Source organism: Artemia franciscana, chromosome 17 (genome assembly GCF_032884065.1).
Source record: "Artemia franciscana chromosome 17, ASM3288406v1, whole genome shotgun sequence".
NCBI lineage: Eukaryota > Metazoa > Arthropoda > Branchiopoda > Anostraca > Artemiidae > Artemia > Artemia franciscana.
The window spans coordinates 39,361,468-39,476,997 of record NC_088879.1 but is presented as its reverse complement, the minus strand read 5'-3'; the positions used below and the strand labels follow the sequence as shown (position 1 = coordinate 39,476,997).

The window sequence follows — 115,530 nt, the reverse complement described above, 5'->3', positions numbered from 1 at the left end:
AATAAAACCAGGACTGATAAATACATTGAGATGGCACGAGGCAATTCATTGAAATAAGAAAGAATGATTACAAACACGTTTTAGTGCTAATCTTGCTTTGTTGGCTGCTGATCTCATAGGTCTATTTATGACAGGTTCTGTGTTAATATCTATTGGTTTATATAATATTTCTTAAGATCGTTTTTAAGTAAATTTATTTGTAGAACTTTTAGTGAATATTCTCCCAAGTCCCTATATGAGTAAATATTATTGTTAATCTTAAGTTTGATTTCAATTGCTTCTTGAACTACTTGCTTTGTGCATAGGTCATTCCTATTAAGGGCGGATTCTTCAAAAAGTACTTTATGGCTAGGATTTTCAAATACATGGCTTTTAAATCAGAATCAAAAGAAACAGAAGCAATATTAGAATATAGAGCTTTGGTGATATCATCTTTATGCTGTTGTAGGCGTTTCTCTAAATTCTGGTGAGTTCTACGTACATAAAATTTGCCACAATCGCATGGTATTTGATAGACTCCTCTTTGGCGAGTAGCCGGAGTTCTATCTTTACCAGAATTTAGGAGATTTATTATTTTCAAATTATTGGTAAAAACAAGATACAGATTATTTTGTGTGCAGACTGTTTTAAGATTCATAGTGGTTTTTGGGATACATCGTAATGGAATACATGGGAGGTATTTGTGTTTAAGGGCTTAGTGGGATTCTCACATGGTAAACTACCATTGATTTTATGGGAGTGTCTTTTCAGTTTACGGTTAATTGTGTTATTAATAAATAAAAGAGGATGCCCATTTCCAAAAGGTATGTCCCTGATAAAGTCTAGTTCTGCTGTGATATAGGAATCAAAACAAATGTTTAGGACACGATCAACGAGAAAGACTACGACAGCTCTCCTAACTTGTGGGGGGTGGTTTGTCTTAAAATGTAAATATCTTTTGTTTTGTGTTGGTTTCTGTAAATAGTAAAATTGTGTTTATATAACCTATGAATATTTAGTACATCTAGAAATGAGATTTTATTTGTAATTTCAATTTTTAAGGTAATCTAAGAAACCCCTAAGTTCATTTTCCCCGTAATCCCAAAGTGAAATTATATCATCCATGCATCTTCCCCAAAAGATATGTTTCAAGAAATACGATTTTAACGCCCAATTTTTAATATACTCTACATAAATATTAGCCAGTAACCCGGAGAGAGGCGAGCCCATGGGTAATCCATTGATTTACTGATAAAAGAGTTACGGAATTACAACAGCTCTTTAACTTGTTGATTTTATTCATTTATTATTAGGATGCATCTCAGAGCTATAATATTTCTCACAATAATCCATCTATTGAATTTTTAAGCTAAGCTTTTCGCTACATGTGTTTTAACCGATGAGTTGAAATATTTTAAATCATGCGTCAACCCATCAAAAAGCAGGAACAGACGCCAGGTGACGGATAAGTATTTGCAGATGACGCCCTTTTTCAGTGAAAGCCACAGACAACACTTATATTATATCAATGTACATTTTATCTAGGGTGAAAACGCAGCAGTATAACCAAGGGTAATAAATTGGAAGCAACCGGTGAATACTTGCATGACATTTATAGATGGTAGACGAACGCAGTGTTGCCAGATGTAGCATAATCATACGGAACGTAGTATAATTAGGAACCAAAAGCATCCAAGCATAATCCTCCTTAAGATAGCATAATTGTAGCATAATATAAGACGATGTTGAACAACTCATAACGTCACATTAATAAAACGAACACCAAAGATGGTTTATCGAATTTTTCAACCAAACTCAAGTAAAATTTTCGGCATATCGACAGACTATGAACCATCTGGTATTTCTTGTTCTGATCCTGTGGTCTACGGTCTATGGCAAAGAAAATCGCACGCAAGATATTTCAATTTAAAGACATGTGGTGATTGGTTGGATTGGATTGGTGAAGATGATTGTTTGAGGAAATTTTGAGATTTAGGGGAGTTTCATGTTGTTGGTGGTGGTGAATAGTGAGGGAATTTTGCTCTGCAATGATGCAAGACACTGAAAGTAATAACAAAAGATTCGAAAGTATTCCAAGACATGGAGCTTCGTAGAACGAAAGTGACGTCTATCACAAAGAAAATTCTACACATGGATCAAAACTCTCAGATAGTTGCAGAGCTCAAAGACTCGTTCTTTAGTTTACTACTAGACGAATTTACCGACAATACACTGGATAAATACTTGTGTGTTCTAGTAAAATACGCCAGGAAGAGTGATGGGAAGATCTGCACTGATTTGTTCGGGATGATCAGACTTGAATCTACCAATCTTTCTGCAGATGGTATTTTTTCGCAGTTGAGAGAGTTTTTCGTTAGCAAAAATCTATCTTTGAACCATATTGATGGTCTGGCCTGTGACAGCGTGTCTTTGATGGTTGGGGCCAACAATTCCGTTTATCAAAAGCTCAATGACTCAAAGGACTCTAAGAACTTGGTGCTTTTGAAATGTATTTGCCATTCAGCCCATCTATGTGCTGTTGCCGCTACAGTCGAGATACCAAAGAATGTGTATGACTTTGAGAGGATGGTTGTTAATTACGTTTCTTCAAGTTCAAAAAGAACTGTGATTTTTATAGAGTTTAAGAAGTACTATGAAACAACCTTGAACAGGCTGCTCAAACTTGCAGACACGAGATGGCTTGCTGCTCACCAGTATATTGCGAGACTTCTCAATCTGTGGAGTGCTCTTGAACAGTTTTTCATGCTAGCTTCAGCAGAAGACCGCCAAGTTGCTGCAGACAAAATCTTGTTAGGAATGAAAAACCCGTTCTCGAAAGCGTATTTGCTTTTTCTTAAGTATGCTCTCAACGATTTCAACTCCTTCAACGCCTTGTTCCAATCGACAAAGATTCTAATCAGAGATTTGCAGTCTGAGTGTGAAACTTTCATCAAGGCTCTATGTAGTAACTTCATCCAAGAAAGGTTTCTAAGAGATTCTACAGAGATCAATCCGTCAAACCCGAGTCATTTCCGATTATTAGAAGACGTCTTTTTAGGAGATGAGTGTGCCCAATATCTTTTGACATCAGTGCAGAGTGGTAAAATAACCCTCGAGGACGTGAGCACTTTCCGAAAAAGGTGTTTAGGTTTCTACATTACCGCAGCGACACAATCGCTCAAGCGATTCCCACACGGTGATCCTTTCTTGAAGTCCCTTCAGTTTGTAAATCCCCAGATGGCCCTGGGAACTGAAAGAACCAGTATTCCGTCACTAGGTGTCGTAGTGAAACAATTTCCCAGTCTCATGCCAGAACTCACAAATATTGAATCCCGGTGGCGCGACCTGCCATATGCTTTTAGTGACTCCGAAAAGATAGATATGAGCAAAATTACTACAGATTTGATGTGGAGAAAAATAGACGAAATGAGAAACTTTACCGACGAAAGAGTTTTTCCAGATCTGGCGGAACTCACCGAGAAAGTGCTCTCCCTACCGCATTGCAACGCAGACTCAGAAATAATTTTTTCTTGGATCAGTGATGTCAAGACAAAAAAGTGAAATAGGTTGAAGAAAGAAAGTACTGAAGCCGTGCTGGTCACAAAATCGCGACTAAGAATAAAAGATACAGTTTGCTACAAATATGTCCCTACAGACAATCATATCAAGCTTCACAATTCCGAGAACCTCTACGTAGCCATCCCACCCCCTGGTCAAAAAGTTAGATCCAAAAGCGACGATGACGAAAATCATTGAATATGAACCGCATTTTTTCCTTTTTTTTTAATGTGTCTGAAGTAAAACTTTGATGATGATGTAAGACACTATGTTTTTTAAATGCCGCCAACCGCTTGGAGAAGAAAGACGACTTGCGAAAAAAGACGAAAAACGTGAACCAAATTGTGAACCAAGGTCTTTCCCCTGGATATAAAAAAGCCTTTTTACTTATTTTCTATGCTACTTTACCTTTTTCTTTGCCTTTGTTTATACCCCGCTTTTGTTCCCTTAGCGGGCTGGAGATAAATTATTAGGCTATTATTATCAGATTATATTCTATTCAGAGTCTTTATTAAGATAAGACAGAATTCCACTTGTCTTAACTGATCAAATTTTTCGTGATCAATTTCTATATTTCGGGAAAATATAGAAACGTAGCAAAAATATGTCCAAAAAGCATAATTTTAGGCTCAAGGAAGCATAATCCTCTTTGTATGATATTGTAACACAGCACGAAAGGCATGATATTTAAATTTTCGTTTCGAGACTGATAATTATGTCTAATCCTAGAGAACTACTTCTAAATCTAGCCAATGGTATGTCTGTAAAACTACAGAATTTAACTGTAGAGTAAATGAATCTATTAAATGGCTTTTAACAATATATATTTATCGCCCCTTAAAGGAAAGTAATTAGGCTATAATAAACAATAAGAACAATAAACCAATCATCTAATTTATTACTGTTTTGAAACATTTCAAATAATTTTTGTTGCTATGATGATTTTTACTTTAATCCCCATAATTGGGCCAGATTTACTCCTAGGCCAAAGATTAATTGAGTTGGCTAAAGGTCTAGATGAAGGGTTACTGAGAAGGAAACATGTTAAGAAAACAATTTTACTTCATAGTATGCAGAAACATAGGCTAACTAAAGAACAATGAGACTATCATCTAATTTAGCCTAGCCTACTAGCCTACTGTTCTCAAATATTTCAAATAATTTTTGCTGCTATGATGATTTTTACCCCAATCCATGTAAACAGACCAGATATACCTCTAGGCAAAAGATCAGTTGAGTAGGCTAAAGTTCTGGATGAAGGGTTATTGAGAAGGAAACATGTTAAGAAAACAATTCTTACTCCATAATATGCAGAATAATATAAGCTACTGTAATATATTTTGAATAGAGCTTTACTAGGCTATGCTTTACCCCAACTGCCCCCCTAATAATCAAATATATGGCTCAAATTATATGCAGATGTTTCTTACCTTGTGTAGGTTGATGACTTGCTTCTGATTAGAAAATGAAAAAAGACACACAAAACATACAGACTAGAAAATACATAACTAGAAAACTATGAGAAATTAACAAAAAAAAAGAACAAACATAATCATAAAAAGAGGAAGAAATACAAGCAGTTCAACACACTATAAAATATAGATATTAGAAGAAGGTGACAAATAATAGACTAGCTAATTAACAATAGCATTGGAAGGTTAAAAATTTTACTATTCATATAAAGGTATTTTTGTAAAAATACTAAATACTAATGACATTTGGCTGTTCCTATACCAGAGAGGTAATCATAAAAAAAAACTTTGCAAATTGAAAATATAATGAATTTATGGTTTTTTTCTTGACTAGAGAAAAAAGAATACACAGAGTCCAAAAAGGAAATATTTGGTCAAAGAGTGCATTATAAAGGTGGCCTAGTGTACATAGGTCAAACTGACCTCTGACTCATGCAAGTGCTCCATATGTCTTTTTAATTTTTTCTTTGAGACTATGAATTATGAGGTGTTTTGTATCAAGAAGAGTTTTGCCATAAGGAAAGCCAAGATATACCAGAGACTTTTCTTCTAGAACTACTGTCCCATCTATATTAGTAGAGAGAGGACCTCTAATCTGTTGGTTGATACCAAAAATTAAAAACTTAGTTTTGGACAGTGTAATGGTTAACCTTGTGAATTTAATCTCCTAGAAATTAGGTCATAGCATCCTGCAACCCAGATAGATTTTCACCTAACAAAAGAAGGTCATCAACATATGAAATATGACTGATATCAAGGCCATCTAGAGTGACCAAAGGATGTAAAATCATTATAGCTAAATAAAGACTTACATTGGAAATTATAGGATTAGTCACTGACCACTATTTAAACCTTCTTGTAATGGGTATCTTGCTTGAAATTAAATGACCAACTCTGATTTGAGTTGTAGAATTGTACTCATAATGACAAAGAATTGAAAAAAATGTTCTGTGAGCAATCTCCCATGGTTCCCACAATAAAATTCCCATGGGATTTAAATAATGAAAATGCATTAATAGTTTTAATTTAAAGATGATGTTTTGAGGAGGATGGTCAGTTGTAAAAATGTTTAATCAATTGTCCATCAGAGTAACTTCTGGGGATGAGGTTGGAAAGGATGCCAATTTATACACATGAGGTCATTTACAGAAGGGTATTTACAGACTTTAGATGATAGCTCAGTGATTTGATGCTTTTTCTGAGAATAGACAAGGTTATGGGATTTATTCTTTGTATACTTTGTAAGATAAAAAAGAACAAGAGAAAGAAGAAAAAAAAGAAGCATGGAAATGCTTTTTCCATGAATGGACAAGCTTATGGAATATATTCTTTGTATACTTTGATTAAAAGCTTAGTTTTGGACAGTGTTATGAAATTAAACCCCCCTAGAAATTAGGCCACAGCTTCCTGCAACTCAGATAGATTCTCACCTAAGCCTATCATAAACCTGAACAAAAGTGATTTACGCTAAAGCTTCCCAAGGATCAAACAAACTGTAATAGGCCTGTAAAAAGAGTAAACAGAAGTGTCTTTACCACATTTTGACAAAAAGTTAGGCTATCAAAAAATGATTTCAGTACATAACTCTGAGAGCTTGAAATAATAAGGGAAGATGAAAGAAAAGCTTGGGAGAGCTATGCTTCAAATGTTCAGACATAATAATCCCATCAAGATCTGCAGACTTGTCTGATTTCAGAAGTTGTACCTAGTTTTCAATATCAGAAGGTGAAACAGTAATGAACTTCTCATTGGGATTTAAATCATAAAATGTGTTAATAGTTTTAATTTAAAGATGATGTCTTGAGAAGGAGGTTCAGTTGCAAAAACATTTGATCCAGTTGTCCATTGAAATAACATCTGGGGAACTGGTTAGAAAGGATGTCAGTTTAGACACATATTGCCATAAATGGGAAAGGATAATACAGAGATTAGATGATAGCTCAGTGATTTGATGCTTTTTCCATGAATGGACAAGTTTATGGAATATATTGTTTGTATACTTTGTAAGATAAAAAAGAACCCCAGACCATGGCTTATCAGCCTCAATCCACAAATTACACCAAAAATAGTGATGTTCTTTTGCCTCTTTAAGGCCTGGATCTGTAGACCAGCCTATTTTCCTGGTACCTCTCCTTAGTCTTTCAAGAGTAATGGAAGTAGTAGCTGCGATTTTTAGAGCATGAATTATCTGTGCCAGATATAGCTCTAGGAAATCAGGTGAAGGAGAACTAGCTAGAAGGTGGAAAGAACTTTAATTTTGTCTAGTAGAGAATCTGGAATAAGCTGATAATAATTTAGAATTATATAATTCCAATACATTTTTGTGAACAATTTGGGAACACAGTTGGTAGGGACTAGTAGCTCTAGATGAGAGTTGTCACAAAACAGGTTTATTGGAGACAACTACCAATTGAGACCATAATTCAGATATGTTGGTCTATGCAAAACCTATATTAGAAAGGCTTTGAGGAAATTGTTTTTAAGTGAATGAATGTGTTTTGCCCATAATAAATAAGTCACTGGGCAAAGAAAATACTAAAATTTGTGAATGGGGTTTGTCAAGTTAGTTTTAAAATCACCCAAAGCTAAAATCAATTTATTACTGGCCCATATTTTTACTAATGACTTAGAAAATGAAACACATGCTACCACAAATCTCAGATACAAGCAAATAATGCAGTAATTTGCTAGTAAATAAACACAAATAATAAAAATTCCCAAATCAACAGCCAGAAAAAAATCCCGAAAGCTCAAGTAAAGTACTCCAAAGCCAATTCCTAACAGCAATCAAGGGACCCCCAGATTGGTGACCCCTAATGTTCTTTACAGGCTGTATGTAATAACTAAAATCATTAATAAATTTTAAGGCCTGGCAATTGGCTGGTAGTAATAAATGTTCAGAAATGAAAACAATATCGATTTTACTGAATGTTACACCTATTAGGTCCCACTTTTCTGTAGCACCATACACATTTTGGAAAAAAGTATGACTAGTTAGAGTCATAGAGAGAAAAGAGAAAAAATAACAAAAAAAAACTATGTGCTTTTGCCTGCTGCTTTCTTAAGTACAGCACAACAAAAATCGAAACTAGTGTGATTGCCACTACAATTGATGAATTTCACCTGAATGCTGGGGCAGGGCTCCCTTTTTAAAGAACAATGGTCTCCTGCAAATCTTGAGCATTTAGCTGTTTTATTGCACTGACCCTTCTTCCCCCTGTAAAAGAGGTTTCTGAGCTGCTTGAATTCCTATTTAATCAGTAGGGTCAACAGTTTTAATTGTAGAGAACTTTAAATCACCTGAATGGAAGTGAATTTGAAATATTTCGTTGCTTTTATGCAAAGCTGTACCCAGGAGAGCTAGGGGGTTTGACCACACCCCCCTAATTTGGGTCCTACTTGTAAAAGCATAACTAAGATGCATATAAACATATTTTTGATGCTTTTTTTGTGTTTCTTTGTACCTTAGTAAAATGAAAAATTTTCAAGTTTTTCTTGTCCCAGTAAAAATGAATATGTTTGTCCAAGGAATTTTGGCAGGACAAAAATACTTTTGGAAACTTTTTCTAAAGTCTTAATTTTATTTTAGAACCTGAAAACTGTATGAAAGTGTTGAAAGAATAAAAAAAAAGTAAAAATCCAGACATCAGCACTTTCCCTGAAACTTAATTCAAGGACTATTTCACAGGGTTCACAGGGTCCATAAATGGAAATATGTGGGCCAAAGACTGTGTTATAAAGGGGGCCTAATGTCCATAGGTCAAACTGACCTCTGACTCATGCAAGTGCTCCATATGTCTTTTCAATTTTTTCTTTGAGACTACAAATTATGAGGTATTTTGTATCAAGAAGAGTTTTGCCATAAGGAAAGCAAAGATGTACCAAAGACTTTTCTTCTGGAACTATAGTTCCATCTATGGAACTTTAATCTGTTGCGACCTCTAATCTGTTGGTTAATACCAAAAATTAAAAACTTAGTTTTGGACAGTGTAATGGTTAACCTTATGAATTTAAATTCCTAGATATTAGGGCACAGCTGCCTGCAACCAGATAGATTCTTACCTAAACCTGAACAAAAATGATTTATACTAAACGTTTCCCAAGGATCAAACAAATTGTAATAGGCCTGTAAGAAGAGCAAACAGAAGGGTCTTTACCACATTTTTGAATATAAGAAGTTAAGATGAAAGAAAAGCTTGGGAGAAACATGCTTCAAATGTTCAGGCATAATCCCATCAAGACCCACAGACTTATCAGATTTTAGAAGTTGTTCCTAGTTTTCAATATCAGAAGGTGAAATGGTAATGAGCTTCCCATGGGGATTTAAATCATAAAAATGTGTTAATAATTTTAATTTAAAGATGGTGTCTTGAGAAGGAGGTTCAGTTGCAAAAATGTTTGATCCAGTTGTCCATTGAAATAACATCTGGGGAAGAGGTTGGAATGGATGTCAATTTAGACACATATTGCCATAAATGGAAAGGATAATACAGAGATTAGATGATAGCTCAGTGATTTGATGCTTTTTCCATTAATGGACAAGCTTATGGAATACATTCTTTGTATACTTTGTAAGATATAAAAGAACCCCAGACCATGGCTTATCAGCCTCAATCCACACATTATACCGAAAATCGTGACATTCTTTTGCCTCTTTAAGGCCTTGATCTGCAGACCAGCCTATTTTCCTGGTACCTCTCCTTATTCTTTCAAGATGAATGGAAGCAGTAGCTGCGATTTTTAGAGCATGAACTGTCTGTGCCAGATATAGCTCAAGGTCTAGGAGATCAGGTGAAGGAGAAGTAGCTAGAAGGTGGAAAGAACTTTAATTTTATCAAGTAGAGAATCTAGAATAAGCTGATAATAATGCAGATTTATATAATTCCAATCCATGTTTTTAAACCATTTGGGCACAGGGTTAGTAGGAAAGAATGGAGGATTGATTGGGAATAGTTGCTAGATGATAATGCTCACTTAAAACAAGTTCATTGGAGACAATCACCAACTGAGACCATAATTCAGATATGTTGGTCCATGCCAATTCTATTTTGGAAACACTTCCAGAAAAGTATGTGTAAGTGAAAGAACGTGTTTTTTCCATAATAAATAAGTCACTGGGCTAAGAAGATGCCAAAATTTGTGAATGGGGTAGGGAAACATCAGTGTTAAAATTACCCAAAGCTAAAATCAATGTATTACTGGCTCACATTTTTACTAATAACTTAGAAAATGAAACACATGCAACCAAATCTTGTATATGAGCAAATATTGCAGTAATTTGTTAGTAAATACACAAGAATAATGAAAAAATTCCCAAATCAACAGCCAGAAATACATTCCGAAAGCTAAAGTAAAGTACTCCAAAGCCCATTCCTAACAGCAATCAAGAGATCCCCAGATTTGTGACCCCTAGTGCTCTTGGCAGGCTGTATATAATAACTAAAATCACTAAAAAAATTTAAGGCCTTGCAATTAGCTGATAGTAATAAATATTCAGAAATACAAAAAATATCAATTTCACTGAGTGTTATACCTATAAGGTCCCACTCTTCTTTAGCACCATACACAGCACCATACACATTTTGGAAAAAGCATGACTAGTTAGAGTCATAGAGAGAAAAGAGAAACAATAACAAAAAAACTATATGCTTTTGCTTGCCGCTTTCTTAAGTACAGCACAACAAAAACTGAAACTAGTGTTATTGCTATCACAATTGATGCACTTCACCTGAATGCTGTGGCAGGGTTCCTGTTTTAAAGAGCAATGGTTTCCTGCACACCTTGAACATTTAGCTGTTTTATTGCGCTTAGAGGCTGTGTGACCAAATGATTGATAGTTATAACGCTGAAGTATATCTACTGGCTTATAAACTTTGAAGTGTGCATAGTGAATTTTAATCACATATTTCAAAGCATAATCGAGATCCCCACCATGTCAAAAAGACAATAAAACAGCTTCAGAGATACCAAAACGCTTAGCACTCATGATATCACTACATTTTCCTGGAATAGTTCCCACATGAAAATCATTTTTGATATAAACAAACCCTAAAAACTTTTTTCCGACCACTTTGCTCTTTATTCGCACAGGCATGGCTCTAATAGTTGCTGCTGCAGAGCACTCATCCTTTATGTGGAGGATTGTCTTATCTTTCTTGTTGATAATTTTTTGTATAAAATCAACTTTTAGATTTTTAATAAATTCACTCTATTTACCTGTATTGCCATAATTTAGTTCAGGAGTTGGATTAGAGCTCAGGAATTGGGAATTGTTGTTTCTCTTACTGGCTTTAAAGGCCAAACCAGTGTACTAAGCTGGACAGTGCTGGATTCACTTTTTTCATCTAAAAATTCCATTAAAATTTTAATCTTGACGCAGTAGCACGTTGAACGTTAAATGTTACTGTGAACGTTATCTGTGAAGATAAATGAGGAACTCCATTGGGTTCAGTTATTACGAAACATGGAATAGATTGACCATAGCGCAAACAAGAACAGAGTAAATCATACATATCACCCAGAAATGAAGCTGGTGAATTGCTCCCCCTACAACCATCAAGTAGGTCAATGTTAAATTCACTTTTGCAAGTATTGATAGCATCCTTTAAGGCTTCTTTGCTAAAGAATTTTGTATGTTTGAAAATTTTGTCTCTGTCTATATTTTTCTTAAAAATATAGTCCGGAATGATGCAGACAATGTCTGTTGACCACGTACCTCTGGATATGGGGTTTCCCCTAACTAATCGCTCCAATCAGGGTGGCCTCAACCTCATGAGGTGGGTGGAGCCCACCCCAGGATTCTCAGTATCCAGGTAAATCCTGGCTCTAATCAGAATCCAGGCCTCGTTGTAGCTAATATGTGACTGAGGCTCCAAGCCCAGCGCTCGCAACCTAGACCGACCAAGATTGATGTCTCTCGTCTCTCCGATCAAGAGATACGGTCCAAGTATGCCATTGATGTCTCGAACCGCTTCGACGCACTCCTGCCATTTGAAAGTTCTGAGGACGCATGGATCTCGTTTAAGAAGAATGTCCTGGAGTCAGCGACCGCAAATATTGGAAGGGCGAAGCGTGCTAAGAAAGCGTGGGTTCAGTTCGATACGCTTGACGTCATTGAGCAGAGACGCAAGGCAAGGCTTCTGGGCGACATGCCGACCTACAGGCGCCTCAATGGTGTCCGCAACAAGCTGATACAGCGAGACAAGAAACTGTTTGTGGAAAGGAAGGCAAACGAGCTGGAGGGCGCAGCCATGAAAGGGGACGTCGGGAGCCTCTACAAGCACCTCCGTGACCTCACAAGCGACAAAGCCCCCTCAGTTGCATCTGTTGTCTCTGCGGACGGCCAGCCACTTAGTGACGAGGCCGCTCAGGTCAGTCGATGGAAAGACCACTTCTCAAGTCTCCTCAATGCCGATGCTGTAGCACAGACTGACCAGGAACTCGCACGCCTAGCTGCCAGCACTCAGGAAGTGCCGTCAAACGAACCAGAGACTTCCTTCACGACAGCAGAAATCCACTCTGCTTTGAAACGTCTAAAGAACAACAAAGCGGCAGGCGTATGAGGAGTATCCGCTGAGCTCCTGAAGTATGCTGGACCGGCGATGTTACTTTGGCTGCAAATGCTGTTTTCTGTGGTGTGGCGAACAGAATGGGTCCCGAAGGACTGGCGACTTGGCATAATCCTGCCCCTTTGGAAGAGAAAGGGGAGCAATAGCATCTGCTCTAATTACAGAGGTATAACCCTTCTCTCAGTCCCTGGAAAGCTCTTTGCCATGACCCTGCTAGACAGATGCACGAGTATCCTCCGAAGAAAAAGGAGAGTTCAGCAGGCCGGATTTATGCCAGGGAGGTCCACTGTCGAACAAATCTTCACTATGCGCCAGTTAATTGAGAAAACTAGAGAATTCAGGAGGAACGCATACGTGGCCTTCGTAGACTTCAAAGCTGCTTTTGACTCCGTCGATCGCAACTCTGTTTGGCTAATACTTAGATCGACGGGTCTACCAGATAAATATTGCAAGCTTTTTGAAAAGCTGTACGAAGAGACCGAGAGTTGCGTCCAAGTCAACGGAAAACGGAGCACGACATTCAATATCAAAACTGGCGTTCGCCAAGGGTGTGCCGCCGCCCCGGAATTGTTCAATTGTGTGATAGACTATGTGATGACAAGAACTACAAATCGCCTGCCCTTTGGTCTGCAGTTTGGAGATCGCATTCTGACGGATGCGGACTTCGCAGACGAACTTGCTCTCGTTGCCGACTCAATCGACCAGCTGACCGACGCTCTGGAAGTCCTGAAGGAAGAGGCAGCAAAAGTGAGGCTGAAAATCAACTGGCTCAAAACTAAGATTATGGCAATTGAACCCCCAGGTCCAGTCTCGCACCCTGATACCATAACTGTCTGCGGAACACTTGTTGAAGTCGTTAAAAACTTCACTTACCTCGGCTCTGTGCTGTCCAATGATGGCTCCGTAGACGAAGAGGTATGCAGCCGAATATCGAAAGCCTCTTCCATCGTCGGTAGACTCAACAGTCTATGGAGAATGCCGCACATCTCAAGGCGTACGAAAATGCGAATCTATAACGCATCCGTAAGCTCCGTCCTGCTCTATGCGGCGGAAACCTGGCCCCTCAAATCAACCATCCTTAAAATGTTAGACGTCTGTCAGACGAAACAGCTTCGCCGGATCGAGGGATTCCGGTGGGATGATTTTGTAAGCAACGCAAGGCTGCTTACTCTCACCTCCCAGGTGCCATTCTCCGTCCAGATAGCGCAGAGGTCTCTCAGATGGTTCGGACACCTCCTACGAATGCCGACATCAACGCCAGCCCGAATAGTGTACGACTTCGACCCAAAAGCCCATGGCTGGTCTCGCCCGAGGGGCAGACCTCGGACAAGGTGGAAGGACAGCCTCGACAACTTCTTGGTGATGGCCAACATTGCTGTCGACGAGGCGCCTCATTTAGCAGCAGACTGGTCCGCCTGGAGAAGTCAAGTTGCAAAGCTCTCTACGCCGCACCCCATGCGGCAGGAGCCTTAAGTCAAAGTCAAGTCAATCTTTGGAGAAAGTTTTATTTAGGGCTGATAACCAATTGTACCTCCATTTTCAATTTCAGTCCATGTTTTATATTTCAACCCTATACAATATTCAATAATCAACATAATGGGTAATACAGTGCAAGTCAAAAACTCTTGCAAATCTAAGTCAATGGCAAAAGATTTTGCAAGTAATCCAAGATTTTCACTTTATTTGTTGTTTGTTTGAAAGAGGCAGCATCACCGAGAAAGTGAAAAAGAAATGTAATCTGATTATTTAGATGTCGACACCTTGAAAACTAGTTCAAATAATCATAGTTGACACACATTGCATACAGCCTTGCTATATTTAACCCTCACCTCCCCCCTAATCTGTAAATATATAGTACATATTGTATATTTTTAATGTATTCAGTCACCATTTCTTGTTTCAAAACCAGTTCTCGTTTTGTCACAGTTGATTCAATTTACAGGTACACATGTTGAAAATACAGATGGATGTATGTTGGTGTTGTTGTTTGGGGCTTGACACGTTTGACCAATAGGTCATATGCATTTGTATCACTCGATTATTCTGTGCCTTCTGCAATCACTAGCTTGCTTGGGTGTCACTTTAGTCAGTATTTACTTAACTGAGGCGTATATAGGAAATGTACAACTTGAGCTATATATTTGCACATCAGGGCAGGCTGGGGGGCGTTTGGGGGTAAAACATAGCGGGGCTGCATACAAAATGTATTAACTATGTTTGTTCTGCATATTATAAAGTGATAATTGTTTTCTTAACATGTTTCCTTATGTCTAGTCACTTATCTTGGCTAATACTGATTCAATTGACAGGTGCATGGGTTGAAAAAAGAAAGGCACAATGTGTTGGATAGTAGAGCTGCAGTCAAAATGTGTTAACTACAATTAATCTGCATATTAAGAAGTAAGAATTGTTTTCTCAGCATATTCCTTCTCAATATCCCCTAATACAGATCTTTACTATTAATTGTAAGAGAATAAGGAGTTGAGTGAACAAATTTAAAAATAGGTCTGCTGACTAGCCTAGCAGCTGTAAAGGCCTTTAAATGCAAGTTAGGAAGCAAAGATGACTTAACCTGCCAGATTCAACTTCCTTGCATGACTTAACTTCCCTTATTTGTTATAAGTGAAGCTGCCGGACTGTTATCCATGACAAGAAAAGAATTTGCTAGACTTGGAGAGTGAATTCAGTCTGGTTATAGAATGTATTCCTTGCTATTGGTTTGTGGTGCAAAATCCACAATTGTGCTCATGATTGTAGCCTAATAAAGCATCTAATTTTGACCTTTCCTTCCGTTTTTAAATTATGCTTAAAAAAATTTATAGTAGTTTTTAAAACTTGGCAAAATTATATCCAATGCCAATAATTAACCCTGTTTATTGACCGAAATTGGGTCAATTTTTCCTTTTTCTCATAATACAACTAGGAAGAAAGTGAATACATCACTTAATTTCTTTTGTTATGCTCTCCCAAATGTAATAATTAGGCTACTTGAGGGGCAAATTTTTTGGGCAAAAGGTAATTTATTTTTGTTGCTTTACAAATACTGACCATCACTAGAAATGGGCTTAAATATGGTTAACAACATACCATTTATTTTATAAATCAATTAAGAAAAAGTGACATATTACAAGGCATTGGTTTATAACAATCTAATTCCACAAAATTTAATTTATAAACATTATTCTTAAGTGTCAAACATTTTTTCTGACATCTATATAAAAGGCTGCTAACTTTGCTGTAACCTAATGATAAAAGTAAACAAAAACTAGCACCAGGAAAATATGTGGGCTTTTAGAACATCTTTTATAAACAATTGTATTGATTCAGAGTTGAAGGTGAAAGCATCTTTATAGAATTTGGTATTGTTAAATATCAAACCAGTAAGCTTTTTCAGTGATTTTAATCCCTGCAAAGCTAGTTAGATTTCACGATATTTGGCAAAGGATTATAGTTCTTGACCTGAATAAAATTGTTGTCACAATTTCAATAAGTAAGAGATAATCCTATGATAATACTTATTAAATCATTTTGACTGATTAATTATTTTTACCATCTTTACTAATAAGTGAGTAGAAGAGGGGAGGTTTTTCTGTAGCAAGTGATGTTGTACCTGCTGCGAGTGACATCTCCCTTAAACTGCAGGGATTCCATAGCAGAAGCCCAGACTTCCCTTGCTTATTGTTATTAGAGCTTCTTAAACTACCCCAGTACCTTCCAATATAGTTCAATTACCTTTTGGTATTATCTTTCCTTCTGTTTTGTGATGTATTTTATTTTTTGGACTACCATGATTCTCGGATTACACCTAGTTACTGAAAGACAAGCATGAGCAAAAAATTCTTCCTGAATACTGTACTGAATTTTCACATTTCAAACTAAAAGTTCACAATTGCTATTCAAGGGTGCAAAAATTGAATGCATTGTAACCTTGGCTGTGAATTTCTTTGCACATGATCCAATCTTAGCAGCAAAGAAACTTCTTTATTATGAACTTAATATGCAAGGCCGTTTCATCAGTCATGCCAAAGACAACAAAAAATTTAGTGACATGTGTAAGATCCTCATATCAGTATCCAAAGAGAAGAAAATATAGCGAACTTCGTTATTTTCAATCCCTGTGAAACTCCGTCGTTGGTAGTGCTGTTTCTGCCACACTAGCTACAAAAATAAACAATATTTCTTGAAAGCTAGATTGATTTGTTGACACCACAACCTGTGTGCTCTTAAATGTGAATTCTTTGAATACTGAAAAAGTTAACAATACATCAACCTCTGCTAACTACAATTCGCAAGCAATAAATCCATCATATGCTGTAGTGCTTAAAAATTTTCCACAAGGCTCAGGGATCCTCATGACCATAACTAGTTTACTGACAGCATATGCAAAGAAGCTTCAACTGAAATTATGGATGTTATGTGATCAAATAATGACTGGAAAACTGTCGTGCACTTCAGATAAGTAGGTAGCAAAATAATTGAGTGTGAAAGCCACTCAGCCATCTGTGAGTGCTTCAATGGAAGAACCAGTCCTTGTAGCTATTGTTGAACCTGTCCCTCAATCCTTAGGATTTTCTGACCTTCAGTAACTAATCCCCAAAAGTGCAAAGATAAGCCAGTGTGGCACTTCCCACACCTTTAAAGTGCAGTTTGAGACCCACAGTGACCTTGAATTTTTCCTAAAGGAATCAGTGTGCATTGGTCATGAACGTCAGGCTGTTCGGGAATTTTTCTAACTTCCCTGTTGATGCTTTAGGTGATATGGGGTAGGTCGCCTAGCGGTGAATTGCCAATCAGATGTTGTTTTTGGTCAATTTGGTTCTACCGATCATGTATCTGATCATTTGAATGTATTGACAGCTATTATGCTATGTGTGTTATGCAAGGCTGCTGGCAACACCTGTTACAGTGTGAAACGTTCAAATAATCTTCCTGCCAAAATTCAGCTTAATCCACATGTTTGGAGTGCCAATAGTCAGCCATAATAATAATAATAATAATAATAATAATTTATTTATAAGCCACATCCTAACAAGTTATGGCACTTGTGGAGTAACAAAAAGAAAACAAATGAAATACACTGCAAGTAAAATACACTACAAATAGAAAAAAACACTACGCTACAATGAGATTAACCGAACAGACAGACCAAAGGATGATGAGGCGATAAACGATAAAAAGCTGATTCCGACAACCTTCCATGCAGGAGGGCCAACTTTGCACTTATATCAGGGACATCAAACTTACGAATTATCTTCCCATTGCTATACCAAGGGGGGAGATAAAGTAAAAATTTACAATATCTGAAATAAAAAGTCCGAATCTGATTAACATCTTTTTCCTTTAGAAGGGGATAAAGACCAGAAAGGTAAAGGACAGAATGATCACAGAATGTAGCATATAGTCTACCGAGTGCACGTCTATTATACTTCCCTCAATTAGCAACTATCTTAGAATAGCCCATTTGAATTTTCTTTTGAACATCACGAACAGTGCACTGCCAAAGGCAAGAAATTGAATTCATAACAGTAATACCCAACCACCGAAAGGCGGAAACAAAGGGTATAGAAAAACCGCGACAAGCTAAGGGAGCATTAGAGGAAGTCGGACCATTAAAAACTAGAAATTCACATTTCTCAACATTAAGAGAAAGACCAATATTAGAAAATAGACGTGAAACTTTTGAGACCATAAACGAGAGACCTTGCTTATTTTTACACAAAAGTAAAAGGTCATCTGCATAAGCAAGATAAGAAACATCTGAGAGTCCAATAAAATAATTTGATCTAATTTCATCTAAAATACCAGAAATGCACATTTTGAATATACTAGGTGATAAAACCCCTCCCTGCTTGACACCTCGACATAAGCGGACAAACGGAGATCCAGATCGTGTCAAAACATGATGTGTTTTACTTACAAGAGCATCTTTTATGTCATTTAGGCCTTAGTTTTTTGGACGTCAGAGACAAGTTCACTTGCCATGCATCTTCTGCAAAGCAAAATAGTGCTGGTGGTATACCGTCAGGTGGTCTTGTGACTTGCATAAAATCCACTTTATTTATGCTGCTTGTAGAATCTTGTGACTACATTCTTGCAGTTAAAGTTAATAATGTGTTTGTCTACAATGATTATTTGCTGACTGATTACCATAGTGACACATCTGAGCACCTTTTTGCTCTTGCCTCTGAAAAGCTATGCAGAAACGTTTCAAGAATTATTTATAGTAATTCTGCATGACTAATTGTTGGAGATTTTAACTGTAACTCAACTGCTCCATCTGCTTGTTCTTCTTTGATTGAATTCAATAATCGTTTGTATGTTGATGAAGACCAAGATTTCACATACATTCACAATTCCTTGTCTGCGTCCAACATGGACCATGTTGTTACTACTCTGTCCTTAGATGTCTCTCAACCAAAGGTTCTTTGTGATTATTTAATATCTGATCACCTGCCTGTATCATTTTCTATCTCACCAAATAAATGTTCTCAGATACCTACTTGTCACCCAAAAACACCAAATCCATAACATATACATAATTCGGTATTAATCAACCCTGAACTGTATGGATGTAGTGTTTTTAAAATCCTTTCCAAGGTACCGTTTGTCCTGCTAATCAAGCACTCACAGCTGTCAACTGATGAAAAACGCATTCTCCTTGATATTTATTGTGCAGAGGTATGCCATGCTTTACAATATGCAGAATCTTGTGCTGTTTCATTGAAGCACTGCCATCCAGGAACAGTTCCCCAGTGGTATGAAAATCAAACTCTCTCCCTATCTTGTGATTCAGCAAAGTTTTGGCTACATTTTATGGATTGTTTACGGCCATTCATGGTCCAGTCTAGTTAATTCCATCTGCATTGCAATAATGAAAAAGTTTGCCAAGGAACTTTAGAACCACAACAAGAAAATCACAGAATAGTCAGCACAAAAAATCCAAGATAGCCCTCATTTCCTTTGGTTGACACTCTGTCCAAGGATCCCCAACCCTCTCTTTCCATTTGTCATGTGTCTCTATCTGAGTGTTATTCTTTCTATGAAGCCGAATTCTCTCTACCAGACCCCCAACTTGAACATATATATACTGAAGAGCTTTAACAATTTTTTTTGCATTCTCTGACTCTGATTTTACAGTATCTGTCATGTCTGTGGCTGCTGCGGATGGTTTTTACACAAGGCAGGTTCCATCAACATTCTGTGTGGGAGATATTTCTCCTATTCCAAAAAGCGAAAAACCTCTAGTCAATGCACATCTTTCTGGCCTGTAACTGTATCAACCAGTTTATGCAAGGTTTAGGAACTACTGTTCATGAAAGAGCTTGAAGAAAAATGTTGTATTCCTACACATCAATTTGGCTTTCAACATGGCATTGGTTGTGCAAATACCCTTGCGATTGTTGCTAATGTTCTGCTTGATGCTTCTTGTACAGGTAGTTCACTCGCTTTGACGATTCATGATTTTCGCCATGCCTTTGGATCCCTGGTCCACCGCTCTATGTAGTTGAGGGCTGTTAAAAAAGGAGTAGATCCAGCTATCATCTGGTTTCAAAGGGACATGTATGCTAAGAATCTGTCTTAAAGTTTCTCTTAACCCAGACGAAACACCAAGACCACTTGATAGAACTGTATCCTACTCATGAAAGAGAAGCCACGCAAGGTACCATTGTCTCACCTTATTATTCCAACAAATATGTTTTTGAAGCTCAGGACCAGTGTCAGAAGTCTTGCATTCTTTCTGGCCTCAATATCTTCTTAGACACTTATGCTGATGACATTTTTAAAATCAGCCAAACTTTCGAAAAAAATTCTAAAGCTTTCCAAAAGCTGCAAGCAGAATACTTAAGATCTGTTCTTGAATGTAACTCTGAAAATTTCGGGAGAGTCTTGGTAAGTACACTGCATCACCAACAACATAGCTTGAAAATGTTCAAAGGCAGATGGACCTATTAAGGATGAGATGGGTCCTTACTGATCCCGATAAAAAACAAAGCCTGGGCAGCATATTTTGAAAAGCTGGTAAGTAGGTCATCACTTGCTGATCCTCCGAATATACCTAACACGCTATTTCTAAACCTAGCCATTGACATTGAACCATGGGGAGATGCTGAAAGCAGCAAAAAGGCCGCTTTCCAGTAAATCCCTAGGGGAAGACAGGATTGCTGCTGAGATGTTAAAATGGTCTATAGCTGCGTGTATAACTGTATTGACAACGCTCTTAGCAATAATCTAGAGAACAGAAGAAATTCCTAAAGACTGGACAAAAAGCATGCTTAAAGAAAAAAAACTAAGAAAAAAAAACATGAAAAAAAACATGCTAAAAGAAAAAAAAAAAACTTTTTAAAGAAAAGTTTGCCAAGGAACTTTAGAACCACCATAAGAAAATTGAAGAATAGTCAACGCAAAAAATCCAAGATAACCCTCATTTCCTTTGGTTGACACTCTGTCCAAGGATCCCCAAATCCTTTCTTTCCACTTCTCATGTGTCTCTATCTGAGTAGCATTCTTTCTATGAAGCCGAATTCTCTCTACCAGATCCCCAAATTAAACACAAATATAAAGAAGAGCTTTAACAATTTTTCTTTGCATTCTCTGACTCTGATTTTACTGTATCTGTCATGTCTGTGGCTGCTGCGGATGGTTTTTACACAAGGCAGGTTCCATCAACATTCTGTGTGGGAGATATTTCTCCTATTCCAAAAAGCGAAAAACCTCTAGTCAATGCACATCTTTCTGGCCTGTAACTGTATCAACCAGTTTATGCAAGGTTTAGGAACTACTGTCAAACAGTTCGTGGTAACGAACTGTAGTAAGGAGCGACCCGGCTCAATAGTAAACGAAACTCTAAAAAACGGAATTTCGATACTAAAAGATATATCAAAAGAATCGGATTTTTATGCTGATTTTAAATATATAAGTTTCATCAAATTTAGTCTTTGTCATCAAAAGTTACGAGCCTGAGAAAATTTGCCTTATTTTGGAAAATAGGGGGTAACACCCCCTAAAAGTCATAGGATCTTAACGAAAATTACACCATCGCATTCAGCGTATCAGAGAACCCTATACACAAAATTCCAAGGTCCAATCTACAAAAATGTGGAATTTCGTATTTTTTACCAGAAGACAAATCACGGGTGCGTGTTTATTTGTTTTTTGTTTTTTTTTTTTCCCAGGGGTCATCGTATCGACCAAGTGGTCCTAGAGTGTTGCAAGAGGGCTCATTCTAACGGAAATGAAAAGTTCTAGTGCCCTTTTTAAGTGACCAAAAAAATTGGAGGGCATCTAGGCCCCCTCCCACGCTCATTTTTTTCCCAAAGTCAACGGATCAAAATTTTGAGATAGCCATTTTGTTCCGCATAGTCGAAAACCATAATAACTATGTCTTTGGGGATGACTTACCCCCCACAGTCCCTGGGGGAGGGGCTTCAAGTTACAAACTTTGACCAATGTTTACATACAGTAATGGTTACTGGGAAGTGTACCGATGTTATCAGGGGGATTGTTTGGTTTGGGTGTGGGGTTCAGGGGAGGGGGCTATATGGGAGGATCTTTCCTTGGAGGAGTATTTCATGGGGGAAGAGAAATTCAATGAAAAGGGCGCAGGACTTTCTAGCATTACTATAAAAAAAACAATGAAAATATAAACATGAAAAAGTTTTTTCAATTGAAAGTAAGGAGAAGTATTAAAACTTAAAACGAACAGAGATTATTACGCATATGAAGGGTTCTAAAAATACTTTAGCATAAAGAGCGAGGTATTTAGGAGGAGATAAATACTTCGCTCTTTATGCTAAAATTTTTTTAAATAATTTCAACTATTTATTCTACGGCCTTTCTGATTCAGGGGTTATTCTTAAAGAATTGGGATAAAACGTAACGTAAGTTACGTAAGTTATGTACGTTTGTTACGTAAGTTAATTCTTAAGTTACGTTTTTTTTAATAATAAAAACGTTCGTTAAAAATTAAAAGATCTAGTTGCCTTTTTGAGTAACCGAAAAATTGGAAGGCAACTAGACCTCCTTCCCCACCCCTTATTTCTCAAAATCGTCAGATCAAAACTAAGAGAAAGCCATTTAGCCAAAAAAAGAATTAATATGCAAATTTCATTTTAGTAATTTATGTACGGAGAGCCAAAATCAGACATGCATTAATTCAAAAACTTTCAGAAATTAAATAAAAAAAACAAGTTTTTTTAAATGAATGTAAGGAGCGACATTAAAACTTAAAACGAACAGAAATTACTCCGTATATGAAAGGGGCTTTTCCTCCTCGACACCCCGCTCCTTGTGCTAAAGTTTGATTCTTTCTCGCAACTCTACTTTTTAAAACAATAAAAAACTTTAGCGTAAGGAGCGGGGTGTCGAGGAGGAAAAGCCCCTTTCATATACGGAGTAATTTCTGTTCGTTTTAAGTTTTAATGTCGCTCCTTACTTTCATTTAAAAAAACTTGTTTTTTTTATTTAATTCATGAAAGAGCTTGAAGAAAAATGTTGTATTCCTACACATCAATTTGGCTTTCAACATGGCATTGGGTGTGCAGATACCCTTGCGATTGTTGTTAATGTTCTGCTTGATGCTTCATGTACAGGTAGTTCACTCGCTTTGGCGAGTCATGATTTTCGCTATGCCTTTGGCTACCTGATCAACCCCTGTATGCTTTTAAGGGCTGTTAAAAGAGGAGTAAATCCAGCTATTATCTGATTTCAAAGCGACATGTATGCTAAGCTACGGATCTATCTTAAAATCCCTCTTAACCCAGACGAAAACACCAAGGCCACTGAATAGAACTGTATCCTACTAGTTAAGAGAGAAGCAAGGCAAGATACCATTGCCTCACCTTATTATTCCAATAACTATGTTATTGAAGCTCAGGACCAGTGTCAGAAGTCTTGCATTTTTTCTGGCGTCAGTATGTTCTTAGGCACTTATGCTGTTGACATTTTTAACATCAGCCGAACTTTTGAAAAAATTTCTGCAAGAACTTCAGCCGAATTTTTCCAAAAACTGCAAGCAGAGTGCTTAAAATCTGCTCTTGAATTTAACACTGAAAATTCTGGGAGAGTCTTGGTAAGTACACTGCATTGCCAACAACATAGTTGGAAAATTTTCAAAGGCAGATGGACCTATCAAGTTTGAGATGAGATGGGCCCTTACTGATCCTGATAAAGCAAACAAAGTCTGGGCAACGTATTTTGAAAAGCTGGTAAGTAGGCCATCACTTGCTGATCCTCCAGATATACCTAACGCGCTATTTCTAAACCTAGCCATTGATAGTGAACCACCCTTTGGTGGGGAGATACTAAAAGCAGCAAAAAAGCTAAAGTCCAGCAAATCCCCTAGGGGATGACACGATTGCTGCTGAGATGATTAAATGCCCTATAGCTACGTGTATAACTGGTATGAACAACGCTCTTAGAAATAATCTAGAGAACAGAAGAAATTCGTAAAGACTGGACAAAAAGCACGCTCGTAAAAATATTAAAAAAAGGTAGTGCTGTAAGGTGCAAAAAGTACAAAGGCATCAGCCTAGTGTTAATACCTGACAAACTATTAGTGACTATCCTCCTTAGTAGGATCCAACCAGAACTAAATGACCTCTCCGTGAGGAGCAGCACTGATCCCGGACCAAATTGTGTGTGCATTGACCTCATATTCACTTGAGAATGCTCTTAGCAGAATGCTCTTCATAGATTTCAAGAAAGATTTAGACTCGTAGATCGCTAAACGCTTTGAAGGGTCCTCCGATACTATGGGATCCTTGATAAGCCCTTCCAAGTCATCAAAGTTTTCTACAAAGACACAAAATGCTCTGTGAAAACAAGTGATGACAGCACCTTTTATTTCTGCATTATGACGGGGTGAAGCAAGGTTGTGTGATGTCACCACTGTTATTCATCCTCATCGTCGACTTTGTTTTTTGGACCTGTGGCTGCCATATAGTTCAGTTTGAAAATAAGAGACTTGCAAAGGTTGACTTCCCAGGTGCTGTCAGTTTCCTAGAGACCTGCAAGGAAAAGCTTCAGTAATAACTCAATCAAGTCAGAGACGTTGCTGAACCTTTCGGCCTCAAAATCACTGCCAACAAAACGGAAAGTATGGCCAACACAGAATTTCCGCTCCAGCTACACTATGGACACCGGACCATTTACGAAGTTGTGGAGTTCAAGTACTTAAGGAGCACCATCCCCAACACTGGCTCCTGACAGAAAAAAGTCAGGCTCAGAATCGACCAGGCAAATGTATTTTTCAAGAAGCTGACCCAAATTTGGTGTAGCCTGCAGTACTCCCTGACTTAAGCTGTTCAACAGCAACCCACCAAGACCTCCATTCAAAATTTTGAGATAAATGCATATAAAAACCATTTCCAAATTTTTGTTGATGGGTCCAAAATTTTTGTTGATGGGTCCAAGCCACTCGGGAATAATAGGTAAGCATAAGGCAGATGAAATAGCAAAAAATGCTTTAAATATTGACCAGCCAAGTGGGAGACCAATCTCCATTAGAGATATTTACCGCTAGAGACTTACAGGGGTACTGATAAATAATAAGAATCCAATCCTATCACCTTTCCCCAGTAAGCACCTTTCCAAGATTTATCATAGAATTCGGTCAGGTTCAAATGGGCTAAATTTTCAGGTGTTTTCATATCAGCTCCCTAATTCAAGTGGCGAAGTTCCCTCTTCCCCCCTTTGCAGGTCATGGAATCTTAAAAATGAAACAATCGATCATTGCCTATTTGAATGTAATATGCTGACGTCTGCACAGTATACTCTGCAATGTAAAATGTTAGTATGCTTCAAACACCACAAAATTCCACTAGCAGCCAAGAGTCTTGCTGACCATACTTGCACACAGAGCACAGAACTCATATATATTCTCTCATAATTCAACTCCTAGTATCAAAAGATTTACTGCAAGAAATCTGAGCAGAAACAAGATAAGTAAGATAAACCAACTCAGTAGCTCTGTCCATCTCACAGAGTGAGTCAAAAGGAAAAGGGCTGCATAGTCTCGACTGAAAAGCCCCCGCCTGCTGAAAAAGAAGAAGAAGATAAATATTTTGTTCAAAATAGTCGAAAGTTCAATAAATATAATTCTAGGGCCAGCATGACCCCCAAAGCCCCTGGGATAAGCAGAAATAATGCAAATTGCGAATTATTTATGCTTTGTTTTTATAATGGAAAAAGGAGACTTGTTTGATGTTGATTGTACAATGAGGTTAAGATCTTTAGGGATTGTTCTTTAGGTTAAAAGATCAAAGATTTTCGTGGAATGTGTCCCTATTTCTCAGGTTTTTGTTGTTGTTGTAATATATGCACCATCAAATAGAGAAATAAAGTCAGTTTTTGAACTGGTGATTCATGGTAGTTTTCATTTTCTAGTTGCTTCAAGGTCAGTAGATGAGATTGTGACACCTGAGGAGCTTCACTACATTCAGCTAGAGCTTGAAAATCTGCTGACTACAAGTCTTTTAAGGACCAAATATTTAGCTGCCAGTGATGCTACAGCTAGTAGTACTGCAGATACTGTAAAAGTAAGTCTTTTTAAAAAAGGGGAAATTTAATGCAAAATAGCCTAATTTTACATGGTAAAATATGGCTGGTTAAAATTTGTTTTTGACTTTATAAAGGTAGTCCAAAGTAAAGTCTGCTAAAATTAGCAAAATAGCCGAATTTTACCTAGTTGGTAAAATATGGTTGGTTAAAATTTGTTTATGACAATAAATAAAGGTAGTCCGAAGTAAAGTCTACTAAAATTAGCAAAATAGCATAATTTTACCTAATTGTTAAAATATGGCTGGTTAAATTTGTTTTGACTTTATAAAGGTAGTCCAAAGTAAAGTCTGCTAAAATTAGCAAAATAGCCGAATTTTACCTAGTTGGTAAAATATGGTTGGTTAAAATTTGTTTATGACAATAAATAAAGGTAGTCCGAAGTAAAGTCTACTAAAATTAGCAAAATAGCATAATTTTACCTAGTTGATGAAATATGGTTGGTTAAAATTTGTTTTTGACTTTAAATAAAGGTAATCCGAAGTAAAGTCTATTAAAATGAGCAAAATAGCCTAATTTTACCTAGTTGGTAAAATATGGTTGGTTAAAATTTGTTTTTAACTTTAAATAAAGGTAATTTGAAGTAAAGTCTACTAAAATTAGAAAAATATATGTTATTGTAAATTGTAAACATTGGAGATTTAGAAAACTTTCGCTTTGACATAAACCTTGTCTTGTTTTGTGTAATATTGCTCTGTAATAATGCTGTGTAATAAAGTAGCCCAATATAATAAAGGAGGTCAAACATTAGCCACTTAAAAAACAACCAAAATCTGGGACAAATTGGGAGGATTTACTGCCACCTTGCATTTGAAGGATTTTTTTAAAATAAATGCCACTCACAAATGCATCCATCATGTCTGAAGAGAAATGTATAAATTCTGAAACTAAAGAAAAGCTTCAATAAAGAAGTAAATCAGAAAAATAGAAAAAAAAATGTTCTAGCCTTCCAATGGTAAGTAGCACATCTATCAGGTAGTGGTTAGTAAAATGGGTGCCTGTCAGTTAAGGATCCATTGCCTTATTCGTATGTATAGCCTATGCTTAGCCTTTCAGAAGCTAAACTAGTTAATGCAGTTAAAAAAAAAAAAAAAAAACAGAAGAAAACATAGGTCTATATTAAAGTGTAAAAAAGCACTTGTCACTCACACAATGGTCAGGGTTGATGGATCCCGTGAGTACTACACAAGCTCCCTAACCTAATATTCTATTCTGTTGGCACAGAAAATCCGTATAAGCAGTGGCGTCGATTAGGGGGGGGGGGGCAGCGGGCGTTTGTCCCCGTGGATTTTTAGTCCCCCCTCTTGAAAAATACTTTCTGGTATCTCTTTTTTCTTGTCAACAGAGAAGAGGTTAATGGTAGGAAAAGAATGTCGAAAACATATCAGCTTTAAAATTATAACTATAGAAACTCTATATATAAAAACTCAAAAAATTGTTAAGGGAAAAACGAAATAATTACCATCTTGTGACTCATTTTGTGAGGAATAGAGAGGTGAGGAACACTTTTTTTTAACTGGGGAACACTTTTCCCCAGTTAAAAAAAAGAAGGAGGACCTTAGCTGTTTTCCATATTTTAACCCCCCCCATCCCCAAGGAGTAATTTTTTTTACATGTATTTTCTTTTAGTTTAATTCGACCATTTTTATCTTTTTAACTTTTTAACTTACATTTCGGAGTTTAATCTTTGACTAACGAATGAATTTTCATTCTGATTTTTGTTGTTTTCACTTGGCATTCTTTGCCAGTTTTTCTTTTTTTTTATATTTTGTATGATGTGATAATTGACATTGTTTTTTTTTATAATACCACTCGGTTTTTGTTGTTTCGACAAACTTGTTTTAAGTAACTTCAAATTGAAAAAGAAAAAGGATTTATAGTTAAAAAAAAGGATGTTAGGTGTCCACCCCTTTGTCTTTTAAGTAAATGTTTCCCTTTGCATTTTAAGAGACACCAATAGTCTTCCTCTAACATGCCCACATAGTAGTTTTTAAGTGTTAATCATTCTTTACTTTTCTTAAAAATATTATTTATCTATTTATTTATTAAAATATTGAGTCGTTGTTGAGCCTTTTTATTCAATTATAAGGTAAAGGTAATTTAACATCAGACATCGCAAATTACAAACTTAAGCATATCAAATAAAAGGAGGAGGGATAGTGAAGATTCTTTAAGAATAGTCTAAGCGTCTCGTTTGTATGTTTTAAGGACCAAAATTAACCAACAATTGCGATGCTAAAGTTTTTTTTTTTTAGCCCACCCCCTTCCACTCTAAAATAATTTGAAGAAATTTTTTTTACAAATATGGCCTATAGAGAATTTAAAATAATTTCCCTAATAAGGGAGACTAATTCTTTGACAAACCAAAAGTAAAAAATCTGGATTCTTCTATTGTGCTAAGACTGGTGGTTATGTTCTTTTGATTTTAAGTTTCTAACTTAAATTTTTGCGGAGATTTTAGCAAAAGAGAAGGCGTAAAGCTTTTTGTGATTCAAACTATTTTTTCTTTCAATGAAGGGGGGTATCCAACATGTACTAATCAAGATAAGCCAAATCTAAACTGCAACGTGATTTTTGCCCTTGGTGTATTTTGATTTTAGATTTTCAAGGCAGGAAGTATTTAAATTAACATAGGATATTTCTTGGCATATTTTGGGTACTTGCATCCATTATTGCAGGGCATTATTTCGAGACTGTTAGAAAAGCCGGTAAAATAGTGATGAGCCACAAAATGGAATTAAAAGGTTCAATCATAAAAACAATTTTACTTGTTCGGTGAAGTGCCTCAATCATTTTTTTAGTGATTCATTTTTTTCATTTCAATGATTCATATGAATCATTTTTCATTTTTTATGAGTAATCTAATAGATCCAAAACTGTTATGAGTAACTGTTATTGCTCAAAACTTTATATTTTTGCTCTTAATTTGTTGTTGATTTTAAAAACTTAGGGAAGAGATGTTCAAAAAAAGGAACATATTTTAGGTTCATGTCTTGACTGTTGTGGATCTTTGTGTCTGGACTGTTTAGAAAAGTAGATAGTTAAAAAAAAGTTGATGACATTGAAATATCAGTTTATTCTCTTTTAGCCAAAAAGTCCAGCAAAAAGAAAAGGAGTTGAAGGATCCCCTATAACTAAGAAACCAAAGGAGCAAAAGCTACCTCCCACCGAGCCACCCACTCCTGCATCCACTAGTAAAACTGCAAAGTTAAAGGTTTGGTTTTTAACTAATAAAATTAGTATAGATATGTCCAAACATGTACTCGGTGGGCCTTATTAGGTCTTCCTGCTCACGCACTATCCAAAACCCAAGTATAATGATACTAGGGCCAAAAGGCCCTTATTTGGCTGTTATCAGTTGACCCCTGACCTTGTGTGAGTTATATTACAAATTATAGAAGATTCTGCCATTACATTTTTTTCTATTTCTGCACTGGAAGTTGTGTTTCTGGTTGATGTTGTCTTACGAAAATAATTTGCGATTTTGCTCATTAAGTTGATAGTTCAATCGTGGAGGATCTATTCCCCCTTTTCTCTTCTTCCTCATTTCAAAAATGACAAGTATCTGAAATTGGTCGATTTTATGTCTTATCTTGTATAATACATGTCAAATTTCGATGTATAACTTTTGTCTTATAAAATGTATTTTGATTTTTCAATTTAAGTCAACTTCTCAGGAATTTGTTAAAACTCCTTCTATCAAAAAGTTTAGGAATGGTAAGTTATGTTGGATGCTAGTGTAAAGCTAGATAGAGATAAAAAAACAGGTCAGCAATTGATTTAAAAATGAGAAGCGCTTTTTGTGTCATGGGATTTACAGTTTTGTTTTATCTTATTTTTTTTTTTAAAGGAAGTGCTTTGCTGGTCCTTGAACCAGAGCAGAACACAGATAAAGTACAAAACTAAAAAAAAAAGTGGACTGGATTTTCTCTGAAGAAGCTGAAATTTCAGCAACCTTTTGTATTTTTAGGGGGCGAATCGCTTCTTTTAGAGTAATTAAGTAAAAAAAAACTAGTTTTTTTAACTGAAAGTAAGGAGCGACATTAAAACTTAAAATGAACAGAAATTACTCCGTATATGAAATGGGTTGTCCCCTCCGCAGTCCCACGCTCTTTACGCTAAAGTTTGACTCTTTGCCACAATTCTACTTTTTAAAACAATTAAAAACTTTAGCGTAAAGAGCGTGGGACTGCGGAGGGGACAACCCATTTCATATACGGAGTAATTTCTGTTCGTTTTAATTTTTAATGTCGCTCCTTACTTTCAGTTAAAAAAACTAGTTTTTTTATTTAATTTCTGAACGTTTTTGAATTAATGCATGTTTGATTTTGGCTCTCCGCACATAAATTATTGAAATGAAATTAGTATATTAATTTTTTTTTGGCTAAATGGCTTTCTCTTAGTTTTGATCAGACGATTTTGAGAAATAAGGGGTGGGGAAGGAGGCCTAGCTGCTCTCCAATTTTTCGGTTACTTAAAAAGGCTACTAGAACTTTTAATATTCAACGAACGTTTTTATTAGTAAAAAATACACGTAACTTAAGAATTAACTTACGTAACAAACTTTTATATTCTTATATTTTTATTATGTGTACGAGGGGGTTTGTACCCTCGTTAATACCTCGCTCTTTACACTAAATCGTAAGTTTTGTCCCAATTCTTTAAGAATGACCCCTGAATCAAAAAGGCCGTAGAATAAATAGTTGAAATCACTAAAAATATTTTAGCATAAAGAGCGAGGTATTTATCTCCTCCTAAATACCTCGCTCTTTATGCTAAAGTATTTTTAGAACCCCTCATATGCGTAATAATCTCTGTTCGTTTTAAATCTCAATGCTATTCCTTACTTTCATTTGAAAAAACGTTTTCATGTTTATTTTTTCATTGTTTTTTTTTTATAGTAATGCTAGAAAATCCTGCGCCCTTTTCATTGAATTTTTCTTCCCCCATGACATATTCCTGAAAGGAAAGATCCTCCCACAAAGCCCTCTCCCATCAACCCCACCCCCCAAACCAAAAAATCCCCATGAAAACGTCTGTACACTTCCCAATAACCATTACTATTTGTAAACACTGGTCAAAGTTTGTAACTTGCAGCCCCTCCCTCAGGGATTGTGGGGGAGTAAGTCATTCCCAAAGACATAGTTATTATGGTTTTCGACTATGCTGAACAAAATGGCTATCTTAAAATTTTAATCGGTTGACTTTTGGAAAAAAATGAGCATGGGAGGGGGCCTATTTGCCCTCCAATTTTTTTGGTCACTTAAAAAGGGCACTAGAACTTTTCATTTCCGTTAGAATGAGCCCTCTTGCGACATTCTAGGACCACTTGGTCGATAAGATGACCCCTGGAAAAAAAAAAAACAAACAAATAAACACGCACCCGTGATTTGTCTTCTGGCAAAAAATACAAAATTCCACATTTTTTAGATAGGAGCTTGAAATTTTTCCTATAGAGTTCTCTGATATACCGAATGCGATAGTGTGATTTTCGTTAAGATTCTCTGACTTTTAGGGGATGTTTCCCCCTTTTTTCCAAAATAGGGCAAATTTTCTCAGGCTCGTAACTTTTGATGACAAAGACTAAATTAATTGAAACTTATATATTTAGAATCAGCGTAAAAATTCGATTCTTTTGATGTATCTTTTAGCATCAAAATTCCGTTTTTTAGAGCTTCGTTTACTATTGAGCCGGGTCGCCCCTTACTACAGTTCCTTACCACGAACTGTTTGAAAAGAAAATAATTCGGTATTTCGGGGCTTCTGACATTATTACTCCTTTGCGGAAGTTAGGCTCAAAATTGAAAAAGGATTGTATTTTTTCTCTGGGCCCCTTCCACCTCTTAGTTCGTTTATTTTCCCGTTAGTTTTCACCTGTTTTCGCTTTATAGTTGTGTTATCTCTTAGCAGTTCTTTCGTTAGTTGAGTTATGGTTGTGGTATATATGTTTTATCGCTCGTATAGTTGTGTTATTTTCAAATTATACTCCATAATAGAGAGGCTCCGAACACCCAGCATTGTATATTAAGCTCTTAATTTGACGTTTTTTTCTAACGTGACCAGATTCGTCCTGCGCCCTTTTCATTGAATTTTCTTCCCCCATGGCATATTTCTCCAAGGAAAGATCCTCCCACATAGCCCACTCCCTCAACCCTACCCCCAAAACCAAAAAAATCCCCCTGAAAACGTCTGTACACTTCCCAATAACCATTATTATATGTAAACACTGGTTGAAGTTTGTAACTTGCAACCCCTCCCCCAGGGACTGTGGGGGAGTAAGTCATCCCCAAAAACATAGTTATTATGATTTTCGACTATGCTAAACAAAATGGCTATCTCAAAATTTTGATCCGTTGACTTTGGGAAAAAAATAAGCGTGGGAGGGGGCCTAGATGCCCTCCAATTTTTTTGGTCACTTAAAAAGGGCACTAGAACTTTTCATTTCCGTTAGAATGAGCCCTCTTGCGACATTCTAGGACCACTTGATCGATACGATGACCCCTGGGGAAAAAAAAAAAACAAAAAAACAAACAAACAAATAAACACGCACCCGTGATTTGTCTTCTGGCAAAAAATGCAAAATTCCACATTTTTGTAGATAGGAGCTTGAAACTTCTACAGTAGGGTTCTCTGATACGCTGAATCTGATGGTGTCATTTTCGTTAAGATCCTACGACTTTTAGGGGGTGTTTCCCCCTATTTTGCTAAATAAGGCAAATTTTCTCAGGCTCGTAACTTTGGATGGCTAAGACTAAACTTGATGAAACTTATATATTTAAAATCAGCATTAAAATGCGATTCTTTCGATGTAGCTATTGATATCAAAATTCAATCAATTTTTTAGAGTTTTGGTTACTATTGAGCCGGATCGCTCCTTACTACAGTTCGTTACCACGAACTGTTTGATAGGATTAAATTAAGTTTCCAAAAAGACACAATACAACAGATTGCTACAATTTCAGCTTCTTCAGATATCATCCGATCTTCATTTTTTGGGCTTAAATACCTCCGTCTAATTATGTCAAAAAATCAGGCTATCCTAAGAAACGGCTCAAAAATGGAGTATTTTCATACAACCCAAAACTTTGACAAGAATGTAGATTTAAAATTCTGTCCTATTGTGCAAAATGCCTGTTTTTCTGCAAAAAAATGGCAGAGACAAGGAGTGTTGCTTGGGGAGGAGTCCAAGGGCTAACTTTATCTCACTAACCATACAGACTGAAAGTCTTTGCACGATTTTGGGTGAAAGAAGGTGCGATATCCCTGTGTTTATTCGAAGGTGTTCGAGAGTTGTTTATTCGAGAGTTGGCGGTAAGAATATTGGGAGGGCGTTTGATGGTCTCTTGCTCTGGTTCTCTCCAGTTGTACCATTTGAAATCCTTGTGTGATACTGGTTCAAAGGTCAGGCAAAGGTCAAGGTCAGCAGTCAGCATGATACTGGTTCGAACAAAGTGCAATATGCCTACCTTTTTTTGGAGAAGTTGGTGGCAGAAAGGGCAGACAGATGTTGGAGGGGCCCCGGAGCAGTTTATGCCTTCAGTTATGTAGACTAGAAATTGTCTTATTATTTCACTTCAAACAAGGTGCAACTTGCTTTCTTTTCTACAAAAAAAAATGGTTGGAAAGAGGGGGAGGGGGAACAGCCAAGATGCCATACCTCCAATAATACTAATCAAAAATCCTAGTATAATCCTGGCTCAAATACGAAGCCATATACCTACCTTTTTAATTAAATCATTTTCCTTACCTCACCTACTTTTTTGTACCGTTTCTCGCCTTAGTTTGAACTTTCTTGGCCCAGTTTTCTATTTACTTGTTCTCTTTTTTTTAGTCCCATCGTAATCTATGAAAATTAATATTCTAAAATAAAATCTATGCCAATTTCTTTTCTGAATGATATCTTAGTGTTTTGTAACTCATAATTGGTTCCGTTTTTGGATTACAGGTTACATCATGGATGCTTCCTTAACCTGAACTTTTTAGCCCTGTTTTCTTTTAACTGGCATTTCTCTTTTTTTCAGTCTCATCCTGTTACGTCTCCTATATCAGATGCTGAAGTGGAAAACGAAGATCTTTTGCTACCCCAGCTTGACCTGGTTCGGCAGCCAAATCCAAAACAGGATTTTCCAAACAAATTCTGGGCATCTATTGAACCGTATTGTGCTCCAATCACTGAAGATGATCTGAAAGTAAGGCCGTATAAAATACCAAATGGACCAAAGAATAAGTCAAATCCATCAAATTCCTGAAACTAAACTAGCATGCGCCCTACGTGCTCCAACCCCCATTGTTAGGTATTAGTATGGTTAAAGCACACATCGACGACTTAGGAGAGTGTCTTTGAACCAATCTCGTGGGGGGTTTTAATGGGCCACACATGATTGTACAGCCTTGTAATATGGCCGAATTAACAAAATATTCCAAATAAACCGAATGAATTAAGTTAATTAAAACAGCCTACTGCCCGCCCCCGCTCTCAGGATCTCTTTTATGTGCAGATATGAGTTTGAACATAGTGTACGCAACTGTGTGGATCTCATGGGGGATTTTAATGGACCCCACATGATTGTACGATCTCGTAATTTAGCCAAATTGACAAAATATGCCAAATAACCGAATGAATTAAGTTAATAGCCTACTGCGCGCTCCCGCTCTCAGGCTCTCTTTTGTGTGCAGATGTGAGTTTGAACGTAGTGTACGCAACTGTATGGATCTCGTGGGGGATTTTAATGAGCCACACATGATAGTACGGCCTCGTAATATAGCCGAATTGACAGAATATGCCAAATAAACTGAATGACTTAATTTAACTAAAATAGCCTACTGCCCGCCCCCGCTCTCAGGCTCTCTTTATTGTGCAGATATGAGTTTGAACATAGTGTACGCATGTCCAACTCTTACAGAAATGGGTATAAGAGGCTTTCTCTTGGAGGGGGGGGGGGTCAAATCACAAAAAGTGCACTGTAAGATCGAGATCTTCACTGTTGGTGCAAGCTAGATTGCATACGCCAGAGTTACTAGTAAGGTGCGAAACCAGCTCTTGCTGACTAACTTTTCGACGGCTTTGTATGTGCTGTAGATATATTTGTGGGATTTTCATTTATAAAGTCTATAAAAGTTCATCAGTGGGTAGTGCCCTTTGGAGGGATGGCGGCACATACTTCAACATACCTTTCAGGGCGCTGCGTAGGCTCTGGAAACGTTCCTTAAAGTTTCATGTACTTAGCTAAACTATTTTCCAAGATAGTAAAAAGCCTCTCATCTTGAATTTTACCCGTAATGTTTTCACCTTTCGGCTCTCTTCGTAGTTTGCTAACACTGCCTAAATAGCTAATTTTTTTGAGAAAAAAGAGGGATTGAATTCAACTTTTTATCAAATTTTAATATTTTGGGGGAACAGTCTTCTTTAGCTTTTGTTGTTGGCTTCTTTGTTGTTGATTTAGTTTCTATGATATCATCTCTTTTTGATACAATACCAAAAAATTGCAAGAACATTGAATATATAAATTCTCTAACACTAATTTCTCAAAAAAACTTCTATCTATTTGTTGCTATTTTTATTACCTTAATTTGTTACCTTATAACTTGTTATAATTATAACTTGTTACACTTCGAGTTTCATGCTGGGACTGTTCAGCTTGTGCTGATGATTGATAACACATAAAAGAAAAGAATTTTTTTTAATTTGTTGAAGGCCAATTGAGACGCCAAATGGGAGTTTTATAGGAGATATGAAATTGAGAAACCCATTGGGAGTCAATCTCCAGTGGTTTAAATCTAAAACCGACGTATAGCATCGTCTTTGGTGAGAGTGTACAAGATGGTTGGTTATGACAAACAGGACCAGCCTCCCAATAAGAAACTCTCCCTGCGTAATTATATCAGTCAATTAATTGTTGAGTGGAATGGGGAATATCATTCATATTTTTATGGTTTTGTTTTCCATTCCGCATCCAGTATTGATTTGAATGATGCTGTAGTTAGAACATGTACTGTATCTTCACTGAGTTCATTCCAATCATTATCAGCCGTTCAGTAACAAAGTTTTGCTTATCCTGGTATTCACAGCCTGTTTAGAAAGCTTTTTTGAATATCCTGTTGTTCGCTGGGTTGTAATATTTTGTTTAAAAAGATTGTTTCTTGGTTGGCTAAGATATTGTGGGTCGCCGCTGCGGCAGAGTTGGCACTTTCAATTTCTCCAGCCTTGACCTGTTATGCACTTGGTTGCGCGTCTCTGAACTCCTTCGACCATTGTTGTTTCATACTTGTATGAGGGAGAGGTAAGACAAGTACCAAAGTCCAAAATAGGTCTCACAGTTGCTCTGTCAAGCCTTATAAAGACTTTCTGTGATGGTTCGAAATAGTACACTTAAGCAGATGGAGACTAGAATTAAACTTTGATACTACCCGCTGAAAGTGCTCATTGAATTTTAATTTTTCGTCAATGTGAACTCCCATGTCCCTTTCATTTGACCTGGTTTTCAGCAGTATGTCGGGTTTTGACTTGGAGTCGAACCTGAGTCGAAAATGGCATGGAATCGAACATTTAGTCGAATTGGAATTTTGGATAGATGTATTTGTGTATTAAATCTGTTAGCAGGACCAAATATTTTTGAATCGTCTGCATAAGAACCATATTGTTTTCTGTTTCTTTTATCATGCCATTTGTGTAAATGAGAGACAGCAGGGTCTAGTACTTTACCCTATGGTGCGCCACTGGCCACCTCACATGGACTTGAGAAGACATCATCGTTACAGGTGAAGCGTCCAACTTGCCATGTACGGTTTGAGAGGAATTCCGTTGTCCACTCAGCAACATGTGTGTAGATACCTATGCCTGAAAGTTTCAATTTAAGCCGTTTATGAGGGACCTTGTCAAAAGCCTTAGTTAGGTCTAGGATACGGGGATTTTATAGTTAAGAAGACTGGTGACAGCGTTTTATGGTTCAAGAAAGTTAGTATCAACCGTTTTTCCTGGAAGGAAACCGTGTTGGTCGGGGGATAAAAGATTGTTGTTAAAATAATGGGCCAGACGATTAGCCTTTAAAATTGACTCTAGAGTCTAGAGGCTAAAGTCGTCCTAGCCAAGTGTTTAGTGCTTTGGACTTGAAACCCTGAGAAGGGTTCGAGTCCTGGTTATTTGGTTTGGAACGGGGGTCAATGGTGCGACCCTGTAACCTCAACCAGAGTTGACCCAGCTCTGAATAGGTACCTGGAGGAATCTGGGGGAAAAACACGGGTAGCGTAGGATGATTTGCCCTCAACCACGCATTGCATTCCCGGCCGAAGGCATCGAACCAAGAGGTCGGTACCTGTGCAACGCATACCATTGATCAGCATGCGATTTTTTTTCTAGGTTTTCTAGAGTCTTGGTGACGGCAGACTTTAGACTCATAAAGCGGTAGTTCTCGGCCTTCTTACGATCCTCTTTTTTTGAAGAGGATCGTTTTGTATGCGTCCCAGGATTAGTTTTATATGTGGGATCAGTTTTAGGATTATGTGAAGATTAGTTTTATATGTGTCCGTTTCCACTCTGAAGGGATTTTCTTGAGTTCAAGGGACTTCTAGAGGATATGGACAAAGGGAAAGTAATCTCTTTAGCAAGTTTTTCAACAACCTTGGGTGAATATTGCTGGGATCAGAAGGCTTATTGGTGTTCAGGGCCCCAAATCACTTCTTGCTTGTTTGTGGTGATACCAATATAGTTGAAATTGGGCGTTCGATACGTGTTGGGTGGCAGAAGTCTATCAGGCTCAATAGTGAAAATGGATGCAAATTGTTACTTGAGCAGTTCCGCAATTTGTCGTATGTCCCTCACTTCGTCCCCATCTGATGATTTTAAAACATCTATTGATCTTCTTCGGTAATCCTGGCTGGATACACAATCCCAAAACTTATTTGGGATTCTTTAACTGTCAATAACAAGCTTTGACTCAAATTTTGTATAAGTTATTTTAATAAAATTTCGTAGTTTATTTCGAGCATTAGCAAACTTTTATAATTGTCTTCTTTTCTGTTTCGGAGGTAATTTTTCCAACACCAATTTTTTCTGTTTCTTTCCTTACATATTTATGGGGCCATATAGTGTAATATTTGGCTTTGGAATTGTTTTGACTGACGTGTGTTTCTTTTGTAGCTAAGTTAACTGGCTTCCGAAATTATTCCATTGGTCGTCCATACTTCCCTGAAGTAATGGATTCCAGTCAAAATAAATCACTTATTTCTCTTCTGATTGACTCCTAATCAGTGACTCCTTCCCTGATGTTGTGTACACGATTTTTTGTACTCCTTTGTTCTCTTATGAAAGGTTAAAATTAACTTAATTTTATTAAATCAGCTAAATTGACTAATTAATAAAATTAATAAATTAAAACTAAATAATAAATAAATAAACTAAATTAATAAATTAAACTAAATTGAATTACCTAAATTAAATTAACTTAAATTAATTTAATAAAGTTAAATTAACTTAAAATTACTTCTATTACAATGTAGTCACCTTTTCCAAGGAGAGGCAGATAACTAATCCTTTGGAGGTGCTCCTTATTTTGGACAAATACTAAGTCCAAAAGTGTCGATTCCTGAGGTGACCTGCGTCTTGAAGGTTGATCAATTGTCTGGTAGAAAGATGAAGACACTTAGTAAATAAATTGTAAGAGCCTCTATCTATTAGTGTTCATCCATATTGGAAGCCTTCCATCCGAACTAGGCCAGAGAAATTAAAGTCACCTGCCTTCCATGAGCAGGTTTCCTCTAAAAGATGTAGCTGACTTGCGTAGCTGCAGTCACCCTTTCTGTCTCTATGGAACCAGTAGTGGAGGGACTTCTGTAAATGCAGCCCACTCTTTTTATAGTTAAATTTTCATTGTGAGAAAAATCAATTCATATACTCTCAATAAAAGCCAAATTATTACATATGTTTACTGGACGAATAGTGTAGCATCTTATGACTAATGCTAGAGTTCCGTGTCTACAGTTAGTTGAGGGTAAGCTGGAAACGCTGTCGTATCCTGGGACTTTAATAAGAGATTCATCCAGTCCGGAGCTACTTGATTTAGAACGGACATCGGTCAGGTGAACATTAGTGTAAAGACCAGAAGAATCTAGACTTACAGGTCATATTTGATCCTTACTTATATTAGGGTATTAATCCAGATCAGGTGGGCTCCATATCGTAGTTATTGTAGATTTAGCAGTCCACTAACTCTCAAAACCTGTTTCATATTGGTATTTATCATAACTGGGTGTAGAAAATACTTGTACCGGATGATTTGACACTACTATTATCTCCAAAACAGAACGTATTTAAGTTGTTTAAATTCTTAATTGAAGCTCTAAATCTAAAAAGGGGTTGGCGGGGATACGGCATTCAGGCCAGCCTTGTTCTTTGAAACGGTTTTAAAGTCGCAAATGACCAGATTTTTCTCGCCTGCTGCAACCCGCCTCTTCAGTGGTTCCACAAGCTGTCTGTGTTTTTCATGATCCTGTTTAGAACAATCATGATGGAATTGTGCGGTTCCCTCTCGTATAAAGAATTCTTGTACTATTTTCTTTTTTATCCGGAGAGATAATACAGTGGACACGAATGGCGGGGCATTGTTATTGAAAGCACCAGGTCCAGTACTTACACACCAAAGGAAGTTCCGTATTCATTAGTCAGGAACTTTCTGAAAGCAGCCAAATCGTCATCGTATTCTTTTTAATCATGAACTACTAGGTTGATTTTGTGTCATCCTCTATCTATCTCTACGTACAATATGGTGCATTTCTGCTTCCAGTGACTGATGAAAGCCTACGTCTAGGTTCATGGCTGTAAGCTCCACCTGCACAATCTGTTATGTTTCTATAGCGCTACACTTAAAGGGCGCAGCTAAGCCTGAACTTATGGCTTGAACCTCTGCCTGCACAGTCTGTTGTGTTTATACAGCGCTACACTTAGAGGCCACAGCTAAGCCTCAACTCATGGCTTGAACCTCCGCCTGTACAATCTGTTGTGTTTCTATAGCGCTACGCTTAGAGGCCACAGCTAAGCCTGGACTTGTGAACTTCAGCGTAAAGAGCAGGGAGCTAAGAGCCGCTTCTGTTCGTTTTAAGTTTAATGGCGGTCTTTGTTTTCATTATAATTTTTCAACCCAGTTTTAAAGCAGAGGACGATAATCAACAATTGAACTTGATAAAAACGCCAAATGTTATTATTTATAGTAGCCCTGGCTCACTCGGTCAAAAACTTAAGCTTTTTCTGAACAGGGGCTAACACTACCAACCATCTTATCTAGTTCCATCGTTTAAATTCTGATAAGTGGATAAATAGTACCTGAGCGTTGCTAGTCAGCCCTCCTGGAGGATTGTAGCCCAGTTATTTTCTTTCTACGCTCTGAATACGCTCTGAATAGCGAAATTGAATCAGAAAGGCTTGCCTGACGGTCTAGAATAGCTTCAGTGATTACTGTTGTAATGTCTTGAATACTAGCAGCGGGTTGTAGAACAGGCTTAGGACCCGTGACAGTAGTATCTTTATCGTGAACACATATTCATTTTAACCGGGCTTTTCTTCCTCATTTCAACTAAAAGATTATATTCTGCATCAAATATTTCTAGTCAGCCACGGCACATGCTCATTCTTACAGTTGTCGCAATTAAGAGCTTTGGAATTTTCCTCCAGGAATAGGCTTCACGACAAGCACTTCTCTACGTACTCCTCGGACTTTCCTTTGGTCGTTCTGACTTTACTAGCATTATTTAGGGAATCGCAAAACAACTTTGACAACACTGTCTTGGCAAATAGGCCGGTAAATCCAACTTGGAGAAACATAATTATTTTACACCACTATTTAGCCAAAAACTTAAAAAGAACAGTTTGCCGGTAAAAAAAAAAGGTAAAGGATACGGCATTAGACTTTACAGTCCCTACCGGCGGTGCTGATCTCCGTTTCTTAGCCCTTCAGCCAGGAAGTGCAATGGGGGGTTGGGGGCCAACCATCCTGTGCTTTCGCACACCCTTCCTGTTTACCTTCCCCAGATTTCTCCAGGTACCCATTTAAAGCTGGGTCGACTCTGGCTAAACTTACAGAGTCACGCCACTGACTCCCGTCCCAAACTGAGCAGTTTGCCGGTGGTACTGATTAAACGTCAATTAGTGCCACGGTGTTTTAATTTTATGTCAGGTCATTCTTATAGTCTAATACAACAGGTAACAAATATTTTTTGCTCTTTAATGGTGTAGAAAATGTACAAATCAACTGAGGATAACTTCATATAAACTATTTTTCAGTCAGCACAGAACAAGCTATGTGTGACCGTATCACAATCGTCAACTGATGTTCTTTTTTTGCTATTTGCTACATTTTGTTTTTTTGCTATTTTTTATTAGCCAATTTCTGTCCTTAGATGAAAGGCATTCACCAAGGCTGTATCAAGGGGAAGTGCTATGGGGGGTTTGAACCTTTCCCCCCAACAAAAATGGCCGACCCGTAAGAACGTAATAAAAATGAATATAAATAAATTTAAGATGTTTTTTTTTGTGTACGTACCCCACGTTTTGTAATCATACGTTTTGTTTTTTGCGTTACTGTAATGTGTCTTGAATTGGGACAGAATTTGACTTCACGCCTACATACTTTTTAATATCTAAAAACACTTTCAGACACTGGACGATATTTTGGCAATGCACAAAGATGACGAAGAATTGTCTGCATCATTGCCCCCTCTTGGGCGTCATTACTCTATAAGATGGGCTGAAGAAGATCTTCAACATGAACAAAAGGAAAGTGCCCATTTGGGCAAAAAAGGTGAAGGTGACGTTTGCATCGGCTCTGAAGCTGAGAAGATGTTGAAAAAGACGAAAGAAGAGGAAGTGCCTGGTATGATTGCTTTTATTGAATCGAAGAATTGTTTATCAATCAAACCTCGCTTTTTTGGTACTACTTACTTTAATGTTTAAAACAAACTCGAATGGCAAAAACCAAGTATTCAAGTTCGTCTTACTCTATTGGCAAAAACATGCAAAATAAATAACAGCATTTGGGTTATTATGCCGATTCTGACCCGGTTGGAGGGCCAACATAAATAACAAATAGCCAAGAGCTCGCATGGCACTTGTGACGAGGTCGGAAGAGCCGAGAGCCAATCCCTTCCAAAGAACCATATATGCCCTCCCTGAAGGGTTGTGTCCGCAGCGGAGTTTTGTTATCTAACTTAGAACTATCTTCAACAAAATGGCTATCTCAAAAATTTTTATTGTTTGCATTTGGGGGGAAAGGGGCTTGAGGGGGGAGGCTAATTGCCCTCGAATCTCTTTTGAATCTTAAAAACTTCACTAGAAGTTTCAATTTCTATATATTAATTTCTTATATATCAACCCTTGCTTTTTGGTACTACTTACTTTAATGTTAAATCAAACTCAAATGGCAAAAACCAAGTATTGAAGTTTGTCTCACTCTATTGGCGAATAAAACAAGGTTGGGCAAATAAAGCAAGGTTTGACCCAAATTAATAACTGGCAATGAGCCTATTGGCTTATAATGTGTAGAGGGTTAAAATAATTGGTAAAATTCATATATGGCAGCTATTCGGGAAATGGTTAAACTATTTGAATGAAAATCCAAGCAGTAGATCTATAGGTCAATAAAAGGTAAAATTCCAGCTCAATGCAGGGGTGCCAATGGGAGGAGAGGGTAAGGAAACAAATATCCCATCTAGATTTTGAAAAATACTTTTTTCTTGTATGTTTAAAAAGATTGGAAAAGAAGTAAATTGCATCCCCTTAGGTTTTGACGATTACCTTTTTTATATCAAACAGTTCGTGGTAACGAACTGTAGCAAGGAGCGACCCGGCTCAATAGTAACCGAAACTCTAAAAAATGGAATTTTGATACCAATAGTTACATCAAAAATTTTTAAATATGTTACTTTGATTTTAAATATATAACTTTCATCAAGATTAGTCTTACCTATCAAAAGTTACGAGCCTGAGAAAATCTGCCTCATTTTAGAAAATAGGGGAAAACACCCCCTAAAAGTCATACAGTCTTAACGAAAATCACACCATCAGATTCAGCGTATCAGAGGACCCTATTGTAGAAGTTTCAAGCCCCTGTCTACAAAAATGTGGTATTTCGCATTTTTTGCCAGAAGACAAATCACGGATGCGTGTTTATTTGTTTTTTTTCCCAGGGGTGACCGTTTCGACCCAGTGGTCCTAGAATGTCGTGAGAAGGCTCATTGTAACGGAAATGAAAAGTTCGAATGCCCTTTTTAAGTGACCAAAAAAATTGGAGGGCACCTAGGCCCCCTTCCACACTCGTGTTTTCCCCAAAGTCATCGGATAAAAATTATGAGATAACCATTTTATTCACCATAGTCGAAAAACCTAATAACTATGTCTTTGGGGACGACTTACTCCCCTGCAGTCCCCGTGGGAGGGGTTGCAAGTTGCAAACTTTGACCTGTGTTTACATATAGTAATGGTTACTGGGAAGTGTATGGACGTTTTCAGAGGGATTTTTTTGGTTTGGGAGGGAGAGTTGAGGTGGGGAGGGGAATTACGTGGGAGGATCTTTCCATGGAAAACTTCTCATGGGGGAAGAGACTTTCAATGAAGGGGGTTAAGGAGTTTTTAGCATTATTTAAAAAAACAATGAAAAAATAAATACGAGAAGTTGTTTTCTACTGAAAGTGAGGAGCAGCATTAAAACTTAAAACGAGCAGAAATTATTACGCATATGAGGGGTTTACCTTCTCGTAATGCCTCGCTCTTTACGCTAAAGTATTTCTAGTAATTTCAACTATTTATTCTACGGCCTTTGTGATTCAAGGGTCATTCTTGAGAAACTGGGACAGAATTTAAGCTTTAGTGTAAAGAGTGAGGTATCGACGAGGGGTGAACTCTCTCATATACGCAATAAAAACATACGAATATAGAAGTTCGTTACGTAAGTTAATTCGTAAATTACGTATATTTTTTACTAATGAAAATGTTCCAAAAAATTAACAGTTCTAGTGGCCTTTTTAAGTAATCAAAAAATTGGAGGGCAACTAGGTTTCCTCCCTCTATCCTTTTTTCTGAAAAATCTTCCGATTAAAACTATGAGAAAGCCATTTACCCCAAAAAAAAAAAAAAATAATATGCAAATTTCGCTTTAATTATTTATTTGCGGAGAGCCAAGATCAAAACATGCATTAATTAAAAAACGTCCAGAAATTAAATTAAAAAAAAAATTTTTTAAATGAAAGTAAGGAGCGTCATTAAAACTTAAAACGAACAAAAATTACTCCGTATATGAAAGGGGCTTTTCCTTCTCAACGCCCCGCTCTTTACGCTAAAGTTTTTTACTTTTTTAAGAAGTAGAGTTAAGAGAAAGAGTCAAACTTTAGCGTAAAGAGCGAGGCGTTGAGGAGGAAAAGCCCCTTTCATATACGGAGTAATTTCTGTTTGTTTTAAGTTTTAATGTCGCTTCTTAGTTTCATTTAAAAAAACTTGTTTTTTTTTATTTAATCATAATTAAGAAAAGAAGACGAACCCGTGGCTCACCTTACATTTTTTTGAATTGTCGCCACTGGTCCGGTGACTTTTTACTTCCTGGAAAGCAGTTGAGATAGCTGAATGAAGCTTTCATCAGTGGGTCTACAGCCCAAATATGACTTTGATTCTGTCTTCACGCCTTGCTTTTTTACTTTAAAGCTTACTTTTTCAAATATTTAACATTTTAAAAACTTTATTTAAATGTGTAAATTTTATTTGATTTATAAATCTTATTTAATATTTCAGTGAATTCTATATTTATTTAATTTTACAATTGTTTAATATATATATATATATATATATATATATATATATATATATATATATATATATATATATATATATATATATATATATATATATATATATATATATATATATATATATATATATATATATATATATATATATATATATATATAACACTGTCAAAACTTTTACCTCTAACACTTTTAATTATCGACCACTTATTTTATTACTCAAACCTCTATATGATCAACTAAAAAAGAAATTTGATTAGTCTACCCTTCTACTGAATGGAGGACGAGTCCTTCGGTAGTATTTAAGAGACTCTTTAGTTTTTAGGCCGAAAAGAAATGACTTCGATTGCTTTGAAGAACATTCGATTGCTTCTTCTCAAACGTGTTATTTCGTAGTCGCGTAATAGCTGGTTGTTTGTTTGCCACAGGAGAAGAATATCAGTTTCAGTTTGGAATTTTACAGACAAAAGGCTGAACGTTGCTAGCCAATGGGAAGCGAGCTTTCTCGTAATTTATTAAAAATTGATTTTCTCTCTCTTTCATTGGTTGATTTGCTTTTCGTTCTTTTTACTAAACGCCAGATGAAGACAAGGATTATGAGATTTAATGACCGTAAGATAGGCTTAGCATCAATGCTGTTTTAGCTTAGTAGTAAACCATAGTGATACGTGTACACATTTCTAGCTGCAACATTCGGACCATTAACTCAACGCCTTGTTGGAGCTCTATTAGAAGAGAATATTGTGACGTCAGTCGAAGGAGGAATACCACTGGAGACAGCTAGCGAAGGGGCGGTGCCTCTTACTCCCCAGCAAGCAGTTTCGTTTGAAAGGAATATCCGCAAGGAGCTTGAAGAATTAGGGATATTAAATGCAGACGAGCCTGACGAGGTTTGTGCATTAAGTTGACCTGGTTTAAGCTTATATATAAATTTGGTTTTGGTAATAAATCGCAGTATTTTTCTCTTCTTTTATTACTGCTGCTAGCCAATCTATGTTTTTGTTTGTTGTTCTTTTTTTTTGGTTTTGATATAAATTTGAACTCAAAGCTCTACAGAAAATATAAATCATTTCTCAGTGAGACGGGAGGCGGGGAGCTGGACTGCCAAAGCATTAAAATCTTTTCTCGCTATCGTTCCTAATGCTCCTAACACAGAAGGAGGGGAATGTGACCATGGAAGATAGTCACCCCAAGTTTACTGGTCTACTCGGAGCGTAACCTGGTTTAAGTATATACCCAAATTTATTTTTTATCAATGTGTGTACATATTTTTACTTTTTTTTTTACTGACGCTTGCCAATGGAAATGATTTTAGTTCGGCATTTTTTGTTAATGACATAAATTTGAGCAAAGAAGGTCTGTGATCCCAAACTTTACTCCCTCTTATGAACTAATTTATGAGTGTAACCTTGCTCTGTTCCCTATATTATTGCTGTCACGTAAAACGACGTGTCCATCAAACGTTTTTTCCCCATGAAAATAAATAAAAGCAGTAAAAGATATTAGTTTACGAAATTTATATAAATGGTTATAAAAACATTAACGATTTAAAGAATATTTACACCATAAATGCCGCCAATTAATAGGACAGATCCCCCTTTTTTTTTTAATTTGAACAAATTACTGGTAGTGCCATACATGATCAAATCCAGACAAGATGTTATTAAAACGGACAACATTCTTTGGGATGAAACAAAGTCCACACCTTTTTCTTCTGAGAAATTTAATAGGCTATATTTCTGTTTTTTAGGGATTTAATAGGCTACACTTCTTATCCATCAAAAATCAAAACGCTTTATGGTCATCTTTCATTTTTTTTATTTGTAAGTCCCGATTGCGCTTGTAGTATCTAAAATAACCGTATTTGTGACGTCCGTATCTCTGACGTCATGCCAGTATTTGTGACGTCTTAAAACTAGGTTTGTCACTCCTGGTAATTCATCCCTGTTTTTTTTTTTGTGATTTTTGTTTTCCCTCCGAAAAAAATAAATAATTTAATAAATAACAAAAAAATAATTTAAGCGAATCAAAATTGCCGTAGTACATTGGTAATAGATTTTCCTTCATTGGGGAATATGAGTTCAGTTCCCTATACGGTAAGGATCTGACCATAGTGTATCCCCAATTAAAATTACATTTACCCTGTTGTGTCACAGTGGATTGATACTCTGCTTGGCAATACGAGGCTGCTGTGGCAAGGCTGGGCGACAGGCTTGCTGCTTGTCCCTGTAAAGAAGACCCAGCAAATGAAACATCTTTTCCACGCCCTATATGCCAGCAATGGCTCTGGAAGATCTTTATCTTTGTTCTATTTTATCTATATATCTATATATATACTAGCTGTTGGGGTGGCGCGCGCCAACCCAACACCTAGTTGGTGGGGGCGCTTCGCCGACTGATTGTCAGGTTTACCGACTCTTGAACATGCAACACATAATTCATGGAAAAAACAATCCGTATTCAGATCTATACCTCATTATTCTAATGATTGCTCTTGAGCTTTGTTGATGGTGATTGCTAATCAAACATTCCCTAGTTTTTTTAGTTTTTTAGTTTTTTTTGTAGTTTTTACCTTTTTTTAGTTTTTTTATTAGTTTTTAGTTTTTTTGTAGTTTTTACCTTTTTTTAGTTTTTTTCTTTTTTAGTTTTTAGTTTTTTACCTTTTTTTTAGCTTTTTTAGTTTTTTAGTTTTTTTTTCTTTTTAGTTTTTTTTTTGTAGTTTTTGTAAGGTTCGTTCCTGGAACCTCTCGAACCTAGAACCCCTAGAACCCCAGCCCACCCCTCGAACCTAGCTGTTGGGGTGGCGCTTCGCGCCACCCCAACAGTTAGTATATCTATATATTTTATCTATATATCTATTGTATCTATTTTAATCATGCTGTAACATAAAGCCACAAACATACTATTCTGAATGTAAAAGTCATTGTGAGAGTTTTGGTGAAGAGTATTATTTTATTAAGGCTCTTAGTTCTTTATATTGGAATTTGCCAAGTGCGTGCCAACCATCTACCGCCAGCAACAAATTAAATAGAAAAAAAGTTTTTCAACTGAAAGTAAGGAGCAACATTAAAACTTAAAACGAATAGAAATTATTGCATATATGAAAGGGGTTGCCTCCTCTTCAGCAACTTGCTCTTTACACCAAAATTTTTTAAATATTTTAAAGAAGCTTTTTATTGTTCTAATTAAACGACCCTTGTGTTCCAGGAGTCGTTCTCAAAGAATTGGGACAAAATTCAAACTTTAGCGTAAAGAATGAGGTGTTGAAGAGGGGACAACCCCCTTCACATACCTAATTATTTCTTTTCGTTTTAATTGTTAGTGTTGCTCTTTATTTTCGGTTGAAAAAACTTGTTTTTTTTAATTTAATGTTTGATCGTTTAAAAATAATGCTAGGAAATCGGGCCCCACCTCCACGGAAAAATCCTCTAGCTAGATAATTCAATCCCGGTAAAAATTTACCCCAGACAATTACCCTTAACAACTCCACGCGTAAAATTGAGATGGAAAAGAGAAAGCAAGACGTATAAAAAGGAATTTGTATAGGAATTATGACAAATTCACCTGGTGTAAAATTTCTCATGATCATCCCCCCCCCATCTGAAAACTTCCCTGCCAATTTAAATTTACCCCTTGGAAAATCCCCCGGCAGATAATTTGTCCCCCCACCTGAAAGTGTATGCATACATTCCAATAACAAATACTATGCGAAATAATACTGCTACTACTACTAATAATTCACCGCTGCACCAAGCCGCCTGAGGACAACACTTTTATTCTATTCTTTTATCCCATTCTATTCAAATCCTGCTTCTTTACACCCTCCCAGGAAGTTCCTATTTCATTCAAATCCTCCTTTATGACATCTTCCCACCCCAGACGAGGACGACCTGCTTTCCGTTTAGCCCTAGACGGCTGGCCGAAAAGTACAATCTTCGGCAATCTGTCATCCTTCATCCGCAGAACGTGCCCAAGCTATCTCAACCTTTCTTTCATTATATCCCTAAGAAGTGGGATTGAACCACATTATTCGTACAGCCTACAGTCTGAAATACGGTTAGTCAGCCGAGTACCCAGAACAGTCCGTAGACGATTTCTCTGGAAAACATCTAGTAAATCTTCATCCACTTTTCGGAGCGCCGATGCTTCAGAGCCATACTTGACCACTGTCATCACTGTACCTTCCAATATTCTAATTTTTGTTTGCAGACTTATCTTCCTATTCTTCCAAACTTTTTTTTTAACTGTGAAAAAAATCCTGAAATTTTATAATTTAAAAACTTTTCGCCTGAGACTTTGGGGGGTCATGTTACATTCAAAGGCATAGTTATAGGGCTCTTCAACTATGAACAAAAAATGGCTATCTTAAAATTTTGATCAGACGATTTTGGAAAAAAGATCCAATCTTTTTGGTTACTTAAAAAGGAACTTTCAATTTTCGTTTGAATGAGCTCTTTTCAGATATTCTAGGACCCCTAGGTCGATATGATTACTCCTAAAAAAACAAATAAACAAACACGCATCCATGATCTTTCTTCCGGCAAAAATAGAAAATTCCACTTTTTTTGCAGATAGGAAGCTGAAAGCTCTGAAACAAGGTTCTCTGATATGGTGATGTGCGATTTTCATTTAGATACTTCGACTTTTTGGGGGTGTTTTCCCCCTTTTTTGAAAATCAGGCAAATTGTATCAGGCTCGTAGTGCTTGATGTGTAACACTAAAATTAATGAAACTTATATTTTCGGAATCGGCATAATAAGTCAAATCTTTTGATATATCTATCGGTATCAAAATTCCATTTTTTAGAGTTTCGGTTACTATTGAGCCGCGTCGCTCCTTACTGACAGTTCGTTACCACAAATTGTTTGTTGGTAGGAATTTCGATTTTTTAAATATACTGTGATTTTGCCTCCTCTGTGGTACACTGGAGATTGGACTGGGAACGTTCTTTTTTAGATATACTGAACGTGCGAATTTAAGGAGAGGCTTGTTTAATAGTGGCAATGGTGAGCTGCTACTAGGGATCCATAAATCAACGTCTCCTATGTACATGTGCACATATCTACGTATCTATGTATCTATATCTATCTATCTATCTATCTGTATGTATCTATATCTGTATATATCTCGATATCTGTATTTATATATCTATCTATATGCATCTATATCTATATCTATATATCCATATCTATGAAGATATCTATGTACATATCTCCTATGTATGGGGTAATACAGAATTTTACTTTATAAGTCTTAGTGGGTATAAGAATTTTTTTTTTTGTATACGGATTTATCGGTTTTGAAGTACATTTGTATTTGTTTACACATAATTGTATATTTCGTAACAGTATATCGTGTATATATTTGTAAAAGAAAGGTGAAGAACGTGTAAAGATTTTAGTCTATATGAAATTGATATCCTAATTAATTATAATGATCTAATTTAAAGTTAATTTTACCAAATACGGTTAAGTAATTCGTTTATGGTTAGTATCTATATAGTAACAAAACGGTTGCTACAAAAATTAACCCATAAAAAATATATACTCTACCATTTGCAAAGTTTAATGAAAAAGTAAAGAAGTGATATTTTAGGACATATGTAACAAAAAAGAAAGAAAAAGGAAGCCGTACGATTTCACTTTCTCGCTTTATGATCGAAGAAAGGCCAAGATAGACAGGCCAGATTTTATAGACGATGGATGCATATTCGCAATTTAAATTGCAATATAATTCGCAATTTATAGTCTGTGTAGTTTGGTGTCTGTTGTATTCACGCTTGTCGTTGCACTTAGCGTGAACAATTACCCCCGGACAAGCTTTCCGTGACATCATAATTAGATTAATGAAGGTCGGTAAACGAACATTCAGAGAGTTTCAGGATTCGATATCTGAGTCCATTCCTGAAAGTTTCATTCATTTGGCTCTACTACTACTAAACTAATTGTTTTAAAATTAATTTTTAATATAATTTAAATTATATTATTTTTGAATAATTGTTTCAAAACATTAAAACAATTAATTAATTAATTAAATTCATTTAATTAAACAAAACAATTAAAACATTAAATAAAGACTGCCTGGAAGGTATTTTTCTTTACCCAAATTAAGTTTTCAAAGATTAGCACATATGCAGAGATTCGTTGTTATGCTTCCGAAAACTAAAGAGAAATGGAAGAGCAACACCGACAGGTAGATACAGTTGTGTATTACACTTGAATAATATTACATCAGTGGCTCCAATTGAAACTGAGGTCGGAGATACGGTAACCCATGGAACCAGCTAACCATTTTCATTATCAATAATGGTACACAAAAAGGGCTGAAAGTATTAAAAAGAAAATAACCAACCGTTATTTCGAATTCCTGTAGAAACTGTGCAAGGATTTATTTAGCGAAGATTGAATAAAAACTAGCATATATTTAACTCTTTATTTTACTACTAACTGTATTTTGTGGAAAAAAACAGTTAGGGAGACCCCCTAGTTGTTTTTTGTAGGTGGCCCCCAACGTCCTTTCCAGTACGCATCTTTGGGAGATCAGAATGCGACCTAGCATTTTAGAATTTATGCATCAAGGCCTGAAAGGGACAAGGGGTTGAATCGTATTTTTGATGCATTTTTTTTTTATTTTCTTCAGTGTTTTTTTTTTTATTATTTTTTTTTAATTTTTTTTTATTCTTTTTATCATTATTCATTAAATTATCATTATTTTTTTAGAGTAAAACTAAAATATTTTGAAAAAAACTAGCATATATTTAACTCATTTATTTTACTACTAACTGTATTTTGTGAAAAAAAAAAAAAAAAAAAAAAACAGTTAGGGAGACCCCCTAATTGTTTTTGGTAGGTGGCCCCTAACGTCCTTTCTAGTCCGCATCCTTGAGAGATTAGAATGCGACCTAGCATTTTAGTATTTATGCATCAAGGCCTGAAAGGGACAAGGGGTTGAATCGTACTTTTGATGCATTTTTTTTTATTTCTTCAATGTTTTTTTATTATTATTATTTTTTTATCATTATTCATTAAATTATTATTATTTTTTTAGTAAAATATTTTAACTGACGTTCTAGTTCATTTATTTATCGTAGCAGATAATTAAATAGAAATCTCTTTAAAGTAATCCTTAGATCTAGCTTCCGCCCGTTGAAGGTACGTGAACCCCTAATTCAGGCAATGACTAACTTAACCTTACCTTAGACCTTAGTTGCTCCTGTGCCATTAGAGGCACCTGGGCATTCAGAAAGAGCTGCTAATCATCCCTTATTTGTGCTATATTCTCTGAGGCTGACCTGACTCTTATCTGTGTATATAAAAATAAGTTGTATGTATTTTTGTGTTGAGGGTTTCCATATGACGTCTGAAAACTAAAGAAGAAAAAGAGAACTGAAACTAAAAATGTAAAAACTGGGAATTGCATAAATATTTCAATATATTTTGACAATAGATTAAAGTAATTCGAAAACCGATACTTAAAATTTTGAGGTTTATTATAAATTGTTGAGCTTTAGCATGCTTGACACGTGAAGATTTTTCCAACTGTCAATGTTAAAATGAACATTGACAAATTGAAAAACATTGAAAAAGATAGAATGTTACCAAATCCTACAATGGCAGAAGAAACAGCCGAGGAAGTTGCTCAAAGAGTTAATGCCAAAAGGTTAGCGGCTAAAGAACGCAAAACCGCACAGTTAGATGAAGATCAACCCGGACAGCGAGAGTCGAAACGTATCAAAACTGAAAATGATAGCGATGATGATTGGGTTTGGGATTTTGACTTGGATAAGGTCATCAATGCCTACCAGATATTAGTAAAAAAAAGCAAAGGTTCGGCGATATGTATTTCATAGTGACGAAAGACAAGCCAAGGTAAAACAAACCAAACAACTTGAAAGTGATCTATAAGTGATCATTAAAAATAAGTTGTATGTATTTTTGTGTTGAGGGTTTGCATATGACGTCTGAAAAATAAAGAAGAAAAAGAAAACTGAAACTAAAAATATAAAAACTGGGAATTGCATAAATATCTATATTTGTTTTGACAATAGATTAAAGTGATTCGAAAACCTTAAAACAGATACTTAAAATTTTGAGGTTTATTATAAACTAGCTGTTGGGGTGGTGCTTCGTGCCACCCCAACACCTAGCTGGTGGGGGCGCCCCAAGTCCCCCCGCGCACATAAGTCGTTACGCGCCATATTAGTTACGCGCCATTGTAGTTGTGTCCCCGTGTCCCACCTGTGAATATATATACCACCTGTGAATATATATATATATATATATATATATATATATATATATATATATATATATATATATATATATATATATATATATATATATATATATAAATAAGTTGTCTGTGTGTGTGTCGAGTGACGTCATGTTTGTCGACTAACGAAATTACAGACCGGGACATCGGGACACAAATGACGACCGGAACACCGGGACATAGGGAATATAAATTACGACTGGGACACTCAAAGAGAAAGCGACCGGGACACAAGGAATGTTCGATTAGAAATCACCATCAACAAAGCACCGGGACACAAATGACGACCGGGACACAGGGAATATAAATGACGACCAAGACAGTCAAAGAGAAATTACAGACCGGGACACCGGAACACAAATGACGACCGGGACAAAAATGACGACCGGGACACAGGGAGTATAAATGATGACCGCGACACTCAAAGAGAAATTACAGACTGGGACACCGGGACACAAATGACGACCGGGACACAAATGACGACCGGGACAAAGGGAAACAACAACAACGGGGACGTCGGGGGCACAGGGGGATATATAGATGACGACGGGGACACAGGGAATGTTCGATTAGCAATCACCATCAACAAAGCTCAAGGGCAATCATTAGAATAATGAGGTATAGATCTGAATACAGATTGTTTTTCCCATGGACAATTATATGTTGTATGTTCAAGAGTCGGTAAACCCGACAATCTATTTATATGCACAGACAATGGGACAGCCAAGAATGTTGTATATTCGCAAGTTTTACGTAGTTAAAAATATATATATATATATATATATATATATATATATATATATATATATATTATATATATATATATATATATATATATATATATCTATCTATATTCACAGGTGGGACACAGGGACACAACTACAATGGCGCGTAAACAATATGGCGCGTAACGACTTACGCGCGCGGGGGGGGCTTGGGGGGCGTGAAGTGCCCCCACCAACTAGGTGTTGGGGTGGCGCGAAGTGCCACCCGAACAGCTAGTATATATATATATATATATGTATATATATATATATGTATATACAGCTAGTATATGTATGTATAAATATATGTATATATATATATATTATATATATATATATATATATAACTACGTAAAACTTAGTTATATATATATTTTATATATAACTACGTAAAACTTGCTAATATACAACGTTCTTCGCTGTCCCATTGTCTGTGCATATAAATAGGTTGTCCATGGGAAAAACAATCCGTATTCAGATCTATACCTCATTATTCTAATGATTGCCCTTGAGCTTTGTTGATGGTGATTGCTAATCGAGCATTCCCTGTGTCCCCGTCGTCATTTATATATCCCCCTGTGCACCCCGGCGTCCCCGTTGTAGTTGTGTCTTGTTTCCCGGTCGTCGTTTATATCCCCTGTGTCCCGGTTGTCATTTATATTCCCTGTGTCCCGGTCGCCATTTGCGTCCCGATGTCCCGGTCTGTAATTTCATCAGTTGACAAACATGACGTCAATCGACAAACAACTTCATGACGACATACATCTCAATCCTTATAATGACTTCAGTGGACAAACATGACATCAGTCAACACACAAACATGATGTCAGTCGACAGACACACAAACAAACAACTTATTTATATGTATATATAGATTGTTGAGCTTTAGCATGCTTGGCACGTGAAGATTTTTCCAACTGTCAATGTTAGAATGAACATTGACAAATTGAAAAACATTGAGTAAGATAGAATGCTACCAAAAAGCAAAACCAGGCCTGCGGTTCAAAGAGAAAGGGCCAGATTAGGAATGCAATTTACGTCAACGAAGGCGTTTCGAGGAACTACCAGAGCAACGCGAAACCAGACTTGCTGCTAAAAGAGAAAGTGAAAAAAGAAGGCATGCCGAGGAATCACAAGAGCAACTTGAAAACAGGCTTGTGACTTCAAGAGATAATGCCAAAAGAAAGTATGCCGAGGAATCACAAGAGCAACGTGAAAATTATCGCATGGCATTCAGGTACAGCCCAGTCGATGATTATAGTAGATGTGTTCAAATCGGGACTATGTCTAAATTTGTCCCTACTGCAAGGCCTTGAAATTTAATGGTGAAACAATGGGAATGTGTTGCGCCTCAGGAAAAGTTAAAGTTCCTCAACTGGCTGCACCCCCAGAGCCATTGAAGACTTTCCTTACTGGAACTACGTCAGAATCTAAGCGTTTGTTTTTTATCAAAAAACAGAAAATATAACTCATGTTTCCAAATGACGTCGTTTGGTGACCAAATCGAAAATCCAGATCAATTTATGCCTACTTTCAAAGTAAAAGGGCAAATTTATCATAGAGCAGGGTCCCTTCTACCATTCTCAGGCGAGAATCATAAATTTTTACAACTGTACTTCATTCAGGTAAAAAACTAAAAAGAAAAAAGCTAAAAGAGCTACAAAACTAAAAAAAAAGAAAAACTAAAAAAGAAAAAAATTAAAAAAGAAAAAACTTAAAAACAGAAAAAACTAAAAAAGAAAAAAACAAAAAGAGAAAAACTAAAAAAGAAAACCGGGCCACAGGGAATATAAATGACGACCGGGACACTCAAAGAGAAATTACAGACTTGGATACCGGGACACAAATGACGACTGGGACACAAATGACGACCGGGGCACAAATGACGACCGGGACACGGAATATAAATGACGACCAGGACACAGGGACACAACTACAACGGGACGCCGGGGGCACAGGGGGATATATAACTGACGATGGGGACACAGGGAATGTTCGATTAGCAATCACCATCAACTAAGCTCAATGGCAATCGTTAGAAAAATGCGATATAGATCTGAATACGGATTGTTTCCCCTGGAAAATTATATGTTGCATGTTCAAGAGTCGGCAAACCTGACAATCTATTTATATGGAATGAGACAGCAAGAATGTTGTATATTCGCAAGCTTTACGTAGTTAAAAATATATATATATATATATATATATATATATATATATATATATATATATATATATATATATATATATATATATATATATATATATATATATATATATATATATATATCTATATTCACAGGTGGGACACAGGGACACAACTACAATGGCGCGTATCGACTTACGCGCGCAGGGGGAATTGGGGGGGCGCGAAGTGCCCCCACCAACTAGGTGTTGGGGTGGCGCGAAGCGCCACTCCAACAGCTAGTTTATAATAATGATATTATACATTGTAATATAATAATGTTTATAATAATGATGATTTATTGATAACAATTATATTATAATTATTTATAATAATTTATATATAATATTATTTATAATATTATAATGATTTATATATCTTTATAATATTGATTACCTTATATATATATATATATATATATATATATATATATATATATATATATATATATATATATATATATATATATATACATATATATATATATATATATATAATATATATATATATATATATATATATATATATATATATATATATATATATATATATATATATATATATATATATATATATATATATATATATATATATATATATATATATATATATATATATATATATATATATATATATATATATATATATACTAGCGTTTGGGGTGGCGCTTTGCGCCACCCCAACACCTAAATTTAACCTATTGAATACACCTATACACCTACACCTATTGAACACATTCGTTTTTGAGTTGGTATACGATGAAATAATTCAGACGTCAAATGCGGACAGACAGACAGACACACAAACAAACAACTTGTTTATATATATATTTATATATATATAGATACATTATAATATTGATAACCTTTTCTATAATAATGATTTGTTATAACGATAATTTCGACAGGACCTGTGCCTTTCATTATCAGGTTCAAATCCCATCATCAGGTTCAATTTGAACCTGATGATGATAGGCACAGGTCCTGTCGACATTATGGTTTGAAGAAAATCAATCACACGACATTCATAGCTTAGGTACGCTTATTGCCATCTACCATTGTTATCTTATTTGTGCTGCTGTGCAGATGTCTTCCCACTTGGGTTGGGCTGTCGCGTGGATGTGTTTCATGTCTTACTGGCAGGTTCAATGAATCGTATTGTTCGGTCTTCCTCGTCTTCTAGATGCTTCTTGCTATAACCCCAGTACTGTTTTACAGGACCTTTTATCAGTTACTAAATTAAACTTGAACGATTTTAGGTTCAAGCAGATGACCAAATCGCATTGGAGATTCGTCGATGCCAAGGAGAGCTTCGTGCTTTGTCTGCACACAACGTGCAGCAACTTAGAAAGCTTCAGAGATTGGGCAGAAATCAGATGCAAATGCAGCTATTAAAAGATAAACTCAAAGAAGTTGATAACGAGGTAAATATAACCATAAAGCTTGGTTCTGACGAGAGTCGAAGTTGGAGAGACCAGAACTTGTCTATAATGTATTTATTGAAGTGCAGTTTTATTTATTTGCTATGAAATCATTTTGTTTTTGTCGTTTACACTATTTGCTTTAAAACCACTATTGCAATAGATAAGTGAAATAAAGTGAAAGACATTAGCACCCAATATTTTCCAAGATCGAGAAAAGAAGGAGCCCAAGGGTCTTATTTTGTGACCTCCAACCCTACCATTAAAATATTTTTGCAGGATTTTGATTCATTAGGCTGTAACATTTATGATCAACTTGAATGGTACAACAGCTAAATGCTGCTCCCCATTGGAAAAAAATATATAAAATCAATTTAAGTAATATATAAATAAAATACGAATAATAAATAATATATAAAAAATAATAAAACAAATGATTAGATAATAAAAGAAAAAATCCCAAGGCTTTTATATATGATTAGCCAACGGATTGAGTGGTACAACAATTAAATGCTGCTCCCCAGACCATTGTAAGAACCCAAAAATTGAGAAAAAAATATATAAAATAAGTATAAGTAATATATAAATAAAATACGAATAATAAATAGTATATAAAAATAATAAAAAAAAAATGATTAGATAATAAAAGAAAAAATCCCAAGGCTTCTATATATGATTAGCCAACGGATTGAGTGGTACAACAGTTAAATGCTGCGCCCCAGACCCTATAAAGAACCCAAAAGAATGGAAAAAAAGATATAAAATAAATATGAGTAATATATAAATAAAATACAAATAATACATAATATATAAAAATGACAAAACAAAGGATTAGATAATAAAAACTGCTCTTCAGACCATATTAAGAATTCAAAAGAAAAAACGATAAAAACAAATGATTAAATAATAAAAGAAAAAATCACATCAAAATCTAGCAGGCATCAGCTGCATTACTAACTACTCATCAAAATCTCATCAAAATCTAGCGAGCATCAAATGCATTACTACCTACTCATAAAAGTCTCATCAAATCTCATCAAAATCCAGCTAGCATCAGCTGCTTCACTAACTACTCATCAAAATCTCATTAAATCTCATCAAAATCCAGCTAGCATCAGCTGCTTCACTAACTACTCATCAAAATCTCATCAAAATCCAGCGAGCATCAGCTGCATCACTAAATACTCATCAAAATCTCATCAAATCTCATAAAAATCCAGCTAGCATCAGCTGCTTCACTAACTACTCATCAAAATCTCATCAAATCTCATCAAAATCCAGCTAGCATCACCTGCTTCACTAAGTACTCATTAAAATCTCATTAAATCTCATCAAAATCCAGCTAGCATCAGCTGCTTCACTAACTACTCATCAAAATCTCATCAAAATCCAGCTAGCATCACCTGCTTCACTAAGTACTCATTAAAATCTCATTAAATCTCATACAAATCCAGCGAGCATCAGTTGCATTACTAACTACTCATCAAAGTCCACCTAGCATCAGCTGCTTCACTAACTACTCATCAAAATCTCATCAAAATCCAGCTAGCATCAGCTGCTTCACTAACTACTCATCAAAATCTCATCAAATCTCATCAAAATCCAGCGAGCATCAGTTGCATTAATAACTACTCATCAAAATCGCATCAAAATCCAGCGATCATCAGTTGCATTACTAACAACTCATCAAAATCTCATCAAATCTCATCAAAATCCAGCTAGCATCAGCTGCTTCACTAACTACTCATCAAAATCTCATCAAGTCTCATCAAAATCCAGCTAACATAACCTGCTTCACTAACTACTCATAAAAATCTCATCAAATCTCATCAAGAGCCAGCGAGCATCAGTTACATTACTAACTACTCATCAAAATCTCATCAAAATCCAGCGAGCAACAATTGCATTACTAACTACTCATCAAAATCTCATCAAAATCCAGCTAGCATCAGCTGCTTTACTAACTACTCATCAAAATCTCATCAAATCTCATCAAAATCCAGCTAGCATCAGCTGCTTCACTAACTACTCATCAAAATCTCATCAAATCTCATCAAAATCCAGCTATCATCAGCTGCTTCACTAACTACTCATCAAAATCTCATTAAATCTCATCAAAATCCAGCTAGCATCAGCTGCTTCACTAACTACTCATCAAAATCTCATCAAATCTCATCAAAATCCAGCGAGCATCAGCTGCATTACTAACTACTCATCAAAATCTCATTAAAATCCAGCGAGCAACAATTGCATTACTAACTACTCATCAAAATCTCATCAAATCTCATCAAAATCCAGCTAGCATCAGCTGCTTCACTAACTACTCATCAAAATCTCATCAAATCTCATCAAAATCCAGCTAACATAACCTGCTTCACTAACTACTCATCAAAATCTCATCAAATCCAGCGAGCAACAATTGCATTACTAACTACTCATCAAAATTTCATCAAATCTCATCAAAATCCAGCTAGCATCAGCTGCTTCACTAACTACTCATCAAAATCTCATCAAAATCCAGCTAGCATCAGCTGCTTCACTAACTACTCATCAAAATCTCATCAAATCTCATCAAAATCCAGCTAGCATCAGCTGCTTCACTAACTAATCATCAAAATCTCATCAAATATAATCAAAATCCAGCGAGCATCAGTTGCATTACTAACTACTCATCAAAATCTCATCAAATCTCATCAAAATCCAGCTAGTATCAGCTGCTTCACTAACTACTCATCAAAATCTCATCAAATCTCATTAAAATCCAGCTAGCATCACCTGCTTCACTAACTACTCATCAAAATCTCATCAAAATCCAGCGAGCATCAGTTGCATTATTAACTACTCATCAAAATCTCATCAAAATCCAGCCAGCATCAGTTGCATTACTAACTACTCATCAAAATCTCATCAAATCTCATAAAATCCAGCTAGCATCAGCTGCTTCACTAACTACTCATTAAAATCTCATCAAAATCCAGCTAGCACCACCTGCTTCACTAAGTACTTATTGAAATCTCATTAAATCTCATTAAAATCCAGCTAGAATCAGCTGCTTCACTAACTACTCATCAAAATCTCATCAAATCTCATCAAAATCCAGCGAGCATCAGTTGCATTACTAACTACTCATCAAAGTCCAGCTAGCATCAGCTGCTTCACTAACTACTCATCAAAATCTCATCAAATCTCATCAAAATCCATCTAGCATGAGCTGCTTCACTAACTACTCATCAAAATTTCATCAAAATTCAGCGAGCATCAGTTGCATTAATAACTACTCATCAAAATCTCATCAAAATCCAGCGAGCATCAGTTGCATTACTAACTACTCATCAAAATCTCATCAAAATCCAGCTAGCATCAGCTGCTTCACTAACTACTCATCAAAATCTCATCAAAACCCAGCTAGCATCACCTGCTTCACTAACTACTCATCAAAATCTCATTAAATCTCATCAAAATCCAGGTAACATAACCTGCTTCACTAACTACTCATCAAAATCTCATCAAGATCCAGCGAGCATCAGTTACATTACTAACTACTCGTCAAAATCTCATCAAAATCCAGCGAGCAACAATTGCATTACTAACTACTCATGAAAATCTCATCAAATCTCATCAAAATCCAGCTGGCATCAGCTGCTTCACTAACTACTCATCAAAATCCAGCTAGCATCACCTGCTTCACTAACTACTCATCAAAATCTCATTAAATCTCATCAAAATCCAGCTAGCATCACCTGCTTCACTAACTACTCATCAAAATCTCATCAAATCTCATCAAAATCCAGCGAGCATCAGTTGCATTACTAACTGCTCATCAAAATCTCATCAAAATCCAGCAAGCATCAGTTGCATTACTAACTACTCATCACAATCTCATCAAATCTCATCAAAATCCAGCTAGCATCAGCTGCTTCACTAACTACTCATCAAATCTCATCAAAATCCAGCTAGCATCACCTGCTTCACTAACTACTCATCAAAATCTCATTAAACCTCATCAAAATCTAGCTAGCATCACCTGCTTCACTAACTACTCATCAAAATCTCATCAAATCTCATCAAAATCCAGCTAGCATCAGTTGCATTACTAACTACTCATCAAAATTTCATCAAATCTCATCAAAATCCACCTAGCATCAGCTGCTTCACTAACTACTCTTCAAAATCTCATTAAATCTCATCAAAATCCAGCTAGCATCAGCTTCTTTACTAACTACTCCTCTAAATCCCATCAAATCTCATCAAACTTCAGTTCGCATCAGCTGCTTCAATAACTACTCATCAAAATCTTATCAAAGTCCAGCTAGTATCGGCTGCATTACTAACTACTCATCAAAATCTCATCAAATCTCATCAAACTTCAGTTCGCATCAGCTGCTTCAATAACTACTCATCAAAATCTCATCAAAATTCAGCTAGTATCGGCTGCATTACTAACTACTCATCAAAATCTCATCAAATCTAATCAAAATCCAGGTAGCATCAGCTTCTTTACCAACTATTCATCAAAATCTCATAAAATGTCATCAAAACTCAGCTAGCATCAGCTGCATTACTAACTGCTGCGTTAAGTTGGGGTGAAATATAAAAAGCGTAGGAAGCTATAGGATTTTAATGTGTAACTCTAGATCGCACTGAATTTTTATTCTTATCTCAGGAATTAGAGTCAGGTTATAATAGGAAGTATATTTGCCTTAGTAGCTGAATTTTCCATCGCCTAATCAAAAAGTTCTTCACTTCGGCAAATGTTTGGTTCGCTATTTTTTTTCGGATCATAACTGAAAAAAGTCAATTTTTGAAGGCCAACGATTGGCCTTTTTCGGCCAACTATCTAGGGCCGTACGAAAAGCATCCCGAATAGGGTGCGAATAGGCTGTAAGAAAGGATTTGAATGAACTTACGACTTCTTGGGAAGCTTTAAAGAGGGAACCTTTGAATAGATTGGGTTGGAGGAATAACACGCAGCTGTGTTGTCTTCAGGCGGCTTAGTGCGGCAGTGGCTGTTGGTAGTAGTAGTAGTAGGAGTAGTAATTAATAAAAAAAAAATCTAAAAATGGTATAAATTTCTAATTTAAGTTAAAAAAAGGTTTTCATTAAAAAATTATATTAATAAAAATTCTGTTTTTTACCGTTCGATATTCAGTTTAGGTCGTTATTAGTTGAAAGAAAGAGATATTTTTTTGTCAATTTTTATGATAAGTTTTATTCAACTGAAGAATCCAATCCTCCAAGACAAGACATAGAAAAAGAATAGGGGCCAGATTATTGGAAATTTTTGTTGTCAGATTTCACCTTTAATCCGAATTTATAGTGGAAGAGTCGAATTAATAGCAAGACCCAGCACGCGTCTGGTCTCTTTTCTTTTTTTCTAACTCTATGAGATAGAGGTAGAAAATCTTTTCTTTTCCTAGTTTTGACTAAAAAAAAAATAATTTAGCAAACTTTGCTGCTCTAAAAGTCTTCATTGACAATACTGCGATTTTTCTTACTTAATTTCTTTCATTGAAGAAAAGAAAAAATCAGAGTTTTGAATATGTTAAATTTTCCTTATTAAAAAAAAATTATTAAAAAAAAGTTTTATTAAAAAAGTTTTATAATCAATTTATGAAAAGCAATGACAGATAAGTGTTATCCAAGGAGTACACAAAGCGTTGCCAAATAATTCACGCGAGGATTCGCTGTGTCGCGAATATTTCGCCTATAGGGGGATGAACACAAAAGCCCAAATTCCGACTGGACAGCGGAAATGTTGAGATTCCCTTTCTTTAGGTGATTAAGAAACCATACCATTTGGAGTTAAGGAGATGCGACAATAAGGAGACCAGAAAGCTCCATATTTTGTAAGTGTATCTAACTAGTGACCATTTTGTGATTGTAAAAGTAGCGTAATTTGGCGTTCATTTTTGAGTGCTATGATAGCTATTTCATTAAACGAATACGAAAAAATACGAATACAAAATACGTCTAATAAATACATCCATCTAAAATATTTTTTTTTTGGTACCAATCAATTTAGTGCTTGTTGATTGTTAGTTTCTCAGGCTTCTAGCATACAATAACGTCATCATATATACCCAAAAGGCAACCGGACACCCACTCCCCTTTTTAAGCATAGAAATATAGGGTACTTGCACAACTGCATCATATATTTTTATCTCTGTTCTCGCTGCTGTGTTTTTACTCAAAAAAAGGCCGTTATTGCGCGACCTGTTAATTTTTATCGGTCATCTTGCGTCTGTTCCAGCTTAATGATGAAATGATGACCAATGATTTCAAATATTAATGGTTAAAATGCATTTAGCAATAAGCCTTGTTTAAAAATTCAAAAAATGGACTACAATGAGAAGTAAATTTTTGGTCTAAGATGTAAATCAACAATAAATGATAAAACAAGGTAAATATTTCGATGTTGGTATTCTTTACTTACGAATAAATGGAATTTTGGATACAACCAAAAAATTTCTAGTTTTTGGGTATAAAAAAGGCTTAAAAGTTGGTTTCAAACTTACTATATGATTATAGATCCATTATTTTAAATTTAAATAATCCAAAAGCATTGATTTATAACGATTAAGTTGGATAAAAAATCCTAAACTATTTCTCCATTTTTCCATCCGCCATGTTTCTTCTGTCAGCTTTGATGTTTTCCGACACTTAGGAGGAAACATGGCGGATTTGTTTTGATTTTTTTATTCAACTTAATCTTGAAAAATCAATGTTACAATTCACGGTCAATGGATTTACAATGAATTAGTAAGTTTGAAACAAATGTTATAACCCATTTCTTTATCCAAACAATTTAGAATAATACTATTATTTTCAAGGGTCCTAATAGGGCTTAAAATTGAATTTGCGAGAAAAGCAATTATTATATTCAGAAATTTAAAATGCATATAAACATTATATCTATCTATCTATATATATATATATATATATATATATATATATATATATATATATATATATATATATATATATATATATATATATATATATATATATATATATATATATATATATATATATATATATATATATATATATAAATAAATTGTCTGTGTGTGTGTGTGTGTGTGTCGAGTGACGTCATGTCATCAGGTCGTCATGTCGTCATTATGACGATGACGTCATTAAAGGTATTTAAGAAAATTGTTCAAAGACAAATTTTTAATTGTAAGAAGATCGTGGACGGAAAAATGTTAAATTGTAAAATAACTGAAGAACCTACAATGGCAACAGCTGATGAAGCTGCTTAAAGAGTCTATGCCAAAAAACTTGCGGCTGATAGAGAAAGTAAAAAAAAAGAAAGCGTGCCGAGGAAAAACTACAAAAAAAAACTAAAAAGAAAATACTAAAAAAACTAAAAAAGCTAAAAAACTAAAAAAAAACTAAAAAAAAGGTAAAAAATAAAAACTAAAAAATAAAAAAACTAAAAAAGGTAAAAACTACAAAAAAAAATAAAAAGAAAAAAAAAATTAATAAAAAAACTAAAAAAACTAAAAACTGAAAAAAAAAAATAAAAAAAAGGAAAAACACTGAAAAAGAAAAAAATAAAAAAGGAAAAAAACTGAAAAAGAAAAAAAATAAAAAAAGGAAAAAAACTGAAAAATAAAGGAGAAAAAGAAAACTAAAAACCGGGACACTCAAAGATAAGTTACAGACCGGGACACCGGGACACAAATGACGACCAGGACAACGGGACACAGGGAATATAAATGACGACTGGAACGCTCAAAGAGAAATTACAGACTGGGACACAAATGACGACCGGGATACTGGGGATATAAATGACGACCGGGACACAGGGACACAACTACAAGGGGGATGCCGGGGGCACAGGGAGATATATAAATGACGACGGGGACACAGGGAATATTCGATTAGCAATCACCATCAACAAAGCTCAAGGGCAATCATTAGAATAATCAGGTATAGATCTGAATACAGATTGTTTTTCCCATGGACAATTTTATGTTGCATGTTCAAGAGTCGGTAAACCTGACAATCTATTTATATGCACAGACAATGGGACATCGAAGAATGTTGTATATTCGCAAGTTTTACTTAGTTAAAAACATATATATACTTAGGCGTGGGGGGGCTGGGGGGGCGTTTGCATATGACGTAATTATAAGTACATAAGGCTTTGTATATGCACAGACAATGGGAAAGCCAAGAATGTTGTATATTCGCAAGTTTTACGTAGTTCAAAACACAAATATAAATCTATCTATACTCATAGGTGGTACACAGGGACACAACTACAATGGCGCGTAACTAATATGGCGCGTAACGACTTACGCGCGCGGGGGGGCTTGGGGGGTTGCGCGAAGCGCCCCCACCAACTAGGTTTTGGGGGGGCGCGAAGCGCCACCCCAACTGCAATATAAATATTATAATATCATACATAAATAATATATATAAATAATATAACATTATATCTATATTATATAAATATTATATTGCATAAAAAATAGCATCTAGTCGTATGTTCACTTTATTCATAAGTCTATAATATGAACAGCGAAATATTTACCTAAAAGAAAATTTATAAGAAGATACTTTATCAAGTATACTTTATACTGATACTTGATACTTTATCAAGATACTTATAAATAAGAAAATTTATAAGAATATATATATTTTTATAAGAAGAAAATTTGTTTGTTGTTTTGATGCTTTTTTTGTCTAATTAACACCGGAAGTGAATTTAGCACTACTAGATTCGTAATATAGTTTTCGAATTCAGTGTTATCCAATTAGGGCTGTAATCTGTTATGAGGTAGGGAGAGGGGCGACTGCCCCTTCCAGACCTCTTATTGCACCCCCAACCCCAGTCCCTGCCCCCCAGCTAAATTATAGTTTCTTTCAAAATCTTGTCAAAACTGAGATAAACTTGCATAATTCAAGCATGAACAGAAACAGATCAGTTTTATAGTACATATTTACTTTTATGGTACTATAAGTTACTTCTATATTTTATTTATCTAATAGTATACATTTTAACTATAACGTGGAGCATGTTTTGGTGAGTAAAGGTATGGTTGAAGCTGAATATAAATCTGTCTTTTCATTCCAGGTATTAGAGCACCATCGGCGATTCTTTGCTCTGCGGCAGAAAAAGAAAGAGCCTTCTAAAAAAGATAAGGAGATGGCGCTTTTAGCAATGAAAGCGCGCGAAGAAATTTTGAAACAAATTGATCGTTTTGATCACAAGTAAACTATTTATATTTACAGTATTTTATATATTTTCTTATTTTGTCAAAAAATCTTACTGACAGTAAATTTTAGTTTCTAGCTTTGTGAAAAGCAACTTATAATTTAATATAAATTTAACTTTTTTTCTTAATCTTTTTTTCAATCTTTTATTCTAATTTTTTTTCTTTATCTTAACTTTTTAGTATGAAAAACTCTTACTAAGGGTGTTCTCTTGTAAGACTATCAAATTCTGTGGATCGCGTGGTACTACCACTCTTTTATGGGAGAGGGCTAAGGTTGGAGCAAGTCCTATTTTTATTCTATAAAAGTATCTTTAAATACTGCACTTATGAAATTACCCTCAAAGAGTAACTCTATTTACCTGAACTGTAGAGCTTGGTTTTGACACAAGTCAAATTTTAGTTCAGTAACCAACTTTAACGTCGTAGTGTAGCTAGAATTCACGGGAAAAAATGCGTTCATATGTGGGAATAACTCGTTCGTGAACAATTCCTCTTTTCAGAATTTTATAAATAGATAAATTTATCTAATTATTTTTATTTATTATCTATTATTTATTATGTTTTTTTTATCTATTATCTATTATTTATTATCTATCCGTTTTCATCTATTATCTATTATTATCTATTATCGATACATAATAAATTTATCTATTATCGATTTATTTGTCTATTATTTTACATATGCATTTGTAAAAAAGTAGCATTCAATTTTTATGCCGAAAAGAAAACTTTATCTTAAAAAAAAATGGAATCATTAAATTTTTTTGTTTCTCTTGAAATTTTTTAGGAATACTTCATGGAATATAAGATCAAGTAGTAATTAAAATCAAGTAGTTGTGGGTATAAAGCCGTGACTAGCTGTAGAAAAGGCCTAGACAGATAGTCCGGGTGAGAGGCGAATCTGGCATAAGCCCTTTTTAGGATTGTATAAAAATGATGTCATTTCAATTGTGGGTAGATAAGTCTATCATCCATCCGTCCATACAGTATTCTTAGGGTGGAACTAAAGTAGATAGTTATAGAACTTTGGGACGACAGATCGGATTGATTTTGGGCTGACGTGTGACGGACAATGTCCAGTGGACATTTACGCAAAATGGGGACTGAATTTGCTTGGACTCAAAGGCGAACAAGTGACCTAAGCCTGATAGGCTTGGCCGCTTGTAATCTCAGGTGGAATACCGTTTGACACATGACCAACAAGTCCCCTGGACTGGTAGGTGAGCGATGGAACCTATAATTTTCACAGTGTTCTATTAAATGGCACGGGTACACGGCGAGAGTAATTACGACGCTTATTAGACAAAGACTTGTTCGTTAGCTTTTTGGAAAGACACGCCCGCCTAGAGTCTCAGGCAGGTCGACCAAGAATTTAAAATTGACATAGGACCGTCAGATTGCTTTGAATAAGAGGGAAACAAGTCAAAGCCATATAGTTAGGTTAGGTTCAAAATCAAGGTTAGGCTAGGTGGAATGAAAATCAAGTGGCCAGGTTAGGTTAGGACTCTCCTGACACGGGTAAACGGCGGGAGGTTAGACTCTATCCGGGATTAACTTGTCGTTTTTGCTTGACAGAATAACCGCTTCACGTCAGCACTAAAAGTGACTTTGTTGAACAAAAAATCTCACATGGTGGCAATTGAAAATTAGAAACAAAAATGATTGTCTGTCAAACTTGATTTGAAAAGAAATTTTGGAATATTTCGTTTGAAATATAAAAGTAAAATGAAAAGTGTCAGCGATCTCACTTTCATCTAAGTAATTGGAACATTACTTTTTTGTTTACCTATTGGTGTAAGCATGAAGGAAGACATTGCTGCTCTTCTATCGTACAAAAAAGAAAAAAGGAAGTTTTATCAGAAGGGGGGGGGGTCTGTTCCTGTCCACACTGCCTTTGCAAAATATGCCCATTTCAACATTACCTCATGCCTTTTGCGTCCCCCTCACAACCCACTATTTGGGGATATCTCATAAAGTAGCTGAGGGAATATGCTTTAGAATATTTCTTATTTCTTTTTATTTGTTTTATTAATTTAAAGACAGTTCACAAGGGTCATCGCTATAGTAAAATATTCCGCCCTAGCTTGAATTTATTTCCTTATTTTGGAAATTGGAAAATTTGGCACGTTGCCTGGGCTGTGGCTTGACTGCATGTCCATATCGTTTAACAGTTTTTTTTTCTGATTACTTATCTGTCTTAAAATATGGGTAGCAAGTTACTTTTGAGTGATGTGCTGAATTTCTGTAGGCTCAACCGGTTTGTTTCCTCGTCAGAAGCTATGTATGGGCAAGGGGATATAATTGATCAACCATTCAAAGGTAAGTTCTAAAATATGTCTCGAAGTCAGCATCCGAGTATTTTAATAATACCTCATTAATATAATTTAATCCCATAATTAAATAATGTATTTACACAATAGAGTTAATCCCAAACTGAATAAAGCTGTCTTTTACCCTATATTTATATATGTTGTCTAACTAATTTATCTTGATTACATATATTAAGAGTCAGAAAAAGAAATGCAAGTCAAATTCATTTTAATATCGAAAATATGCAAGTCAGCATTCGAGTATTTTGGTGACATCAATATTAGGGTAGTATTTAAATACATACATTTGGAATGCATTTAAACGGTTTCCATGTGTTGAAAATACATGTTTAAATACAGTTCTGGTAGAGTATTTGAAATACGCATTTAAGTACTTTTTTCTTGTATTTGAAAAGCAAAATACTTTGAAAAACAGCATCAAATACCATCCTGCCCTAACATAACAAATTGCAATTGACCAGTAGATGGTATGTCATTCTGGAACTCTTCGGAAGGAATTTCTGAATGTTGGAATAATGAACAAGTTTGAATCCTGATAAAGCGCGATGGCAAAAAATTCAGAAATGGCAATAAAGTAAAATGGTAAAAATTTGAAAAATGGCAGCAAAGCACGATGAGAAAAATTTCAGAAATGGCAATAAAGACGATGGCAAAAATTTCAAAAATGGCAACAAAGCACGATGGCAAAAATTTAAGAATGGCAATAAAGCACAATGATAAAAACTTCAAAAATGGCAAAAAAAATGGTATGTCATTCTGGAACTCTTCGGAAGGAATTTCTAAATGTTGGAATAATGAACAAGTTTGAATCACGATAAAGCACGATGGCAAAAATTTTAGAAATAGCAATAAAGTACGATGGTAAATATTTGAAAAATGGCAGCAAAGCACGATGGCAAAAATTTCAAAATGACAATAAAGCACGATGGCAGAAATTTCAAAAATAGCAATAAAGCACGGTGGCAAAAATTAAAAAATGGTAATAAAGCACGATGGTGAAAATTCCAAAAATGGCAATTAAGTATGATGGCAATAATTTCAGGTACTACAATTGTCGGCAGGGAACATTATAAAAGTAAGATAGTCAGCATTCAACTTACTAATTGCACTTGAAGGTAGCTTAGGTTGGCATAAGAACTCTAGGTACAGGCTCTATAAAGATAATTATACCTCAAATTTTTGATATAGGCTATATATATATATATATATATATATATATATATATATATATATATATATATATATATATATATATATATATATATATATGTATATATATATATATATATATATATATATATATACACATATATATATATATATATATATATATATATATATATATATATATATATATATATATATATATATATATACATATATATATATATATATATATATATATATATATATATATATATATATATATATATATATATATATATATATATATATATATATATATATATATATATATATATATATTACACACGGAGGTGATTTCATTAAAAGTTGAATTCCAGAATTTTCTTTTTTAAAGAAACACTGTCCTTTGTACTTGAATAGTTATTATTTAATAGTTACCTTGTTACTAACCATTGATTAACGATTATTTAATTACTCAATATAAACATTGAATCTGTGGAGCTTACTGTTAAACAAATTTCCAATGAACATCTAAATCTCAGACGCCAAGCGGGGCCAAAAACGCCTATGCTGAATTTTTAACCCTGCTAGCTAAACATACTTTATTCAGATTACCTATATATTGATAACCCAAACCCAAATAGGCATTTCTTTTGGTGTTTCTCTCTTAGGCCCCTTTTGTCGTCAGGGGTGGGAGGGTGTCACAAATAAAGATCTAAAGGAAATGGTAACTTCCTGGGAGGGTGTAAAGAAGGAGGCTTTGAAGAGGTTGGGATGGAGGAGGAGTGTTCGTAGCTGTATTGGTCTCAGGTGGCTTAGTGCTGCGGTGGGTTGTTTTTAGTGGTACTGGTAGTATTAATTTGTGAATATTCATCGATAGAAAGAGTTTTATATTTTTCTCCTACATTTTAACTGTATCTGCAGGACTGGATTTCCAATCTCCTGACCCTTAGGCCCAGCAAGCTGCTATGTTCGTTTTCCATGGAAATGGTACGGTTAGGGCTGGGAGAATTATGAATCAAACAAATTACTGAAAATAATTTTTTCATGAGATTCATTTATGGATACAGAGGCTGACGAATATCTAGAAGTTGATTAGTTTTGCGGAATTCCGGCGCTTATATCCTCTGAAAGATTATAGCGATCGCTTTGTATTTTCCTTTTATTATTTTTCTATTTATTAATTTTTTTTGTTATTGTATTTGTTCCTAATGTCTAAGGCTTCAAAAACAAGGCCCTTAGAACAAAATACGCAACCAAAAACGGTACTATAGCGACCGTCGTGTGTCTTTTCTCTGTGAGGGGCAACTCAAGCCAACTACTACTACTAATAATAAATAAACTACTACTAATAACTCACCGCAGCACCAAGCCGCCTGAGGCTTGCACAGCTATGCACGCTCCTCCTCCAACTTAATCTATTTGAGGCCTTCCTCTTCACACCCTCTCAGGAAGTTCCTATTTCCTTTAAATCTTTATTTATGATATACTCCCATCCCACACGAGGGCAACCTGCTTTCCGTTTAGCCCAGGATGGTTGGCCAAAATGACAATCTGTGGCAATCTGTCATCCTTCATCCACAGAACGTGGCCTAGCCATCTCAACCTTTCTTTCATTATAGCCCTAGAAAGCGGGATTGAACCACACTTATCGTGCAACCTACTGTTTGAAATACGGTCAATCAGCTGGGTATCCAGAACAAATCCATGGGAAATTTCTACGGAAAACATCTATTAAATTTTCGACCGCTTTTCGGAGCGCCCATGCTTCAGAGCCATATTTGACCACGGTCATCACTGTAGCTTCCATCCAACTCAAGGAATGCCAGCTCAAGCCAACATAAGGAATGTTATACCAGTTACTGTTATGAACGACTGACACTGTAATCAACCAAAAATCTTATTATACCGATACCCGGTACATACTTATTAAACACCGATACCCGGACATAGTAGAACTTTTACCCCCGAGCATTCTGAAATTCTCTAACGTTCTATACAAGGGTAGTTCAAATTTAAATCGTCTTGATTTTCTGGATATAATTCTACCGACAATTTGAGTCGAGAAGTATAAAGTGTTTGGTAAAACAGGTATAAAATGTACTTGACAAGTGTCTATGACGCAAGAAAAAAGTACTGTTTTCACGCTCGGTGGGTTCCAGCACGGGTTTGACGATTGTATCACAACAAGAATTTTATCAAAACGGCTTTTAGAGCCAAAACACGGGATTGGAACTTCTTCTGCTTAAAACGCTGCATGGATGGAAGGTTGGGAAAAGAGTGGAAATTTTTTGATCACAAAATGAACTATTGCTCACCACTCAAAGGTTTTTATGGCACTTGGTATTAACCAAGTGACATATAGCAATCGCTAATTCTGTCGGTCTGTTAGCCTGTATGTCGGTCTGTCGGTCCCGGTTTTGCTACTTTAGGCACTTCAAGGTAAACTAGGACGATGAAATTTGGCAGGTGTATCAGGGACCGGACCAGATTAAATTAGAAATAGTCGTTTTCCCGATTTGACCATCTGGGAGGGAGTGGGGGGTCCGTTAATTTGGAAAAAGTAGAACAAATGAAGTATTTTTAACTTACGAACTGTTGATCAGATCTTAATGAAATTTGATGTTTGGAAGGATATCGTGTCTCAGAGCTGTTATTTTAAATCCCGACCGGATCTGGTGACATTGGGGGGAGGAGTTGGGAGGGGGAAGCCTAAAATCTTGGAAAACACTTAGAGTGGAGGGAACGGGATGAAACTTGGTGGGAAAAATAAGTACAAGTCCTAGATACATGATTGACATAACCGGAACGGATCCGCTCTCTTTGGGGTAGTTGGGGGGGGGGGGGTTAATTCTGAAAAATTAGAAAAAATAAGGTATTTGTAACTTACGAACGGGTCTCAATGAAATTTGATATTTAGAAGGACATCGTGACTCAGAGCTCTTATTTTAAATCCTGACCGGCATTAAGCCTCTGATTTTCCTTTTAAATTAATCTATTGCTTCATAGAATTTTGTTAGAACTGATACCATATGATCTCTTGGCTCTTAGCTCTTCTTGCCTCGTCACAAGTGACATATGAGCTTTTAGCTTTTGTTATTTGATGTCAAAGGAATGAAAGGGTGGGTTGTAGTTCATATACCCTCATACGGCGATTGGAATTGGACCAAGAAATGTATACATTTTCATTAGTATATGATGCTTCGGGTTTTTATTAATATTCGTTTCAGTTATTAATTCAATCATTCAGTCGTCATTTCAGTTATTAATTTCCACCTTTGTGGTTTATTTTTGATTGTGCATTTCGAAACCCTAAGTTTGGGGGCTTAGAAACACAGTATTTCGAAACCCTGAGTTTGAACTAAGTTTTTCGCCAGGTTCTAGGTTCAGCAAACTTGGAGCGAACGTGAGAAACATATCGACTGTAAACAGTTTGTTGCAGATTCGTATTGAACCCTGAAGTTCAGAAATCGCATGATGTGAAGCTTGGTGCCAACCCGTGTTATAACCCGCTGCCTGAAAACAAGGTGAAAAAAACCCTATTTAACGCGCCTTTTCTATGAGGCTTTGTCGGCGACAACTGCGAAGGAATTATTGAAACGACCTCACCCAGACTTAGTTTGGGGATTAGCTTTTTTTTCCTTGTAATTAACTTTGACCTATAGCCTTACTGAAGTTTTACAAGCTACATAAATGTTGCCTTTGACTCCTCTTGATTCCATGAATTCAATATCAAATTTTGTAAGAATTCCATGTCGAGAACTTTCTTCATGTGTCGTTTCTTTGTGGGCAGAAATTAAGTTTAGGAAAGAGGAGAATAATAAAATACCCGCTGGGGGAGAGGGGGTGAGTATTAACCGTTCACTTATTGCTGTTGAGCATCGAATCCACAGATTTCATATATACTATTGAATACTCATTCATGTATATTTTACCCGCGGGAAATTTAAATCATTTTGATTTCAATATGTAGTTTCACCAACAGTTAGAGACTAGTAATATATTGTTTTTGTTTTAATTCCTCCTTACCCCACTACTCACTCCTCGTTTAATGAGTGAGGGAGGAAGTAGATAGATTAGGACGGATTAGGAGAGGTCCCGTGCTGTAATGCTAATATAAAAATTATATTTAACATGCTGAATACTCATATATTGAATGTTCAGACCAAATAGACTTGATCCCAAAGGGAAACTTCTTTGGGAACCCATGGGTCCCAGCCTGTTCTAAAAATTTAAATAGAATTATGATGTGTTATCTGAAATAAAAAAAAAAAAAAAAACAGACAGCCTTGGAAACTTCAGCTTATCTAAAAGAATAGCTCATTTATACCGAGAAGGTGGGTCAAGTTCATGCTTAGAACTAAGACGTGTTATCCGAAATAAAAAAGCAGACAGTATTGGGAACTTCACCTTATCTAAAAGAATAGCTAATTTATTCTTAGAAGTTGAGCCAAGTTCATGCTCGGCCTGGCATGCCCGGTAGGAGCAAGTCTTCACCATGTGCGAGTTGGTGGAGAAGACACGAGAGTTTCACCAAAAAGCGTACATTTGTGGACTTCAGGGCAGCATTTGATTCTGTACATCACCGTTGAGTCTCGCTGATGCTGAGAACTACAGGCCTGCCCCATAATTATTGCTCACTTATGACGGTGGGGAGAGCTGCGTGCAAGTAAATGGAAGACGCAGCCCCATATCTTCGGTGAAGACATGCGTCCAGCAAGGTTGCATTGCCGCTCCCGGCTCTTCAACTGCGTTATTGACTGCATCATGACTTGCAGGACAAATTACCTTCGATCGGGTCTTCAGTTTGGAGACCGGATACTTTTTGATACCGAATTCACTAATGATATTGTCTAAAAAGTCACCGAAGCTCTCCATGCGGTTTCAGAAGAAGCCTTGAAATTTGTTCTGCAGATCAACTAGTAGAAAACCAAAGTTATGCCAATCGAGTCTCCCACATCACTCTCTACTATAAACGAAGTTAACATAAGGAGCTACCTAGTAAATAAGTTTTAAAAAAATGGCAAATTTTCTGTAGGAGCAAATCTTCATTAATGTGCGAGTTAATAGAGAAGACGCAAAACTTTCACTAAAAAGGGTAAATTTTTAGACTTCAAGGCAGCTTTTGATTCTGTATATTGCCATTACTTTGGATGATACTGAGAACTACAGGCCTACCCTATAAATATTGCTCACTTTCTGAAAAGCTATATGATGGTATGGAGAGCTGCGTGCAAGTCAATGGAAGATGCATCCCCACATTCTCGGGGGATACAGGTGTCTGGTAAGGTAGCGCCACCACTCTTGAGCTCTTCAACTGCGTGACAGACTGCGTCATGACTTGCAGGACCGATTGCCTTTGATTGGGTCTTCAGTTTGGAGACTGGGTAATTTCTGACGCTGACTTCACCAATGACACACCGCCACTCACTGACACCATTGAAAAAGATATCAAAGTTCTCCAGGTGCTTTCAGAATAAACCTTGGAGGTTAGTCTATGGACCAACTGGTAGAAAACCAAAGTTATGCCCATAAAGCCCCCATATCACTCTCTAGTATAAAGCAAGTTAACAATAGGAACAACCTTATAGATGAGATTGAAGACTTTACCTACCTTGGATCCACTCTGTTGAAGGATGGCTCGATCACAAAAGAGCTTAAATCTTCAATAGCTAATGCCTCAGCCGTTGTTGGGAAGCTGAATAGCATTTGACGAAAGCCAAATGTAAGCCATCATGCCAAAAAACACATTTACATCACGTCAGTCAGCATCGTGCTTCTTAATGGAGCGAAGGTGTGGTGAACCGCAAAAACTGTCCTCAATGCCAGCGATATCGCTCAGACAAAACTTCTCTGAAGAATCGAGGGTCTTCACTTGGATGACTTCTTTACCAACCATACCCTCCTCTCACGTACTTTGCAAACTCCTTTCTTGATGTATCTCACCCAGCCCACTGCTTATTGGGATGGCCTCCTTCGTATACCACATGACGCCCCGGCACGGGTTGTGTTTGACTTCGGACTCAAGAATGGGAATGATTTAAAAGACACCCCCCCCCCTAGGTGGAAAGACAAAGCCAGCAGCCTTGTCGGCTTTGTTCCCTGGCTTTGTCTTTCCAGTATGGCTTGGTCTGACTTGTCTGTCTGACTTGGGCAAATTTCTCGCCCAAGTCATCCCACTGAAAGAATCCGCGAGCCTAAAAGCGATATGTCAACCTGGAGCTGCCTGGTCTTATCGTTCTCTACGCCGAACCCCTGGGAGAAGCCGTAAGTCAAAGTAATTAAGTCAAAAGTGCATCAGTTACGGGAAGGGGAAATTACCCCGCCCCCGAATCAGTTTTTTAAGATATTTTAGTTAAAAAATACTGTTTTTCTATTTCCATTGGAAAAAATCGAAAAAACAACATAATTTACCCCTTCTAGATTTTGAAAATTATATTCCTCCTCACACATTTTAGTGAACTGACTCCCAAGGTTCACAATAGTGTTTGAATTTCAGGTGGGCTACATCTGACTAAACTTGGTTTAGTAACATTGAATCCTCTTATACCTAATATGTTAGTTAACACTACAAATGTTATCATTCCTATTCTGCAAATAATTTGCAGAATAGGAATTTTGTGTAATTAGTACCAACTTTCATTGCAATTTTTTGTTTTGAATAATTAATAGACTTGGGATGTTCTATGCCAGCTTAAAAGCTTAAATATGCAATCTTAATAGTGCTGCCCAGAATTTCCAGCTTGTTTTTCCCACGGGATGCTTATAGAAGTGAAATTTCTTGGAATCAACGCTGAGACAATCTTTTTTCCATAAAAATATTCTCTTACGAACAGTTTTTTTTAATTGGATCACTCTTTCTACTCGTAATTTGCTGTCTTAAAAACCCAGGTTTTCCAGAAAAGTAAAAGATGGATTTTAAACTTGAAACCAGCATGAATTAGCTTGCACAAGATATCAAACGTAAAACAAAGAAATTTTTGTGAAGACGAAACGAAGCCTAAAACGAACCTGAATTGGTTCGATCAGTGGAGTCAACTTAAAATAAATAGAAGCATCAAGAACAAATGTCGCTTTGTTACTTTTCTTTCTTATTTTGTACTCCGTTTTTTCGTATCTTGATTTATGAAAGGCGCTTAAATTATTACTTGCCAACATAAATCATTTTACTTGTCCTGTTAGTTGAAGAGTCTTATTTTGATTTTTAAGTTGCACGGTTTCCAAATATTTAAAAAAAAAATCTTTTTGTTTCTATTTAAAGTTTTTGACAAATTTTTGTCAAATTTAAAAGCGCCAAAACTCCTATAAGTAGTAATATCCTCTGATGAGCCCCAAATTGATAAGAATTTGATTTTTTTTTTTTTAATGAAAAACTTTTTCGTAGAGGTACATTTTTTCGTCAAAATTTTATCGATATTTATATAGAAAATTGACCAGTCCAGCCTTCGGCTGCTTAGCAGATATTGTGCTGGGTTTTGGTTAATTTTCCCCAGGGCTGAACAATTTTGAACTTAGTCTAGCCGCTTGATTTTGCAATAAATCAAAAGGGAAAAAATCGTTCTTTTAAAGTAGTGAAGCTGAATTATTTGAATCCTGGTTCAAGACCTTTTCTTCCGAACTTCTTTTAACTGAAAAAACACCCTGGGCATGAAAGGGTATGAAAGTTGCTACTAGTTCTGTTTATTCTAAAATCAAACGAAACGCCATTGGAAATTATGATATAATATTTACAGTTGAACTGCCAAGAAGAAGGAGCACCATATCGATTGGCATTGGTAGATTATGAGTTATGAGTAATATTTTTTTTTGGTAAAAGAACTTGTTTTATTTAATGTAATGTAAAAGCAATAAAATCGGAATAAGGAAACATAAAAACACTTTTTAAACCGGAATTTTTAAACTTAAAGTTTTCATCTTCTATACTGTAGCTTTCAGGCCCTGAAAAAAAAAGAAGATAAGTTTGCCAGAAACCAGATCGGCTGTGATAACTAAAAGTGCAACATATGCCAATTTGGTTGAAAATGAATTATATTGTGTCGTGAGAACTCTGCACGAGGAATCGAATGGTGCCGTCAGAATGAACCGTCAGAATGAACGAATCGAATGAACACTTCTGATAGAAGAGGATTATATTTGGAACTATAATGACATTTGTCTTTGGTTTTGTCAAGGACAAAGGAGACATACGCCAAAAATGGATTAGTATTGAATTCGCTCAGAAGGCTTTTGAAAGAAGAGGATAGGAATTATCTATAGGAAAAGGGAGACATAACACCATAAAATGGAATAATTGTGAATTTGCTTGGAATAATTAAATTTAATTTATACTGCTGAAAAGATAATAAGAAGTTGGTTTAGAATATGTTCCCATTTTCTCCATTAGTCTCATCCTTCATAGCGACCACAGTCGACAGACTTTTTTCGGTACTTGCATGATATAGCCCCTATCTATTATTCTTCTAATATGTTTCTCTGACGCTCAATCCTAATGAAATACACCCAGAGAATGATATAAATATAACACTTTAGAAACAAATTTGGGCTATATATTTGCATATTAGAGGGGTTGGGGTTGGGGGGTAAAGTGGGTATGCAGGCCTAATGTATTAGGTACAATTATCCTACAAATTTTGAAGTAAGAATTGTTTCAAACTTCACACTGTCCGAATACTTTACCCCCCCCCCCTAATGTGCGAATATATAGCCCAAATTATACATTTTCAATCTGTTCTGTCGTTTCTCTTTGTCTTGTGTCACGCCAAGCAGAAATAAACTGAAAAAAAGTTCTATAATGCGTCAATGAATGAACAACCTGAGAGATAGGGGCTATATCATATATGTAAACTTTTTCTGTTTTTTGGCTCTCTTTGAATTACCAATAATCCACTTTTAATTATCAAAGTCGAGATGAAAAAAAAAACCAGGTTCTATAATGCGTCAATGAATGAACAACTTGAGAGGTACGGGCTTTATCATATATGCAACCCTTTTTTCTGTTTTTGGCTTTCTTTAAATTATCAATAACGAACTTTTAATTATCTCAGCCAAGATAAAAAAAAAAGTGATTCTATAATGCGTCAATGAATGAACAACTTAAGAGGTGCGGGCTATATCATACACATACCCTTTTTTCTGATTTTATGGTTCTCTTTTAATTATCAATAATGCGCTTTTAATTATCACAGTCGATATGAAAAAAACCGGTTCCGTGATGCGTCAATGAATGAACAACGTCAATTCGTCAATGTATGGGCTGTATCTTATATATACCTTTTTATCTTTTTTTTGGCTCTCTTTTAATTATCCATAATGCATTTTAATTATCACAGTCGAGATGAAAAAGGTTGGATTTGAGAGCGAGTAACAGTAGCTTATTTGATATAAAGAGGGTCATTAAAAGCAGGCATTTGCGCAAGACTTTGTTAGGGGGGAGTTTTACAACTGAGAGAAAAACGCAAAACACTCAATTTTATGGTAAGTACAAGAAAGTATCTACAGACAATGTAAAAAAACAACAATTTTTTAATGGAATATCTTGGGTCCTTGGGTTAATAACAGATACTAAAAAACAACTAAAATAATACGGACTAAACTATGACCAACCTACTTCGGAATTCTTTTAAAGACTCTGCAATTAATTAGGAGAAGGATGAGGGGGTATGTTTTGAGTTTCAACTAGTTAAAAATCTGGAAGGCATGCAATTTTTTTTAAATTTTACCTTTTCTCTGAGACTTTTTTTTCGCACTAAATGAAAACGATATCTATGTTTAAAATTTGTTTTATTGCTTCAGGTATCCACAACATAAGTAGAGCAAAATTAAAAAGGTATGCTTCTGATCTTTATAAAAAAAAAATGTTTTTCCATTTTAAATCTATTGCTCAAGAACGATCTAACGCAAATCTAATACTCCTTTTAGTAGTATTGTTGAGAAGAAGACAAATATCGCTAAAGATTCAAGCCAAATATGTCTGTGAAACTTTTAATGTCGCTCCTTACTTTCAGTTAAAAAAACTTGTTTTTTTAATTTAATTTCTGAACGTTTTTGAATCAATGCTTGTTTGATTTTGGCTCTCCGCAGAGGAATAATTAAAACGAAATTTGCATATTTTTTTTTAAATAAAATAGAAAAAAAACATTCTTACAAGTAAGAATTATTGATATTTCAAACCTAAATTAAATTTCTTTTCTGCTTATCAACGTCATTGGTACAAGAAGGTTAGTTAAATATCATCAATAAATTTAGTTTTTTCTTATCATCAACAGGAGTGACTGTAGTATGAAAAGCCGTATCCGGGGCGTTGAGGGGGCTTGACCCCCTTAAATCTTTGTCCAACTCATGATAACGTAACGAATATGAATATAAGCAAATTTTTGATGCGTTTTTTAAAGTTGTTTTGTCACTCCCTGAAAAATAATTTTATCCCCCCCCGGAAACAATCGCTGATACAACCCTGACAGTATGGTTCACGCATAATTTAAAAGCGTGTCGGTGAATTATTGAAGCTATGTCTAAGTAACACCACAGTCAGATCTGTTGATACAGTAGTCTAGATTTATGAAATGATTCGGGTTTTTCATTAATATTTTTAAGTACAACTTGTTTCGGGGGCTTAGACAGAAAAACTTGGTTTATGCAAGGAATCTAAACAATTAAACATAAACACACCTTAAAATACCTAACCAAAAATCTATATACAAATTTTTGAAATAATAAAATTAAAATAAATGTGTAACTGTCGAAATGCTAACTTATCTAAAAATTCGAGAGAAAAACCTATCCCCCTAGATTTGTATCTCCAACAATCGTACTTACTTCCTCCCTAGATTTTCACCTCCAATAATATTACCAACTTCCCTACAATAAATTTGCTGGAAAAATCACCCAGTTGTTCCATAAAAGCTGAATTTTTACATCTTTATAAATTGCTTAACAAAGCAACCAAAATTATCAAAATTGGCAATGAAATTACCATAATGTGTGATTTCCACTCCTTTGTGAACCTCTGTGTGAGGCTAGGGTAACTGTTGATAAGCTAGTGGGAAAAACTCGTTAGCATTGTTAACAACTTTCTGGGCTTTATTGATACCCTGTAAGAGGCCGATAACCGTTCAAACTGTTACTGTTGACATTTACTATTATTGTTACTAAGCTAATATGCGAACTTTATGACAAGTATAGTGCTGTTATTGTTAAAAAACTAGCGGGAAAATGTTATAAGCGTTATTACCGACTTGGTACACTTTAATCATACCTTGTGAGAATTCTATACTACTACTACTACAACTGCTATTAACAACTCCCTGCCACACCAAGCCGTCTGAGGCCAATACGGCTACGCAAGCTCCTCCTTTGTCCCAATCTATTCAAAACCTCCCTTTTTACACTCTCTCAAGAAATTCCTATGTCCCTTAAATCTTTCCTAATGATATCCTCCCATCCCATCCGGGTCAATCTGCTTTTTGTTTGGCTCTAGACGGCTGCACGACAATGAGCGCCATTTTCAATTTGTCATACTTATCCGCAAAATGTGTCCTAACCATCTCAACCATTCTCTCATTATCGTGCTAGCTAGCAGAACTGACCCGAATTTTTCGTAGAGCTTACTGTTTGAGAGTTGAGATACGGCCAGTCAGTCGGGTAACCAAAATAATTCGTCGGCAATTTCTCTACAAAATATCTAGCGAAACCTCCTCCATTTTTGGAAGCATCTTCACTTCAGAACCATACTTGACACCTGTCACCACATTACCTTCAATATTCCAATCTTGATGCGCAGATTTATCTCCCTAATCTTCCAAACTGTTAAAAAAACTCTGGGCCTTGGATATTCAATTTTTAATTTTCAATGTATCCACCGTCTTTACTAATAATGAAACCTAGGTAAGTGAAGATGTCCACTTGATCGATCTCCTCTTCACCCAACATCACCTCTTCACCTTCATCTAGTCCTAGTCTTAGAGATCTAATATTCTTAACATTAGTTTTCAAATCTATTCTTGTATCCTAAACTTGCAAAACCTCTAAAACTTCACTCATTTTGCTCACATTTTCATCTAGGATGCTTAAATGATTACGTATTTGAAATTTAGGATAGTTTTACTTCCCCATTAATTCCCCATGATCTCCCGTTGCCTTTGCTGTGCTCCTTAGGATAAAGTCCATTAAAATGATCCATATGGGAATTGAGGCAATCCCGATATATGGATATGGGAATGAGGGAATTGGAGGCAATCCCGATCAACTCTTGAATTAATACGAAACCAGCTACTAACTTCATTTCCTACCTTAACCGCAGCAAAGTTATCCACGTACACATCACTAATCCCTTTAATGTACATTACCATAAATTACAGGTATACCATAAAAGGAAAGGCTTTCCGCTAAAGCTCTTTTATCTGCTGTATTAAACGATTGCTCATAATCTATAAAATTGAGGACTAAAGAGGTGAGATGATTCAGGCCTAAAGAATGATCCAATTCATCAAAGAACGAAAATTTGATCGATGTACCCTCTACCATTCCTAAAATCACTCTGTTCTTCACTTAAAACTCTATCTACATTATCTGTAAGCCTAAAAAGTATCATCATACCAAGTAATTTTCTTCCTACAAAAACCAAGCTAATTCCTTTACTATTACCACACTTACTTTTATCACCATTCTTATAGAGCGGTTTAATTAAAGTTTTCTTAAAATCACTAGGTTCTTCTCCTTTTTCAAAATCATAATAATGATCTTCAATAAATTGTCTCTTAGTTTATAATCAGCATATTTAAAAAACTCATTGACCACACTGTCAGTTTCTGGGGTCTTGTTATTTTTCAATCCTCTTAGTACTGTCAGTAATTCTTCCTTACAATATAAATCTTTATTCAAATCCAAAAAGTAACAAACTTTTTCATTCTGTTCACGGTCTAGCACATTCTCAAAATGTTCTCCTATCTCTCTTTAGCTCTTTCCTTATCATTAATTGTGGCCCTGTTCCTATCTTGAACTGGGACAAGTCCAGATTGGCTACTCTCTCTCAATGTATTAGTATGCCAGTACAACACGTTACTATTATGCCGTCTGGCTACATCTTACAGATCTTCGGCAAGTTTACTCACAGACTCCACACCTCCTTAGTTCATATTTTAATGCTTTCTCTACTTTATTTACTTTACTCTTATTTAAATATGTTCTATCACTCACATAATTCTTATACAAGCCCCTCTTCATCTCTATTAAACATAAAGCAGGTTCACTAATATTCCTAGATGTGTTTCTAACTTTTTTCCCTAAAACACCAACACCGAATTCACAAACTATTTTTGTAAAATTACTCCGTCCGTTTTCTACATTGTCAAATTTTAAACTCTCCAATTTATTATTCGACTGTTCCTAGAAAGTTTTTCTAAGATTCTCATCGTGGACTCTACCAACATCATAGCTTCTCTGGAGGTAGTTACCCTTCCTAAATTTCAGCAATAGATTAACCCTGGACCCTATTAAATGTTGACCTTTACTTTAACATCAATAACAGCACTCCTATATACCCAGGTATCTTGTATCAATTCTACCAGTCTTCGGTTCACAATAATTTGGTTTACATTCAGTTTACATAAGGTCAGCTCTGGCACGTACGCAGGGGGGACTTCGGCCCCCCCCCCCCCGAAATTTGTGAAATGTTTAATTTCCCCATGATTTCTCGGATTTCTGCAAAAGTAGGACATTTATTAAAAATATAGATACATGTGTGAAGCCTTTTTGGGGGGATTTTACAGAATACAATTATCCGGTCAAGTCACTGCCCAATTATTAACCCATTTTTTGTCTAACTTTTTACCCTCTTTGAAATAATTAGCAATTGTAATGCTATTTTCTTTTGTAAAGAGAGTTTGATTTCCACAGTAAAATAAAATTATCCTTGATATTAGGGCGTTTACCCCCCCCCCTCTTTTCAGGATAAAGTAAAGCTTTTAATGAATCAATTTCGGAAACTATCATTTTTCATTAATATCTACGTTTTTGCAATAGAAGAACTACCCCCCACAGCACCCATATTGCACTGTTAACCCTAAAATTTCTCTTTCAGTGGGATATAATAGATTAATCACTGGTTCTAAATCGCTATGAACATAACCTGAACCTAAAACGTTATTTTGAGGCTTCAGTCTTCTTCCCCCCATCCGCTACAATGCTACAGACTAAAGTTAATCTGTATTTTCCGATATATGTGCTTTTTGCGTTACTAAATAAAAAAATGTGCTACTTTATATCTGCTGTTTCGAAGGTTTTGCCCCCCCCCGAAAAAAATTCCTGCGTACGTGCCTGGGTCAGCTGTCTTGCCATCATGTGAACAAAATACAAACTTATGGCCATTTTATGACCAAATACGATATTGATTACAACTAGATCGTTATGCCTACAAAATTGTTGAAGAGCCTATAACTCCTCTTAATTTACTTACATGCAAACAGGTGCCAGTGCTAACCCGGGGGAAGTACATGTGACCAAAAGCGTCTGCGTATTTGCGGTTATTGTCACTACCGATGCGACTGTGATTGTTTTTAGGTTGACAGTAGCAGTGTTCATTCCGAGAATATCTCCTGTGTTAAATGACAGAAATCCGGCTCTTTCAATTTTTTCGCTCATGCTTGGTTGAATTTGATCATCACCTTCGAACAATGATCGAACCAATTCAAAGGACACCTCTGGAGGTTCCAGGCCTCTTTCTTCAGGTCTGCAATATATGCAAATAAGAAATATTTCAGCCAATCATTGTTTCTATACATAAATATTGACATACACAGGTGCACCCCGTAAGAGAGGAGTTGAGGGGCAGGGCCATATCCAGAATTTTTATTCGGGGAGGAAAGTTATTTTTGTGCGAGGAGAGAGACACTAAAAAACACACAAAACGCAGCAAAAATGTGTTTTTGATGCTTTTGTACGAGTCGGAAAGAAATTAGGAGGGTTCAAACCAGGCAACCCACCCTGTGTACGGCCCTGTTGAGGGGTCTTATTATTTCCATTTGAGCTGTTTTGGGCCTTTATTTTTATATGGGAGAGGGAACTTGTTAGAACCATGGAAAAGGAGGCCCCATCCCCTTTATTCTCTTTTTGTAGACTGCCATCTGTAATAATATTAATATTTTATAATATATGCTACCTGGTGAAAAAGTAGGGATACTGGCAATATAAAAAAATTTTAAATATCGTTAACACTGAAGAAACATACAGCACATAAGTCACATCTTGTTTCTTTTTTATCTGATCAATATTCACACGTTTATATTGGTGTTTTAAGGAGGTTGTCTGACGCATAATTTATTTTATCATTAGGAAGTTAAAAATTTTTTGTCATTCTTCATAAACTTTGACATATTTAGGACGTGACAGGTAGTTGAAAAATCAAAACTACCAGCATCTTTGATCTTAATTTAACATCTGATAAGTTCAAAATATAATTAAAGTTATTTCATTGACCACGTTGTGATTCTCGTCTAGAACATCCTAGTGATTAAATTTTTGATGTTTTTGAGATAGCAAAATAACAGTAATTTTTTCATTTCTGAAACGGGAGAAAGAGAATAAAATTTGTTTCTAACAACTCACCTCAGTACCAAGCCACCAATGGAAAACACAGCAACGCACGCACCTCCTCTATTCCAGTCTATTCAAAATCTTCCTCTTTAAACCCTCCCAGGAAGTTCCCATTTCCGTCTAAATCTTTCTTTATGACATCTTCCCATCCTAGCCGCGGATGACCTGCTTTTTGTTTAGCCCTAAACGGTTTGCCGACAAGGACATTCTTCAGCAATCTGTCATCCTTCATCCGCAGAACGTGCCCTAGCTATTTCAACCTTTCTCTCATTATAGCCCTAGAAAGTGGGATTGAACCCCAATACAGCCTACTATTTGAAATACGGCCAGTCAGCCGGGTACCCTTAACAATCCGTAAGCAATTTCTCTAGAAAACAAATTGCAAATCTTCATCCGCTTTTCAGAGGGCCCACGCTTCAGAACAATATTTGACCACTGTCATCACTGTACCTTCCAATATTCTAATCTTGGTTAGCAGACATATCTTCCTATTCTTCCAACCTTTTTTTAAATGTGAAAAAACACTCAGATTCTTGGCTATTCTACTTTTAACATCTTCACTACTCCCACCGTCTTTACTAATAATACTACCAAGGTAAGTGAAGCTGTCCACCTGATCAATATTCTCGTTACCCAAGGTCACCTTTTCTTATTCACTTGTTCCTAGCATAAGTGACTTAGTTGTCTTAACACTAATTTTTAAACCTATTATAGCACCATGAACTTGCAAAACCTCTGAAACTCATTCATTTTCCTCACACCTTCATCTAGGACGCTTAAACCATCAGCATAATTTAAGTCCAGGAGAGTTTTTTTTTCCCAATTGATTGCACGGTCTCCCATTGCCTTTCGTGTGTTCCTTAAGACAAAGTCCATCAAAATGATCCATATAAAAGGGTAAGGTAAGGTAAAGGATACGGCATTAGACTTTACAGTCCCTACCAGCGGTGCTGATCTCCGTTTCTTGGCACTTCTGCCAGGAAGTGCAATGGGGGGTTGGGGGCCAACCATCCTGTGCTTTCGCACACCCTTCCTGTTTACCTTCCCCAGATTTCTCCAGGTACCCATTTAAAGCTGGGTCGACTCTGGCTAAGCTTACAGAGTCACGCCACTGACTCCCGTCCCAAACTGAACAATTGGTTACACTGGGATTTGAACCCGCGTCCTTTCAGACAAAGGATCCCAAATCCAGCGCACCAACCGACTCGGCTAGGACGGCCGAGTATAAAAGGGGATATAACACAACCCAGCTTAACTATTGATTTGATACGAAACCAGCTGCTAACCTCATTTCCTACCTAAACCGCAGCAGTATTATTCTCGTACATGGCTCTAATCACTTTATTGTATTTGTCTGGTATATTGTACAAGGATAAGACTTTATCCTTGTATAGACCTTCTTTTATAATATGACTGGGAACTTACTAGGTCTTCGATGTAGAAAAACGGTAAAATCTGTTTTTTACCTCCCTATCCCCCTATCCCTTGCAGATACTCGGTTATATTTCAGAAAGTAAAATTCTGAATTCTACTTTCTGAATCTTATATACTAAAATTCTGAATCTTATATTCAGAATAGTAAAATTCTGACTCCGTCTTTGACTCGTAATATCCAAATACCCTCCTTTAACTCAAGCTCGAATTTTTATGTAGACACGAGAATTGTCAAAGAACATTTTCTAAGATTTTCACCAATGATAATACAGAAATGTATACGAAATTACCACTTAAATTTCTTATATACTATCAGCAGTGAAGTAGAATATATAAAAGCTTAAAAAGATAAATACAAATTAAAAAAAAATACCAACGAAATTGCAAAAGGGTAACAAACAAAAACATTTTTTTTTAAATTCAGCTTTATTTAAAGACCTTTAATCATTTAAATTAGCTTTAATTTTAGATTATATATTAGAACTTCACGTAAAAAGATTATTTGCTTTGGTTAGAATTTACTTTACTAAGGATTTACTTTATTTTACTTTACTTACTAATTTTACTAAGGGGGGTCGGAAATACTTTTGCTTGCGTCAGATCTGTGCATTTTGGTTAAGCCAACCTAAGTGGGGCAACCTAATTCTAATCACTATGTGTGTACAGTAGTGTACCCTTAAAATACCAAGGACATCAAAATGAAAATTGTTTTGCCCCCCCCCCCCCCCTGGATCCATTCTTAGGTTTGAACCTGAAAACTATGATTTTAACGAGATTTTCTTCTTGCTAATTCAAATTAAAGTGTTTTTAGGAAAGTGTCACATTTTCGTCACTGTTGTCAAGTTAAACCATAAAATAGATAAGCAAAACTATTTAATTAAATTTGGCAACACTTTTTTTTATTAAAAATGTATATGCTAACACTCAGTTGATTCCCAAAGATAACTACACAAACAAAGTAAAGTTAAGCTGCTGATGTTGGTGTATTCAGTTGTATTGAAAAAGACTGGTGTTGGTGTCTTAAGTTGCATTAAAAAAACTGATGTTGGTGTATTAAGTTGTTAATGCCATATGTTTTTAGCTTATTTTTGACTGATTTGTCTTCCGTGTGAACTTATTTTAAATTTGGCACCTATTGCATGCAAAAGCTGCAAATAGAGGCTTTTTTTTAAATTAAAAAACGGAATACCAGATTCTTCTTATTTTTTAACATATATGTATGTATCTATGTATATATTTATTTCCCATCAAAAGAAACAGATGGAGTATAAGATAAAAAAGCAAAAAACACACTACAGAAGAATACACAAACACAAGAAAAATAAAGAACAAATGGATATCTAACCACAAAAAACAAAACCTATTGCCTCAAAATAATTGCCCAAGGATGAGTAACAATATTAGAGTTATATCTGGCGATCTGGACTATGATTGCTTCATTAGGGTCGATAATCCCATACCGACTTGTCACAATACGGTTACTTGTCCATGGTGAAAACCGTAAGAGGTACTTCGCATATTTATAATATGTAGACCACAATTCTTTCTTATCTTCCTTTTGGAATATCCTCCAAAAGGGACTTAAATACAGATAATTTGTGTTAATTTCCACTTAACCCATTGAAACACTTAGATTTCATTTTTGAAGTCCTATGTGCCTTAAGACGACTTACCTGACTTGTTTGGCGAACAACCAACATTTTTCAGAAAGTTGGGATATTCGGCCTTTTACTTTTCTTTCAATTTTGTGTTTTCTATGACCATGAGTTTCTATTTATTTGTTATTCTTTTTATAAAGGTCTCTAGATTTGAAACTATAATATTATTGCTCTTTGCTTTCTCTAGTGTACTACCCTAATTAACAGCTTTACCCATTTTTAGATATATATTATATATTCATATGAATATACAGATGAGTATATGTTGAATAAAGTTCTAGGTTTTCATTTATTTATAAACTATGAAGGAAAGATTTATTGTTTTCTAGTTTCAATTGATATTAACTCTTTTTGGGTTTCTTGTATATTCTTTTTCTTGGTGACTATCTATATAAGCAAGAAGATCAGCTAGAAGACTGCTTGGAATACAAAGCAGAAAACCAGTCACAAGAAACAAGAAACCCCATTCAAAAGTTGTGTCACGGGGTTGCCAGATTTTTTAGATCTGGCTCCTAGCCTGAAATAAAAATGTGTTTTGATTTTAACGTAATGTGTTGTTATTGTCTCCCTCCACCCATAAGGTTCACCTATTATTTTTCTTCCATATTGAAAAAAACATTACGTGTATTGAAAAATATGAAAAAGGGATTGAAAAACCATTTCAGTACAAAAAGGCATTCATTTTCAAAGAAACTTCATTTTCAACTTCTTTTAAATTAGAGAGCTTTTTTCAGGAACCAAGAAAGTCGTGAAGAATATAATCAAAAGCATTTAAGTATGTAATTAGTCTGATTGATTTAATCGGAGAAATTAATTTTCTATTTGCTAGGAAAAAAAAATAAAATATGCAACTGCAATTTGATCTCAGTTTGAAAAACAGTCCACTGTTCTTTAAAGTATAAAAAGTTGAGTTCATACCTGTCTGATTCAGATAATCCAAGCTTCATATGCCCATTGGATTGGGTAATGTCAAGATCCGCCCAGGACAACTGCCTTTCTGTACGGCATTGAGGTAAGGGATTTGAAGCAGGTAAGAAGCAATACGGAAATGTTGTTGTTGTAGTTGCAAGTATAACAGTAGAGACCAACGTTACTGGTGGTTTCTGCACACCAGCACTGCCTTGTATCGAAATTGTTGGCAGAACGAAGGCATGACATAATCCACAGAAAAAAGTAACAATAATAAATTCTCTCAACAAAACCTAAAAATTAAGAAAAATTAGAGAAAATTGTTATAAAAGCGTTCAAAGATCTGCCTGAAATAAAAAATTGATAAGATTAAACTTTTTCAATGAAATATTTTATATAGATATGTTTGATATTTATTATCAAAAATATATAGTAAAGTATTACTGTCGTTTAAAACATGTTTCAAGAAATGTACACTGCTAAAGATGATAACGAGAATATGTCTAATATGTACATTTCTCGAAAAAATATCTATAATCTAATATTTGTAAGTATCGAAGTTTGGGTACATGTTTCATTCAATGGCAATGATTTCCTCGACTCAACAATGAAGACGCAGAGAGGGCGGAAGCTTGGTCTCAATGCTTATATATAATAGTCTGTCTAACAGTTTGTGGTTGTAAAGCGTAAATAAGGGAAGACTCGTGCTAATAGTAACCGAAACTCCGAAAAAGCAGCTTTGATAACAATTTAAACACCATTTTTACTTTTTTCTTTCCTTTACTTGTACTTTTTACTTTCTTAGCTTTTTCATTTCATCTTTATTGTAAACACTTTTAGATGATGGTTCTAAATATCTCAGAAAATTTTTCAAGTATCCACCCAAAGCTAAGAGCCTGAGAAACTTTGACCGATCTTCGGAAAAGGGGGAAAACCTCCCATATGGGGGGTTACCATATGTATAAAAATACTAAATTTTTCACTTTCTCGAGGATAGATCACGGTTACTTGTTTATTTGCTTGTTATGATAGGAGGGCTCATTCGAACTGAAATTAAAACTTCCAGCCCTATTTTTATTTAGCAAATGGAATATGTCACAGAAAAGTAGCTTTTTCTGCCATTCAATGGCACAAAGTAAAAGTCATAAAAAAGTAAAAGTAAAAAAGTAAAAGTCATAAAGCAAAGTAAAAGTCAAAAGCAAAAAGTCAAAACAAAAGTAAAAGTCATAGCCCAAAGAGTGCCTAATAGCTATTAAGCGAAAATATTGAGCTAACCTGTCGAATTAAAATTATTGAAAAAATATATACTAAGCTGCCATGCTGTGGGCCATTCGTCTTTAAACATATGCACACTTGATGTAAAATAAATCATGAATATGATTTATTTTAAAGCTTCATTCCACCAAATTGATTAGTTTGAGACTTGATATAATTGTATGCAGTGGTTAATAATTGAATTTCAGCTATTGCCAAGAAGGATGGGTGGATCTTTGCGTCGATAGGGAGGGAGGTAGTGGGTCTGAAGCCTGATAAAGTGTGTTTTCATGTAAAAAATTTCTAACTAATAGTGACCCCTAATATCAATATTGAAGGAGGTTTGTCATGTGGAGGTTATAAATTGATGTCTATTTTCCCTTCATTTCCATTATTATTTTTGGATAGCTCACAAAGGACAAATAACTTTCACTTGATTTCACTGACCCCCTGTCAGCGTCTTTGGGGCGAATTCCCGATGAAAAGTATTTATTTAAAGACCTCCGCTCAAAAAAAATGAAAATGCTGACCCTTTAATTATTTTTTAAGGGCCTTGAAAATGAAAAGCCTTTGAGCTAGAGCCCTTCAGTTTTAAAAGTTCGAATAATTTACCCAAATAATTCTTTATACATTTCACATAATCCCCATATTTTCATTTTCATTTCAAAATTCGTCCCCTCAATTCAGGGAGAAGTCTCCCTCATGGGAAAGGTTCAGGAATGATCATGTTCACAACAAAATCGTATTTGACTTCTTTAAAGTCAAAGTTCTTCTTATAGACTCCCAATGTGTAATATTAATTACGATAATAATCGAAACCACAATTCCTATAGATCAGCCACAGTCAGGGCCATTTCTAGGGTTTGTTGTGCCTTGAACAAAATTACGAACCCCTACTGACTCTAACATCAATATAAAAAGCTCCAGTCACAGCCCCTCCTAGCCAGTGGGCCCTAAGCCATGGCGTCCAGGACAGCTTGCCCCGGTTCCCTCTTTAAACAGCTCTGGCCACAGTTTAAAAGGGGAGTTAAAAAAGGCTACTATTCTCTTGCTTCTTTTATATCTCATTTTGTTTTAATCTTTGTTAGATAAGATTTTATTTAAAAAAAAGAAGATGAATATCCCTTGTAGAAATGTTAATCGTATCTACTAAAGGTGAGAAATAATAAAGTTTCTTAGCACTAAAACTGAAAAAACATGAATTTTAAGAGGCAATGGGTGGGGGGATAGACCAATATATACACAAACAATTGGTAAACAAAGCACATACATTTACTAATATGAAAATAACGACAAAATGTATTTGTCGAAAACTCTAATTTTTTGATGGTCGCTTTTTTCTATACATCACTTTCTTTAGTTTCTTAATTTTAGTTGTTGACGATGAGGTTGATTGCGATGACTATTCCATTGACTTTACAGATAATGAGGGATTAGTACTCAATTTTATCTCGTTTGAGCCAAAGGCTACCTCTTTCGGGTTGGGGGCATAATTCCACTCGCTTATGGTCTTACATCATCTTGTCACAAATTTTTATCGTGTAAAATTGTTATTTTTTTTTACCGTTTTACTGTTGTTAATAATGTTTATTTTTACCAAATATAATCAACAATAAAACACAATTGTTCCGTTTATCATAAATTTTTTCGTAAAAGTACTACGGATTCCATATTCACTTTGCTAACCAATTTTGTTTGCTAAACCACCTTGCTTAAACCAAGCTGCGATTCTTTTTTGGTTTCACAGACTTGAAATACGTTAGAGACTTACTGCTAGTTGCAACATTGCAAGTTTATTTTGGTACCATTAAACACTTAAAACTAACGACGTTACAAACGTGTACTGAATGCCCTGACTTGGACTTTGTTTTTCAGTTATGATTGGGTTTAAAACAGGTTACTATTGAAGGACATTACTTACTGTGGGTTTTATGACGCTCGGTTCGGTGGATTGCAGCTTGTTATTCAACAAGCGATAATTAAGTTCCTATGAATAGATATAGGCTTTCATACCTGATTAGTTTTTAAAAACAAAGTTTTGCTTGCTTATGTATAGAGTGAAGTTTGAAACTTAGAGCGAACAATAATTATTTATTCACAAATTACCCTTTTTGCAGAACTATCTAAAATAAATTATCTTATTTTTTTTTTATCGAGATTTGTTGAATTCTAAAAACCAGTGCTCTACTGAAAACACGAAACCAAACTCCAAAAACAAAATATTATTTTAGGAGCATAAAATTCCATAAGGAGCCTACATTAAATGCAAGACTAATTTAAGGTTCTTAAAGAGTTTCTCATCGGCTATGATATTGACAACTTTTAGCATTCAATCATAATCATATGCATCACAATACCGCTACCTTAATAAAAACAGTATTGCTTTAATATATTAGTAAATAAAAAACAAGTTTTTTCAACTGAAAGTAAAGAGCAACATAAAAACTTGAAAGGAACAGAAATTATTACTTATATGAAGGGGTTGCCAATTCTTTACGCTAAAGTTTTTCAGTACTTTTAAAGAAGCTTCTTATTGTTATAATTAAACGTCACTTGTGTTTCAGGAATCGTTCTTGAAGAATTGGGAAAAATTTCAAGCTTTAGCGTAAAGAGCGAGGTGTTGAGGAGGAGGCAACCAATTTCATATACAAAATAATTTCTGCTCCTAAAGTTTTATTGTTGCTCCTTACTATCAGTTGAAAAAAATGTTTTTTATTTAATTTTCGATCATTTTTAGAATAATCACTGGAAATTTGGTCCCAACTCCACAGAAAATATCCTCCACGCGGAAATATCCTCTACACAATTCAATCCCAGTGAAGAATTTCCCAGGACAATTACAATTTACGGTGGATTTAGCTTGAAACGGAAAAGCGAAAGTAAGACATATAAAGATAATTTTGTATAGGAATTCTTCTGAATCCCCCTAGTGTATAATTTATCCTGAAAAGTTCACCCCTTCAATACTTCCCTCCCATGGAAAAAAACCCAGCAGAAAATTTGTCCCCTACCCTGAAATATATGCATGCTTCCCAATAACAAATACGATGCGTAAACAATGGGCAAATTTTATAACTTAAAGACCTTTCTCCTGGGGCTGTGGGGGTCATGTTATATCCAAAGGCATAGTTATTAGGTCTTTCAAGTATGATGATCAAAACGAATATCTCAAAATTTTGATCAGACGATTTTGGGGTAAAAGGGGCGGGGGAATGGGCCTAGCTACCATTCAATCTTTCTGGTAACTTAAAAAGGCACTAAAACTTTTAATTTTCATTCGAATGATCTCTCTCAAATTATTCTAGAACCACTGGGTCGATACGATCACCCCTGGAGAGAAAAAAAAAAAATAAACACGCATCCGTGATCTTTTTTCTGGTAAAAATACGAAACCCTACATTTTTGTAGATAGGAGCTTGAAACGTCTACAGTAGTGTTCTCTGATACAATAAATCTGATGGTGTGATTTTCATTAAGACTATTTAACCTATAGGTAGTGACTCCCCCTTTTCCCGAAAATCAGAGCAAATTTTCTCAGGCTCGTAGCTGTTGATAGGTAAAATTAAATCTATTGAAACTTACATATTTGGAATCAGCATAATAAGATAATTCCTTTGATGTATCTATTGGTATCAAAATTCTTTTTTTTTTTTGGGTTTCAGTAATTATTGAGCCGGTCTCGCTCCTTACCTAGAGTTCGTTACCACTAACTGTTTGATTTGTTATTTTTGAACCAAGCCAGTTCGCATGGAAGTAGTTTTCGTATAAACTTTGGAGGGGGTTCATTCGACTGGAATTTTCAAGTTCTGCGGCCCTTTTAAGAGTCAAAAGAGATTGGACAGCAACCAGTCTCCTCCCAACTCCTTCTTATTTGCTGTACCCTCTCTCATCCTCAGTGCCCAAAGACAGACGGTCAAAACTTGGAGATAGCCTTGGTCCAAAATGGTCCAAGACAGTCCAAGACATATCAAAACAGTAAATAACAAACGGAAATTTAGTTGAAAATACATTGTCCAAAATACAAAAAATTCCAAGAAAACAAAAGAGCGATTTTAAGGCCCGAAAGGAGTAGAAATAAAGTGATATGAGTCCAACTTAAAACAAACGAAAATTGCTATGAACGAATAAATGAAGCCTATAATGAGTAGGAATTCAAACGAATCATTCATTGTGAATGATGAATTTTTATAGTTTTTCTTCATTTTAAGTTTGAGTTAATTATTCTTTGTAATTTCGTTTCGTTTTGAGTATTATTTTTATATTAATAGTCATTTCTGTTTGTTTTAGGCTTTAATCATCACCCGATTTTATTTCTGCTCGTCTTGGATTAATTTCTTCATTTTCTTCATTAGTTTTCTAGTTTTCTTCATTAGTTTCTTCATTTCTTCATAGTTTTTCTTCATTTTAAGTTTGAGTTAATTATTCTTTGTAATTTCTTTTCGTTTTGAGTCTTATTTTTATATTAATAGTCATTTCTGTTTGTTTTAGGCTTTAATCATCACCCGATTTTTTTTCTGCTCGTCTTGGATTAATTTAGTTCTTTACTTTTCTGCTGAAGCCATCCATACCTCCATCCTGATACCACCTTCAGTATAGAAAACATTGATCGACCATTTCATAATAAGGTTCTTATTGTCTTCTATTTTGTTATACCTGCTTGTTTTTTTTTTTAAACAAATGCATTTTGAACCAATTTATGGAACTAAAAATTCTGATTTGTTGCTAAAAAATAAAGATAGTACATCAAGAATCAATATAATCAATTTTTGTCTCTGGTTAAGGGTCCCTTGGCTCTGCTTTCTTACAGTTGAAATTTTTGGAAGAATAGGAATATAAGTCTGCAAACTAAGATTGGAATATTGAAAGCCACGATAAAGAAAGTGATCAAGCATAGCTGTGAAACGTGTGTGCTTCAAAAGTCTAAGAAGGATTTCTTATTTATTCTCCACAGGAATTGTCTAAGAATAATCTTAGATTCTTGTTCAATTGACCGTATTTCAAACGGTAGGTAGTACAAAAAAAAATATGGCTCGATCCAACCTTCTAGGGATGTTGCTAAAGGCTCAAGTGGCCATGTTACGTTTTATAACAAGGATTACAAACTGCCGAATATCTTGATTTTTCGCTATAAATCTGAGGCAAAACAAAAATATTTTCGTCCTATAATGAGGCGAGAAGAGGTCATAAGAAATAATTTGGAGGAAATTGAAACTTTGTGGAGGCGTGAGAAGGTAAAAAAAAGTAGGCTATCGAGTATTTTGTGGGGTCAGAAGTATGAATTATGTTTTGTTCGAATATTTTGACAATGAATTGATTGATTGATTGGCAAAGGAGGTGAGTTTTTTTGTATCTTCATTAAAAAATGAAAAAGATCCTTCCCCGTGTTACCTCTTCGTGAATTGGCGCCTCTTATAAAATATATCTAGGAAACCCTTATTTGTCTTATTGTCTGAATGGAGACAATTTTTTTAGCCTTTTGACCATTTTGACTATATTTTCTATCTCGAAATGTTTATCTACTGCCTTACAAGGCCTAAAGGTGCCGGATTGCACATATTAAATAAAGAAAGTGGGAGGTTGCCCTCTTATTGGCTTTGGCTCTTAAGACGACTTATACTTGTTGACGACACGACTGCCTGTCCATAGATTATTCTTTATGGTTGATTGTGTATGGCTATGCTGTTTGACCTATGTGATTGTATGGATGAGTAGGGTTAAGGCCTCATTCAAGTGCTGGTCTATATTAATCACTAATGTAGGAAAACAGTCTTCCTTTTCTCCTTCTGTCTTCCTTTTTTTTTAATGTGTTTGTGCAGTTGAATTGGTGATTTCTCTTTTCATATATATATATATATATATATATATATATATATATATATATATATATATATATATATATATATATATATATATATACATATATATATATATATATATATATATATATATATATATATACATATATATATATATATATATATATATATATATATATATATATATATATATATATATATATATATACATATATATATATATATATATATATATATATATATATATATATATATTTAAATCTTCACTACCTAGATAGACGGGCTATTTTAAAAACGATCACCTCACTTGGGGCTATTTCTAATGGAACAAATAGAAAAGAAAAAAGAAGACAATAACTGTGACGACTAACGAGGTGTGACAAATTGAAGATAAAAGGTTTCTCAACCCTGTATATGTTTCAATTTTATTAATGTTTCAACGAAAGTCAAATGGGAAAGGGGGAAAAAGAACTTGAAAATAGAGGCAAAAATTTATACCGAAGCAAAACATTGTGTGTGGAAAAAATTATTTTCAGATAAAAGTAAAAAATTACTATGTTTAACATAAAAATACTCAAAACAGAGGAACTTGAAAGTGTCCCATACAGAGAGCCTCGCTTATTGAATTTGTTTTGAATTTGAAATTTTTAAACCTGAGACATCATACTCCATTTTCTCTGCTTTTTATATTTTAGCTTCTGTTTTTCTTTTCATTTCACCTTTCTTTTATACTTTTCTTGTAATAAGGATTCTCCTGGTTAATAAGATGAAGAAAATGAAGTTTATTCTGATTTCAGCGTGTTACTTGTCATCTGTAGTCCATGTGCGAAAAAAAAATGAATAATATTGTTCATATAATCGCCTAAGAAAATTTACTAGACTTTTGGAAAGGGGGAAAGGCCCCCAAAAAGTCAAGTGACTTCAATGAAAATCACGTCATGAGATTCAATATATCTGAGAACCATATTTTGGAGGTTTCAAGTACTTATGTACAAAAATTTGTAGTTTTGTATTTTTTTCTAGAAGAACAATTTTTTTCTGAAGCAGTGATCGTATTAAACCAATGGTCCTAGAAAGTTCGAAAAGGGCTGATTTGAACGGAAATTGAAGCTTCTAGTGCCCTTTTTTAAGTGACCAAAATGATTGAAGGGCAACTAGCTTCTCTCCCACGCCACGTTTTACCAAAGACATTAAATCAAAACTTTGAGATAGCTATTCGATTCAAAATAGTTGAAATTCCCGACAACTATGCTTTTTTCGATGACAAGAACCCCCCCCCCCAGCCCTGAGGAAAGGGCTATAGGCTACATAATTTGTCCATTGTTCACATATAGTGTTTGTTATATGGAAATTGATGGAAATTTTCTGCGAGTGGATTTTCTAAGGGGGGGGGGATTTTCAGGAGAAATTTTCAAGGAGAAATTTTATGTTTTGTGAGAGGAAAGTGTATTTCCTGGCATGGTTTTGAAAAAACGATCATAAAATAAATAAGAAAAAATTTCTCTACTGAAAGTAAGGAGTAACATTTAAACTTAAAACGAACAGAAACGATTTCATATATGAAGGGGACTACCCCTTTCTCAACTCTTGCTCTTTACCCTCAAGTTTGAATTTTCATCAAAATTCCTTAAGAAAGACTGCTCAACCACAAAAACCGTTGAATTTGAGTGATAAGTGTTTTTAAAGAACCTTAAGACTCTAGCGCAAAGAGCGAGGGTTGAGAAAGGGATAGTCCCCTCATATACGGTATAGTCTTTGTTCGTTTCAAGTTTTAATGTCCCTCCTTACTGAAAAATCTTTCATTTTAATTTCATGATACAAAAGAATCATCAGATACGAGGTCAGACTTTTTCAGAAGACTTCTTCTTGATCCTTTTTGTCAAAAAGAACATAGGACAAGATTTTATTCCTTTCGATCTGTTTTCGTCCTACTCACTTGAGGAAATCCAAAATGAAGTTATTCTACTTCAATTTGCTCTCGCATTTGTCCCAGATAAGATAGTCCTTTGGACAATTTTTCATGCCATCTTCCATAATTGCTGAATCAGTAAATCGAACATTTATTTCGTTGATACGCTGCATCACTCATTGAATCAATATCCTGAATTTCCTTGATGCGGAACATTCGATCCCTCAATTTTCCATCAAGTTTCTAAGGGGAGAGGATGTGCACCGTATTTTCTAGTGTCTCTTAACCCCCCTTTCAAAGTAAATTTCGTTTTAATATTTATTCAAAACATAAAACTAAGCCTTTGATAAAGTTAGTGTCCGACGTATAATTTTACCTTATTTCTCTAACACTGTTATTGAGGTGATGATCTTAACCATAAATAGCAAAAATATAACTTTTTGAAGTTAGATATCAATTCCGAAGCAAATATTATTGCATTTATGCCATATGGTGATTTTGAAAAATATAGGTCTTTCTTAAGCAAACATAATAGTTTTTGTTTATTATCGTTTTCCATCCCTGTCAGATAAAAAAAAATAACTGAAAGTGGCAAGATATGTTAGCCTATTTTACTTGGCCTGGTAAAATCGAAGATTAAATGAGCGGATGAAGGGTGACAGACTTCCAAAGATTGTCCTTTTCGGTCAACCATCTAGGACTAAACGAAAAGCAGGTCATCCACGACTGGGTTGGGAGGATTTCGTAACGAACATTTAAGGGAAACTGGAACTTCTTGGGAGGGTGTAAAGGCTTTGAATAGGGATGAAAGAGGAGTTTACGCGGTGGCGTATCTGCTGCAGTATCTGCTGCAGTGAGTTGCTAGTAGTAGTAATAGTACTGGCTGTAATAGTAGCAGTAGTAATAGTAAGATAATTACGCGTTAAGCAATCATCAAATGACGCTAAAGCCTCTTTTGAGTAGAACGACTTATTCTTGAATAGCTGATATTTAAAGGTAGGTACACGTAGGCTTAACTTTAAAAGGCAAACCTCAAGGCTGCCTTGGGGGGCGGGGGGGGGGAGGATTTTACTCCTCAGGAATGGTATTTTTTTCTGTGAACTTTATCAAAAAATTTTACTCTGGATTCTCCATACCCATACCCAGTGTGGCCTGAATTTGCCTTTATCTGCAGGTTGGTATTGACGTAAAATGACGTAAAATTTATTGACGTAAAATCAATAAAATTATTTATTGACGTAATATTTATTGACTTATTTATTGACGTAAAATGAAATCTTCTGAAGTCCAGAAAAATATGAAAATATATATAATAGCAGTGAAAGTAATAAAAGAAAATGAGCAAATACACAGAGCTGCAAGAAATAATTAAAATAAAATCGTAAAGTAAAGTAATTAAAACTAATCGTAAAAATAAAAAAAAAGTAAAGTTCTCTCCAAATAGATAGGTATAAAGAATGCTAAACCTACAAAAGTGCTTTTGTTAATGATTATCTGATAGCAATAATTCGGAAATTATTGAAAGTTGTATTGAAACTGTTTTGGTGCTTTCTTCTGAAGTTTTAGTTGAAGTTTTGCCTAATAATTTTTGTTTCCAATACATTTTCCAGTATTTAATTCAAAATTGGCTAATATACCGTAAATACAGTCCTATTGGTTTTTAAATTTTATAAAGAGAGACAGAAGATCTTATTTGAGTCGTTGCATAAAATGGGTACATATTTGTAAACTAGATTTTATTAAAAACAGGCATATTTTATTTACTTAAGGTACCCTATTTTTTCTGTGGTAGTATAATTTTATATTTTCATTTTATTTGGGCTATTTTCCCTTCTATGTTTTTTTTTTTAATTAATTTTTTCTTTAAGCTCTTAGTTCTTCCTAAGACCAGAAAAAGTGAATATGTTTCTCATAACTACTAGTAAGAACGGAAAATTTTGTTGTATTATGGGTGGGGGATGCAGGTGTATATCTGAGAGAATATGAAAAAAAGGAAATTACATGGAGAATAGAAGAAAATATTGGAAAAGTCGTACACTCCCCAGCATATGGCCAGCTAATGCCCAGGTCAAAAGCCTACATGCCTGGGTCACTCATAACAGTTGATAGCCTGAAACTTGCCAGTCGTTCTTATTTTTTGCTGATTTCTTTTAAAATGCTTCTCACATAACATAAGACCTTTTGAATTACCGAACCCATGATGTCAACAATAGATAGAACCTTTTACAGGGTACTTTTGAGAGCAATAAACACTTTTTGGAAGAGGTAGGCTACTCCCTTTCGTCTTAAGGAATACATCACAACACCCAATCAAAAATAAGTTTACATTTCTTTTCACTATCTTACTTATGAGGACTGTCTGAGTTGTCATCAACAGTAACAGTCAGAACCTTTTCAGTTTCATTTTTACCCTCAGTGCTGTCTTCCCACAAAATCTTTTATAGCCTGCCTCTTTGTTTCTCTTGCTATTGTTACTTAAATTTTTTCTTTTCCACATATTCTTTGCTTTTCTTGTAGATAAGGCGGATTCAATCTTGACTTCCACTGATGTATCAGTGAACACTTTTGTTCTCCCCTCGTTTCTTCCTTAAGGAATTTCGTTTTCTAGGTGGAACTGGGATGTGGTTGTACTGGTTCAGGTCTCACTATCCCATTTCAGAGTGGCTGCAAAATCACAGGGGTTACGGTAGTGCAGGTAGGGAAGGGGCTGGAGTTAGAAGCTCTGTTGAGCTTGGCAATTTGCTACCAGCTTCATGGGCTAAAAACCTTTGGTTGGTCTGTATTTGAGAGCACATATCTTCATTATCAAGCCAGCCTGGATTGGAATGGGATATTCCCTCTAAATCCCTTTTGGATATTTGATGATATGACATGGTATGATGGTACGACAGTTCTTTTTGATGGTGAATGTCGCTTGATGAAAAAAATACTACTAATTTTGATAACTAATTCTGTAAGGAATAGAAAACTTTTAGATATTTTAACTATTATGCAAGTGTTCTAAAATACCACGGTCATTTTGTTTCTATCAGATTTCTACACCTCTTAATAAATAACAAAGAAGACCAACGTCTACCCAGCGAATCGCGAAGTTTCTAACTCGTGAATAGACCTAAATCTGATGTAAATTAAAACTGGAATTTGAGAAAAACTAATCATAACATTAACGTTTGCGATCAACAATGATCGCCCAAGCGGTGTGCCGCTGCTAATATTTTTTCCCCCATTGCCACCGACCTTCCCTTATTGGCAGTGCCGGAGTCTAGTTGTATAACAGAAATCCTAAAACAAAACATAAAAATATAATGCAGCGTCATTCAGAAAGGGGGCAGGGGCCCCTGACCCTCCTATATGGGCGCCAGTAGTCTGTACAGGCTTAACTTTTTGTGGGCATACATACAGTCAAATTCCATCTTTCGATTGACTTTTCAGCAATTAATTTTTGAGAATAAATGATCAGACAACTCTCTAAAGCAAAAACATACTAAAAGCGCATATCAAATATATTTTTTCACTTCAACCCACGATGGAATGTAAGGACTACTGGAGCCACAACAAAAATTATGGGGTAAATATTACAATGTGAATATCCAAAAACAAAATAGATTACTTAACAATTTTGTTTGAAAAATATATATAAGTACTTGTTGTAATTAAACTAAAAAAACGAGTTTTCTCAACTGAAAGTAAGGAGCAACATTAAAACTTAAAACGAACAGAAATTATTACGCATATGAGGGAGTTCGCCCCTCGTCAATACCTCGCTCTATACGCTAAAGTTAATTTTGTTCCAATTCTTTAAGAACGACCCATGAATCACAAAGGCCGTTTAATTAAATAAATAGCTCTGTTGAAAGCACTAAAAAAACTTTAGCATAAAGAGTGAGGTATTGACAAGGGGGTGAACCTCCTCATACACGTAATAATTTCTGCGTATTTTAAGTTTTAATGTGGCTCTTTACTTTCAATTGAAAGAACTGTTTTTTAAATTTAATTTCTGATCGTTTTTTAAATAATACAAGGGAATCCCGAGAACCCTTTTATGGAAAAATGTCCATCCCCCATGAAAAATGCTTCCATGGAAAGATTTTCCCGCATAGCCTAATCCCCCGACCCATACCCCCCCCCCACCAGAAAAATCCCCCTGAAAACGTCAGTATACTTCCCAATAATAAATTCTATGTACAAACCAATTCTATATACAAGACATAGGCATTAGATTTTTCGACTAATGGTGAACAAAATCGCTGTTTCAAAATTTTGATCCGGTGACTTTTGGAAAAAAAATGAGCGTGGGAGCCTAGATGCCTTCCAATTTTTCGGTCAGTTAAAAAAGGCACTATAACTTTTAATTTACGTTCGAATGAGTTCTCTCACGATATTCCAGGACCAACATCGTGATACGATCGACCATGGGAAAAAATAGCAAAAAAACAAATAAACACACATCTGTGATCTTTTTTCAGGCAGAAAAAAATCCAGAATTTCTTAGATAAGAGTTTGAAACCTCTATAGTTGGCTTGTTTTTATACGCTAAATCTGATAGTATTATTTACTTTGAGATTCTATGACTTTTAGGGAGTGATTCTCCTTTTTTCGAAAATCAGGCAAATTTTCTCAGGCTTGTAACTTTTGATAGGTAAGATTAGACTTAGTGAAATTTATATATTTGAAATCAAACAGCTCATGGTAAGGAACTGTAAGTAAGTAGCAACCCGGCTCTATGGTAACCGAAACTCTAAAAAACGGAACTTTGATACCAATAGATACATCAGAAAAATATGATTTTTATGCTGACTTCAAATATATAAGTTTCATCAAGTTTGGTCTTACCCATCAAAAGTTACGAGCCTGAGTGCATTTTCCTTATTTTCAAAAAAGGGGAAAGAATCCTCTAAAAGTCATAGAATTTTAATGAAAATCACACCATCAGATTTAGCGTATCAGAGAACCCTACTTCAAAGATTTCAAGCACATATGTGCAAAAATGTGGAACTTTGTATTTTTTGCCAGAAGAAAGATCACGGATGTGTGTTTACTTGTTCTTTTTTTTTTGTCTTTTTTTCTTTCCAGGGGTGATTGTATCGACCCAGTGCTCCTATAATATCACTAGAGGGCTCATTCGAACTGAAATGAAAGTGCAAGTGCCCTTTTTAATTGACCAAAAAATTGCAGGGCAACTAGGCCCCCTTCAACGCTCATATTTTCTGAGCGTCTTTTTTGATATAGTTATTTTGCTCAGCATAGTCGAAAAACTAATAAATATGTCTTTGAGGATGACTTAATCTCCCACTGTCCCCAAAGGAAGGGCTTCAAGTTGTGAGCTTTGCCCAGTGTTTACATATAATATTGGTTATTGGAAAGAATACAGGCGTTTTCAGGAGGGATATTTTCTGGTTGGGGGGGAGGGGTCAGGAGGAGAAGTTTACATGGGAGGATATTTCCAAGGAGGAATTTTTCGTGGGGGAAGGGAATTTTTCACGAAGGGTTGGGGCTGGATTTTCCAGCATTATTTAAAAAACGATCTTAAAACGAACGGAAATTATTACGTATATGGGGGGGGGGTCTGCCCCTCTTCAATGCCTCGCTCTTTACGCAAAGTTTTTTTTAGTACTTTCAAAGGAGCTATAGCTGTTTTTCCATAGAGGGTGGGCCGGATTCCCTTGCATTATTCAAAAAACGATCATAAATTAAATTTAAAAAACAAGTTTTTTTTTAATTTAAAGTAAACAGAACTTATTACGTATATGAGGGGTTTGCCCCCTCATCAATGCCTCACTCTTTTTGCTAAAGTTTTTTTTTGGCACTTTCAAAAGAACTGTTTATTCTAATTAAACCCTTTGTGATTCAGGGGTCATTCTTAAAAAATCAGAACAATTCGAACTTTAAATAAAAGTTGAGCATAATAAAACAAATGGAGTTCCACAGCTTACTTTAAAAGAAAGACAGGACCAACTGATAGAAAAAATGTTTCTAAAAATTTATTTGTCCTCAGTGTCATTTTGTATAAAATTACGGGCTGATTTTCCATTAAAATCCCTTTTTCATATTAACCAAACAATATGGACTCTTTTTTCGATAGATAATATTTCCCTGTTTCCTTGTTTCCTGTGCGAGTCAAACAAAGCGTATTTCCTGAACTCTAAAAAAAAAATTGATTTGTCGATTCAAAGTGTTTATACTTTCAATTACTTGTAAAAGAAGGCAGTTTCTTGCTTTTGCCTAGGCTCAAAGCGCCACTAAAACCACACCCGCCATGACTACGCCCTTTTCTAATCTTCTTTCAAATGTATTTCTCGCCAAGAAGTTGTTTAGCTAAAAGTTAAATGCTACAAATTGCTACAAAATTAAAAATGCATTTTTATTACTGTTACAAAAAAAATTAAAAACTATGTAAAAGAAATTTTAACGAAGAATTGTTTTTATTTTATGATAAATTGATAATTATGATAAAATGTAATTGACCAGCCTTTCAGTTTCAGGTAAGAAAGTAGAAGCAAGGATATTTTTAAATTCTTGAGTTGAACTGGAGAAACTGTTCAGCTGAATTAAAATATTTCTGTCTAAATCAGAATACAAAATGTAAAAGTTTTTGTGGGCCAAGTTATAACTTTCAGTGGTGTTTTGTAAAAGAGGTTTTGGTTTAAAAGAGTTTGGCCTTTTCATTAAAAAATAAAAGTTCAGGCAACACAATCAGTTTATTTTAGAGAATTTTTAACAAGTTTATTAATTAATGTATACAAGTTAAATTTAGGTTAAATGTAACACAAGATATGAAGAAAAGAAAGAAGAAAAGAAGAACGCTAAAAATAAGAAAGAGTCGTTTTGAGTTCTAATCTTTCTTTCTGAACTTTAAAAAAACACCTCGGGGCTAATCACTGAAGGAAAGTTAATTCTAACTTACTCTTTCATCAAAGTGCAGGCATTTAGTCAAACATGGAACCCTAATCCCTTGTTTACATTTTACATTTAAAAGACAAAGTGGGAAGTTGACCAGCCAACGAAAGGCAAAAAAGTAATTTGATTGAGGCACCATTTTTTGAGCCTCTGGTTATTCATTCGCTTTTCCCCTAGGATACGAAATAAAAACGGTATTAAATTTTAGAAAGTTTTCTATTTGACGTTTTGCCAAATTAATCACCCAAGTAGAAACTACATTGCCGTGTTGAAAAAATGGTTTTTACGAAGTTTCATTGATTAATCTGCTTTCTAATTCATCTTTAGAACACCAAACCTAACGAAGCTTAATAGCACTACCTAATATTAATTTATAAAATAGATGACGCAAAAAACTTTTTGTCAGTGAGCAACCGATAAAAAGCCAAGTGAATCCGCAGTAGGAAACCTTTGTGCTATGCTGAAAAATCAGTTATCTTGAAGCTCCTTCGGTTGACCTGTTTTTGGGTTGTACCATAGAACCCTAATTCAAAATAAAGGTTAACAACCATTGACGTGTTATTATTAAAGTTTTTAAATCTAGAGACGTTTTATCATTAACATTATATTTAAAAATTATAAATCTACGTTAACATCACTGTACTACCAGGTATTAGGGTCAAAATTAGATGGCGCTTGAAACACCATAACAAGGAAATTTCAGTGTTCATAACAGTAGTAACAATCAGATTTCAAGCCACCAGACGAAAACAAGTCGTATTATATTGCGGTTTTTGTTTAATTGCTTGTTTGTGGAACAGCTCGGAAAAATTTATCTCTTTGACTGAAAAAATTGTGCTAAAACCAACATAAGCTCATGCTTAGGCCACTGTGAAATTTATTGTTAGGATAGTGTTTTATTTAAAGTTTCAGATTCTTTTTTGTTCAAGTGTGTCTCTGGAGGGCTTCATAGAGTTTTGATTTCAACAAGAGATATCAACCAGAATCTGTATTAGAACGTTTGCTTTGTTGATCTTTCTGGTTGACAAAATTTACTGCCTTCTATCAAAACCTTAAATAAATTTATTTTTTTATTTTGTTGATTTTTGTGTATTTAATTTTTGATTATTTAGCTTTCTATAAAGTAATAACTTTTTATTGTTATTTTACATCTAATTTAATATTTTACACCAATATTTTACACATGAGCAACTAAAGAGGCTTAGTTACTCAAGCAGCATTTTGAGGTCGTTGGGATTTAAAATCCATTATGCTACATAAACCATGTATGTTGAAGAGAGCTTAAACAAGAAAAAAACTAAAGAATATCCGCAATTACACGTTATCAGCTGGTTTAAAAAAAGAAAAAAACATCTATAAAACAAGAATTTTCAGCACTTAAACGAAAATATTCCTCCCAAAAATTTCGCTTATATTTAGTGATGGGTGGTGCAAACTAAAGGGTGATGCCAGTGAAAACTAGAAAGATCTGTAATAAACAACATCGCAGAAAAAGCTTACAAAAAAACAAAAACAAAACAAAAACAAAAAGCCAGTTTGAAAAACAAGAACAACCAGAACAAGCGATTTTTTCTCATTTTCTGAGATCGCCACTGTTGATCAGAATTGTTTAATATCAGTTATTTGTTTGCATATTAGACATATGGTTTATGTTGGCTATTAAATTGAACAATTCTTTTTCACCTGAAAAGAGGGAAGATATCGCTTTTGCATCACAATGACCTCTCAAAGTGAATTGTACGAATCACTCTTTGTTACTTAGGAAATAAGGACCCCCCAAAACACAAAAATACGAAAGCTGCTTCAAATGTGAGGGGTTCACCCTCCCTTACCTTCAGCCCTTTAAATTTAACTTCTGTAAAAATGAAATAGTAACAAGACAACTATTGTGGTATGACATAAAAATCACTCAGTAAACTATGTTAACCTGAAAAATAAATAGTAAGGGATGTAGAGGGATGTAGTTATTCCTTCATATTTGCATTAATTTTTTTTCCTTAAGCTTAAAATCACCCTTTGTTTTCATGAAGAAAGAAAAATCATTTTTATTTACATTCTATCATTCTTTTTGTGAATTAATTATAAACTGCACAATTATATACTTAGAACCGGAAAAAGACCCTGTGGGAGTCACAACAAATACTGGCTAATATGTGAAGCAATGCAAATATGCAAATATGTGAAGCGGGGAATAGTTTGAGGACACAAGCGCAGAACCTATCTCCACACAATTCTTCTATCCTTACAAGTACGAAAGGAGTGGAGATAGGTATCGGATAATACCAAATTTATAACCTAATATAGACAGCACGGAATTATAATCCGCTCCTGAAAGTTTAATCCGATTGTAACAAGGAATTTTCTCATACTTAATGAAAAGCATCTTTACTCCTTTTTCAATCCTTTTCATGCTCAAATGCCCCTCCTCTTCTCCTTAAGAAGATAAAATTTATGCTTATTTTTTGTCGTGTCTTAAATTTATGTCTTGTAACATAATGCCTTCGAAATTATTACAATCAGCTTGTTCATTAATATTAGTTTTCTCTGACAGGACCATAATTACTGACGCCATTTAGTAGGGGAACAGGTTCAGGTGTCATCGATCCCCAGATGCTCATTAGCAGTGACTAATAAATTCGTTTAATTCTTATCGAGGCTAATCCTCCACATTACTCAATTTCTAACAACCATCCACTATTTCTGATGTACAGGTCATTTATCCTGTTTATTGTCCCTCTGTTCACCGCCTCCTAATATCCTCTGTAGTGAACGAAGGACTTGATGTGACTTTTTCTGGTCGTGTGCCAAATAGGTTATTTGACGGAAAAATTCTGTCCAAGACTCTACAAAAGGGCTAGTTCCCATCGATGGGCTGCCTACTTTCCAAACTTATGTCCACCATTTCAAACGCACTACGCTTAATAAAGGATTACCCTATGGGATGGAAGGAAGCACAATGTGGTAGGAGTTTGCCACGACGCAATGTCATGCGTGTGAAGTGTGTACATGTGGTGGAACTACGGGTACCCTGAGATACAAAATAGGTGGCAGGGAGTTGACCACCCCTCATGACTCCTTGAAAACTAAGCAGCAAAATAAAAAAAAAAACACTAAAGAAGAACAATTGAGAATAAAACAAAAAAGATAAAGAAAGAGGATGCTCCTTGCTTTTGCTTGGTATCTTATCTCTTAGAGAAAATGGCTACGATACCTTAAAACATGATAGGTGTTTTATGACCGGATATGATAGGATACCTCAAAACATGTGTTTTGAGGTATAAAAACTTGATACCTCAATTTCAGCGTAAATTTGAAAAAAAAGGTGGAACAATTGATACATGTGGTAGAAAAATATTATGAGGTTTCAAGTGTACGGTAGAAATGGTTTGTACTGTATTTTGTTGGGAATTTCCTTATTTGCCTAGTTTTCTCTCCCCTGTTTTCATTAGCAACGTCAATAATAGCATTAGTATCCAACATAGATATTTGATGCCATGATTAAGGGACTGTGAGAAGATAAATTTCCAGGTGCAAATAGCTTGAAGTTAAAGGGAGCTGCAATTGCCTTGGAAAATAGAGGTCACTTTAATACTCAATAATAAATAGTTAATTTTCTACACGTCCTAACAAAAATATATTTCAGTTTAAGTGGAAATATATTAACGGGCAAAGATCTAGTTTTAAATAGTTGTATTTATTACAAATGAGAGAAATGGATATAACATATTTGCAAAGGATTCCTGAGAACCCAACAAGATACAGAAAAGGGACTTAACCAATCGACAAAGCTTAAAGAGAATTGCCTAAATGCTTCTTGAAGCAACACAAATAACTCATTCGATTCTAATTTGATAAATAATGAAGAAGACCACACTGCCTTTCCATAATATAATGGATTGATTGACGGGAAAAATGTAGAGGGTGAGCTAAAAGTTCAAGATGCGTTTACTTCCTATTTTGCTAATATCGGCAAAACTACAGCCTCTTCTGTAAGTCCTTCTTCTTCTCTACCTGATTTTAGGTCTTATCTAGGACCACCTTGTCCTAAATCAATGGCATTGGAACCTGTCTCTGAAGCTGAAATAGCCAGAATTGTCAATTGTTTGAGGGGTTCTTCATCCTCTGGCCCAGACCGTATTCCGACTAAGGTTGTCAAGTTCATTCTTCCTGTCATTGTGTGTGCCCTCACGAGACTTGTCAATCTTTCTTTTGAAAATGGTGTCTTCCCAAGTGCTCTAAAGCGTGCTCGTGTTATCATCCTTTTTAAAGGTGGATCAAGGAATGATCCTGCAAATTATCGTCCCATATCTCTTTTATCAGTGTTTAGTAAAATTTTTGAAAAAGCTATGCTTTCTCGACTTCTTGATTTTCTTAATTCTAAACTCTTTTTTCATGATTTTCAGTTTGGTTTTAGGGCCAAACATTCAACTGAGCATGCATGTGCAACTCTCTTGAATTATTTAAATTCAGCTCTTGACTCTGATTTGATACCTGCTGCTCTTTTTCTTGATGTTCGAAAAGCGTTTGACTCATTAACACACAAGATTCTTCTTCTGAAAATGTCCCATATTGGAATAAGAGGGAATGCTTATTCATGTTTTCTATCATATTTATCTGGTCGAGTCATCTCGGTTCATCCGGACTTTTCTAATTCTTCTGGAATAGAGTTTGGTGTTCCACAAGGATCTGTCATTGGGCCGATACTCTTTTTAATCTACGTCAATGACCTTATTAATGCGGTTAAAAATTTAAAACCTACCATTTGCTGTCGTCTTTGTCAACCAGTATCCGTTACTAGCTGTGACAAGAGTTTGTCCTTACGGGATACACTTATTGCTTTTGCTGATGACAGTACTCTTGGCACAACTGGTAGAACTGAGTCTGATCTTCGTTCAAGGATGATAGCCCTTTTTGAAAGAGTTATACAGTGGTTTGATGTAAATTATCTTGCCTTAAATGTCGAAAAGTCATGTTTTCTCATTTTCTCCAGAGTCTCAAAGGCTTGCCCTGATTTAAATGAAATAAATGTATCAAGAGGTTCTCTAAGTAGACCTAAGGATCGTTACGTTCGATTCCTGGGCATCTTGCTTGACGAAAATCTTTCGTTCAAGTATCATATTGACCTGATTAAAATGAAAGTCTCCAGGAGTCTTGGAATCCTTAGAAAGCTCAAATATATATTTCCAGGGTCGATTCTTAGACTCTTGTTCTGCAGCCTAGTTCAGTCTTATGTTTCATATTGTTCTGTTATTTTGATGTCAACTTTTCCCTCGTCTCTGAAACCACTTTCAAAACTTTATGATAAAGCAAGGACTCTTATTCAGGAAACTAACCGTTTTTCACTTAAACCCTTGCTTGATTTGAAATCTCTCTATTTTCTTTCTTGTTCTTCTTTCGTTTTTTTACAGTTGCACGGCCATCTTCCTGCTGTCCTATGTAATAATATATCTTTTGTTTCTGATCAATCGACTTATCATCTCCGCACTTCCAACAATTTACTGGTTCTTCACACACCGTCAGTGAGGTCTGACTTCAATCCTCTGACAGCTTGCAACAGGATCTGGAACACGCTCCCAGAGTTCATACGAAGCTGCCACTCGTTTGGTATGTTCAAAAATTATGTTAGAGATTTTCTAGCTAGTAAATAATTTTGTTTGTTTGTTGTTTTTTTTGTTTTTTTTTTTGTCTTTATTTTTTATTCCGGTTTACCTTGGAGTTGATGTCTCTGGATTGAGTTGGATATTTAATTGAGTTGGTGAAATCATGTGCTACCCCCTGCCTAGCTTGTCATTTTTTGGAGATTATTAAGGTGGGCGACTCAATTTTTGGTTTTGTTTATATTTTTTTGTTGTTGGTATTTTTTTCTCCCCTGTTCTTTCCCGGCCATGGAGCCTTATGGGGGAGATTGTCTTGAAGTAATTTTTTTCTTTATGGATTTTAATGTTAAATAAAGAACTCAGAACTCAGAAATATTTAAAGAGGTTTTCTTCATTCACTGTCTTGGGAAAAAAGTCCTCGTTATTCTCTCTTCTATATTTGTATAATTTGATAAAATTAGGAAAAAATATAGATAATAAATAAATTATTAATATAGGTGAAAAATATAGGTGAATAGATTTATTTAGATAACAGATAAAACACATTAGAACTAGCGTTTATAAACAGAAAAAACGTTAATAAATAATAAAGGTAAATAAATTTATCTAGATAATAAATAAATAAATTAAAAAAATAAAATTAAAATTTAGGTAAAAAAGGATAAGAACCAGCATTTATAAAAAGAACCAGCGTTAATAAATAGTATGGGTACATGAATTTGTTTAAATAGTAAATAGATGAATTTAAACATAAATTAAAATATGGGTAAAAAAAGGATAAGAACTAGTGTTTATGGAGAACCAACGTTAATAAATAATATGAGTAAATAAATATATTTAGATAATAATAAATAAATTAATAAAATAAAATTAAAATAAGGCTTAGGTAAAAAACGATAAGAATCAGCGTTTATAAAAAAAAAAAACTAGCGCTAACAAATAATGGAGGTACATAAATCTATTTAAGTAGGAAATAAATGGATTCAAAAGTTAAATTAAAATATAGGCACTAAAGGATAAAAACCAGCGTTTATAAGGACAACCAGCGTTAATAAATAATATAGGTAAATAAATATATTTTGATAATAATAAATAAATCAATAAAATAAAATTCAAATGTAGGTAAAAAAAAGGATAAGAACCAGTGTTTATCAAGAGAACCAGCATTAATAAATAATATATGTAAATAAATTTATTTAGATAGTAAATAAAAAATTTTTTTAAGATAAATTAAAATATAGGGTAAAAAAAGGACAAGGACAAGCGTTAATAAAGAGAACAAGCAGTGATAAATAATGTAGGTAGATAAGTTTATTTAGAAAATAAATAAATTAATTAAAAAATCAAATAAAATATAGGTAAAAAAGGACAAGAACCATAACAAAGTTTTGGGAAATAATCGTTTTTAATAACTAATATTAAGAAGGAGAACATGTGAATCTAATTTTGATTTATATCAAAGCTGATATTTTTTTAAAACTTATTTTTTTAATTTTATTTGTGTTTTTTGTAGGTTTTTGAAATTTTGGAAATGACTTATTCGAATTTTGAGACTCGAGTCACAAATTCAATTTACAGCCCTATTTTTCAGATAAGAAGGAATTTAAATTCAGTGACTGATTCAGCGTAAAAATAACATTAATAAGGACGTTTCATAGATTTTGACTTGATTGGTAATTGAATAATGCTACTGAAATGAGCATGGACTTTGCAGAAGAGATATGCTTATTAAGGAAAACTCCTCTTTGTTGATAAAGATTAGAATATCAGCTTTTTCTAACGATTACTGCTCTTCTGAGGGCGACCAAATTCCCCTGCTGTTAATTCCTTTGTCTTTCTTCCTACCACTTCACGGAATGTTTTAATCTCTTCTAACACCGCTTTTGAATTGTATATTTATGGTAATTGAAGTAGATTTCAAATTCTTTTGCCATAGAAGTGGAAGGAAAAGAACAAGCCGTCTCTTTCAGAGCGACAGAATACATTAGTTTTTTTTATTGGATTTTACAGTTTTCTTGTAGCAGACACATCTAATTTACGACTTTTTCTTCATTGCAGAGAAAAAGACTCAAATAAGTCATTCAAAAGCCAATCACACCAAGTCCTCTTTTTAATTTCTTGATACTTAATGTCAAAAGATTTGGTTAAATTTTAACTTAATTATCTGCAAGAATATTTTCTAAGAGTTTAGATAAAAATCCAAAAATAAAGCTGTATTTTTTTTCACTGTAGCCTTACCTCAAAATGGCTCAAATTTTGACACTCTCGAGAGAGGAACTACTTGTTTTTACTGGATTTCTAAGCTTTCATGTAGCTTGACATGTCAAACTAATGACATCTTATTAAGTTTTTTTACTTGCATAATTTATGGTTTCATCTTTGTCATAGCCAACAAGACTCAAATGAGTTTATATCAAATGAAAAAAAAAAGAAGACTCAATGAAGACTTCAAATGAGACTCACCGAGCTGTCTGTTATTGTTTCTGTTATTGTTATTGTTTCTGTTATTGTTATTGTTATTGTTTCTGTTACTGTTTCTGTTATTGTTATTGTTTCTGTTATTGTTTCTGTTATTGTTATTGTTTCTGTTATTGTTTCTGTTATTGTTATTGTTATTGTTTCTGTTATTGTTTCTGTTATTGTTATTGTTTCTGTTATTGTTATTGTTATTGTTTCTGTTATTGTTTCTGTTATTGTTATTGTTTCTGTTATTGTTTCTGTTATTGTTATTGTTATTGTTTCTGTTATTTTTATTGTTTCTGTTATTGTTTCTTTTGGTTCTTAATGTCAAAGCTCTTGATTACCTCTTACACCGATCTGGTCGTAAAACTAATTGTAGTTAATTAGTAAAAATAAAAATTAAAGAATAAAAATCAATACCCACAAATTATCATACATTTTTTGTTATCATGGCTCCGCCATAAAGCTATTTAAATGTCTGCCGCCGTCTGAAACTCGGAGATTATGCTCCAATTGTTAGTTGGTACTGTATAGGCTTATCAAAAAATATTAACTATTCATCGTGACACAATATTAAAACCTCCTTCTAAGTTGAACTAAAGTCTTATGTTCTAATGGTGATATTAATGTGTCAACAGTACACTTTTAAAAAAGTTAATATTTTTAGCTTAAACAAATCAAAAGGGTTTTCAATGTACATTGAGGCTCAATATGACATAAAAAAACGAGTTTTTCCAACGATTTTCGTCTGTTTTGCAATATTTGGTTTTATATATTTCCGCCTGTTTACTTTACTTGCATACTTAATTTTCATCCTTTAAGTTTGGTCGGATCGAAGCTTAATCTCTGATGACATCATCAAAGTGTTTTCGGTATGCCTCCCTGTTTGTTGAAGTCCTCAGTGGTACATAGAAGTGGTGGCTGGAAAAATTTCCCAACAGCCTGAGGTCATCCTCTTTGGCAAGAGGCATTAATTCTTCCTTCAAAGACAATTTTGAGCAGTTAGGCAATGGCCATATCTTGGTCATGTCCTGAACATTGAAGCTGTTGAAGTTGGTTGCTCTGCACTATGGTTTGAGCGTAGTTTAGAGAGGTGAGTAAACGTTCATTTGATATTTGATAAGCAATCAAGGTAAGTTATTTCAGCAAGGTTTCAGATCGATTCAATTTCAAAAGCCGTCAGTTGGTGTTTGTCATCGGCTTTTAGGGTCCATATATCTGCTTCATATGTTGCAACCGAAATCACTAAAAAACAGTAAAGTCGTATCTTCAGCTTTATAGGCAGTTTTTGCTTTTCCGCATAGAGCACAATGGCCTGAAGCCAGTATAGACAAGCCACATAGCAAGACAAGAAGCCATCGTCGTTTTATATCTTTGGGGGGGGGGCATTTGTCATTTATTTACTATCCTAGTGACTTTCTAGTCTTTGGAATTTTTCAAGATAGTTAAAGTTTCCATTAAGGTCAAAATCATTTTACTGCTATTATTTTCCGTACTTTTTACAGTCAATTACATGAACTTATTAGATACGAATTTTAGTTTTGTTTTATTTCTGATAATTATCCAGTTTTCAATCTAAAACTTTATTTTGTACCCTGGATACTTCCTTATTTGATTAGTTTTCTCTCCCCTGTTTTGATTAGCAATGTCAATAATAGTATTAGTATCTAACATGGATATTTGGCTCCATGATTAGGACCGTGAGTATACATTTCCAGGTGCTAGAAACTTGAGCTTAAGGGACTTAAAACATT

The 115,530-nt window shown here is 35.2% G+C and overlaps 2 protein-coding genes across 5 annotated transcripts; one reads left to right on the top strand and one right to left on the bottom strand.

The window, feature by feature from the left end:
• Nucleotides 1–4,200: 4,200 nt before the first annotated feature.
• LOC136038227 (transcriptional adapter 3-like) lies at nt 4,201–95,769 on the top strand. 4 transcript variants are annotated; one of them, XM_065721322.1, is made up of 10 exons: nt 4,201–4,292; nt 25,961–26,112; nt 29,220–29,345; nt 34,153–34,320; nt 41,775–41,991; nt 45,596–45,801; nt 57,390–57,554; nt 66,637–66,773; nt 69,027–69,097; nt 95,586–95,769. In XM_065721322.1, the coding sequence occupies exons 1-10, from the start codon at nt 4,253–4,255 to the stop codon at nt 95,627–95,629; spliced, it is 1,326 nt and encodes a 441-aa protein (XP_065577394.1). In that variant the 5' UTR covers nt 4,201–4,252; the 3' UTR covers nt 95,630–95,769. The 4 variants fall into 4 exon arrangements, with proteins under 4 accessions (XP_065577394.1, XP_065577395.1, XP_065577393.1 ...); XM_065721323.1 differs by lacking the exon at nt 69,027–69,097 and having other exon boundaries at nt 95,586–95,607; XM_065721321.1 differs by lacking the exons at nt 69,027–69,097; nt 95,586–95,769 and adding an exon at nt 93,835–93,976.
• LOC136038228 (uncharacterized) lies at nt 78,042–92,982 on the bottom strand. Its single transcript, XM_065721325.1, has 4 exons — nt 92,869–92,982; nt 89,853–90,136; nt 84,707–84,979; nt 78,042–78,192 (listed from the first exon to the last, which is right to left on the bottom strand). Exons 1-4 carry the CDS (start codon nt 92,881–92,883, stop codon nt 78,186–78,188), a joined length of 579 nt encoding a protein of 192 aa, XP_065577397.1. The 5' UTR covers nt 92,884–92,982; the 3' UTR covers nt 78,042–78,185.
• Nucleotides 95,770–115,530: the final 19,761 nt, after the last annotated feature.

What these genes read in the sequence shown, in the direction of transcription:
- LOC136038228 (XM_065721325.1), bottom strand. An exon ending in GGATTATCTGAATCAGACAG is followed by an intron (nt 84,980 to 89,852) that starts GTATGAACTCAA and finishes CATATATTGCAG; the next exon opens with ACCTGAAGAAAGAGGCCTGG.
- LOC136038227 (XM_065721321.1), top strand. Translation starts at nt 4,253, where the DNA reads ATGTCTAATCCTAGAGAACTACTTCTAAATCTAGCCAATG. An exon ending in ACTTCTAAATCTAGCCAATG is followed by an intron (nt 4,293 to 25,960) that starts GTATGTCTGTAA and finishes TTCATTTTCTAG; the next exon opens with TTGCTTCAAGGTCAGTAGAT. An exon ending in GAAAGAAGAGGAAGTGCCTG is followed by an intron (nt 41,992 to 45,595) that starts GTATGATTGCTT and finishes ACACATTTCTAG; the next exon opens with CTGCAACATTCGGACCATTA.